At 42.9% G+C, this 144179-nt stretch overlaps 2 protein-coding genes across 3 annotated transcripts; one reads left to right on the forward strand and one right to left on the reverse strand.

Annotated features, from left to right (window-relative positions):
* The first annotated feature begins 424 nt into the window (after positions 1-424).
* Positions 425-50798, forward strand: st6gal2b (ST6 beta-galactosamide alpha-2,6-sialyltranferase 2b). 2 transcript variants are annotated; one of them, XM_079841492.1, is made up of 7 exons: positions 425-848; positions 3474-3552; positions 20347-21042; positions 38753-38850; positions 38960-39061; positions 39463-39637; positions 49135-50798. In XM_079841492.1, the coding sequence occupies exons 3-7, from the start codon at positions 20406-20408 to the stop codon at positions 49380-49382; spliced, it is 1260 nt and encodes a 419-aa protein (XP_079697618.1). In that variant the 5' UTR covers positions 425-848; positions 3474-3552; positions 20347-20405; the 3' UTR covers positions 49383-50798. The 2 variants fall into 2 exon arrangements, with proteins under 2 accessions (XP_079697618.1, XP_079697619.1); XM_079841493.1 differs by lacking the exon at positions 3474-3552 and having other exon boundaries at positions 49135-50100.
* On the reverse strand, positions 41731-89554 carry tmtops2a (teleost multiple tissue opsin 2a). Its single transcript, XM_079841494.1, has 4 exons — positions 88564-89554; positions 55513-55838; positions 53591-53824; positions 41731-42856 (listed from the first exon to the last, which is right to left on the reverse strand). Exons 1-4 carry the CDS (start codon positions 88928-88930, stop codon positions 42671-42673), a joined length of 1113 nt encoding a protein of 370 aa, XP_079697620.1. The 5' UTR covers positions 88931-89554; the 3' UTR covers positions 41731-42670.
* Positions 89555-144179: the final 54625 nt, after the last annotated feature.

Raw genomic sequence — 144179 nt, forward strand, 5'->3', positions numbered from 1 at the left:
AACAAAAAATATTTCAGGGATGATTTATCAGGGAAGATAATAATATTTTGTAAATAAATATATTTTTTCCCAAAATTATTCAAACTCAAAATCTCCCACAATTATATATTGACCCAGATTCAATGACTTAATGTTGACAACATAATGTTGATTTTACCTAGTTTCAATGACTATTTGTTATCTGGAAGAAATACAGTATATGTACCAGGCCTATACAGTAAAAGTGCACCGTTTTACCTGACCTCACCTTCAAACAAACAAATAATTATAAATAAAACTTACCCAATAAACGAACCAGTGTGCAATAAAACTACCGTGGACAGATTTTTTTTAAATTATATTTGCAGATCTATAGTCATTTTAAATAATTAAGTCTGTGACGTTTCCTCCATGAATGTGAATGCATAAAGAAGCGCACGTCGCCGATTATGTAAATGCATTGAACAATAGTGAGCATCCGACCGGACACTGCTTGTGCTCAGGGAAAGACATCGCGCGCTGTGGCTGGATACTCTGCATTTTGTGCAAAAGAAATGGCGTGGGAAAACATACTGAGGGCGGGCTGATTCGGTAGTGGTTTTTCTTTCGTTGTCTGAACTCATTAGATCTGGTTCAGTTTGGAGACAATAACATCCTGGTTGCTACCGAACTGGCAAAGATGAAGTAATGACAGAGAGAAAAGGCTGTGGTCCAGTTCTCTGGCGAGGAAACGGCACAAGGGATTAATGTTTTAGTGTAGTAAATGTTCACACGTGGACATTTATTACTGTTTTAGATTTGTCATACAAGCGCGAACGGAGCGGCGCGAGGGTAATGCAGCCGCGCGCCTCAAACTGTCTACGGCTGCAGTAAGTGCACACTACTTCCTTTCCACAGTGGCAGTAGAATCTATAGTATGTATGCCAGATTATTGTATTGATTATTGTTTTCAGAACTTTACGTTCTTTTTTAAATATGATTCTTAACTACGTGTAGGCTAATTAGGCATTTTAAAATGAAAGACTTTTAATCTGAATGTTTAATGTTTAAGGAATGTAGATTGTTACTTTCACATTATAATTGCAATGACTGGTATTTACTTATAGTAATCTAACAAGATTTATGCAGTGTTTCCATTATGTTTAGGATCTGCTGTCTTTTTGAATTACTTAGCCCAGTGGTTCTCAAACTTTTTATACCAAGTAGCCTACCACCTCAGAAAATATTTGGTTCTCCAAATACCACTATAATGACCAACATTAAAATACAGTAGCGTGGTAGGCCTAACTATTCAGCTACATCTCTGCACAGTTCAAAAACGAGGCAGTTTATTCCTAATAAGAATATTTATTGTTGTCAACCACTTTAACATTGTAAATACACAGTTTGTACATTAACACTGCACTGTGCTTACATGCAGGTAAATAAAATAATTAAATAATGATTACATTAAAATGTGTTGTACCTAAAAGCTAAATTAAAACTGTACTGTACTTAAATGTATTTTTTTTTTTTTGTGTGTTTTAACATTATTTAGTGATTCCTCTGCGTACCACTAGAGGCAGCCTGAGTAGGCTACCACTAGTGGTACTCGTACCCCACTTTGAGAGCCACTGACTTAGCCCTACTCCTTATAAAATATATTAAATAAGTTGAGAAGGAAGGAAAGAACTGCATCTAAAACCACCATCCATGATCAAGGACATAACAAACATTTTCAGTCGCACACAGATAACTCCTTGGACTTTGATTGGTTTATTATGATATACAGTAGGGCATCTGTCTTTACACCTGTCCTAGACAACACATTACCACCATTAGACATTACATACTGACATTAATTAATCAGCTTCTGTTTGCCTCCTGTCAGCTTTTTATGGAAAAATGACAACCTGCAAATCTGGCTACTGAAAAGTATACTCTGACTGTAGCAGATCTGTGAATATCAATTCAATATAGAATAAATGATTTGGAAAAATATCATTATAATTAGGAAATATATCACTCTGTTCATGAACGTCTTTATGCAGTTCTTTTTCAGAGATTTGATTGTTGGCAATGAGTACAGCCTGCATTTGGTGTCCAGGGGCGTAAATTTCATCTAACAGTTGGGGGGGACAATAAACATGATATTTCTCACGAGCAATTTTTGAAGGGGACACAAATAATACAGCCAAAATCGTACTTGTAAGGATATGTGTACAAAAAAAAAAACAAAAAAAAAACCTTTTGTACTTATTTGGCGTTTTGGTGCACTGAAAAATTATGTAATGTCCATTTTTCTTTTCTCTGTCATTTTATCTGACCAACAACACAAAGCGATAGTTGTTTACTAAAACTTTTATAACTTTTTCTGAGTGTCCCATTTAAGAAGAGACGCACGTCTGTATTCCACAAATAACACACATGAACTACAACCGTTTAGGATCTGTGCATTTAATACGATTAAGGTTCACTACGCAGTCATATTATAATTATTAAATTATCTTGCGTCCTCCACATAGTATTTTATACTATATTCAGATCTTTAGATATTCAACTGCAGCAAGCCCTCTGATTTGCCACTTATGATCATATTGAGCAAAACCCAACACAGATCTGACGGAGTGGCCGTGCGCATACTTTCAGTTTAATTAGCGCTAATTCGGGGGCTGGTTGCTTGATTTTTGGGTTCATTAGCCTATTATTCTTAATGAAAAACACAACAAGAAAACAGTACAATGGCACTCCCTTAAATAGGCGCTTTTACATTTCGCTTTGAAACCAAATCTTCCACGATCATCTTGTCTGTCAGCTGTTTGCTCGTTCGGCTCGTGCTGTATTGAGCAGACACGTTCAGTTTTTAATTGTTGTGTCTGCTCTCTAACTTATTTTTTGTCCCGTTTGTGTTTGTATTGTTTTACTACTTACACATTTATTTTAATTGTATATCATTATATTATTTACAATACCCAGCATGGTTTTTAGGGGGGGACAGCCCTCTATTTGGGGGGGTCCTGTCCCCCCCGTCCCCCCCGCGATTTACGCCCCTGTTGGTGTCTCACACAAGAGTTGAGAATGATTGGCCAGATGCTGGCAGATTGTGCCTGGCAAGAGTGCTGAATATGTTTAGTATTCTATCCTAGTTTTGGTTAGACCATTGGATCAGTTGTTTGGGTGCAGATAAAAAGAACCAGAGAAACAGACCCTATTTCCATCATAGCAATAATAATAATCTTAATAAGCCCCCCCCCCCCCTTTTTTTTTCTTCTGCATATCTGTATGCATTGTTTATTTGTTCTTCATTCAATGAGTACTTTTTTTTGTTCCTCTGCATATTACCCATCACAATTTGCCCTTATTCAGTCTCCATGCGTTAATTTTTTTGTGTGTGGCTAAGATCTGGCACACACAGGCCCTCTGTTTGAATTGGAAAAGCTTTTTCTTCTTCTTTTTTCATGCCAGGTTTACTTGTGTGTTTAAAAGCTTTGCTGATTTAAAATTCTCCTCCACAGTGGATTGCCTTTGCTGGCGTAGGCGTTTGTTTCTCTCAGTGGTGTTGGACACACGCCAAGTATGAAGGACTAAGAGACAGTAGGTGAAATTATTCATATCCTCTAATTTGTGATGGTGGTAGCCTAATGGTTAAGCTTCAAAACAGAAATCTTGCAGATTAAATCCCATGGTGTTAGAGGAGAGATGCATGAGATTAATTCTTCTTTATCACCGTTGTGCCCTTGAGCAATGGCGCTCAACACCAGGTTGTCACAGAGATGCAAAAGAGCATTAAACCAAAAGAACTGACAAAAACAATTAGCTCTCTTCATGTTTTTTTTGCCAGCACAAAGCTGGAATTGTGCACTCCCACACTTTAAGCCTTACTATGCATAAAAGTGTTTGTATCTGTTGGTTTCATATGTGTAGGCAGCTTATCAAATGCTCTTGGGTGTCTAAAACTATGATTAGAGAAGGTTCTTTGCATGGACAGAAGAATATTTTAAGTGAAAAAGGATATATATGGAGACATTGTCTTGTATAAAAGCTCCCCTTTAGCAGATTTAACAACAGATCCCAACCACAAGAAATAGCATTTTGTTGTCATGTCGAGGAGATGCAGATTTTTCCATCCTGGTTCCAAAACCCCTTTGTTTGCAACATGTCCTCCAACCAATATGCCTAGGTCGTTTTTCACTTCCCTGAAATACACATATGAGCGTTTACTAAAGTTGCGCCCCTATCGACAACAGGACACTTTCATTTTATTCATGAAATACGACCCATAGAAGCTTTTACTAAAGTTGTGCCCCTATTGACAACAGGACACTTTCATTTTAATGCTTTGTTTCCTTTTATTTGCATCATATTTCGGGTTTTGCGTAGAGCATTTCACATTTTGCGATTTCGCAATTGATAGAGCATTGCAAAATACAACATCATGTAATCATGTGATCATGCCATCGTGGGTTCGATCCCAGGGAACGCATGTGCTCATAAAGTGTATATGCACTATAAATCACTGGGTAGGTTTAGGGGTGGGTTGGGTGTAGTTGTTAATAAAAAATTATATTTGCTAAATGGAAATATGACAAATGGTGGTAAAGTCCATACATTGCATGTAAATGAACATGCATTTTGATTGGTAACGACAGTCATACATCATTTCATAATGACAGACGTAACATGACACTGTCATTTTTTTACGCCAGCTAGAAGGCGCATTACTTTAAAATGTAAATAAAGGTCATAATAAGGTGCTTGAAAAACGACCTATAGAGTCAAGGTTTTTTTGGAGGACAGTCTGTTTGTTTGGCCTTCCTAAGGTGGACGAACTTAAAAACAGTGGCACAAAAGCTTCTCCTGAAAGACTGAGCAGTTCAGACTTTGTTGAGACAATCAGTTGTTTATGGATCACAATATGTAAGTATGTTTTATTATTTGTGGCTCCGCTAGCCTTCTAGTTAACATTACAGTGTTGATGAAGTGTTTAGCTATGAGGCTCTCGCTTTTGTAAGACTGCTCACCGTTCTCTAGGAACTTACCACTCTGAAACATCTGGTTAAATCTGTGCTTGTAAAGGTTCTGCACTCTGTTCTCCTGATCGTACACATTCTCAGTGTCTGAATCAGGCTAGAACTATAACAAAATTTATGGCATCGTTAATATTTACACCTGAGCAGATGAAACTCATGGTTATGGTAAGGGCCGTGACATTTCTGGAAAACGCTCTAAGCGGTTCCCCAATCACACTGGGCCAGCTAACCAATCAGAGCTAATTTTGTATTTGTAGGAGGGGCTTCATCAAAACAGGAACTAAACAGTGCGTCTGAGACAGACTGGGAAGATAATGCTTCAATAATGTAAAATATGTGAAAAATAATGTGTTTTTTTTTTTTACAGTCAAGCATGAAAACCTATTCTAGTATACACCAAAACCAAAATCAAAACTTCGTAAAAAAGGACCCCTTTAAGCTTTAAAGGGCATACAAACATGGAATTATGTAAGATTGTGGGGTTTTGTTGTGTAAAATAACAGTAAATTCCAGTAAATAGAGGTATTCTCTCTTCTTTTTTTTTCAAATACAAATACTTGAAATCTAACATGTGATTTGTGCTTGGTGAAGCTGGTGTGCTCTGCTTATTTTGAAATAAATTTTTTGTCACATTTTATTATGTGTCTTTAACTACTATACTTACATAAAAAAATAATAGTTAGATACAATGTACTTATTGTGTTCATGTTGTTTTGCAAAACACTTTTGCTGCTATTAAGGTGGGAAATGGGTGAGGTTAGGGACAAGTTTGGTGGTATGGTTAAGTTTAAGAATGGGTTAAATGTAAGGGAAAGATGAACAGTGTAATAGATGTAACAGTACAATGTCGATTCAACGTAAACACATTCATGTACAATGCATATATTCTATCAAACGATTCATTTAAATGTTAGTACATAGTTAAAGATACTTAATAAAAAGTAAGACCCAATTTATTTTTACTGATGCAAGGACATATAATTAATAAAGTGTATCCCATTGACACATAATTCTGATCTAACCAATGACTTCACTCGTCACCATAATGGCAGTCTGCCATCTGTAGCATTTTTGCCTCAAGCCCTTGTTCATTTCTGACCTTTGAGACAAAGTTTACACACTATTCATACTGACTCATAGCAGTTAGAATAATAGCATCTGTATAATTTAAAACCACTCTTATTATTAGTACTTTAAATAGTAAACAGAGACTCTGACCCCAGGCAGATATACCAAACGTATGGCTAACCTTTCACCCTTGTCTCATTTAACACTGTTATTAAATGGAACACAAAGCTGCAAAAACGGGTTTTTCTGGTCTGGGGATTATATTTGTTTTGTGGTTAGTACACGGCTGAGCTCAACTACATGTAATGTAAAAATCTTTGTGGAATTCGATTGTATTGGACAACAGTGAGTTTCACAGTTTAGTGATCATAATATTCTCATTCCTGCATAATAATCAAGGAACTTTGCTGGTGTACCATGGGTGCAGCGCCGTAATGATATTACGCAGTGAGCCTGTGCAAGCAGGATGTCACGTCGGTTATGTTGATGGAAGTAAGCTTATTTTCAGGCGCTGCATAATATCATTGCGCCTCTGCACCCATGGTACCGCAGCAAAGTTCCTTGATTATTACGCAGGAATGAGAGTATAGTTCCTAGCTATATCGGTATAGAAAATCGCAACTTTTCTTTTTCTGTCGGTCTTAGTAAACGATGTAACTATACACATCACAACATGTAAATAGGAAAATGTTGGCGTTATTTTGTCACTTATTGAGCAGTAGGCTAGCTGGAGCCATTTACCTTCCACTAGGCTAGCGGTGGGTGCGTCAGACAGAGTTATGGCACGCATGGAGATGAGAATGGTATGGGACCCACTTTATATTAGGTGGCCTTAACTAATTAATCATTTAATCATTAAAATGTTATTAATCATTTGATACAATGCACTTATTGTGTACATGTTTTTACATTGTACTTACATTTTAAAAAATACCTGCATGTAATTACATCAGTAATTAATTTCTGTAGTTACATTTGTAATTACACAGTTGACACTTCCCTTACACCTAACCCTACCCTTAAACATACCCATACCACCACACCTGTCCCTAACCCTACCCGTATCCCACCTCAATATCAGCAAAGGTGTTTTGCAATACAATTTGAACACGTAAGAACATAGTAGTTAAGGCCACCTAATATAATAGTTAAGGCCACCTAATATAAAGTCGGGCCATGGTATGTATTAGGGCTGGACGATTTGGGGAAAATATCTAATTGCGATTATTCAGGTTAAAATTGCGATTGCGATTGCGATTTAAAATGCAAGTTTTTTTTTTTTTTTTACAAATAAAAAGTGTGTATATAACATTTTGTGCTTATATATTAATATGGCTAATGATAATTATTATGATTATTATTATTGTTGCTAAATAAAAATAAGAAATATTACTATTACAATAACATTATCATTATTAAAGATTTAAAATAGCATTTAAGAATAAATATAACTAGAGATGTTCCGATACTCTTTTTCCCTTCCCGATACTGATTCCGATACCTGCTCAGGGTATCGGCCAATACCAAGTACTGATCTGAAACCTGGGTGTGTATCTGTATACTACTAGGCTTGTATGAATTGCTAGAATTATTTTATGGTGTGCTTCAGACTTATCCCTTAATAAAACATGAACAAATACATACAGTAAACTACTGTATTTATTACAGTATTTTTATTATCTGACATGCATTTGACAGTAATATTATTTATTTTTCTTAAAGGGTTAGTTCACCCAAAAATGAAAATTCTGTCATTAATTACTTACCCTCATGTCGTTCGACACCCGTCAGACCTCCGTTCATCTTCGGAAAAGAAATGAAGATATTTTAGTTGAAATCTGATGGCTCTGAAAGGCCTCCATTGACACAATGGCACGGTTCACTCTCAAGATCCTTAAAATATACTAAAGACGTCGTTACAAAGTCCATCTCACTACAGTGGTTCTAAAATAACTTTATGAATCGGCGACAATAGTTTTTGTGCGCAAAAAAACCCTAAATAACGACTTACATAGTGATGACGATTTCAAAACACGGCCTCATGAAGCTTCGAAGCGTTATGAATCAGTGAGCCGATCAGTGAAAACTTATTTTACAAAAAAACAATTATGGGTTACCAGTTAGTATGCAGACAGCCTATGACTAAAAATCTTTAGAAGGTCTAAGGATTTTTTTTAGGTCTAAGGATTTATTGAAAAAAAATAATATATATATTATTATAAAAATCTGTGCTTTTTATCTGTGATATCAATTTCTTAAACTCTATGTCTTTAATATGAAATATTAGCCTCTTATGCATCCACTGTGGGGATTAAAACTCCTGTACATTGTACATAAATTTATTTAGAAGTATTATTTTTGAAATTTACCACCCAAGAGTTTAATTCATACTGGAAGCCAGAGGGCGCCCTCGAGCAGAAATTTCACATTTTCCTCAGATAAGTAATCGTTGTCAGGAAATCCCTAATGTGAAGCTCGCGCTGTAGGCTGAATAAAACAAAGATAGAAACGCTTTGACTGATTAAACATGTAGATAATACTTCTGTGACAAGATATGGTGTATTGAGTTCTTCAATCCTTCTCGGGTATTTTCATAATAATAAAGTATTCAGTGCTGATTGACATTCTGTGATAAGAAGCCACATCAGCTCGACTGACTATATGAAGTGAGTTAAAACCTGTTATTAAACTTATTTTGTTGGACAACAGGTTTATGAACGCTTCGCAATTACTAGTTTGTAAAGATGTTTGACACGTGTTGCTTTTTCAAACACACATTATAAGCGACTCAAACTCGCAGTGCTTTCAGACGGAGCAGTGTTTGCTACTGATCACAGAGCCGCTCTTCACTGACATGCTGGGCATTTATTTATTTAATTAAAATCTCACCCTTTCCACTTTCATTATCGCACATAACCCAAATCGCGATTGCGATTTGACTTCGCTTAATCGTGCAGCCCTAGTATGTATGGACTTATCTAACTTTGGGGGATACGGTGAATAAGCTAAAGTTCCAAAAAGTTGGCGTGTTCCTTTAACAATGTTGAAAAAAGTTTTTTAGGGTCATCTGATGAATAGAAAGTTCAAAAGAACAGTATTTATCTGAAATAGAAAGCAACATTGTACAACCGTTCAAAAGTTTTGGGTCAGTAAGAATGTTTTCAACATTGATAATCATAAATGTTTCTCGAGCAGCAAATCATTATATTAGAATGATTTCTGAAGGATCATGTGTGTCAAGGGTGTTTGAGTTATGTCATGTTTCTTAGTTTATCATGTTCAATGTTTGTCTGGCTATCACCAGACCAAGCTCAATTTAAGATTGAACATTGGTCTGGGGAGTCTGCTATGTATTTTCTACTCCACAAGAGGCTTGATAAACAAGCATAACGTCGCTGTCTGATGAAAACCATGTATGTCCATTTTGCCGATTTTGAGATTTTTCGACGGATTGAATGCCCAGGTTAATTTCCGTATACAGTATGCTTCACATATCTAAATGGCCAATGAAAAGTTGTCAAATCATGTCATCTGATTTTCACGTATATCCATTTGGTGTCAAAGCTGTCAATCACGGCGCGTATCTCCCGCCCTGTGGAAGCATCTTGCCGGTTTCGCCGGTCTCGTGAAGTTTCGTCGAAGCTCAGCACTGGATAGCCGAAAGTACGACATTGAAGCTCTCCACAGTTTAGTTCTAATCTAGTTCTTCACAGATTAGTTTGCTTGCTAGTATGTAAATAAACTCGGTCTCATTGATAAGATTCAAACTTTTTTTTTCTTAGTCAAACTGATCAAATTATAGCCTGTAATGCTACTGTCATGATTGTCACTAGAAGATGCCTCACTCATACTGCTATCACCGCTTGCCAGAGGCTGAGAATGTCCAGCATGTATTTTTCTGTCAATATGAAACGCGACTTGGCCATTCTAATTAATGATCGGAAGAACGCGTATCGACCACTGTTACTGTAAAATATGCACGTATGTCCATTTAAACTCAATTTTGGTCAAATGTGGATTATATCATTACACTGGCAAGAATATGGTTACATGTAAAGATGCCGTACCAAGTATGACAACGCTACATTCAACTGCTTTTGAAATACTGTGTTTTTTTCACTTCCTGAAAAGTAACCGTTTTGGACATACGTGAGTTTTAATGGGCTACTTCAACATTGTGAAAAGTGTATGTTTTATGTCGACGCATATAGCAGAGAATAGACTGGGCATACGACTGTTACTTACTGTATGTGACTTGCTTGACGTTAAAAAGAGTTATTAAACGCAATAACTTGCGAAAAACAACTTCTTGCAGCCTTGGGCTGTCATAACACAGTCGGTTATGCTTTAAGTTAATGATATCAGTTGGGGAAAGAAACCGAATGCGTATCAATAGGATCCGTGCATTAGGTCTTAAAGTGGCAGCCTGCTAATACAGTAAACCTGCTAATACATTAAACCTGCCGCTGTCTGTCAAACATCGAAAGAACAAGTGAAAATCACTGTGCTCTTGGCTGAATAACCTTTCTAGCTGTATTATGTAATGTATATTTAATTCATGAGAAGACTACTGTTTTTAGTTCTTAATTTTAATAACAAAGATAAATTAAAATAACAAAAATAATCATCCACCCCTAGTTCAGGTGTCTTTGTTTACCTGGATGTTCTTGATGTTAAGTTTTAGGTTGATATAACTATATATTACCAAGTCAAGCAAAGAGTTTTTGGTATTTAAATATTGGCATTACATTTTTTGTTTGTTTACATTGATGTTAAAATGTTATTGTCAGATTTGTGACATTAATTTTTGCTAAAACACTGCTGGTCACTTTCAGAAGTTGTAGCGATGCTTTTTTCCCCACAAAGAATGTGAAACACATAAATGGCATCATTCTCAGTTTTTAAATAATTTTTAAAATAGATTTTACACACTTAAAGCAATATCATATCACGTATCACATATCGAATATCGCATTATTTAACAAGGTATTGCATTTTTCTTCAATATCGCACAGCCCTCAGTTCAATGTCATGTTCACTGTCTTGTTTCTGAGTTTGTCATGTTCTCTGTCATGTTTTCCTGGTTTGTCATGTGATTTCCTTGCCCTCATGTTTGTCATGGTCCTTGTCTAGTATTGGTCCTGTAACCGCTGTTTGGTGAGTTTTATGTTTATAAGTCAAGTCCATGTTCAAGCCAAGCCAAACCTTGTTGTTTTTTGTTTTTATGTTAAGATTTAAGTTCAATAAAAGACTGTACTTCGGTTCAGAAAACTAACAGTGGATATCTGTTACAGAATACTAGACAACCAAACATGAACCCAGCAGTGCATCTCTTGCGCCTCCATCAAGGCGACCAGGCCATTGAGGACTATCGCCACAAATTTTGTGAGCTTTCCAGCAAGGTGGAATTTAATGATGTTGCCCTCAAGGGCATGTTTCTTAATGCCTCAGTGATTTTTTAAGTTACCTGATGCCCGAGAGCAATGGCCCATGCACTCTGGAAGAATATATTGACTTTGCACTGCAGTTGGTGGGTCATCTTTCATGGTGGGTTTTGCAGAGGAGGACGAGAGTCCAGCAACGCCACCTGTCCTGAGTCCAGCGACCACGCCACCTGTCCACATCCAGAGCCAAGCCATGTCTCCCGTCCAGAGCCAAGCGACATCTCCAGTATACGTCCAGAGCCAAGTGACATCTCCAGCCCCTGACCAGCATCCAGAGATGGTGCCAGGCCATGACCCCATAGTCCCACCCAAGATTTTGTTTTGGGGGAGGCAGTGGGTACCTTGATGAGGCCACGAAGGCCTCACCTCTGTGGTTCCATGAACTTCCCGAGCTGCCATGGTCCCATGAACTTCTTGATCTGCCATGTTCCCATGACCAGTTTGCATCGCCATGGTCCCATGAACTTCTTGATCTACCATGTTCCCATGACCAGTTTGCATCGCCATGGTCCCATGAACTGCCCAAGCCACCATGGCTCCCCGAGCCGCTCCATGGCCCAGGTCGCCCACGCTCCATGGTCCAGGTCCGCCCAGGCCATGCCAGGGTCTGTATCCGGTGCCCCTGCACAGGCCTGAGATTTTAAATATTAAGATATTACATTTTAAAATATATTCAAATAGAAAACTTATAATTATATAGAATATAATATTTTAATAATATTTCACAATATTACTGTTTTTTTGTTGTTGTTGGTATTTTCAATAAAATAAATGCAGCCTTTGTGAACAAAATAGACTTCTTCTAAAAACATTGCAAATCTTACCAATCAAAAACTTTTGAACGCAGTGTGAGTAAATTATGACAGGTATTTCATTTCTGACTGAACTATTCTTTTAAATGTGCAATCATATGAAAAACATTTTTACCATCTTGTCCTTCAGAAATGTGAAGTATTATTCCAAGTTTGAAGTTCTAAAATTATGTTTCAACACTGTGTGAAATTTCTGTAATGACTTTGGTCTGATCCTGTTTTGTCTTTTGTCTCCGTGTTTTGTGTGCTCTGTTTTTCTTGCGCACATGGTCTGTGTTGACAAGTTGGCCAGGTGTTTCGCTGTCTTTGTGGTGTTGCCCCTCCCACTCGTTATCCCTAATTCTCATTTGTGTTCACCGTTACACCTGTTGCTTATTTCCCCTCATTATTCTCCCCTATATTAGATCCTCTCTTTCTCACTTGTTTGTCAGACCATTGTTGTATGTTGTGTAACGCTTTTGCTCGTGACCGTTATTGTCAAGTCCTGCCGTGTTATGCTTTTCCAGACTCCTAGTGCTGTTTGTTTTCTTGTTTTAAATTTTTTGTTCTACTTCCTCTCTCCCTCTCGCCCGCCAGACCTTTATTCCTTTGAGACCTGCCCAGGAGATCCTCACACTGTGGAATCTCTGAATCATCGATCCAGTCCCTCTCAGTGCGCTCACTGCTCTCTTTAGGGAATTCCTTCTCTGCGCACTCTTCACGATCACCGGGGAATTTCCCCTCTGCGCGCTCATTGCGCCCATCGCGCTCATCTGAAATCTCAGTAAAACTTCTACATTGCGCCATTGGTGATGTTGGGAACTGTCCTTGTTTAATGGTGCTCACCGGACCTGTGGACATTTGATTTGGATAATTTTTCAGTTTTTTGTTCTTCTTGTTTGGCATTCTTCTGGGACAGCATTCCAGCCAGTTAACAGCCACTTCACAGGATGTTGAGTGCCTGTCAGCTCAGGTAGCTGATCTCAGTTTCCAGTTACAAGAGCTCCATCGGGAGGCCAGCAGGTCAGCTGCTGCGTATGGCCATTCTCTGCCTCATGCTGATCCGGAACCTCATGCCAATAGTCCGTCGCCCTATGATGGTGACCCCAATTCGTGTCGGGCTTTCCTGTCACAGTGCTCTCTTGTCTTCGCTTTCCAGCCCCGCCGCTATGTGACTGAGGAGTCCCAGGTAGCGTTTGTTATCACCCTCCTGAAGGGAAAGGCCTGTGACTGGGCAACTGGTGTGTGGGATGCTCGTGCCCCTTTCTGTTCCAAGTTTGAAGACTTCAGAGCCGAGATGTTAAAGCTGTTTGACCGCTCTGCTCAGGGCGATGAGGTGGCTTCCCAGATGGTGCGGTTGAGTCAGGGCAGACGTTCCGTTACAGAGTATTCAATCCAGTTCAGAACTCTGGCAGCTGCTTGTGATTGGAACAAGGCAGCACTACGGACAAGGTTTCGAGAGGGGCTGGACGGTGACATCCTGGACGAGATCGTCACTCACAAGCTGCCTCACGATTTTGACACCCTTGTGGAGCTGGCACTTTGTGTGGAGGGGCGTCTCCAACGTCGACGCCAGCGGTGGACAGCTCGACCCTTTCGGACACTGGATGAGGGTGCGTCTGGTGCTGTTCCTTCATTTCCTCCTCCTTCATTAGACCCTGAGCCCATGCAAGTGGGGCGTCTTCGTCTCACCCCGGAGAAGCAGGATCATTTAGCAGGTACTGCGGAAGCCAGGCCATCGGGCTATTCTGTGTCCTTTAAAAGCCGGAGCCCATCAGTAATCCGGGGAATCCTGGTGGGCGCTACTCCTGGTTTCAACTCCCCCATTTAACATACTCTGCTGAGTGTTTCTGTTCAATATAAGGACACTGTCCACTCCTGTTCAGCCTTGATTGACTCAGGTGCCGAAGGCAACTTCCTGGATGTCTCTGTTGCAGCGCTGTGGGGAATTTCTGCCATTCCCCTTCCCTCTCCTATCTCTGTCCGTTCCCTTAATGGCCTCCTCATTACCTCCATCACCCATTCAACACCTTCCGTAAGTGTTATTGTCTCAGGCAATCACCGTGAGGTAATTGAACTGTACCTCCTAAATTCCCCGAGTGCCCCCATTGTCTTAAGGCACCCGTGGCTTGTGCAGCACAACCCTCACGTGGATTGGTCAGGTAATTCTGTGGTATCTTGGAGTCAGTCTTGTCTTGCGTCATGTTTGGGTGCTGCCTTGTCTCCTGGCTCTGTGTCTTATGTTTTTCAGGTTGAGGAGGCAGATCTCTCCGGGGTCCAGGCGGAGTACCGTGATCTTTGTCAGGTCTTCAGTAAGTCCCGAGCCACATCCTTACCTCCTCATCGGCCGTATGACTGTGCCATTGATCTCCTCCCAGGCACTTCTCCGCCCAAGGGCCTGCCTGTACTCGCTGTCTGGTCCAGAGAGAGAGGCCATGGAGAAGTATATTCAGGAGAGTTGGATAAAGCATTCAAGCCCGATGGTATCCTCATATGCAGTGAGATGCAGCCGCACCCGAGGATCCAGACCCTGTCGGTAGGTCATCATCAGGGATTGCTCGATCCAGCCACTGGCAGCAGCGAGGGTTCTAAACTGGAGGGCATACTCATTTACAGACATAGATCCTTGTTTTAAATGGTAAAGCTGCTCACCAATAGATGAGTCCCAGGAGGTTTTCCAAACACTTCCTTGAAATGTGCCGTGAAACTGGAGAGAGATTGGATCACAGGGTTGTTATTGGACCACAGAGATTCTGCCCAGCGGAGCGCTTTACCAGATAACTGCGAAGTGATGAACACCACTTTGGCGTGATCGTGTGGGTACAGGTGCGGCTGCATCTCCAGGACCAGCGAACATTGCAGTAGGAATCCGTTGCACTCCTCCGCCGAACCAGAGAAGGGCGCCGGTCTGGCCATGGGACTGGCGCACTCGGAGGGCAAAGAAGCAGTGGTGTTGTTCCCGGAAGTGCTCGCTGGTGAAGGTGCAGGTGGGCTGGAGGGAAGAGCTCGCCGAACGGCGTCGATGAGCTCCGGGAAGGGATCCGGGGTGCTCATCATGGTGCTGTGCGGTGTTGTTCCGGTCTTCTGTTACAAACAGAGGGGACACGGAGAACAGATGGAGGAGGTAAACAGAGTTTATTTGTAGAACCAGGAAGTGAGCGGATAAGGTGAGTGTCAGAAGTGCAAGTCCAGCAGAATGTCAATGATGATGGGTGATACTGTACTCTTGATTGCCGGTTGTGTCTGAGATCCAGACGATGGAACGATGGAGACGAAGGAGCCAGGAAACAAGACGTAGGAACACTCAGGAGACTAGGAGATACGAGGGAACAGGTAGGTAATGCAGGTGAGTCCGTATAAGCAAGCAGTAGCGTGAGCATGTGCAAACGAGACCGGACAGTGACTGAGTGAATGCGTGGTGCTTAAGTGCAGACAGTGATTGCAGTGATGATGATGTGCAGGTGCGTGTGATCAGTACTCTGGTGAAGGTGCACGTTGTGACTGGGAGAGGGTGGAGCCTGGCGTGCTTGTGACAGTATTAGCTGACATGAACTATAAACATTATGCAATATACATTTTTACAGCATGTATTAATAGGATCAATACAATTGTACCTTGATCATTCATGTTAGTTCATCGTGCATTAACCAAGGTTAACAGATAAAAATACAATTTCAAACTCAATTTAATGTTGAAATTAACATACTACCAATGAACAATACTTCCACTGCATTTATTTACTTTAGTTAATGTTACAAATGGAATCTTATTGTAAAGTGTTACCATTTCATATAAATCCAAACAGTCTGCTTTTTTAGAAGGTGATTATCTAATTTAAAAAAACGAATGCGTTTCTTCTTGTTTATATTTCTGTCGGCAGCGTGACGATACAGTTTGCTTTCTCATGTCACTAGTTTTATAAATGCAACATTTGGGTCGGACTTGCGTGTGTTTTTATCACAGTTTTAACTGCTTGAGGTACTGCTAATGTTAGCGTCCTCAGCCTCAACGACTGTAACGTACTGCTTTGAGTCAGAAGGTTGAGGATCCAAACGCAGTTTTTAATTAAAGGGTAATCCACAAATGTAGTCAAAAGTACAGGCAAAAAGGTCATACACAGGAAAGCAGTCCAAACAGCAAACAAGACCGGAGAGACAGGCAAACGGGTAATCCACGGAACAGGCAAGAAATCAAAGACCAGGATACATGAAACCAGGGAAACGCTCAGAATTGCAGTAGAAACACTAAACAAGACTTGGCAATGATTGACAGAATGAACAGGCTTATATAGGGTGAGCTAACTAGGTAATGGGGTGCAGGTAGATGTAATCAATGGGTGTTGAAGAGTCCGGGCAAAGGATTATGGGATATGTAGTCCTTGATGGAGTGACAGTCTGGAGTGGAGTGCCCTCAGGTGGTTCTCATGGGCACTCACACTGGTGAATTGTGACAACGACAAACATACTGCTGTTCTTTACCTGCTAATGGAGCATTTGGCAACAAGTACTGATGTGTTTTGTATTCATACCGTTTCGCTGTCATGTTTTAAACGTGCATCTGATGGGTCAGCACTCTCAGTGAAGCGCGTAGCCTCACGTGTTAATATAAACAACACAAGGCGTCAGTGAGTTTTATTTCGCCTCTAGAGGCCGCTCTCATGCTATATAATGCCAGCAGACCCTTCTCAATGCTCTCGTACTGTGTAATGACAGCGCACCCTTCTCAGAAGTTGCGTATGACTTGAGGTGTTGGGCCTGCTGGCACGCGACCATGTGGTCGGATCGGGTTTCCGGTGCCACACACGCATGGCAACCAGGAGAGGCAGAAAGAGCGCAGCTGTTTTCTCAGTGCAGTGACGGCAAAGTTGCAATTTCCTTCTGAGTTGGAATGAGGACATTTCAGTCTGACTTTGTTGGAATGAGTCCTCTCTCCTGGGCGGAGAGTGAAGACATAACAGGCTCTGGTTGAGTCCTGCCAGTGCCCATGAACCATGGTGGGCATCCCCCCCACGCCCATCAACCAGGCAGGAGCAGCAGTAGATGCCATGTGTAGGTCGTCAGTCAAGAGAGAGAAGAGATCTGTGCGTTCTCTCTTTAAAGGACTTGGACAGGTCACACCTCTCAGGGTTGAAGGCCAAGTCTTCCAAGTGGGAAGATTCCTCTGTTGGAGAGTTTATGGCTCTTTGTTTCAAGCGTGTTCATTTGCATGTGCAGCTGGATTGGTTGCAGATGAAGAAACTATTGAAAATTCTTGTAATACTAATATGTTGCATAGCTATCGACACATCATGTACACAATAATTTCAATCTTCAAAGTACAAATTTGTAGAGACCAAACATGGTATTGGTCACATTGACCAATTGGTTCTATAATGAAATATGCATAAAACAAAAATACCATACCAAGATACACTTTACAAGACAGTTATAATCATAGCCACAATGTCCTGGTGTGCATGTTCATTTAAAGAACAGTTGGTAACACTTTACAATAAGGTTGTGTTAGTTAACATTAGTTAATGCATTAGTTAACATGAACTAACCATGAACAACACCTTTGTTCAGCATTAGTAAATCTTTGGTAACGTTAGTTAATAAAAATCCAGCTGTTCATGGTTTGTCAATGTTAGTTCACATGGCATTAACTAATGTTAACAAGATTTTAATAATGCATTAGTAAATGTTGAAATTAACATAAACAAAGATAAATAAATGCTTTATAAGTGCAGTTCATTATTAGTTAATGTTAACTAATGTAGTTAACTCATGTTAACTAATGAACCTTATTGTAAAGTGATACCAAACAGTTTTTCTATAAATTGATGCAGGAAAGTCTGTTTAAGGGCTATGGGTCTCTCTATGGCCCTTGTTTTTCTCATTCTTTCAAGCCATAAACAAAGTCTTATCTGATGGTAGCCCTAGTAGCTGAGACCTCCCCTGCTCTTTTGGGGGAAGGTCTGTTACTAAGTATAAAGAATTTAAAACATATTTGTTAAATGCAACTAGTAATTATGTGTCTGATTTGTCTCAGTCGTTACAAAAGATAATCCTGGAGCTTTCTTTTCTGAAAGGCACATTAAATGGCTTATGACTCAATCCTTGACTAATTTGATTATTAATACATATTATATGATATAAATGTTTGAGTTCACATTAAAACATTTGACTTGGTATACACTTTGCAAGTTGTTGAGATCACTTCTAAAATTTAGACAAGGAGACAAGTGTGAGAGCAGCAGAGTCTCCAGCTAAGGAGAAAAATCTGAGCTCAGTATATGAGGTTTATGAGATCTCTTCTAAACTTTAGAGACAAATGTGAGAGCAGCAGAGTCTCTAGCAAAGGAGAAAAATCTGAACACAATGTGTGATGTTGTTGAGATCTCTTCTAAACTTTAGAGGAGGCAAATGTGAGAGCTTCGGAGTCTTTAGTTTAGCAGAAAAGTCTGAGCACAGTGTGTGATGTTATTGAGATCTTTTCTAAAACTTTAAAGGGGACCATTGTGAGACATTGGGAAGCGTGCTAGCCAGACGGTATTTAAACTTGTGGCTATCAGAGCAGAAACAAAAGCTGTCATCTTCTTTTACATTCTTATGCAAATTTTGTGAGTTTTTCATCCATTAGATTGAAAGATCTGAAAGCCCATACGTTTACCCGTCCATTGACCCTCCCCTCGAATAAAAGATGGATTAAAACACCAGGTGTAAACGTTTATGTCCCTGCTTATGTCCCTCGTCCACTTGTGATCTGATCTTAATACCAGGTGTAAACAGGGACTTCGAGAGCAACTGTCTAGTAAAGTGTTGTGCTATAGCTACAGATGCTCTTCAAATGAATTGTTTTAAATACATAATTGCTTTAAAATACCAAGAAAAAGTCTTGTTGCAATGGCTGGGACCTTCAGAGCAACTGCAACTATGAGAAATTAAAGCCATTTTTAGATTATTTGTCAAAATGACTCAAAATCACAAATACAATCACTTGTAATATGATCAAATTGCTTCTCACTTTTGACCAATAGGTGGTGCTGTTAACAAATTAATATGGTGTGGTCAGTGACATATGAGCCAAGGAATGGAGGAAAAAATAATTTTGTTTCTAGCCCTTATGTAAGCTTGTGGGGTTTGAAGGTGCTTAAGCCCTTAAAAAACATGTCAGGTTGTATTTGCTTTATTAATCTCTTATTTGAAAAATTCTTATCAGTATGCAGCCAACTTTGTCACAGGATACCAGATAAATAATGTAAAATTTGCTACTCAAACAGGGGTGCGTTTCCCGAAAGTGTCGTTAGCCAACTATGGTCGCTTCCGTCGTTATCAGCATAGTTCAACGAGTCAGTTTTTCCCGAAACCATAGTTCCAACGAACGTTGGCAAACAGCATCGAAAGTTGCGTGGTTGGAACAACAGCTCTCAACCTGTGGTTAGAAGCATAGTTTCTTGTTTGCATAACATGTGGACTTAATAAATCCTTATCTTGAACAAAATAAGCAAGCTGACATTCATTACAATCTATATATTTTATTTAGAATACATACAAATGTCATTTACGTCTTTTAGTTTGTCAGGAGATTTAAAGTATTGTTTTTAAATAGTGCGCATGTGCGTACGTGCTCTACGAGTCAATGATTGAATCTGGAAATAGAGCAAAATAACTGAGAAACATTTGAATTAGTCCTGAGACAAATTTTCAACAATACGGTTTTGTGAAAAAGTCGTCAGTAGCTACTTGATTTCTTCAACGATGCATTGTCCTATGGCAGTTAAGCAGTGAGTTACGTCATTGTATGGGAAACGCACCCCAGCACAGTTTTGGGCACAACTTCTATAATGACTGTCAGACAGTAGCGACACTTGATTACAACTCTGGAATCTGACATTTGAATAGCTCCAAATAAAAAGTAAAATGACGGTAACAAATATATTTGCTCAGAAAAAAATAATTTCTGTTTTTTTGGACTTATTAGGGTCACTTTCCCTATATGATATCAAAGATATTTGCTTTAGCATACTACCCCTCAAACTCATATTAAGCGGCATGCCTTTCTGTTTCCTTTCAGGGTTGTGAAATTTGATAGTCCGGGACTCTCTTTTGCCTAAAGAGAGCCTAAGGCATGTCATGAAGTCGGCTCAACTTCTCCTTCTACTGGCCCTGCTGGTCTGGATGCTGCTCTTCCTTGTTGTCTTTTCCTACTTCACTGACTCCCAGGTGAACCAGCCCCACAGGATGACTTCCCTCTTCAAGTCTGAATCTCAACACCCAACCCATGTTCAGCGTAGTTCTCGGGCCATCATGGCATCCCATAATGCCCGCTGGGGTATGTTTGTAGAGAGGAGGGGTCCTTTCCAGCACAAGCAAGTGTATCAACTTGGAAAACGTCAGCCAGAGTTAGGGATGAAGCCTCCTGAAACAGACTTTTCCAACACCTGGTTGGTGGTCCAGGGTCTGTGGAAGGGACATGTGTCCTCCAAATTGCTAGGTCAACGACTACAGCAAGCCATGAAGCACCATGTTCACTCTAATAAGCACAAAGTTTTCTATAAAGGCCAACGTAAGGCAAACAAGGGTAAGCAGGAGATACTGTGTCAGATGAAAGAGCAAGCTCAGCTCAGGACTCTGGATAGCTCTGAACAGCCCTTCGCTCACCTAGGTTTTCAAGAGCTGGTTCCTCCTCAACTGCAGCAGGTGTACAGGACATGTGCTGTAGTGACTTCAGCCGGGGCAATTCGGAACTCATCACTTGGGCGTGAAATTGGTGAGTTGTGCAGGGATACTATGCATATATACACAACTACCAGTCAAAAGTTTAAAATAATTTAGGGTGGGCTGCACCAACGAGGATCTAGATTAAATCAAGATTTATCTAATAATTATGTTGCACCAAACTTTAAACCTTGCTTACTAATAAACAGGTTTACATTTAAACCATCATGGCCCCACTTTATATTAGGTGGCCTTAAGTACTATGTACTTACATCAAAAAATAAGTACAATGTACTTACTGTGTTCAAATTGTATTGCAAAACACCTTTGCTGATATTGAGGTGGGATACGGGTAGGGTTAGGGACAGGTGTGGTGGTATGGTTACGTTTAAGGGTAGGGTTAGGTGTAAGGGAAGTGTCAACTGTGTAATTTTAAATGTAACTACAAAAATTAATTACAGACGTAATTACATGCAGGTATTTTTTTAATTGTAAGTACAATGTAAAAACATGTATGTACACAATAAGTGCATTGTGTCAAATGATTAATTAAAATGTTAGTACATAGTAGTTAAGGCCACCTAATATAAAGTGGGTCCACCATCATTTTGATCATTGATTTAATTTAAATTTAAAATAGATTAACTTTAATTAATCAGCGGTGATGATGAGGTGAGGGCCAGTGATAGCGGCCGAACCTCGCGTTTCTCATGCCCTCTCCACGCGTTGCTGCTGCGCGGCGATCAAACGGGATGGGCGGCGCTGTTTTCATTGCCTGCTTGATCAGTAATGGTCTCTCTATGTAGCACTTTATAAAGACAGCTGACATTTGACAAGTGAATTTCCTTTATTGGCAAGAGCAAGAGAGAGAGTTTCTGGTGGTCAATAAAGAAGGAAATTGAATATTAGTATTGCTGTTGTCAATGGCGAATCCATCATGGCGGTGAAAAAATAATCGTAAATGGAGGTTTTAATCGCAGGTTACATTCTAATCCCTGATTTGTTAATCTGGGTTTAAAATTAAGTGGTGCAACACAACAAGCCTAGATCAACAAATCCTAGATTAGCTCTAAACTGAGTTTAATTTAATCCTTGTTGGTGCAACCCACCCTTAGATTTTAAAATGTTTTTGAAGATGCTCACTGCATTTGATGAAAAATACAGTAAAAATACAGCTGTTACTCCAGTTGTCAGTGTCACATTATCCTTCAGAAATCAATCTATCAATCAATATGCTGATTTGGTGCTCAAAAACATTTCTTATTATTACTACTGAAAACAGTTTTTGCTGCATTAAGGATGCATTAAATTGATCAAAAGTGACAATAAAGACTTATTTGTAATAAAGATTTATAATGTTACAAAGTTTTTTTTTTTTTTTTTTCAAATAAATGCCATTCTCTTGACCTTTCTGAGAAAATTCTTTCATTAATTACTCACCCTCCAAACCTGTAAGACCTTTGTTCATCTTCGGAACACAAATTAAGATATTTTGGTTACACTTTACAATAAGGTTGTATTAGTTAACTTTATTTAATGCATTAGTTAACATGAACTAACCATGAACAACACCTATGTTCAGCATTAGTTCATCTTTGTTAACATTAGTTAATAAAAATACAGCTGTTCATGGTTTGTTCATATTAGTTCACAGTGCATTAACTAATGCCGGGGACACACTGAACGACTTGCTGAAACATTCTAAGACTGAACTGAACACACTTAAAGACTGTCCCCTTCGACTGGAGCGGATTTTAATCTTTGATAGTCAGAGAAGAGCACAAACGTTTACGACTGAGTCAGTCCACACGACACGTCCATTTACAACGTGACATTCTGCTGAACTCAACTGTTCGAGATCTTGTACTGAAACAAAAATGGATGTCAACAGACAGCCGCTACTTATTTGCTGTGCAATTTGTGCAGGAAAAAAAACGAAACAAGGAAAAACCCTGCCAACAAGGTGTTTTTTTTTTTTTATGAAACATTCAACATAAAATCATAAAGCCCTGTTTTTATCTTTCAAGTTTTCTTTTTGCCGTTATTGTCTGAGCAGACACATTTCATTATGCATTTCCTGATTCATTAATTACAACATTTTTAGTGCTATTTTGTTTTTTTTTAAACCTAGGCTAAATCAAGCAATAATGTAGACTGTTATTCACAAATCAGAAATTAAAAACAAATTGGTTCGTATGAGCAAACATGGTGCGCTATTTTTCGTTCTGTTTCCAGAGTTACCGGTTATAACAAAATAAAATACTGCTTTATTTATTCTGAAACAGATGTCATTCAAAATGTTATTGTTATATTTTTATTTTCATTTTATCAGTCTAGGCTACAGTTGTTACAAACAGGCAGACACAGAGAACAGGTGAAGGTAAAATGACAGAGTTTATTGAAGTACCAGTTCGTGAGCGGGGCAGGTAACTGAATGCTGAGAGAATCAGATGGATAACGATGATAACTGGATGATACTAATCATTCTTGGTTTCAGATGGCATTGGAGATTCGAATGCTGGATCGAAGGAGACGCTGGAGACTGGAGACCAGACTCTGAGACACACTGGAGACTCGGAGACAGGTAAGTAGTGAGAGAGAGTCCTTGAGGTAAGCATTAGCGTGGCTATGTTCAAACGAGACCGGACAGTGACTGAATGTGAGCGTGGGGCTTAAGAGCTGACAGTGATTGCTGTGATGATGGGATGCAGGTGTGTGTGATCAGTATTCAGGAGAGGGCGTGCGCTGTGATTGGGAGAGGCTAGAGCCTGGCGTGCTTGTAACATTAAACCCCCCCCCCCCCCCCTCCACGGCCCGCTCCTGAGGGCCGAAAACCCTGATGTCGGGGTGGTCTGCCTCTGCTTCGCGGCGCCGGTCTGTCAGGGTGAGAGGCATGGAAAGTGTCAAGCAGGTTAGGATCAAGTATGTCATTTCTGGGTACCCATGAGCGTTCCTCTGGACCGTAGCCCTCCCAGTCCACCAAGTACACCAAGATACCACCACGATGCGGGTAGTCCAGGATTTATTGAACTTGATAGCACCATCCTGCAGGATGATAGGAAGGGGGGGTTCCGAAGTTGTGCCAGGCTCTGGGGAAACAGAAACAGAAGGGTGGTGAGGTTTGAGTAAGGACACGTGGAAAGTAGGGTGACTGCGTACTGAGGTGGTAACCGGAGCTTGAAGGTGACTGGGTTGATCTGCTGGATGATGGGGAAGGGGCCAATGAATCTGGGACTCAACTTCCTGCAAATCAGACGCAGTCTGATGTCCTGGATTGACAGCCAGACCTTCTGTCCGATCTGGTACGATGGAGTCTTGGAGCGGCGAAGGTCGGCTGTCATCCTGCGTCTGCGAAGAGCATGCAGAAGCTGATGATGAGCAGAGTCCCAGACCCTCTCACTCTCCCGGAACCAGTAGTCGACCGCTGGTACGTCTGATGGTTCCCCCGACCAGGGGAACAGAGGGGGTTGGTAGCCCAACCCAGGAACTGGTTCCAGGAGTCCTGGTGGCCGTGACAGAAGTTACGAAGGAAGTGGCCGATCTCGTGGATCTTCCGCTCCGTCTGCCCATTTGACTGAGGATGGTATCCCAAGGTGAGGCTGACGGTCACACCTAGGAGGGTGAAGGCCTTCCATACCCTGGAGACGAACTGGGGCCCTCTGTCCGACACAATGTCTTCGGGGGTGCCGTAGTAGTGGAATATGTAGCTAAACATCAACTCAGTAGTTTCCATAGCAGTGGGTAATCCCTTTAAAGGAAGCAGACGGCAGGGTACAGTTATCGGAGACAGGGTCGGTGATGAAGTCCATTCCTAGGTGTGACTAGGGTCGGTTAGGAACGGACAGAGGATAGAGCTTACCGGAGGGGAGATGACGGGGACTCTTGGATATGGCGCATTCCTTACATCCCTGCACGCACCTTCTGACGTCGGATGCCATGCGTGGCCACCAGAAGCGCTGTTTAAGCAGCGAGAGTGTTTCAGACGTGTGGGAGGAGTGAATGAGAGGAGTGTGCCGTGTGCGGGTGACATACTGCAAGCCTGGTGGGCAACCCGGCAGGGGGTTGGTGGAGGCATTGGAGGAGGGCAGAGTCTCTTCTGACCAGACAATGGGGTTGACAAATAACTGACCTGGCAAGATGGGCTCAGGTTCGTCTGTCTTCTCTTAAGGACTGTGGATACGGGATAGGCCGTCCGCCTTAACATTCTTGGGCCCAGGTCGATAGGAAATCGTGAAGTTAAACCGGGTGAAGAACAATGCCCATCGTGCCTGGCGGGGATTCAGTCGCTTGGCGTCTCGGAGATATCCCAGGTTCTTATGGTCTGTCAAGACGAGGAAGTGGTGTTGAGCGCCCTCCAACCAGTGCCTCCACTCCTCGAGGGCCAGCTTGATGGCTAGGAGTTCCCTTTTGCCGATGTCGTAGTTTACCTCTGTCGGGTTGAGCTAGCGGGAGAAGAAGGCACATGGGTGGAGTCTACTGGGGTTCCCCTGCTGTTGGGACAAGACTGCTCCCACTCCGGTGGTCGAGGCATCCACCTCCACGACAAAGGTGAGTTTGGGATTGGGATGGACGAGAAGGGGAGCGGTGGTGAAGGCGGTCTTGAGAGCCTCGAAAGCTTCAGTGGCAGATGGTGTCCAGGACAGAGACTTGGGCTTATTGCAGAGGAGGTTGGTGAGTGGACTGGAGATGGAACTGTAATCTTGAATGAATTGACGATAGAAGTTGGCAAACCCAAGGAATCTCTGGAGTTCTTTTATGGTGGTGGGAATGGGGGAGGACCGGATGGCTTCCACCTTCCACTCGTCCATCCGGATGCCACTGCTGTCGATGTAGTATCCAAGGAACTGCACTGAGGGCTGGTGGAACGAACACTTTTTGGCTTTCAGGAACAGGTGGAAGCTCCTCAGGCGTTGCAGGACCTCCGCAATGTGGTGGCGATGTTCGGCCAAGCTCCGGGAGTAGATCAGGATGTCATCGATATAGACCAGCATGAACTTATGGAGAAACTCCCGGAGTACCTCATGGATGAAATCCTGGAATACGGAGGGGGCGTTGGCCAATCCATACGGCATAACAAGGTATTCATAGTGGCCAGTAGGGGTCACAAAGGCGGTCTTCCACTCGTCCCCCTCACGTATCCGGATGAGGTTGTATGTGCCAGGACTCCTGGGTGATCATGTGTGTGTGTATGTTGTCTTACCTGTTGGTGGTGGTTCCTCACGGGTTCACTGGCTCCTCCCGCTCGTTTCAGTAATTGTTCACCTGTCGTGTCTCATCAGCTGTTCCCTTTTTATAGCACTCTGTCCTGTCTCTCGTCGCGTGCTCATTGTCTTGGTTGGTCTGTCATGCTGTCCTTGTCCAGTCGGTTCATCTTGCTGTTCCTCTCCAGTTCCTCAGGTTCGGTCGCAGGCATCTGGAGGCTCGTCTTAGCCCAGAGTTCACACGCCTGTGGATATCGTGAACTTGACCTTGAGTGAACTGTGTTCTGTTTTCCTGGTATTACTGGTGCGCTTTGTTTTTAGGCGAGATCCAGTATCGTCCAGGTTCCGGGGAGCGTCCTTTTCTGTCGGGCGTTGTTTTCCCTTCTGTCCAGTGTTCAGACGTTATCGTCAGTCTCCTACTGTATTAGGATTTCTTCCCGGTCTACCGACCAGAGTGGATTACCTCGTGGAACGCCGCGTGTGGTCTCTGTTCTGTGGACTGTGACTTTTGTGCTTCATCTGACCCTCTCTTGCCTCCTTCTAATAAACATTTGTGAACTTACATTTGGCTCCGAGACTCATTATGACAGTATGCGCTGCGGAGGTCCAACTTGGTGAACACAGTGGCACCACGGAGATGTTCCAGCGCAGCCGGGATGAGAGGAAGAGGATAACTTGACTGTAATCTTGCTGAGGGCACGACAGTCTATGCAGGGCCTCAAGCCGCCGTCCTTCTTTGCCACGAAGAAGAAGCTTGAGGCAAATTTTCCCACGGGGCACTGACTCACCCGGCAGCAGATCGATGGCGCAGTCCCATGGCCGGTGTGGAGGCAGCTTGGAGGCTCGTTTGGGGCAGAAGACGTCGCTGAAGGGGGCGTAACAAGGAGGGACATCCACCGAACGGTTCTCTACTGGACTCTCGATGGACGTGGCGCAGACAGACAGGTCTTGGAAAAACAGAGGCGGGATAACTGGAAGGGCAGAGAAACAGTTTGGGAAGCAGCTGTTGCCCCACTTCAGGTCTTCCAAGAGATGACAGGGTTGTGCTGCAACAACCATGGGCGCCCTAAGATGATGTCAGCGGTGGTTTCCTCCAGAACCAGCAAATGTTGATGTTCCACGTGAAGAAGACCCACTTGAAGTTGTATCGGACCCACAAGGGAGCATACTCGTCATCGACTGAGAGGTTTTCACGTTATCGAGTGGACTTGGTATATGGACGGGGTGGCTGTCGTCCTGAGCTTGAGCTGATGGCAGAGGGTGCCCGAGTTGCCGCCTGACCCTGAGTCGAGGAGTGCGACAACTTGAAGAGACACACCGGCAGCAGTAAGGTTTAAAGTTGTGGTGAGTGGTTGCATTTTATTTAGTGAAGGGATGATGACACTCACCATGGGACAAGGTGGACAAATGGGGCATTCAGTGATGAAATGCCCAGGGGATCCACAGTACAAGCACAGATTCTGGGTCAGCCATTCAGCCATGGATAGACAGGAATTCTCAACTGGCATGGGTTCATGGACTTGTTCTGGAGGGCTGACAGACTGATGGTGAAAACAACGACTGGCCCTGATATTCTTCAATACATGACTGCATACGAGTGGCGAAGTGGATGGAAAGTTGGATGAAGCGTTCTAGCCCGATGGTATCCTCATATGCAGCGAGATGCAACCGCACCCGAGGATCCAAACCCTGTCGGTAGGTTGTCAACAGGGATTGTTTGTTCCATCCACTGGCTGCAGCGAGTGTTCTAACTGGAGGGCATACTCATTAACAGACATTGATCCTTGTTTTAGATGATGAAGTTGCTCACCAATGCAGGTGCGTGTGATCAGTATTCAGGAGAGGGCGTGCGCTGTGATTTGGAGAGGGTAGAGCCTGGCATGCTTGTAACAACAGTATGTGTGCAACACTAACAAAACCATTTAACGGCGAATCACAGCATGTGTAGAGTCGGTGGGTGGGCTTAACATAATGATGGCACGTCACGGCAGAGTTGCGGAAGTTCTGCGTGCTACTCGTAAACAAAGAAGCTGACGAACAGTGGTCTTTTGAATCGGCTTTGGCCGCGACTCTGGAAGACTTGGAGTTAAGCTTTTCTTTGAGAAAAGAACAAAGAACGGCACTGAAGTCATTCTTAAGAAGATATGTTCGAAGTTTTGCCTACCGGATACGGCGAAAGTCTATCAACTAACGTTAGCTTGGCTTCACCTTCTTCTTTGCTCTGGTTGGTTGTGGCGCTCATGGGGCTATCCAATTGGATGCAGAGGGAATTTGAAAGACAACCGTTTATCCCGCCCCTCGGATTGAGCCCTGTCAATGGTGAGTTTCCAGACCCAACATCTTGATGTGGGTCTGGCTTGTCAGGCTAGTATAGGCCTATATAAAATAATTTTATTTACAAATGTCATGTTTGCGATAGTTTTTTTATTCGTTAGACTTTTTAAATTAACATTAGGCTATAAATCATTAACATTACTATTCTGAAACTAGTGCCGTTATTGCCTACAAAATAGGCCTACCATTTTTTCCGACTTTGTCGAAATAAAAGAAAGGACGTTTTTAAGGGGACGTTTGCTGCAGTCCAAGTCCGAGCACGATAATTCTCGGTTTCCCCCGCAACGTTGGTCAACTTGATTCTGTTGAACCCTGCTGCATTTGCATGCGTCTTACATAATCACAAACATGCCCAGTGCATGATAGCAGACAGAACGCGGGTCAATGTATTGTTTTTTATTAATATTATGAATTTGGTGCTATTATGCGCAGCTGAGTAAATTACATTTGGTTTTGTTTGTGTATCGGATGAAGACGGCTTTCTGCTGCATGCTTGCAAAGGGACTCTTGAGGAGACAGCGGATTGCCATTCATGTCCTGCCCTGATTGTACGCAGAATGCGCGAATACACTGCAGGCTCGCTCTCGCTCGTATCCGAGGTAAATCATCAACACCATCATCCCTTACATGTGTTTTGTTGAATTAAATGTATTATAATCATCTAAAACGAATGGCAGGTTACTTTTCTGAACAAGAGCGCTCCCGAGTCTGTGTTTCTCACACTGTTCACGCAAATCGCGGCATAGTTCGAGTGCAACCGAACTTAGAGCACCTCCTTCAGCCAGGTAGTCTCGAGTGTGGTACCCTGGTGCGCTCCCAGGTCCGCATGACAGCTTTCACATTACCAATTTTTCATGCGAACCGTGCCCCGTTCTTAACTAAACTGCCAGTGTAAAAACGCCCTTTATTTATATTTTTTTAGATGAGAGAAATCACTGCTTATTCTGAATTTTTACAGAATGCAGTTTCACTTTCTGTTTGCAGCACAAAATGAATAGCCTAAAACAGTTAACGTGCAATGTTAACTTATAAATTAATACAAAAGAAGCATCAAAAATATTGTGTTTGATAAAATTATAAGAATGATGTTTGACAGGGAATGCATCACCTCAGCATAATCACCTGCGCCAGTCGCAAATATTAAACATAAAATCTTTGTGAGAATGACTGGCAAGCAACAACTGGTTCTTAAATTCTAAGAATAGAATCTTTAGATACAGCTCACTGCATGATTTTTCTCACCGACTGTAAACACAGACTGAGAGCAACTGTCCCTGATTCGGCGCGTTTGAGCATGATCAGTCATAACAGCCAAATTCCATTCATAATCGGCCTAACAGTCGTTAGGTGTGTCCCCGGCTTAATGTTAACAAGATTTTTATAATGTATTAGTAAATGTTGAGATTAACATCAACAAAGATAAATAAATGCTTTAAAAGTGCAGTTCATTATTAGTTCATGTTAACTAATGTAGTTAACTAATGTTAAATAATGAACCTTATTGTAAAGTGTTTCTGGTCCTACATAGACAGCCATACAGCAACCACTTTCAAGGCCCAGAAAGGTAGTAAAGAGATCGTTACATGGACTTTTTTAACAATGTCTTTACTACCTTTTTGGGTCTTGAAAGTGGTCATTGTGTTGTTGTCTATGTGGGGTCAGAAAGCTTTGGGATTTCAATAAAAATATCTTTATTTGTGTTCCGAAGATGAACGAACATCTTACATGTTTGGAACGTAATTCATTACACAATTTTCATATTTGGGTGAATTATAATACAGCTGCTGCTGTAATGCATCTCTATATATTTGTTCCTCTTTTGGAAAGTCATGAAACAATATTTTATGGATTTTTAGCCTTGGAGCTGATGGAGCATGGGATCAAAGAAGAATTGTGCACACATCCAATAAACTTTTAGCAGGTGCTAGATTAGGTGAAGCATTTAACTCGGTGAACAAGAATCTGCATACTGCTGTTGCTGCTCCCAAAGATTTATTAAAAAAAAAACGTTTTGACCCAAAAGTTCTTCGTCAGGCAAACAACAAGCACACAAAGGTATAATTTGTATCAGTGTGAACCATCACACCTGACCTCATTAGTGAACCAATTACCCAATCATCCAATGTAGTCAAAAAGAGAAAAAGAGAGAGAGAGAGAAAAAAAGATATAACAATTAAGCATAAATAAACAGAAAAAATATATATAATAAATAACAAACCCAAATAACCAATATAATGTAAACAAAATTAGATGAGATATCAAAACAATAAATTATATTTCTCATCCTAACAAATTAAACAAAATATATCAAAAGATATATAAAAAATATCAACAGATAAATGGGAAAAAGATATGCATTATTCAAGCATAAATCAACAGGAAGAAAAAAATTAATAAGATAACAAATTATTACAAACCCAAATATAATACACAATGTAATATTAGGAAAGAAAAAATTAAATAAAAATATTTATATATGGATTTTTAAAGGATAAATCAACAGAAAAATAAATTACAAACCCAAATATAATACACAATTTAATATTAAGAAATATGAAAAAAAATAAAAAAATAAAATAAAATAAAACGATCAATCATAACAATATTTTTCCATTGACTTTGCAGAAAATAAACTTTATGACCAACATAAGTATATGATTCTTACACGTTTTGTTAATCAAGATAATCTTCTCAAATTAACACAACTTTTATGAAATTTGAAGCCTAACAATAAGTCAAAAGTTAGGTTTTAAAAGATTTACACCATGCTCGCATGACTTCATTGTCACCAACACTAAGCTTCTGATAACTATAACTCTTTCATTCTTTGTTTAAATTGAAAAGTTTGAGTATGCATATTTTGAGGATTAATGACCCTGACAACCTCTGAAGTCTCATTGATCCACTTGTTAGCAACTGCCTTTTTAAATGCTTAAAAAAAAATCCCATTTTATGTCATAAAATAAAATGTGACAATATTTTGAGCTTAGGTTATCCACAGACTTCATTTCAGGCATTTAACTCAAAACCCATTAAAAACCCATTGATTTCACGATTAGACCGAAAGTGCAGAAAATGCTAACTCGTTTCCAGGTTTTAGGACTCATTCCTGAAGCACTCTATAGTTTATTTTGTATTCCAAGCAGTGTCACATTTTTTTCCTGTTGTGCCTGTCTGAGTTCTTGTTATGAAGTCTATGTTAGTCTGAGTCTGTATGGTTACCCATGATTAGTTAATCATTGTCATGTTTTACTCTGTAGCTGTGTCCCAATTCAGAGGGGGCATCCTTCAAAGGCCATGCTCAGACCGAGCATTGTTAAATAGGAAGGTCTAGCCTACGTAGGATTGTTCTTGTCGCCTAGCTGCCGTTGATGAGTGGTAGTAATGTTTGTACTGGACTTTTTTGAAATGTTTATTAAACTTTCTGAAATCAAAACAGGGTTCACAAACTGTCTAAATAAACTATGTAGCCTAATCGATATAGATATAAGTCACCATTTGAAGTTGACATTTTGAAATGTAATTTTATTTTTGGCTTCATTGAAATGGGATGACACTTGGTGTCTTTTGTCACATCAGCTATGTGAAAACCCAATCATGGACATGATTCGGATATGATAAACACACTATTATACAAACACAAATTAACTGGTGTAGCTGTAACAATGTGGTAAAATTAGGCCAAAAGGCTCAAATAAGAGTAGTAAAAAAGTAGTCTATGAGAATGTCTAGGTATAAATCCAAATCCACAACTTAATAAACATATGTATTTATGTGTAAAAACCACTAGAGAATGTATAAGCCTCATTATATAGAGCTATATTGGAATCCAGTGGTTACACCATGGCATTGCATAAGTTTTTCTTTTTTTACTCCCACCAGATGGCACTAATCTACCTTAAAAATTGGATTTTAAATGCCTTGTCTCTATTTTATATTAAAGGAACTGTATGTAAGAAATGTATTTCAATTAATCATAAAATCGCCCTGATACGTCACTAGACATTAAGAAATCATGTTAATTTCAAATACTTCTATCACTGACAACAGTAGTCCGGCCAGGATGTTGTCATTTAAAAGTGAAGTTGCAGCCCTCAACTGATGTTGATGTTGACATGTGTTTTTTTTTTGTGGATAAAAAATAAAACTTTACGAAACCTAAAACACCTCGTTATGAATAAAAAAAAACGTTGTGACAATGAAGAAAAAAAAACATGCTGTGTAGGACTCGTCACTTGCCATTGGAAGCTCCCTGTAGCAGCCTATGTTCCTGCTGGATCCTGCAGCCTATCTGGCAACCTCGAGTCAGGGGGAGGGGGAGAGGGGACACACTGCTCTACAGTAATTTGAAAGTGATTGCAGTACCAGTTTTGGCCACAATCTTACATACATTTCCTTTAAATTGTGTATCATAAGATCATAAAAATTCCCTCAAAATTCTAAATAATAATAAAACAAAATACATTACAAGGATCCATCTGTTGTTTCCTTCATTTCACACGAAACGAAGGATGCATTTCGAGGCCGCATTTGAAGGAGCCTTCGAATTTGGACAACCTTCGTAGTGTGGTCTTGTCCGGTCTTATTATTGCTTTGTGGTTATGTTATGCTTATATTCCAGTGATCTCCTGTGTGTTTAGACTAACCTTTAAACTTTTATTTTGTTTATCTCCTGCGTCTTTGTGCGATCTATACAGCCAGCTTGTTACACCCAGAAATGTGAAATGGGCCACATTTTCAAGTCCTGCATGGATTCTGTGTTTATTGTAACTGTTACAAATTAATTTAAATCATTGTATATGTACACCTCAAAGGTAAACTTCACCTTACACTGTCAGAAAAAAAGGTACAGCACTGTCACTGAGGGGGTTACAATGTCACAAATGGGGGTGTGTTTGCAGCATTGATGTTCTATCTATATTCGTGAAATTGAATTATCAATTTTTTTATTTTTTGGATTCAAAATCTTAGCTTTAATAACCTGTGAACAACATTTCTTAATACTCACAAAGGCTTGTGCTAACAAAACCGAATACATTTTATTATCCAAACAGCCACTTTCTTGTTTTGACTTTCACTCCCTCATTCAATTTCTTCCCCTCAATTCATCACCTCTCTTTTCTTTCTCCTTGTTAGTCCTTTATTTGGTCTGCTGTTGAATAGAGACATTGATCCACAAGGCCTAATTGTTGAATGTGTTGGAACATGAATACTGCAGCTGACAGCTAATGGCAGATAAGCATTAGAGCAGTGCTCCATGTTCTCCTGAAGCCCTTGAATAGCATTGCCCTGCTTCATTGTCAGAAAGATCGAGAGCACTATTGTCACAGTGTCTTAACATGTTTTTGTCTATTTGTAAGAGTCTTATTGGATTTTCTTTCAAACGGGTTCGGAAACTTGACATTGGAACTTGTGTCTTAGGTCTAGACATGTCTAGAAACTTACAGAAGTAGTTTGTTTAGTAAACTCAGAATATTTTACATTTATTCATTCAAGCCACCACAATTGTGTGCTCTGAATTGCAATTTTTACTTACATTACCAATAAAGTGAACGTTTGTGAAGTGAGTCTAGATAAAATGTTTAGTGAATTGTATTTTGCTGCATTCTAGTGGCGATTAAATGTCCTGCATGTGAAAGATATTGATAGAAGAAGTTAATGTGCAGTAGACAGATGTTTTGATTATCCAGGTCAGAGAATAGGGAGTTACTCAGTTTACTAGGGATATAGCAGAAGAAAAAACTAATATAGCCTACCTGTATATCAGACTGCTGTTTAAGTTTAATATGGTAGGATTTGCTTTACAACACTAGAGGGAGCAATATCTTATTATATGAATTATATGAAATTAGCCACTATGTGCAGTCTGATTTAATTAATGAACACAAGTTTGTTCTTTTTTAAACAAAATCATTTTCAAATCAATAGGGAAAACTGTTTTGTCACGTGAAAAATGTTGTATCTCAATAACTGGTTTTGCTATGTTTTAACAGTACCAAGATATGCTGTTGTTGTAATAATCTATTTTTGAGCTCTTGCTCATACTATGTATGTGTAGGCTACTGTATGTTAATTTTTTTGTTCTTCATTGTCATTCGTTCACCATCTTCGCTTCATTTTTCACAAAGCATTATTTTGCTTTGCTTCAGCTGTATAAAGAGACATTCACATTGCGTGTTCGTGAATTTTGGGGGCGGAGCAAAGGAACAGTGTGTTTGTTTGGGTCATCAGTGTTTCTCAGAAATCACTAACTGCACCTTTATTAATTGCATACATTTAAAAATGTGACAACTTACCCCAAAATAATGTACTTAATTTACATAATATACTTGGCCTGACTTGACATTTATTTCTGAGAAAACCAATGTTACACACATATGGAGTAAAAACAACACAACAACTGTTTTCAGGCCTAATATTAATGTCGGTCCTAAAGCTGCCTTGTCATAACTCCTCTTTCCTTAGTTATATACCTCAAACTAGAGACCTGGGGCCTGTACCATGATGGTAGTTTAACAAACTCAGGGTTACAGGATTAGTTTCGAGTTGACAAAACCAAACCAATCTAGTCAGGCTTTGTTGGTCCCATGATGCTGATAATCAGCTTTCTCTGTCAACTCAGGCTTTGATCTTGAGTTTAGGATTTTAGCTGTGACATCAGTAGTGAACAGCCAATCACATGCTGTGATCAGTGAAACTGACATCTACTTCTCGCGAGAGAAGCAGCGAAATTGATTTCTCTCTTCTGCAGAATATTACACGAAAAAATATTAAGAATTTAAACAAATGTACCCAGGAAGAAGAAAAGAGCTGTCTATGAAATTGGACAACTTTTAATAAAAATCTTACTAAGTCAGTGCAAGTAAAAGTTATGAAGTTAGTTTAGTTGATATATAGAGAGAATTGAAAATTTAAACTCACATGTAGTAATTTTTTATAGCTTTATTTATTGATTTTAAAGCTTATTTGTATGACCTTTATATAGGCTATTTATATTAATTTTAACTATGTGCCTATTAATGATTGATTAACTAAAATGATACCTGTGTAATTGATTAAGGGTATAATAATTACATAAATTATATCTAAGTCATTCAAAATGATTATTATTATAAATAAGCATTGTTAAAAGCCAGACACTTTAGTCTTTAAAAACCATTTGCTATGTAGTGACCTTTAATTTGGAGTAGAAACTGGGGGAGTGACTTTATTGCATCAGAGGCGTGTCACTTTGCTCACAGCTGATTGGTCTAATTTCAGTTTGAGATCTCTTATCCAGAGCATAACCTGTCCTGGACCAGGTTAGCCGTGGAGCGTAAGTTACTATGGAGATGAACACTGCTAAAAGCCAAACCACTTTAATGGTACCTAAAACCCAGGATTGGCACAAACTAAGCTTAAACATATCTGGCTAGCCAGCTAAACTGGCCTCATGGTATAGGCCCCTGGGGCTTCATTTATAAAACTTTGCGTAGGATTTGCGTCAGAAGTGGCGTATGGATGAAACATAGGACGTGCGTACGCACATAAATATTCGGATTTATAAAACCGTGCGCACGCACATCCTACGCAGTTTTCCCTTAATAAATCACAATCAATTCTAAATGTAGCGCAGCTTTTGCGGCTTTATGTCACGCCCATAGTTGCCCATAAATAGTCCGCAAAACGCCCCCAAGTTAATATTCATCGATTGCGAAATCATGGCAAACACAGAGAGGAAATCAAAAAAACTTAACTTCACTCAATGTGAAGTAGAAGTTATCGTTGGCGAGGTGGAAAAGAGGAGAAAAATGTTGTTTGGAGGGCACAGTGTGGGCATTAATAATGCCAAAAAGGCACTTGAGTGGCAAATGGTTGCAGACGCCGTAAATGCCGTAAAAAGTCAGAACCGGCTCATAAGCCACTCGTCCTCGTTTGCCAGCAAGTCTTCTTGCTGTCTGAAGATGCGTTCACTCCGAATCCTTCCATTTGCCACATCTTCTAAGAGTGCAAGAACAGCCATTGTGCGTCATTACGCATTGTGATGGGGCATTTTATTTCCATCCATTTAATTGCATCTGACAAGCTACAGATGTCGGTTATAATCTACGTGGAAATGGGAAATAGTTCAGTGCAAATGTAATGTCTTGCAGCTTTCTGAATAGTTGAGACATGTCATACGTTATTTTATCAAAAATAAAACTAAAGGCATATGCATGAATACCATGATTCCGTAGCTGATGAAGAAATTTTACTATGAAAACAACTTTCCCCAGTGGACAATTAATACATCTATCTCCCTAATTATCTATCTATCTGTCTATCTAATTGCATCTAGGCCTATATCTGCTCCGCCAGACGGACACATTGACGAGAATATCAGTTTTGCACATTATTTCATTCTGTTTACCATATTATTTATGAGGATGAATCGCATAACATGCCAATATTATTGCAGAACATATTTCACTTTTCTTTTTGCAAATATGTGTTAATTTGCATTTCTGTTGTAATTTTTGTTTGATTTTGTTTGTTTTACACTGCAGATCGATCAAACGGGTGTTTGTGTAGGCTGTTAATTGTAAGACTTCCTTTGTGAAGACTTCATTATTTATGAGAGGCAGTATTACCATTTCTTTTACACAACGGTCTACAGTTTCACACACTTCCACGTGTTTCTTCCATCTGCCGACGGTGTCGCCATTTCTCATTTCACCCGTTTTTGTGCGTACGCCTGGGTCAGATCTTGCGTGAAGGACCGCACATTTTCCCATCAAGTTTGCTTTTTATAAATACCAATCATTGCGTAGAGAGCGGCGTACGCCTTCTTTTGTGCGTACGCAACGTTTATAAGTGAGGCCCCTGGACTCTCGTGGGACCCAATGCAATAGAGTCCCGGCACGGGACTAGATTTGATGGCGGAGTGCGGGCGTGGGCGTTGGCGCGGGCAGTAAGGCACTCATGTGTGTGCGGGGTTGCGGGAGAATAAAACGGTTCGCGGGACTCCCGCAAAATAAAAATGTCTAATAATAAAACATCTAAAAACAAATAAATGATTTATCTTTTGCACAAAAGCACCAAGAACATCTTAAACAAAATAAAAACGATTTATAGTCGCAAGCATGGGCAGAGTTTCTATTTATAACATGTTTTTGCAATGTAGCCAATCACAGACATATGTGTTGATTTCTTGAATGCAATTACAAATCAGATGCATTTAAGATAGAATCCTAGATATAATAGAGATTTGTGGAGCAACTATGCTCGAACCAGAGATGTTCTGACCAATTAAATTGTCAGGGCGGGCTTTTTACAATGATGGACAGATGATCAAACATAATCATGCAAGTAACCAAAGAGCGATTGGGTTGAATTTGTTCTAATCCTAAACGGAGAACTTGTTCGCATTCCCTTTTACTATTTCTCTCAAAAATGATGATCGTGAAAAGTACTCCGTGTATCCTTAAATTCTTTTTTACAACACTGGGAAAGATCGTTTACACTCATCTTCTTCTTCTACTTCTTCCAGCGTGCGTGCAGTTGAGTTCTGTTGACAACTATGCGTCGCTCCGTTGCTCTGATTGGTTGTAGGTCTATCCAATTGAGTGCAGAGGCATTTTCTTTCCTGGTTCGGTTGAAACACGCCTCATAATCACAGCCCAATGGAGAAGTATCAGACCCATGACTCTCAGGTTTGGGTATGACGACGTCAGGCTAGGTGGGAGCAGGACAAAACATGAATGTTGCGGGTGGGAGCGGGAAAAGGTAATGTATATGTTTGTAGGAGTGGGACAGAATCCTGTGGGAGCGGGCTGAAAAATCTGTCCCGCGCAGGACTCTACCTCTAACCTTTTTTCTTTTGTAATGTCTCCCAGCCATCTCACTTTCTACAGTCTTTCTTCAAATCTCCCTCTTGCTCACTCTCTTTCCTCCCCCATCATGAGTGTATAACGCTCCCTACTGCTGATTGGATACTAGTGTGTTGTGGTGCTTGGTCCGATCTACTTTCAGCGTTTCTCAGAAATCAATAATTGCAATTTGAACTAAAATATTTGTTGATCAAAACAAGGAAATGTATTTATGATTTATAATTATACTGTTTAACTTTAGCTAAAAAAAACTATTCTGTATAATGACAAGTTCAACTGTGTACCCCATGTTCCCCATATTGTTACAAAAGGTCAACATGTGTTCTCTCTTTCAAATTTAACTGGCCTTTTTGAATGACTGCTGTTTTTGCCATTCTAGATTCTCATGATGCAGTGCTGCGTTTCAATGCAGCACCCTCCAATGGCTATGAAAGAGACGTGGGCAGCAAGACAACCATTCGAATCATAAACTCTCAGGTTTGGGTCATTTGCATTAATACACACAGACACAAACCTTCACCATCTGACTCATTCCCTGTCTCCCAGTGTGCAGGGACTAAATGGAGATCTGTTCTTTTTTTATCAGATTGTAGCAAACCCCCAACACAGATTCAGCAGCAGTTTGCTCTACAAGAACATTACCTTGGTAGCCTGGGATCCTGCTCCTTATAACATTGACCTGCATAAGGTATGGAAATCATACCTTTCATTCACCCCTGTTAAACTTTGCTTGTGTAGTTTTCTTGCTAGTTTTCTTTCTTGAAATATATATTTCACAGGTTCACACTTACAAATAAGTCGAATAGATTAAGTTGGTAAACGTATTTGGCGTGCTGTCCGGGGAGAGGGCTCTGAGGTTGGTAATTGGCCCGAATGCAGAGTACCCCCCCCCCAACCTTTTAAAAAAAAATGAAAAACATGTTCATCATAGAAGAGGTCTATTCAAGCCATTGTATTTATGGATTGCATTTTTAAATAAATAAATTGATCCAGACAAAGGAACATCATGTCATTGACCTTTTATCAAACATGCAAGTGTCAGGACTTTATTTTTAACATAATATTTTACTGTTTTCTTAATATTCACAGTGGTACCATCATCCCGATTATGACCTTTTTACTCCATACATAACTCACAGGAAGAACTTCCCTGAGCAGCCTTTTTATATACTGCATCCTTCCTTCATCTGGAAACTTTGGGATATTGTGCAAAGCAACACACTGGAGAACATTCAACCTAACCCTCCTTCCTCAGGTTTTATTGGTGAGTCTTTTCATTATTTAAATATTCATACATATGTACACACACTATCAATCCTCTTTTTGATCCTTGCACTCAAGAAAATTGTTGTGCCACATGTTGTGACAGTAATTTTTGAGGGATTTGCCATGCTGTGCAGTTGACGCACACATCCGACTCTGATTCCCTGTTCCTTTTGAATTAATTTATGACTGAAGAGTGCATGATGTGTGTGTCTGTGTCCTGGTATTTCCTATGTTCTGGGGACCAAATCATACAGAATTATCTTTTTGTAAAATGTAAAATAACAGAAAGTTTTGTGTGATGGGTAGGAGGTAGAGTTAGTATAGGGGGGTTGAATATACAGTTTGTACAGTATAAAAACCATTACGTCTATGGAATGTCCCCATTAAACATGAAACCCAGCAAGTGTGTGTGTGTGTGTGTGTGTGTGTGTGTGTGTGTGTGTGTGTGTGTGTGTGTGTGTGTGTGTGTGTGTGTGTGTGTGCAAATGCTGAAATGTGTTACAAGGTAATATCACTTTGATAGATGCCAGTTCCAGTGCATGAAGGGATTATTTAAATCAGAGAGGAAGCTCATGTGGAAAAAGTAAACTCTCCATAACATTTCTAGAGGATACTTACCTTTCCGCAGGCTGTACTGGCAGAAACAGCGCCTGCCTGTGGTGGCAAAAAGGCCATGAATGTTCATGGAAACACACATTTGCACACTATCTTGTTGCCTCCTTTTGCTTTGCAAATTCATTGCTGCATCTTAAAGGGATACTTCACTCAAAAATTAAAATTATCCCATCATTTACTCACCCACACACCAACAAATACAATACAAAGAAAAATACAAATACAATCAGAGTTATGTCCTGGCTGATCCAAGCATTATAATGGCAGTCTAAAATTTGAAGACCAAAAAAGTGCATCTATCCATTAAAAAAGTAATCCACACGGCTCCGAGGGGTTAATAAAGGCCTTCTGAAGCGAATCGATGGGTTTGTGTGAGAAACATATCCATATTTAAAACTTTATAAAGTAAAATACCTAGGTTCTGTTAGACCGCCTTCCGTATTCAACTTACAAAGAAAGTGTAGCACCTCTTGCAGTTCAAAACGCTTATGCTATTTCCGACATCATCATCGTGCCAGTTACGCTTTTTTCGTGAGTTGAATATGGAAGGCAGTTAAATATGGATATTTTTCTTACAAAAACCCATCAATTCACTTAATACGGCCTTTATTAACCCCACGGAGCCGTGTGGATTATTTTTATAATGTATGGATGCACTTTTTTGGGCTTCAAATTTTGGGCTGCCATTATAATGCTTGGAAGAGCCAGGACATATTTTAATATAACTCTGATTGTATTCATCTGAAAGAAGAATGTCATATACACTTAGGATGGCTTGAGGGTGAGTAAATCATATAATTTTAATTTGGTAATTGCTATGTTGGATTGTACTTTAACATACCATTACAGCTTTGACGTAAAGGAATATTGTCATTATTTACTCCACCCTCATGTTGTTCTTTCTTCTTCGGGGAACAAAACTATGTGATTCATTTTCAACAAAATAAAAGAAAACAATGCTTTTATCTTCAAAATCATTTTTGTTTTGTCTTACATAGTATTTTTTTACAAGCTCAGCAACAACTCGTTTTTGCATAAAGGATTTAAGGTGATGGTAGGATTACGCAGGATATACTTGATGTGTCCTTAAAAAAAGCTGAATGAAGGATGCAAAACAAAAGCCACCTTCCAGAGGTGTTCAATTTGAGACGTCCTTTGATGCCGCTTGACTATGTGGAAGCCCAGATATGCAGCCTTGCTGGGATGCAGCCTTCCAATTGAGAATATCTGTTTGGGTGAATTCAATACCGTGACAGTACATACATTGCCACCCTCTGGACTGGAGTGTGATGTGCTGGATGGTGCAAAGAATAACAGAGGGGTCTGCCACATTTTTTACTGTACAGCTGCTTAAATATTGGTTGGACCACTTGGTAAATGATCAGTTAGCCACATGGGCTTTTTTTGCTTATACCGTCATTGTACTGAATTCACCCAATTGTGTTCAGCAGAAGAAAAAAAGAATCATACAAGTTTGGAATTAAGGATTTTACTTCTATTAAACTATTCCTTCAATATCACCACTAGTGACCAATACTGTCTTGGATCGCTGGACTACTTTGAAGCAATGACGTGACTAATGATCCACATGTCACCATCCTTGATCTCCACCAGCTAACGGTGAGATTAGGATGAGGGCACAAATAGAATACAAAGAAGTCATGGGTGGAGGATTTTTACCAGTTTTGAGGGTGTTTCTTTGAAATTCACAGCTTTATTCAACATCTTATTCAGACCTGGCCTTAAATTGGGGTGGGAACATACACTCTAAAAAAAAAAGGTTCTATATGGCACTAAAAGTGGTTCTTTGTCGTAATCTTAGGGGAACCCCTTTTGGTGCTATATAGCACCATATCTTAACATGTTCTGTATATGGTAGCGGTACTCTATAGCACCTTAGTCAGTGGTGCTATATAGCACCTCAGCCAAAGAACCGGTGAAGAACCGCTGAAGAACCACTGAAGCACCAAGATTGGTGCTATACAGCACTTAAAAAGGTTCCCCTATGATTACGAGCCAAGAACCACTTTTAGTGCCATATAGAACCTTTTTTTTTCAGACAACATGGGGGCAAGCACATTTATAAGTAATGCACCAGCACATGATCTAAACATCCAATTTAACAAGTCACCAGTAGCTGGATGCACTTTTCTTGCTCTTTGTAACATTTATAATGACAAGTCACATACAAATACTGATTGGTGTGCTAGGTCAGACAACAGTTTGTCATCACAAAGACAGTTATAGAGATCACTTTGCTACAGTTCTGATGTTCAGCTTTTGATCGGTAGGCACTCAACAACACTACACAGATGATTTTGTCATCATATAGGAAACTATGCATGTCGTGTTTAGAGTGGGGTAGGGTGGAGCTGAAACATAGAGGTGTGAGGTGGTTTTTTTTGTGTGTATTGGTTCAGCCCGAGACATTGGTGCTGCACTCATTTTGGAGACCAGTGGAAGGAGGTTCGTTGCCGGCCACTGTGTTGGTGTAAGCCCTTCGGTTGAGCTGGATGACAGTAGTTCTTGAAGGCATAGAGGACTGTCCATTCTCTAGAGAGCTGTGTTTGCAATGAAACAGGATGAGGAAACACCTGTAAAACTGCACAAAACACAGTAAATTACCACTCATATTTTCTAAAGACAAAAGATGCAGAACCATTAATAATTGTGTACATTTGTATGAAAGGTTGCCCAGCTTCCTTTGAATTGCAGCATCTCAGTGCATTTTTTTTTCTTACATTCATTACAATTGTAGTGGGAGTTTCTTAATATTACTTAATATAAGTGTTCACAATAAAGGAAAGGGCAAATCATTTAAAAATCAAGTTTAAAACACGTGCCAAGTTTTTAGAAAAGTACTCTTTATTTTCATGTTGGTTTCATATGGTTTAAAAAAAAACTTATGTCATTCTAGAAAAGTTTCAGTTTAATAATGTTAAAATCTTTATCTCTTACAAGTAATCCAGTGTGCATATATTAATCAATCATTTAAATATAGTTTAGAATGGATTATTAATTAATTAATAATTAATAATAATTTGTTACATTTATATAGCGCTTTTCTAGGCACTCAAAGCGCTTTACATAGAAGGGGGGAATCTCCTCAACCACCACCAATGTGCAGCATCCACCTGGATGATGCGACGGCAGCCATATTGCGCCAGTACGCCCACCACACACCAGCTGATTGGTGGAGAGGAGACTGAGGGATGATACCAATCGTATATATATATGGGGATGATTAGGAGGCCATGATGGATAGGGGCCAATGGGCAAATTTGGCCAGGATGCCGGGGTTACACCCCTACTCCTTATCGAAGGACATCCTGGGATTTTTAATGACCACAGAGAGTCAGGACCTCGGTTTAACGTCTCATCCGAAAGACGGTGCTTGTTACAGTATAGTGTCCCGATCACTATACTGGGGTGTTAGGACCCACACAGACCACAGGGTGAGCACCCCCTGCTGGCCTCACTAACACCTCTCCCAGCAGCAACCTAGTTTTCCCAGTTGGTCTCCCATCCAGGTACTAACCAGGCTCAGCCCTGCTTAGCTTCAGTGGGAAACCAGTCTTGGGCTACAGGGTGATATGGCTGCTGGTTAATTAATATCATGGATTATTAATTCATGAATATTATTAAATTCTTTAGGGGGTCATACCACATGACATTTTACAACCTGAACTAAACTTCATAAAATCATTAAAAGGTCAAAATTATCTGATATTTTAAGATGCGACCTCAGTCATGACCACATTCTGTCACAGTGTGTTTTGGTGTTGTTTCATGTTCTTAGTTTGCCATGTTCACTGTCTTGTTTCTTAGTTTGGCCCTGTCCCAAATGGCACAATTCATGTGCACTTTTGGTCTTGTGGACTTACAATGGCCGCTGCGTGCGCGTGTCTGTTAAGTCCACGAGACCGCAGGGTGTCCCAGTTGTCATTTAAGGTCTCAGAAGGGTGCTCGCGAGCGCCCCCTTTGAGGTCGATATGCGCCCTCGATGCGCACTTCTGCCGAGCCCGCACTGGTGCGAGCTACGCAGCGGACTTCTTCCCAGCAGTCAAAGCGACATTACGTCATGAAAGTGCGGACTCAGAGGAAGACCGTGAGGGTTTAGGGTGCCATTTGGGAAAGGGCCCTTATCATGTTCTTTGTCAGGTTTCCTGGTTGTCATGTGATTCCCATGCCCTCATGTGTAATGTTGTCATTGGTTCATTGTCTAATCATTGTTCACAGGTGTCCCTTATCCAGTCATTAGTCTCAGTGTATTTCAACCCTCATGTTTGTAGTGATGGCGAAGTGAAGCTTTCTGAACCAGTGAAGCTTTCAGCACAATTGTATCAGAAAAAGGTTCATTACTCAAAGCTTTTCAAATCAGAGCTCACGAGGACCTCTGCTGGTGAAAGTGAGGGAAAGCACTGTGTCGCAAAATGTTTTGCAACCAACGCATTAATTTAGAAGCAAAAATGGATTAATGGATAGATTAATAAATTAATGAATGAATCAATATATTAAATGCATGACAACAATCTGTTCCATTGCATACTCCTAGTAACTCAAACCAATAAAGATAACATTTTGTATTGTGAATGTGGACACTTTTCCTGTTTGTAAACAAATAAAACTCATGAATAAATGAAGTAGACTAAATAAATGCAGATGCATGCACACAAAGAAACACACACATACTGTATATATATATATAAAGGCTGCAGAACAAAAGCCAAATATATTATCAACCTTATTGGGTGAACTCAAATGAAAGTGTTCCACATTTCTGAACCATGACAAAGTCTTGCAACAATAAACTAGCGCAACACAATAGTTCTAGCACATGATGTATATAACACATGTTGCGCTTTTTGAATCAGAGTACGAAGCAGTCACGTGGGTGTGTGTGAAGCGAAGCTTCGGATGTCATTGGTCACGTGATTTTGATTGAACGAATCAAGCATTGATACAAAGATTCACTGAAAATCGTTTAATTTTTTTGACACAAGCTTCTGAGCTTTGGTATCACTGTTAACATCATGTTTGCCATTTGTCCATGTCTAGTATTGAATGTCTGTGTAACCCATTGTTGGTGAGTTTTCTGTTCAACCATGCTATGTTAAGCTGTCACAATTCACTAGTGTGAGTGCCCGCGTTTACCAGCAGAGAGCACTCCACCCCGGACTGTCACTCCATCATAGACTATATTACCCATAATCCTTTGCCCGGACTCATTAGCACTCACTGTTACCTGTGTCTCATTTCCCTGTTCACTTCACCCTATATAAGCCTGGTTATCTCAATCATTCATTGCAAAGTCTTGTTTGATGTAAACTGCATTTCTGAGTGTTTTCCCTGGTTTCATGTCTCTGATTTTGGATTTCTTGCCTGTTCCGTGGATTACCCTTTTGCCTGTCACTCCTGCCTTGTTTGCCTGTTTGGACTGCTTGCCTAGGTATGACCTTTTGCCTGTTTTGATTACAATTGTTGATTACCCTTCATTAAAGCTGCATTTGGATTCTCAACCCTTTGTCTCTTGGAGCAGTATGTTACATAAGCTAAGTCATTGTTTCTTGTTTTGCCAAGTCTTTGTTTTATGTTTGGATTATTTGAGTAAAACTGCTCTTGGGTTCTGCAACTTACCTCCAGTGGACTGAATGTCATGCTACGTTCACACCATACATGAATAGAGCGTCAAAATCGCGTCTACCGCGTCTAGTTGGACGCTTGAACAATTTTAATCCATTCGCACGTCCACAGTGAATTGGACGCACGTATAAATTGAGCGTTTGAAGGGAAATAGACGCGCGTTAAGGCGCTCCAGGAGAAATATGTCATAAAACACCACTCTGCCTCTTTTCATTTTCATTATAAATATATATTAAACAAAAGCCACACAAATGTGGTCCATGCAACTCCTACATTATCTTCACTGCATGTATTGAAATATCCTTAAAAAATAAAGTTATGAAACTTCTCTTTGCCCTCAGTCAAAACAATTTGGCAAACAACAAATTATAGATTCATGACACCAAAGATCGCCCGTTAGATCCACACAAGACGAACCACTACAGGATATCAGAGCCAGCGGCAAACGTCAGAAGGACTAGCCGAGGAAAGGCTGCTCTCGCCGGGGTTAACGAGCGTGAGTGCCCGGTGATCGCCTGGATCTCACAACTCCAAAAAGGCAAGATTATTTTTTTTAAATAGGCGCTCTCTTTATAAATAAACCACAGATTTGAGCTTTAAACAACTACATTCTCACCTGAAAAAGTCTTAAACAATTTTGTGTCACACTAGTAGAATTTTTAAATTATACAGGGTTTCTCATCACGTCACTTTACTACGTGACAGTAGCAAGCAGGCTCCTGATTGGTTAACGCAGCGTGAATTGACGCCAAAATTAAAAATTTTCAGCTTGGCGTCGGACGCGAATTCGCTTCAAATGCGTGAATGCACAAAAAGCACCATTTGCGCGATGCTCAATTCGCGTCATTCGCGCGAACCACGTCTATCGCGCAGCAGGACCTCTAGACGCACGTCAACGCGCCTTTCCATTGACTTAACATTGAAATCACTCGCTCCTGACGCTCTATTCGCGTTTGGTGTGAACGCAGCATTACACCGTCAAGAGGATCTGCAGGGGTGATATAATTTCCTGTTTTTCTGCATGTAAAATGTTTGTTCTAAAAGCAATAATAAAAGTTAAGCTAAGCTACTTGATGTCGTCTTTTCAAGAATTTCAAAATTAAAGGGTTAGTTCAATAATGTAATTTATTACTCGCCCTCATGCCGTTCCACACCCGTAAAGACCTTTGTTAATCTTCGGATCACAAATTAAGATGAAAATCCGATGGTTCAGTGAGGCCTGCATAGCCAGCAATGACATTTCCTCTCTCAAGATCCATTAATTTACTGAAAACATATTTAAATCAGGTCATGCGGGTACAGTGGTTCAATATTATAAAGCGGCGAGAATATTTTTGGTGCGCCAAAAAAAACAAAAATAACGACTTGCATGTGAGGGCCGATTTTTCAAAACACTGCTTCATGCAGCTTTGGAGTGTTATGAATCAGTGTTTTGAAATCGGCCATCAAAATATAAGTCGTTATTTAGTTTTTTGGCGCCCCAAAAATATTCTCGTCGCTTTATCATATTAATATTGAAGCACTGTTCTCACATGTACTGATTTAAATGTGTTTTCAGTAAATGAATGGACCTTGAGAGAGGAAATGTCATGGCTGGCTAAGCAGGTATCACTGTGTTCCGAAGATTAATGAAGGTCTTACGACTGTGGAACAGAGGGTGAGTAATAAATTACATTATTTTCATTTTTGGGTGAACTAACCCTTTAATTTTAATTCAGAACTGAGAAAAGCATGCCCATTCATGAAGCGATGCATTCAAGCAAGTACTTTTGTATAAAAATATGCATACATTTGTTTTGTTTTTTCGTATTCTGTTTCTAATATGCATGAATTGCATTTTTTTAATGTATTTTTGAATAATTAATATAGAGCATACATTTTAGTCATTGACCAAATAATTATTGACTGGAATATTTTGAAGCACTTGTTTCTTCCTTCTGATGAAATGTCGGATGTTAGGTAACTTCTCAAGACCAGAGTTGATTACATTCAAACCTATGTGTGCCATGTGATCATCTCTTCACAGCTTCTGTAGTATGCCTAGGGATGCTACTTAAATTCAATCCAGTCCACACAAAAGTCTTGGTGGCATGACCTGAACTACAGTGAACATGAGTCACACACCCTGCTGGTTCTCAAATGATAGCTGCAGGGTTGATGTTAGTCAATACACTTGGAATACTTTGTTGCCATGGCAACTTATAGATGTGTACACAGAACAAACAAACTGTCTAAGGTGATTGGCTATCCCAAAGGGTGGATGCCCTGTTGTTCATATCATGAGACCTGATGTCTGATTGGCTTGCTGAGTGGTCTCGGCCCATCCAGGGCCCTGATTGGCCTTCATATTGCGTGTGGCTACATGCAAAGTATTTGATGTGTGTGCCCCCTGCATGTGTGCGTTTATACAGTGAGACAAGTCTGTGTCTGATTTTGGCAGGGTGCTGTCAAGCTGTGTATGTTAACAGCCTGCAGGCAGATGACAGAGTCTTGATGTAAAACAAAAATACAACAGTTCACAGAGTTGGCCATTAGACCACAGTACACACAGCTGAAAGAATGTGTACTTTGTGCTAACATAGATTTAACCACAAGATCTTTGAGGAGATTCTTTCATTTACTCACCATCATGTCATTCCAAGTATGTTTGACTTTCTTTCTTCTGTTTAATGTACTGTGTCACTTTTAAAGTGTCACTTTTAATTAGAATTATAACTTCAATTTCTACAATATAGCAGCTCTCTAGTGTGTTCACGAATTGAACAGAATAAATGAACCAGTGAAGATTAAACCTACCTATTATGTAATCGCCACGGACCAATGGTAGTTCAAAAGTGTTTATCATCTGAAGAAAACCTTTCTGGAAAGTTCGCTTTGGCAAACGGTTTCGAACTCTCGTAATTAACTCCAGCCAAACTTAATTTTGGCCTTATTTTGTTCAAAATGACATCAAAATATATATTTTATATATATATATATATATATATATATATATATATATATATATATATATATATATATATATATATATATATATATATAGGAATGTTCCCTAAATATATCTGGGTCATAAACAGATCGTACAAAAATAAGAATTCACTTGAATGAGACTAATGTACAAATAAGAGTTACAGATTGCAATGAGATTGTGTTGCTTGGACCCATGTAGCCTACTCGATACAATTATTATTAATAAATATATATCAACTTTTGTGTATCTGTGTGTTTATGTGACAGGTACAGTCATGATGATGAACCTTTGTGAGGAGGTCCATGTGTACGAGTACATTCCTTCTATGAGGCAAACTGATCTGTGCCATTACCATGAGAAGTATTACGACACAGCCTGCACATTTGGGGCATACCACCCTCTGCTTTATGAGAAACTGCTTGTCAAGCGCATGAGCACAGCTTCTGAGGAGGACCTCAAGAAAAAGGGAAAGGTCACACTGCCAGGATTCAGTAAGATCAACTGTCCGCTGTGATTTAAAGACTCTAATATATCATAACAAGGTGTACAGGTCTTCAAGACAGTACAAGCCCAACTGACTTAAACTAACAGACTTTTGTCATCTAATAGGGTTTTTTTTACCTATAGTTCTTAGAACATTCTGAGACAAGACATTATAATGAGGAGCACTTTCACAGAAGTCTTGAAGGGAAGCTTCAGCTTATATGATTCTTATGCTAAAAGGCATTAAAGCTAACATTGGCAACAGTGTCAGAACTGACCTCAATTCAGAGATTACAGATGCTGTAACTACAAAACATGTTTGGATTGCAGGACAAGGCGAGAGTTTCAAAGTAAATTATCAATTTACTTGGAAGAACTACTCAAATTAACACTATTTCCAGAGTGCAATCAAATTCTAGTTTGTTCTAATTATAACAAAGAAAAAAGTGTGAAGAGAGGATTGAAAAACGTAAGTTTTAATTTTCCTAAATGTTGGAATTTTTTTGTTTAATCAATGATTACCTTTTTATTTGAATGTTTAATGTGGTAAGCCACAGTATGAAATGAGTCAAGATGGAAAGAGATTTCTCATTTCTGTCTGTGCTGTGCTCATAATGTTCTGTGGATAAATCTTTTGCACTTTTCATCAGTTAGATGACATTAGATAATTGGATGTTAACTGTAGAGAATTGATCAATGTCATTTTTAAAAGATTTAATTTAAATTTTATAAATTATGCTTTTCATAATAATTTTTTGAATGTGAACTATACTGACAGACCTCTCTGAGAAGTTGGACTCACTGACCTTTGTGCGTATCATTTCTATAGCCGCGTTTCCACCGCAGGAACTTTCCCCAGGAACTAGGGACTTTGGGGTGGTACCCGGTGTGTTTGGACCGCAGGGAACAGGGTCTAGATGAAGTTCTGGGTAAAAATGTCCTCCTCAAAAAGTCCCTGCTCGCAAGGTAGTACTTTTTCAAAGTTCAGAAACTTTCGGGGGTGGGACATAGGCGCTGAACATGGTGATTGGTTGAGTTCACGCAGTATTTTATTTCAACCACAATTTTTAAAAGTGTGTTGCGGTGCGTGCAGTAAGTGTTGTTTGCTATTTGAATCAACAATGGAGTTTAAAAAACGACCGATGGACAGACGACGAGGTTCATGCTTTATTAAGCTTATATGCAGAGGATGAAATCCAGCGGGAACTGGAAAGTCGTGCGCAGTCCTACGTCACTAGACTAATCTTTACGGTACTTCAGACCAAATGTTCCTGGGACAAATTCCGGGTAATTTCAGTGGAAATTTCAGGTTTTTTTTATCTATATAGTAAAAAGTTGGTACATTTATTTCAAAAGCCTGTAATATGTTTTGACAGAAAGTGTCGTTTCAGGCTGCACCAATACTTACCTGCTGTTATTGTCTAAATAACTCACATTTTGAATGGGGTTTAGTGTTATTTATCATTTCTTACAATCATTTCAGTACTTGACAATTTTCCTTCTATTGGCTGGTAATGTGTTCTTTATTGTGGAAATAGGTTTATACTGAGTAAAGACCAGTGGTGGAATGTAACGAAGTACTAATACTTTCACGTATCTGTACTTTACTTTAGTAGAATCAATAGTGCATACTTTTGACTTTTACTTTGTTACATTTTGCAGCCAATATATTACTATTTTGTACTCCACTACATTTCTACAACGTTCCTTTACATTTGTTACATTTTCTGATCAGCTTCAGGGCTCGACAAAAACGCGTGTCCACTTGTCAGGGACAAGTGAATTTTTTGAAGGGGCAAGTGAAAGAGAATTTACTTGCCCGACCAGACAAGCTAAAAGGTCAATAACAAAAATAACTAGGCAAACACCAAAATGCAAGAATGATTCTGCATTAATTTAGTGTAAGTGGTGATCGATAGTGGATAATAATATATAATATAATTAACTGATAGTAGCTGCGCTGTTGAGGCTTGCGCAGCCTCATGAGGAGAAATTTTAAATTTATAACATATAATACAGATAAAAAACATCACACAACCAAGAGTGTTGTTTTCCTGAATAACACCATGACAGAAAATGTGACACTGATTTCATATGACAGTTCCATAAACAATTAATTAACATTAAATCACTTACATTTTAGATGCAATATTGACCGTTTTTGTTCTATTTCAGCAGCAAAAATATGTCCAAGATCACATCAGAACCATAACGCATCTCACAGCAACAGTGTGTTACTGAATGATACAGCGGTTTGAATGAATCGGTTGAATCAAAGATTCAATGACTCACTCATAAACGACTGCGGCCCTGTCCCAAATGGCACCCTAAACCCTAACGGTTTTCCTCTGAGTCCGCACTTTCCCGACGTAATGCCGCTTTGACTGCCGGGAAGAAGTCCGCTGTGTAACCCACACCAGTGCGTGCTCGGCAGAAGTGCGCATCGAGGGCGCATATCGACCTCAAAGGGGGCGCTCGCAAGCACCCTTCTGAGACCTAAAATGACAATTGGGACACCCTGCGGTCTCGTGCACTTAACGGACATGCGCACGCAGCAGCCATTGTAAGTCCACAAGACCGAAAGTGCACATTAAGTGTGCCATTTGGGACAGGGCCTGCCTCATTCCTGAATGATTCAGCCGTTTGAACGAATCGACTCAATGATTCACTTATTAAGACCTGCTGCCACCTACTGGCAGTTTAGTTTCATGTTTAAAGGGTTACTTCAGTGATTTAGCATTAAGCTTTGTATGTAAACTGGGTCATTTATGCAGTAGAAATATGAAAATATTTTTTTTTTATTTGGTGCCTTCTAGACTGAGAAAAGACATAAAATGTATTTTTGTCTCATGTGGATGAAAGACAATAACTCCCAGAATGCACTTGCTTCACTGCCCTACGAGGCCCCTCCGTACACCGCCCCCAGCGTCGTTTTGATCTTCATAATACAATAATTTCGTTCAGTTAGAGAATAAACACTACAATTAAAAACTGAACGTGTCTTTTCAATAAAGTGTGAGTGAACCGAACGAAAGTCATGGCACAGACGCAGCAGTGTCAGATTTCATTCATCACGAAGAGCTGAGCAGAGCTGAGGTAACATTAAGCTCCAGTCTGGCACGTTTTCAGATCGCATATGGAAGATAAACTATCACAGGAATTCACTGAAAAGTTGAAACACTCACTTTGCTCTGCACCACGCTCCGTTATGATTGTCCGTGCGGCCGTCTGTGTCTTACATTCTGTGCGTTAGATCTCTCCCCTATGGGCGGGTTGATAACATGCGGAACAGCTCCATCTAGTGGCTGTAGTCTTTAGCCTCTGGCCAAAAAATCCTCCGATGACGCAAAATGACGATATTTGTGTCATCAGAGGATTTTTTCCAGAAATAAATTGCATAATTCTCTCGTCTCAGGGGGATATGAGGGGGGAAAGTACCATACTTTGAATATACTAACGGGTTTCTACTGATACAAAGCCTATATAAATCACTGAAGTTACCCTTTAAACATTCTTTCCAAAATGTCTTATTTGTATTAAAAATATTTAAAACATCTCATAAGATTTTTTTCAGTGTAAATTGTTTAATTTGATTGGTAACAGTGTCTTATTCTAATTTACTTTATTGATAAAATTTAAGAATATAAAAGGAAAGCTGAAGCATAGCCTATTTTTAATAAGATTAGGGGAAAAATGCCCTTTATAAAATGTAAAAATATCATAAATATGCAGATTTAAATATGTCGAAGCTGATTGAACTGAGAATATTGCTTCAGAATAATTTAACTCTGCAGATCACCCTGATAGATAACAAGAATTGTAAGTCAGAATGTAAACTGGGCCACAGATGGTAAGCACAAATACATTAACCCAAAACTAACTTAATTAAAATGCCACAGCCCTTACGTTTTGTATTTTATTTTTTTTATTATTAGAATATAGACATTACGATAATAAATTGTTATGCAAGTACTTTTACTTTTAATACTTAAATAAAAGGTACCTGATTTTAAATGTAAGTAGGGTTGACATTGTGGTACTTTTACTAAAGTAAACATGTCTCTGGTTATTTGTGCTTTTACTTAAGTACTGAGATTCAGTACTTCCTCCACCACTGGTAAAGACAATTAAAGCTATGTATTTTGTGGAAGAAATGTTGTGCAGCAATGTGGTTCAGTGTATATCATAAGAAATCATATCTCATGATTCATTGTTAATTAAAAGTTAAAAATGTCTAACCTGTTTGTTCATAAGGATGTAAATAAGAGGGTTGATGACTGTGCTGCTTTTGGCAAGGAGGGAAGGCACCACGCTCGCAATGGGTGTGATGATCCCCGGATGTCCAAACGTGGCCATCATTGCAACAACCCCATAAGGCATCCAGCACAAAAGGTAGCATACCACTGTAGTGATGACCATAAATAAAATGTGGTACTCTCTCCGCCTTGCTGCTGTCTTCCTTATTCGCCCTACCTGAAAAACATGTAAATTAGCAACAGCAATGATTCAGAACTTCAGTCTTCAGTATATGCAAATCCGTCATGAAAGGATTTCTGATCCACTATAGAATGAACCTACAGTCTGGTTTGGAGGAACCACTGACTCATAGGTTCATGAACATACTTTATAAAGATGTCCTGAAATAACAACAATTTTACATAATTTATGAGGTGTATGTGGAACAGATATAGTAAAATGTATTCCAAATATAATGAACCGCATTTAACAAATTGATATAGGGTCTTCTTTATAATGTAAATGCACAAATGTTCACTTTTAAAAGCAAGAATCCAGTACATTCTTAAAAATAAAGGTTCTTTATTGGCATTGATGGTTCCATGAAGAACATTTAACATCCTATGAACCTTTCCATAGCGCAAACGGTTCTTCATAGTGGAAAAAGGATTTTTAGGTTATTAAAATGTTCTCCACACTAAGAACTGTTCACTTAAAGGTTCTATAATGAACCCAAAATGGTTCTTCTATGGCTTTGCTGCATGTGAAAACCCCCTTTTGGAAACTTTATTTTTAATGCTGACTTATCTCTTTTTTTATAGCATAATAGAAAGTGTGGATTCCAGATATCGCCAGCTTAAACATCCTTTGAGGCGGTTTAAACTTTATCTGGAGTCTGAGATACTGACCTACTTTGAGCTTGAGTCAGAGAGGCATTGTTTAGTTCCAGAAAGGATTGGAAACTGCACTGCAGGCAATTGTTTTGAGTTGTGAAATCTGATTTGTAGAAATTTGTACACACATAAATAGTGTAATATTAAAGGGATAGTTCACCTAATATTGAAAATTACCCCATTATTTAAATCACCCTTAAGCCATCCTAGGTTATCTTCTCCCAGGCATTCTTCTTTCAGACGAAGACAATTTAAAATAATTAAAATATGCCCTGGCTCTTCCAAGCATTATACAAAATAATCCACACGACTCCAGGGGGTTAATAAATTAATAATTATAATAATTTGTTACATTTATATCGCGCTTTTCTAGGCACTCAAAGCGCTTTACATATAGAAGGGGGAATCTCCTCAACCACCACCAATGTGCAGCATCCACCTGGATGATGCGACGGCAGCCATATTGCGCCAGAACGCCCACCACACACCAGCTGATTGGTGGAAAGGAGACAGAGTGATGAAGCCAATCTGTATATGGGGATGATTAGGAGGCCATGATGGAGAGGGGCCAATGGGCAAATTTGGCCAGGATGCCAATAAAGGCCTTCTTAATAAAGGCCTTCTTAAGCAAATTGATGGGTTTTTGTGAGAAAAATATCCATATTTATCACGTTATAAAGTAAAATATCTAGCTTCTGGCAGACTGCCATCCGTATTCAACATATTTGACAATATTCAACAATATTTTACTTCAAAACGTGTTAAATATGGATATTTTTCTTACATAAAAACGATTCGCTTCATGTGAATTACTTTTATAATGGATGGATACACTTTTTTGGGCTTCAAATTTTGGACTGCCATTATAAAGCTTGAAAGAGCCAGGACATTATATCTAACTCCGATTGTATTCGTCTGAAAATAGAATGTCATATACACCTAGGATGGCTTGAGGGTGAGTAAATTATGGGATCATTTTCATTTCTGGGTGAACTATCCCTTTAACTTTTGATTGAGTGTGATGAAATGTACCTGTTTGACAGCACATATGAGCCGGCTGTAACAGTACACCATGACCAGCACAGGGATTCCCAAACAGAAAATGAATAGGCAGATGATATAGGAATGTGACTTGGGGGTGTTGGCGGTCCATGTCACCGAACAGCTTGTTCCTGCCCCTTCCAGTCCATAGCTACTCCAGCCCAGCAGGGGGGGAACCGTCCAGAACAGTGAGTAGAGCCAGGAGCCCCCAACAGCCAACAAGGGTTTGCTGTAGTCTGGGGCTCTCTTGTTGTAAACAGTTAAAGTGCTGTAACGATCATACGAAAGGACTGCCAGAGAGATCAATGATACAATCCCTGTTAAGAGGAAAAGAGAAATTAGGCTTTATGCTCAGTTAAAGAACAGGGATTTTCAAACATTTAACCCTGGTTTCAAAGACAAGGCTTGAGCCTATTCCTAGAGTAAAATATATGTTTGAGCTGTTTTAACTGAAAGCAACTTGCACTGACATATCTTAAAATATGTCAGTGCCATTGATTTGTCTCAAGATGCACATCAGTTATGTTTTTTTCTTGTTTTTTTCTATGGCACGTTTATACAATCTAATTATATGATAACTCCCTCATGAGGGACCCCTTTTCTAAAATATAAAGAATAAGAAATATTGTATATGATCAATAAATATTGTTCCAACAATGTGTTAGAGAGAACATTACCTTAGGAATTACAGTGAAGAGCAGTGTTGGGGAAAGTTACTTTTAAAAGTAATGCATGTATTACATTCTTTTTGTATAACTTTTTCTCACCTGGGTTGGGCTTGCTGGTTTGTTTGTTTTTAATAACAACAACAAATGTAAAATCCCTTTCGGACCAAAAGTAAAATGAAAAAGCCTCAGGCTGAAATAAATGCAAATTCACTCCTGAACATTAGAGGGCACAGCTCAAACAAACCTTACAGAGGTGCTGCCGTTCTGGATTGCAGAAGAAACTTCAACACTCTGGTGCTGCGTCCCACTCCAGTTTTAGACACGCACTTGCAAACTTCCCTAAGCACTTCCCCTCGGGGGAATCCCCGCTGCCATTTTGAAGGGCGTTCCACTTCGTGAAGTGGACAAGGTAAGTTTATATGGACAGACCCTTGCTACCTCGATTTTGACCGAGGGAGCGAGTCTTCATATGTACACTTCAGGCAGCTTCATATACCACAATGCAACATGATTGTGATGTCACCGCATATCGCGTTTAATTTACCCCACCACAAACAACTCTATGATATATTTAAAAACATTTAAAATAACCCAAATACACCTATATACATATAGAATGCTACATTAAACTATTTCGTAAAGGAAAAAAATAAATAATACATCAACTCCATAGTGGATTCGAAGTGATCAAGGGCTTAGGACGTTCCAGTTCAGTCCATTGCAAATGTTCCTCCAGTAGTGGGCACTCATGCAACGTGCAATGACGCACATCCGAGTGAACGAGACGGAGGGAAGTTAACGAGTGAAGGGCCTAGTAAAAATTAACTGGAACGCAGCATTGGTGCTTCTCATTTCTTATGTGAGCATCCTAGCTTCCTTTCCTCACATCTTAGACCCCACCCCCAGGATGCGAGGGAAGGATACACTTGTGTAACCTCGCTCATGACTCCTCAGGAAGCTTCCTTGTTCCTCATTCCTCGCCTCCTTGCGGTGCAATTAGAGAATTGAGATGTCCTTCAAGATGGCTTAGTTCAATCAGTTTCTGGGTCACAGGCTGGAGGATGGAGGAGCGAGGAAATGAGGAACCATCAATTTGAGTATTGAGAAGCACCCTCTTACTTCAGAAAAACAAAACAAACAAAAAAACACAAATGTAATGTTTATCTAAAGTCATTTTTGCTTATTAGTATGGATGAGCAAAGACATTGCTCATCAGCAAAGACATTGATTAATACAATGATATTAAACAAAGTATATTTGTGTAATTTAATAATTGCAGGTTTGCGTAATATTCTGAGTTTGCATTTCACTGATTTTATTCATTTTGAGGAATACTGAGTCTGTTTTTGTGCAAGTGAAATGATTAAATGCATGTTCATATTACTACAATAACCATCATTTTTAGACATCACACACAATGCCACTGCAACATACTCCCGAATTCTCTCAACATAGGGACAGGAGAGGTGTCAGTCATTAAATGGGAAAACAAAGTAGTTACTTATTGAAAAAAGCAATCTGATTACGTAACTCCTGTTACTGTGTTATCCCCAATGAGGAGACACTTCCTAGAAAGATACAATGAAAGACTATTTTTCAATGTTTTTACAGTTCAAGGAAGGAGAGATGAATGTTTACAAATTATGTTTTTCTTTTTACAAGCCATTATGCACTATTTTATTTATTTCTCAATGTTTGTCTATTTTTAATGTTAAAAACTATAAAGCTAATTGGAATGATAACATCAATATAGTACATACAATTTTTTTCCCTTTCTTTATCTTTTTTTTAAATTTAAAATCTCCTAAAATAAAGAACCCTATAGCCCCTGAACACACTAATGAGAAAACCCTATTTTAATTAGTCGAACTCTTGAACTTTCAAAGGATAATAAATGATCAGGATAATAAAATCAGCACCAGTTTGATAATACAAGTAATTTAGTTTGAATATCTGTTTATCTGCATTTATGTACACATCATAAAAATGAATAAGATAAAGAATTTTTCAGACAATGCACAAATTCATTGCCTGAAAACGGAAACATAAATTGTCATTTTGGGAGTGATGACATGTTAATAAATGGGAAATAATTACAGGGAACAATCTGCCTTTCTATTCACGTTGGATTCCAAGAAAAGCAGAATGTCAGTGATGTTATGATTTAAGAAAAAGAAAAAATAGAAACGATTCCCAGGTATCTAGCTATTTCAAGAAACAAAGTGGGCTATTTCAAGAGCATAAAGTGGGAAGAATATCGCAGTCCCATTTTGTTGCTTTTACATATTAATGAAAATGCCTTTAGGCAATAATGATGTTCTTCAAAGGGCAAGTGTGGGATTTTTCAGACTGGGTGATGAGACATCTTTTTCTATTGCCTGTATGCAAATAAGTTCATTCATATCACGCCAAAACAGATTATTTTCCCACATTCAGATATGAAAATTCATCATGGGCACTAATTCACCAGATATTCACCAGAATATGAAGGCCACAGTCACTGTTCCTTTGTTTTCTCCCTTTAATTATGTAAAAGTCTGTGTTAATAAAGATCTTTGAGTCTGTTGACGGAATCTTAGGCTATCGCATTTGCCACTGTGTATGCAAGAAACGGCACACAAGAGTAAAGCTGAACATATTTGCACTCCAGAAACACAGAAGAGGATTACAGGGTAATTTTCCTATTATGAGTATGTTGTTGAACACTGTCAGACACTGCAGCTTTCATTCTAAAGGGCGTTAAAGAGGACCTATTTTCCTTTTTTTTACATTTTCAACTTTCTTCAGTGTGTAATGTTGCTGTTTGAGCATGAAAAAAATCTGTAAAGTTTCAAAGCACAAAGTCCACCCCAAAGGGAGTTATTCTCTATCAGTAATGATGGTTTGTGCCGGGGTTAGAAAACAGTTGTTTTTAGCTGTTGCCAGGAGCTGGCCTATGTCACTTTTTTTAATATTATTTAATTTTGAATTAAAGTATTGCACGACTGCACCCTTCTGGTATCAACTTGCTACCACCTAAGCCTATTTATGTGACTGTTTTAGAGTTTTTGTTGAGTTTTTAATGAAGGAGGATTATAAGGACAACTGGGTTGGAGAATCTTAATGTGCATCATAGATGGGCTTTAGTTTGCAGTATTGATTCAGAGGAGGGGGGCCTTGGAGTAAAAAAGGTTGAGAACCACTGGTGTAGAACCAGAAATGTGAAACTTGTGTATTCATTAAAAACTTGTCTTTCACATGAATCCTTCTTTATACAGAAGGAAAAGTACTATGTGTGCTGTTATTGCAGAGAATCTAATATTCCAGGGATTTGAATTTGCATGTTACTGACATACTGCACATTTTTCAGTTTGCTATTGCTTTTTTACAACAGTTCAATAAACAAAATGTTTCAACAAAAAAAATTTCCAAACCAAAGCAGTCAAAGCAGAATCAACCATTGTGTGTCTCAAAACAACAACAAAACAGCAGTGGTGTTTAGTTTCCTGAATGATTTTTTTTTTGGTTCAATAAATGATTTGCATTCAAGTGCTTTGTTGGTGGAAAGAACAGGAATCATGGATGTTACCAGGTTTATTCTTGCTTAATTATTGGGAAAGTCTTATTAAAGCCAAAATATTATTTACCGTCTAATTCAATGACAACCATATAAACATTCACTGCGCTATCTAGATCTGGCTGATGATTCTGGAATTTCGGTCAAATAAAGGCTATTTTTGATGTGTGTAAACATACAATACGCTTCAAATGATTATTTATATTTGTAAATATGCATTACATTAATGACAAGACGAGGCGAGGTAACTGTTATGGGGAAAAAAAACGAATAAAGAATACCAGTCACAGCAGCAATCGTTCTCCCCTCCACCATGTTTAAAGTTTGTGGCCCGCCCATCTCGGGAACTTAAGTATCAAAATTATCCCTGAGGTTCCCAGTGGTAAATATGACTTGAGAGGGCATTCATGTCCAATTTTAACTAGGAAATTCTTGGAATGCTACTCAGCCAATCAAATTAAATAACCAGAACTAAATTGGTTCACAAATGTTATCAACAAAGCTAAACTTGTATTCAACCCATGGCATTTCTTTAAAGGTAGGGTAGGTAGGATTTGGTAAAAAAACTTTTTTTCCAATTTTTTTTAAACTTTCTTTATATATCAATACATAATTAAAATGTAAGTACTCAGAAAAAGAAAGTATAAAAATTGAGTGTCTGTAGACCTCTCACGACTGTTTTAAAGACAGCTCATTATTTCCATTCACTCCACCTTCTCGCTTCTGGGCTCTTTCCAAAGCCACGCCCCCAAAACACATGAACGCGCTACGCCGACCACGATCAGGTCAGCTGAAAGACGCATTATTTACCTGAAACGTACGGAGAAGAAGTGAATGTAGTGACATCATGTCAGAATCACATGTAATAAAAATCTAACTTTATCATTGTGAATATAAACAAATAAGCTAGAATAACGATACTGGTAAAGTTTAAAATACACACACAACACAGTGTCTACGACACACACAGATACAAGATAAAAACATCAACATAAACATTGGTAGAGTATATAAAAACAAACTGCGGAAATAAACGTGCAGGTAAAGTTCCCTGTGAACATCGTAAAAGAGTTTAGACAGAGGGTAGTAGCTAAAGCTAACTTAGTTCTAAAAAAAGTTCCTGGATGTGGTGTACTAGCTTTTACACATGCATTTTGTTATCTAAAGTTACATTTTGCGAAATTCAACACGACAGCGATCAACTTGAGCTAAGCATATTGAGTATTTATCATCTCTACTAATGGTTCGCTAAGTGTATAACATTGTAACTTTATGCTAAGTAATGTTATGTTAGCTATATTAGGCAGCTACGTGTGCTAGTGAGACATGCTTCATGAAAACTGTATAATGTATAAAAATTTAAATGTATAATCAAAATGAAAGATTACCTGTCCAGCAGAAATACAGCCTCTTGAACTCAAATCAAACGGGTGCGCCAGGGTTGCCAGGTTTTCACAACAAAATTCGCCCAATTGCTACTCAAAACTAGCCCAAAACAAGCCCAATCGTGTTTCTCCGGTAAAAATTTCTCCGCGTTTGGGGGGTAAAATATGTGTCTTTTTGGTAGGGCTGCCTGCTAAAATTCGCAAATCCCGGGGCAAAATATCACATAATTGGGGTCGCTTCAACCCGCGGACATGAAAAACAGCCCGCGGCAACAGTGTTTGAAATAGCCCGACTTGGCAACACTGGTGTGCGCGCATGTTGGCAGATCCTGGAGCAAAAGCGGCGGTAGCCATGGTAGCGAGAGAGAGTGACAGTCGCCCAAGCCAATCACTTGTTTCGGCCCGAACGAAAATAATGAGCGGTGTTTATTGCAGATTAAAAAGTCTAGAGTCACTCGATTTTTATACTCTCTTTTTCAGAGTACTTAAATTTTAATTATGTATTGACATATAAAGAAAGTTTAAACAAATTTGGACAAAAGTGTTTTAGGTCATTCTTACCTACCCCACCTTTAAGCTTCATGAGTAAGTTGTAAACTCGGTAAAGCTGTCCAGAGAGACAGATGAAACCATTTATAATACTGTGTTTTTTTTTCTTAATTTTTGCTTTTTCAGTACTATTATTAATCTTTCTGTACCCCTTTGGGATTTTCTACATACTTGCATACAGCATACACAAAGCCATCTACAAGGGGATAATAGCATCATTTTGAACAGATACACTATGACTTATGTGTGTCAGTACGGCTACATCAGCATTTGCATATCAGTTTTAGTAACTCACTTTAGAAGCTTTATATAATAAGTGAGAGGACTGGAGGACCACCTTATCTGACCACCAATATGACCAAAAAGATGCTTAATATTAGATCAAAGTTCAGCTTATCTTCATATTCTACAATGATATACCTGCTCAGGCAATTTTAAATAGTATCTTCTTCTGAAAGTACAAGATTCACTCTAAAATGTCTTCTTGATTAGGACATGCTCGTTACATCTATAGCAATAGCAGCGCCTAGGGTTTTTTTTTTTTTTTTCACACAATTTTTTTTTTTTTTTATGTTAGTCTTATTTAGATAATTGCTAAAACCCCATGCATATTGATACAACAAAGCAAAATATAAAAGATCTCTACAAATAAAATATAGCCACAAATGCACAAATATATTAGTTTGCTATCCAATTAGTTTTGTTTTTGCCTTAGGGAGCAATGTCTAACTGAAATATTATAAACTACACTCTTCCATAACTCTGATTTAAAAAAACTGAGATGAATATGAAATGAAATTAATGTTTTCTCATATTTGCAAGCCATGCGTCTCTTTGGTTTAGACTGCCCTCAACCAGGCCTAGTTGTTCACCATAAGTTCCTCATATTAACTTAATTTGCAGAAACATCTATGAGACATGCAAAGCTCTTGGGGTGCCCAGATCAGACATCTGCTGCTGTAAGCTATCCACTTGAAGTTTTGAAATTCAGAGATGCTTGAACCAGTCAGAATTATACTCTAATCCCTCTTATTAATAAGTCATTTTTACCATAGAGCTGTTGATACCAATGGATTTTTTGTTGTTGTTTGTTTGTTTGTTTTTCGCATCCCTCTTGAAAATGTCTACCTAGTTCCTTGAGACGCTACACTGGGAACGATACATGGAGTTGACACTATGGGGAATGCTATCAGCATGACCAGTGTCTGAAGCATGTGTAAACACCGATTTTATTATATTCACAAGCTGAGAGTTTGTGAGTATTAACGGGCATCTGTGATATACGTCATCGATTATTTGTTTGAAGGAGATATCCAGGCAAGCCCTATGCCTGGGAACTAGACCCAGAGTCGTGTTCCCCTTCTCAGGGAACCGAGGTTACATATGTAACCTAGGTGTTCCCTTTCAAAGTGGAACTTTGGCACTGTGTCATGATGTTGATGCTATAGGGAAACCAGTACCCACTATGCCATGCTGAGGGATTGCCTGGCTCACTAAACTGTAAATATTCACAATGGACATAGCATTAATTGACTCAACGGATTATTCATCAAGAGCGTGTCAACCTCCAGGGCACAACCAAAATGACTCACTGTAAAGTGGCGCCATTCTCTAAGCCAATATCCTCCCATTTCTTCTTTATTAGAAGCAGATACCCAAGCCTGTATGCTCTTCAACAAGGGAAGGCCTGGCCTTTACAACCTTCCTCCTTCCCTTGTGATCAAGAGTAAAGCTCTTAGGCGAAATGGCTCAGCTTTGTCATAGCACCCTGGCAAAGCTCTTAGGAAGTAGCCTACCAGGGGGAAGATTCCACGACTCTAGATATTACCACTACTTCCAGGGGGAGAAAGCAACTTTCATCTTTGATAAGGAGGGATACAAACATGAGAGCAGCATAATATAATTGCCAAAGCACTCGCCAACTCTACTTAAATACCCTAGAGCTCACGCCCTGCTTGAGATACTTCTCCAGGACCCAGACAGACTCCATTCACTCAACTAAATGCTAGAGTGCTAAAATAACAAGGAGGGATTCTATCAGGCAAACTACCTCTACTTGACAGCTTCTTTGAACATGGATCATTAGGCCTACTAGAGAATTTATGAGGTACCTAACCAAAGGGTAGCAAGACCCAGTTGGGGAGGGAGAGAACTAATAATTGTCCAATAATTAAGTTGTCTTTCCATTCTTCTCTGTATGCCCTATTTGCCCTAGTACCTGCAGCATGCAAACAATAAAAAAAGGCAGTTTAGTACGCGAGGAAGCCAAGGAATAATTCTGAGAGTAGAAAGTAGGCTACGTCAAATAATTATTACAATAAGTTAGGCTCCATTGTGTAACAAGCAAATGTATTATTCTCTTTCCATATTATTATCCATTAATATGGAAAGAGGAATTAAACATAGTTTGTTAAGAGCATGACTCAAACATGCCATTAATGGGCTTATTCAAGTCCTCTTTTATTTATTTATTTTCTTTTATCCATTCCGAATCTCCCACATATGTGTGTTTTAGCAAGGCGGTCTGTGTTGCAAGTTGGTGAATTAATATACTTGCCAGATTACGTGTCACTACTGCTTTATTAATTTTTTAACAGAGTAACAGCTCACTACCAGTTACAAAAGGCACTATAACAGTATGTCACAGGCAATTCTTGTTGCATTTTTCATCAATTCATTTCTTAAATTATCCTTTGACTATGTTCTGGCCCGACATCTAGTGGCAAATCTTTTTTTGGCCCGACGCCAGCCTTACTTGCCGGCCCCTGCTCTACATAGTTCCGATTATTCTGCTCTGCCCTTAGGGACACTAACTAAGCTAACTAAAATAACAGTTGCTAAAACATCAGGCTACAACCTTCAGTAACACCACTTTAAGGGGGCCTACATCCTACAGTTGTGTATTAGAAAGGAAGCAACGAGAGCCAGACACATTGCTTTTGTCCAAAGCTCTCATCACTTAGGCACCCAGGGGAACTGCAGAGGAGATCCAGTCCTATTCTATGAAGTTTTCAATATAACAGGGAAAGAGTAGGTCAACCCTGCTCTCAATACATCAACACACATTCTTACTACAGTGTAACAAGAGATGCTGTAGTGTGCTTCTTTAAACTAGAATCCTCATCATAAGGCATTCCCTTACTTTAATAGAGAGCACTGGCTTCACGGCCGAGTCTCGAGATGGGCATGGCAACACTGCATGCACCGGGTGGCAATCAACCCGGCATGTCGCCAAACCTTCAGTCTGTGGTCAGACCTTGCGATTCTACGGCCAGGAGTTCCCCTAGAACAAGCAAGTTGATGCCTCCACCATTGGCTGAGGTGCCATGTGCAAAGGGCACACAGCAATGGGCTCCTGGACAGGACCTCGACTGCAATGGCAATGACATCAAATGCCTCGAGTTGCTACCAGTACACATTGCGGCACTTCAAATTGCTGCTACAGGGCAAGCATGTACTGGTCCGGTCAGACAACACTGCAGCCATTGCGTACATCAGCCATCAGGGTGGTCTACACTCCCGTCTCATGTCGCAGTCAGAAGCATCGGAGGATGCTTTGCGCCGTTCACTTTCTGGGTGAGCTCATTCATGCAGTTGACGAGCTCTCACGACAGCCCATCTCTCCCTGGAGAATGGCGACTCTCATTAAAAATATAAAAAATAAAATATTATGGGGATTTTGAGATTCTTCTGGGCCGCAGAAGTAGACCTGTTTGCCACTCTGGACACGTCCCACTGCCAGTTGTTTTGTCCCTGAATGAGGGGACTCTCGGATGTGCTGGCACACAGCTGGCCTCGGGACCTAAGCAAGTATGCATTTCCCCCAGTAAGCCTTCTCGCACAAACACAAAGTCATGGAGGACGAGGAGCAGGGCTTGCTAGTTGCGCCATACTGGCCCAACCGGACCTGGTTCCCAGAACTAATTCTCCTCGCAACAGCCCCTCCCTGGCACATTCCCCTGAGGAAGGACCTGCTTTCTCAGAGACGGGGCACCCTATGGCACCCGCGTCCAGACCTCTGGAACCTCCACGTGTGGTCTTTGGACGGGATATGGAGGACCATTCATACCCGCTTTGTGGGGCGTGGTTCGTGATGCAAATCTTACACACCAATGTACATTGGCTCGTTTAGTTTAGTTTAGTTTTAAAACGATACCGTGATTATCTTCGTATAAACTTAAAAAAATGTGAATCTTTGAGAATGGTGATGGCATGCAAGTAAGCAATACGTGTTTAGTCTATAGGCAAGCGCATTTGAATACGTATGTGCGCAGACATGTAGTTTTTCTTTACAAAATGACCGCTGGCATGCAAATAAGCAATACGTGTTTAGTCTATAGGCAAGCGCATTTGAATATTTATGTGCGCAGACACGTAGTTTTTCTTTACAAAATGACCTCTAAATTACTTGTCTGGCATGCATAATACAGCGTTTTTGGTAGTTTCAGATAATTTGGATAATATTTTTATCTGTTAGTAGTATCTCCACTGGATGGCGACAGTATGAGGAAGCCATTGATTATCAATCATTCAACAAAATCAACAAGACTAATATTTAAGCATACTACAATTTGATTGTGACAATTGTTTTCCACAACTTTAGGCCAGTCTTTAAACTCATAAAATTGCGCTTCTGCATTATTCCATTCAAAGTATTGCATTTTTGCAGTCCTTGCACCCTATTTTCCACGTCACTTACTATAGGCCAATCTTTTCACATTAACAATGTATGTGAGATAAAAAAATATATTACCTTACAGTCTAATTGAAGAGAAAGTATTCTCTGTTCATTTGCCAGAAAATCTTTGATTATTTATTTATGGTAATTGAGTAACCCATTCTTTGCCCAACTGTGAACATGTGTAAAACTGTAGGCAAACACACAAGGAACAGTGTCGGCACCATGGATTAAAAACACGGGAAATCTCAAACAAAAATATCAAGTAAGAATATGAATATCAATAGCTTTTTTATTTTATTTTGCAGTGTATTATATTACTGAAATATAACAGTTCCCTTTCAGTCGGTCACGTTCGACGTACGTCGGAACTGACCGACGAATTGGGATCTGATCTCAGAGACCAATCTACTTCGAGTGTATTAAAAACGAGCCAATGGAGATTGGCATGCGATCCACGCATTCCACGCACCGCCCCGCAGCGCGGGTATAAATAAGGAAGTGGAATGCTTGATCATTGCTTTTTACTTCGGAGCCGAACAGTGAATGTTTCCTGTGTCCTGTTTCTACGAAGAGTGTTTGACGAGTCTCGTGAGAGGATCTGCTTCCAGTGCGGGTGTGACAGCGCGTCAGCGAGTGCCGCTTCAGACGGAGATCAGCTGTTGGTTCGCTGGGCGTTTCCTATTTCTGAGTGCACACACAGGCTTGCACCTTTGTACTGTGTGGTGCCGCGGTCATCTCCCTGAGTGCTTCAGCACGTAAAAAGAGCAGTTTCCTTTCTAAAAGAGCAACACGGTTTGACCCTGCGTCTTTTTCAAGATGTCATTCAAACCGTGTGTTTCTGGATGCGGTCGATATCTGTCCCCAGCTGACGGTCACGTTCGTTGTCTCACGTGTTTGGGCGTTCAGCACGCTGAGGCTGCGTTCGTGAATGACTCATGTTCCCATTGCGGGAACATGACCATCGCAGTTTTACGGTCCAGACTCCATTACCTCGAAAGAGGCGGAGCACCATTGCGCATCCCCCGATCTAGTGGTCCTCCCGCTGCAAAGCAGAGGGCTGCTACTTTGGCTGATGGCCTTGGTGGGGACCTGAGGGTTACTGTGAGGGCTTCCCCGACGGGTCAAACGGCTCCTCGGGCCCCTCCCCCCTCCGCTGCGCCGGTGGAGCTTCCAGAAGAGCGCGCTGGCCTCCCCCGGGAGGTCCCAGGCGTTTCTTTTGGGGCTCCGGCTGAGGACATGCTGTCGATTGCAGCATCGGGGACGAGCTAATGGGCTCTGAGGATGAAGATTCGGCTGCGCTGCCCCCTTCGGGTGTGACAGCGTTGCCCGAGTCCGACCCAGAGCTTACGGCTATGCTTTCCCGGGCCGCCGCGAGTGTCGGGCTCGAGTGGAACCCTCCACCGTGTCCCGAACCCTCGCGGTTGGACGATTGGTTTCTCGGGACGGCCCGTGCTGGTTCTCAGCGCCCCGCCCCGGTTCCTTTCTTCCCGGAAGTGCATCAGGAGATCACGAAATCGTGGGTAGCGCCTTACAACGCTCGCTCACGGTCGACTGACTCCTCCGTCCTCACTACTCTCGATGGTGGTGCGGCTAAGGGCTACGTGGGAATCCCCCCAGTCGAGCGGTCTGTGGCGATGCAACTGTGTCCCAAGACCGCTGCGGACTGGCGGGGTGCCCCGCGTCTCCCCTCCCGGGCGTGTAAGTTCTCGTCCGGTCTCACGGGCAGGGCTTACACCGCCTGCGGGGAAGCCGCATCATCTTTGCATGCCATGGCGCTCCTGCAGGTCCACCAGGCCAAGACGCTAAAGGAATTGCACGAGGGTAGTTCCGACCAGGGTGTTATGCAGGAACTGCGTGCGGCGACTGACCTCGCTCTCCGGGCGACGAAAGTCACTGCACGCTCCCTGGGTCGGGCGATGTCCACACTAGTGGTCCAGGAACGCCACCTGTGGCTGAACCTGGCAGACATGCGTGATTCCGACAAAGTCCGGTTTCTCAACGCCCCTGTCTGTCAGGCCGGCCTCTTCGGCGACGCCATCGAGAGCTTCGCCCAGCAGTTCTCGGTGGCCCAGAAGCAGACGGAGGCCATCAAAAACATCCTGCCCCGACGACCCGCTGCTGCCTCCACCCAGTCGTCGTCGGCAGCACCTCCGCCTGCTCGTCGCCGAGGGCGTCCCCCTGCGTCCGCCTCCGCCCCTGCTAAACCCAAGCAGCAGCCTCCACCGGGAAAGCAGGGTGCCGGACGTAAGGGAGGCGCCCAACCCGCTCAGGGCTCCGCTAAACCAGCCGGCAAGCGCAAGGGGAAGCGGCCCTGAGACGGGCAGCCCAGGGAAGACGGGAGCTGCTCTGAGGGAGATGATGTCCGCATCCTTCTCCCACCCCCCGGAGGAGGACCGGGGGGCCCCGACTGGTGTTACATCTCTGCCGCTGGCTCTCCGGAGTCCAGCGGCACCCACATTCTCAATAAAAGAGCTGTTTCTATTTTCCCTGGGCCCCAAGAGGGCCAGGTTGGCAGTGCGCGACGCCCCCGGGCCTTGCCACTCCTTTCCTCCCCTCTCCCCCTCGCCAGGGGGCAGCAGTGTGGGCACCGAGAACGCCCCCGGGCCTTCTCACCCACACTCTGCCCCACCCTGGAATATTCGGACAACACTCCGGGCCGCCTCCGGGCCTCCCGAGTCGGGTCTGTCTATTCCACTTCGCTGCCCCACCCCGGGTACGTCTGTGGTGCCGTTGGTCCCGCTTGTACGGTCTCTGGGGGCTTGGCTTCAGCTCCCCAGGCCGTCTCGCTGGCTCATCCGTACCATCAGACTCGGCTACGCGATTCAGTTCGCTCGCCGGCCTCCCAAGTACAGGGGCATCCTCTTCACCTCCGTGCGGAGCAGGTCTTGCGGTCAGAGATCGATGTCCTGCTGGCGAAGGACGCGATCGAGCCGGTTCCTCCAGCCGATATGAAGGCGGGGTTCTACAGCCCCTACTTCATTGTACCCAAGAAAGGGGGTGGGTTACGGCCAATCTTGGACCTGCGTATCCTGAATCGGGCCCTGCACAAGCTCCCGTTCCGGATGCTAACGCAGAAACGCATTTTCGAATGCATCCGTCCCCAAGATTGGTTTGCAGCGATCGACCTGAAGGACGCGTACTTTCATGTCTCTATCCTTCCTCGACACAGACCGTTCCTACGTTTTGCGTTCGAGGGGAAGGCATATCAGTACAAAGTCTTGCCCTTCGGGCTGTCCCTGTCGCCTCGCGTCTTCACGAAAGTCGCAGAGGCAGCCATTGTTCCGCTCAGAGAACGCGGCGTTCGCGTCCTCAACTATCTCGACGACTGGCTTATACTCGCCCAGTCTCGGGAGCAGTTGTGCGAACACAGGGACATGGTGCTCACTCTCCTCGCGACAGCCCCTCCTTGGCCGATCCCCCTGAGGAGGGACCTTCTTTCTCAGGGACGGGGCACTCTATGGCACCCGCGTCCAGACCTCTGGAAACTCCATGTCTGGTCCCTGGATGGGACGCGGAGGTTCTAGGTGGTCTACCACAGGCAGTGTTGGACACCATCTCTTCTGCTAGAGCCCCCTCTACGAGGCGCCTCTACGCTTTGAAGTGGAACCTGTTCGTTGAATGGTGTTCTTCCCACCGGGAAAACCCCCGAAGGTGTTCGGTTAATGTCGTGCTTTCTTTCCTGCAAGATGGGCTGGAGCGAAGGCTGTCTCCCTCCACCCTCAAAGTGTACGTCGCAGCAATAGCGGCGTATCACGACGCAGTCGAAGGTAAGTCCGTAGGAAAGCACGACTTAATCGTCAGGTTCCTCAGAGGTGCGAGGAGGCTAAACCCTCCTCGTCCAAACTCGTTACCCTCTTGGGACTTAGCTCTAGTGCTCAGAGCACTTCAGAGCCCTCCCTTTGAGCCTTTGCAGTCTGTGGAGCTTAAAATCCTGTCAATGAAGACAGTGCTTCTGACGGCATTGGCCTCCATCAAGAGGGTAGGGGACCTGCATGCACTTTCGGTCAACGAATCGTGCCTAGAATTCGGGCCGGCCAACTCTCACGTTGTCCTGAGACCCCGGCCTGGATACGTGCCCAAGGTTCCTACCACTCCCTTCCGGGACCAGGTAGTGAACCTGCAAGCGCTGCCTTCGGAGGAGGCAGACCCAGCCCAGGCTTTGTTATGTCCCGTCCGCGCTCTCCGCGCTTACGTCGACCGGACTCAAAGCTTTCGGACCTCAGAGCAACTCTTCGTCTGTTACGGAGGCCAGCAGAAGGGAAAGGCTGTCTCCAAGCAGAGGTTGGCCCACTGGATAGTGGATGCTATCGTCTTGGCTTACCAGTCCCAAGACGTGCCTTGCCCGTTCGGGTTGCGAGCACACTCAACAAGGAGTGTTGCTTCTTCCTGGGCGCTGGCTCAAGGCGCCTCGCTGACAGATATATGTAGAGCTGCGGGCTGGGCGACACCTAACACGTTCGCTAGATTCTATAGCCTCCGTGTAGAGCCGGTATCTTCCCGCATCCTCGCCCCCAGTGGCCAGTAGCGCTAAGTGCCCGTTCTAAGTGTCGGCTTGCAAACGCCACTCCCGCCCTCTGGGCCGGATACGTGCGTCTATTTTCTCCAGTTGTGTTCCCCGGAAACGGCTAACCCTGTCGAGCTCCTCCGTCACCCCTGCGGTGCCAGACGTTGCGGCCGTCTGACGCCAGGCCTACACCCGTATGCTTGTGAAACGTGTGTGTAGGCTGGGTTCCATATGTAGCGGTCCCCTCACGGCTACCCCATATGTGTATTCTTCCACTCTGGGCGTGTTCTTTCCCCCCTGGGACCAGGCTGGAACCACCCCAGAGACTGCCATATGTTGCACTACCCTGCCAGGTTAGTCCTTATGTGTATTCTGCCACCTAGCCTTCTACTGAAGGACGTGGCTCCGCAGCGTACCATCTCCCGAGACGGGCACGCTTTCCCAGCGTTATCCAATAGTCACACTGAGTGGGTCTTGCAGAAACAGCAGTGACTGACCTCCCTGCTTGGAGCCCTGACTTCCGTACCATCTAAGACGGTCCAGTGCGCTCAAGCAGGACGCTGGAAGGGCCAGCGCCCTGGCGTTTTGGTAGGGATCCCAATTCGTCGGTCAGTTCCGACGTACGTCGAACGTGACCGACTGAAAGGGAACGTCTCGGTTACGCATGTAACCCTCGTTCCCTGAAGGAGGGAACGGAGATGTACGTCCCGTCGCCAGGTGCTGTGCTTCCGCTAGGGGGCCGAGTCACTAGTTCGGCTCCTCAGCAGAAAAAAGCAATGATCAAGCATTCCACTTCCTTATTTATACCCGCGGTGCGTGGAATGCGTGGATCGCATGCCAATCTCCATTGGCTCGTTTTTAATACACTCGAAGTAGATTGGTCTCTGAGATCAGATCCCAATTCGTCGGTCAGTTCCGACGAACGTCTCCGTTCCCTCCTTCAGGGAACGAGGGTTACATACGTAACCGAGACGATTTTTTATTCAACAGCTTCGGAATAAGTACTAATCTAAGTTCCATATACCCAAGGGGGGGATGTTCTCACGACCTTGCACAACATTCCCTAAAAGTTCTCTAAAGGTGACGAAAATCCCAAACCTTTACAGAACATTAGGGATGTCCCTAAAACATCCTCTTTTGGTTATGAAAGTGCTGCAGTTCAAGGTTCCTTATATGGGTCATTTGGCATGTTAACAGAATGTTCCCACATGGTCCTCTGTTGGTCAAATAATAACGTTCCTTGAAATGACTATAGTGAGACGTTCCATTTTATTTATTCTATGGTCACATAGTAACTTTACAAAGTGGACATATGGGACATTGACAGAACATTCTCATATGGTTCCCTGTTAGTCAGATGGGGACGTTTAATTCGGGACTACGCTGCATCATATCTTGTTCAGTGCAGTGGTCTCTACACTACATTCCCATAACGTTTGCAGGACCTTTAGGGGGGGGGACCTTTTGGTCCTATTTAGGTCCTTCCATCACGTTTACTGAATACTTTCAGAACATGTTTTTGTGAATCAATGTACACTGGGCTGCTTTTGCAAATGAGGGTCAGTAAAACACAGGATTTGCACAAAAGTTGCTTCTCAAAGATGGATCAATACCAACTGTTTGTCCAACTTCACATTCAGAACATGTAAGTACCGCATATTTTTTGGAATGTACGCAAATCGCTAATGTTCCCATTGCTTCTGATTGTATTCAGAGAAATCAGAGCTATGTCATTAGTTTTATTTTTAAGAAGTAATAAACGTGTGCTTCTGAATTTTACAGGCGGTGAGCATTTTGGGGCTAAAATACCAAGCTCTGGTCTCTGTGAAAACAGTAAGAGACAATGATAAGCCACACTAGCATATTCAGAAAGGCGATTTGCAAACACACACATTATAAAGTGCAGTACATGCGTGTTCTGGATATGAAGTTGGATCACGAAGGGTTGGCATTGATCCATCTTTGAGAAGCAACTTTTGTGCAAATCCTGTGTTTTAATTACCCTCATTTGCAAAGCAGCCCAGTGCACATAGATTCACACAAACATGGTCTGTAAACATGATGGAAGGACCTAAATAGGACCAAAAAATAACAGTAGAGGGAACGTCCTACAGTAATGGTCCCCTAAACATTCCCAGAACGTCACCAGCATTCCCCAAACATCCTTAACACCAGCGGGGACGTTCTCGGCGAGCTCCATCTGGGAAAACCATGATGCACGTCAGCGCTCTGCCTTGGCATGAGCGGGACCCGCATCACCAGTTCCAGATGCCAAACCCTCTTCCCTCAAGAAGAGAGCCAGACGAGAGCGGAGCGATCTCAGATTGAAAAACGCTCACAATTCACACAAACAGCTCCATCAGAACTGACTGTGCATGTTCTTGATCCCAGGCTTACTGCTTGTGTGCATTAAATCATTAATTTGCATTACCTTAACTCAAAGCGCTTCAGACAGAACAGTCCCTGAAGACGAAAAGATGTATGTGTGTTTGCAAGGCGCCCTTATATACTTCCGGGTCGCACATTGATGACATCATGGGCTGTTGCCGGTCAATAGGATTACCGTGATTCGTTAGTGATTTCAAACACCTGTCACATTGTGACGTTATTTCCCAAAGCGTCGTTCAACGCAGTGCGAGTTCCCTTTGGAAGGGAACATTTGATCAATAAAACTACAAAGATTTAACAATATAAATGACAACAACATAACTGATAAAAGATAGAGCAGTCTTTTATAACATGAATTTGCCCCTTTACATTTCTGTGAAATAAATGTTATTTGCAAGTTATCAATTTATCAAGTTCACAGATTAGACAGAAAACTAAAAATAATTTTAAATAAAGTGGACATATATCAAACATATTGAGAATATAACAAACATGAATTACAAAAAAATATAACAATTATATTTAAAGCAAAGACAAAATTAGATTAGTGCTTAATATCAACCATACACAATGCAGAAAGGGAAGAAGAGGAGCAACGATGGGAAATTATCAAGATTTATGCAGTCAAAAAAAGGGGAAGATGCACATACATACAGAAAAGCACTTAAGGTGCTTAATTGTCTATGTGCACATTTAAACATTTAGTGAAATTCTAAACATGATACATGTAGGCTATAATACATTCAAACAACAGGGGTTGGAAAAGGAGACATTGGCCAATATAGTGTTGGAGGTTTCACACCTATATATGTGTGGCCTGGTGGCTAATTTTTACAGATTTTACATTCCATCAGAGCAGTGTGTGAAGTTTGAATTAACAGAGCATTAGCACAGCTACACATACAATATTGCAATCCACAGAACATAGTGGGAGACATCAGAGTTCAAAAGAGGACAAAATGTTGGTGAGTGTCTGACTGGCTCATCTGTGACCATTACAGGAAGTCTTTGTGGTGTATCGAGAGCCATTGTATCCAGGGTAATTTCAGCATACCACTATAGGAACCACATCTAACAGGAGTAACTGTCGACACAAGAGGAAGCTGTCTGAAAGGAATGTCCAGGTACTAACCTGGACTGTATCCAAAAAACATAAAACCACAGCTGCCCAGCTCACTGCTGAATTAAATGCGCACCTCAACTCTCCTGTTTCCACCAAAACTGTTAATCAGGAGCTCCACAGAATCAATATGATGCTGTAGCCACACATTTGGTCACTCATGCCAATGTCAAATTTTGGTTGGTGCCAACAGTGCAAATCTTGGGCTGTAGACAATGTGAAAAATGTAGGTCTATTATTCTCTGATGAGTCCACCTTCACTGTCTTTCCCACATCTGTGGGAGTTACGCCCCAAAGAGGCTTAACACCGAACTGTTGCGTGCCCAGAGTGAAGCACAGGGGTGGATCAGGGATGACTTTGGCTGCAATATGGCATTCCCTACTGTGCTTGATCAGCTCACCACTGCCATGGACTAACGAACCATTATGATGGAATATGTGAATCTAATGTTTCAAACACCGTACCCTGAAGGGTGTGCTGTGTATCAGCATGATAATGCACCAATACACACAGCAAGACATGTGATAGAATGGTTTGCTGAACATGAAAGTGAAGTTGAGCATCTCCCATGGCATGCACTGTCACCAGATCTAAATATTTTTGAGCCACTTTGGGGCATTTTGGAGGAGCAAGTCAGAAAACATTTTGCTCCATCAGCATCACAGTGACCTGGCCTCTCTACTGGAAGAGGAATGGCTCAAAATCCCTCTGGCCACTGTGCAGGATTTGTATTTGTCATTCCCAAGACAAATCGATGCTGTTTGGCCACAAAAGGAGGCCCTACACCATACTAATAAATTACTGTGGTCTAAAACAAGGTGTTTCAGTTTCATTGTCCAACCTCTGTAGCAAAAGTTAATACAGTAAACTTTACATGCCTGTTACCAGCAGCATAGTACAGAATCTTGTATTGTCAATTTCTGGTCAAAATCTTGTACTGAAAATGCAAGAGTCCAGCACTCTATAAAGTTTACTCCAGCACATCCCAAAGACTAATTCTTTCACAATTTGAATGAATCTTGACATTCATCCTGGAATATGGCCATCCTGTGTCTTCTTACATGGTTGTTTAAGAAATTAAAGGCTACACATGCAATCACTGGAAATGTAATAATCACTGCAATAATGATCCAATCATAGACTCTTAAGCATTTGCCATCTAAATCCAAACAAGGACTTTTTTGCCGGGCAGTAACAGCACTTAGCCTTTATAAATAAAACAAATAAATAAAAACAAAATAACCAAAACCTAAAGGTCCATGTACCTTTGCGTCCATTCCTTTTTCCTTATTTAAACCAGAAATTAAATATGGAAGTTAAATCTTCTTTTTTTATTTTAACACTGATTAATAGAATTAGCAGATCCAAGCTAATTTTCCTTATATAATATTACTATTTTATTAAAAATAATATAAATTATATACAACTTGTTTTTTAATATGTAAATATGCTAAATTTAATTTCTAGTGTTTTTGCATCAATACACAGACGCTATAAGCACCAGCTGCCTTTTCTTCAAGCGTCAATAGAATGACATGCATCAAAATGCCTTAAAATATGACATTGTTTAATTTAAATTCTAATTCGTTAAATTATTTATTTATTTTTTACATTTATATTTCAACCAAAACACGACCATTTCTAAACCATAGCCTCTTTAGCTCCAACACCTTAGCTTTTCACTCTGTTTTATATAAATAAATGCCAAAATGACTTTAAATTACTGTGACTTTTTTGTCTAGCTGTTGTTTTATATCAAGAAATGGTAATGGTTTAGGAGTCGCTTTATACAGACTAGGCGACGCTAGATATAGCCGGCTGTTCAAATTGAAAATACCCCAACATATAGGCCGATCTTGAAAACAAAATTATACCCCAATATATAATTTTCATGAAAATAAAATTACCATGCCATGCCCCTCTTGTTGGTTTGATTGCTTCTATTGTTCTCATTTAAGTCGCTTTGGATAAAAGCATCTGCTAAATGATTCAATGTAAATGTTAATGTGAAACTTTCTTGCTGCTCGTTTATGCTTTTATTAATGTGTGTAGCCGTGATCGTGGTCTTTTAATATCACTGTCTTGAATTAAGCCATGTTAAGCGTTCCCTTTATAACGGTTTTCGACCATGTGGAAATGATGAACGTGTAAGTTCATATTAGGCCTGATCTGCTTTTCTACATAGAAGACTGCTTCATTAATGTGTATAATTCAATGTGTGTACAGGTTGGTCTTTTAATATCACTGTCTTAATGCATAAAGCGTTTTAACAGGAACAAGAGGGGAGCAAATTCGCCTGTCATCATGTTGGGACAGGTGTTCTGCAATGCCCGTTTCAGTTTTAAAATCATTTAATGTATTATCATATTTCAGAGACAGGCTCTCGAAAGTGTGGGGAAAACAATAATTTTACAAAAGAAAACATTTTTTCGACATTAGTCTGTCCATTTTAGATTGTGTTTTTAAAGATGCAAAACATAATAAAAAAAAATTCAAAGTCAATATTTTATTTTGTGCGCATGGAATTTGTGTATATGGTTTTAATTTAAATTTTGGTAATTAACATAGCATTTCAAAAAACAACAACATTCTTTTCATTCCATGGATAAAAAAAACAGAAAATTAATGGATGCAAAAGTAGACAGACCCCTAAAGTACCCCTATTATGGTTTATTTTTATGTAAAGTCGAAAGTGGACGATAAATAAAGTTATTCTCTCCCAAAAGAAAGAATCGACTCTGAACCGTTTTAATGAGTCGTTTTTCATTCAAATCGTACTACTTCACGGTTCTACGTCACTAGAAGATATATTTGCATAATGCCCGCCTATGTTGTACGCCTGTGAACAACTTGAGACGCCCTCAAACGTCATTTTACTGATGACTGCTTCCCAAATCTCAGAGTTCAATGCGGGAATCTCAAAACAAACTTTTTGGAGGGAAAAGACTAATATAAATGGAATCAGTACATAAAAAACTTAATATTAAAGATAGAATATGAATCTTTATCTGGGCTTTAGGTTGCCATCACCTCGCCCAAAGAATTTTGTTCTCACCTCACCTGCTCTCTTTGGAAAGAAATTTTGAGTCGTTTCTGTCATGGTGAGCAGGGAAAAGGCGAGGCAAGGATCTAATCACAAGCAGCATTTATTAAATAAACACTCGTATTATGAACACTCTTATAACACTCAATTATAACTGTGAGTTGCAAACTGGTATTTGCTATCATAAAATTTTCATTTGTTTTCACAATCACTTTTGCGCATTTTACCGTAAATAGATTTTACCGCAAATAGTTTTATGTTTACTGCACTTTTTGTTATTCACCTATAGGACCTAATGAATCGGAAATCTTGCACATTCACAAGAAATAGCTTCAACGTTGCAAAATGCGGTGAATAGGACTGGAAAGAGGATTTGACTTGCCATTTCTCATTGTGACAGGGAAACATTCTTTTAATTCAAGTAATTACAAAGGCCTGGAAAATCAAAACTGAAACCCTGTCCATTATAGTTATAAGCCTGATCAGAAACAGAAACCAGGTGGGTGTCAGGATAATGCACAATGTCATCTATTAAGGATGAGAGACTGTAATTGTCATTATTGTAATTCTGGAGAGGAAATATTCTAACCGCATCAATCACCTGATATTTTTCTAATTAAAAGATAGAGACAGGTGGGTTCACATATTCTACTAAAGTGCTTTTGTCACAAAGGTCAATCCTGAGCTTCTTCTTGGCCTTAGATCTGAAGTTCCTTAGTCTCTGCTTTACGTGGGAAGAGGTGAGTTATTCAATCAATTCCCTAATGTTCTCAAATCACTCCTCAGGCCTCTCTTCTAATAGTACAGCATGTTCTAATCTTCAAAGCTGTTTAATCATGTTTATCTGTGCTTAAGAGGATACTCTGCTCATAAGGATTTGGTCCCAACATGCTTGAGTGAAGACAAGAAATAAGCTCAATTCGAGATTAACATGGATACACTGTAGCTCTCTAACCGGGTCTCTCACACATACAACTGAGCATGCTATCACAATATAAGAATGACAACATCCAGACATGACAACTTTCCTAATTAAAGGGTTTGTTCACCCAAAAATGAAAATTCTGTCATTAATTACTTACCCTCATGTGGTTCGACACCCGTAAGACCTCCGTTGATCTTCGGAACACAAATGAAGATATTTTAGTTGAAATCTGTTGGCTCTGAAAGGCCTCCATTGGCACAATGCACGGTTCACTCTCAAGATCCTTAAAAGGTACTAAAGACGTCGTTACAAAGTCCATCTCACTACAGTGGTTCTACAATAATTTTATGAATTGGCGAGAATAGAATTTGTGCACAAAAAAACCCTAAATAACGACTTATATAGTGATGACGATTTCAAAACACGGAATCATGAAGCTTCAAAGCGGAATGAATCAGTGAGTCGAATCAGCAGTTTGGCGGTTTGACACGCGATCCGAATCATGATTCGACTTTATTGTAGAACCACTGTAGTGAGATGGACTTTGTAACGACGTCTTGAGTACCTTTTAAGGGTCTTGAGAGTGAACCGTGCATTGTGCCAATGGAGGCCTTTCAGAGCCATCAGATTTCAACTAAAATATCTTAATTTGTGTTCCGAAGATCAACGGAGGTCTTACGGGTGTCGAACGACATGAGGGTAAGTAATTAATGACAGAATTTTCATTTTTGGGTGAACCAACCCTTTAATGTTTTTAAAGGATTAGTTCACTTTAAAATGAAAATGTCCTGATATTTTACTCACCCCCATCTCATCCAAGATGTTTTCAAGAAAAAATAAACATTTATATACTTTTTAACCTAAATTGCTCATCTTGCACTGCTCTGCGACGCACCACAGATTACGTAATCACGTCAGAGAGGTCACGCTATAGACGTAGGCGGAAGTACCGCCCCAAGCGAACGCGCTCAGACTAATACAAACGCCCTTTACAAAAAAAACTCCATCTCCAACTTCAAAATCGTCCGACATCGTTGTTTAACCTTTTTTTGCTAAAGGGCATTTGTATTAGTCTGAGCACATACTCGAACTTTGAAACTGCATTGATTTGGACCTTCAACATTTTGGTTGCCATTGAAGTCCACTGTGTGGAGAAAAATCCTGGAATGTTTTCCTCAAAAACTTAATTTCTTTTTGACTGAAGAAAGAAAGACATGAACATCTTGGATGGCATGGGGGTGAGTAAATTATCAGGAAATTTTCATTTTGAATTGAACTAATCCTTTAATGAGGACATAATGCAAGAATTGAACAGTATTAATAAACCAGGTAATATACCAGTCATCTTTGAATCTCTAAGGCCCTGTTTACATGGTATTAAGAAGTGTTTTGTTCATAAGTGGACAATGCTAAATACAGGTGTAAATGGGGTCTAAAACGTTTTGAGTTCCAGAGGAAGTTGAAATTCAACAATTTAACTGGATTGCTTTCGTAGTGTAGATGTCGAATGTGTTCGAAACTACCACAAAAGACTGCCTAGTGCCTACTCTTCGCCTACTGACCTAATGCGTAAACAGTGGGAAATGTGCTAGTCATATGGGATTTAAACTTTGGCTGCTGAAGACCTAAAGTAAATTCGGTTTGAAGACAAAAAACGTACCAAGAACAATGTTCTCTCACCATTCCTTATTTCTACACACACTCACAGCGATCAGCGTGGTCTTGCAGCTATCAGAGCTAAAACTAACGCTGCTGCTCTCCGTGTTTTCCATTATCTCCAATCGAGTTTGTATAAATTGTGCAAGCTTACTTTATCCATTAGATTGAAAGATCTGAAAACCCCATACATTTACCCACCCATAGACCCCTCAAAGAAATCAGGAAAGAAGTGGTTGGAAGTGGACAAAAGATGTTAAACCTTCAGTTGTTAAAATACCAGGTGTAAACAGGAATGTTTCTCCCTCATTTACTTGTGATTCTATCAACAGAATTAACTTTAACTTCTATGCACTTACAGTACATAAAAAAGTGTAATACTTTATTTCAATAGTCCATAAGACATTCTATTAACTATAAGTAACTTTGCACCTACGTGTCTACAAACTCTCATTAAAGTATTAGTAGAATATTAGTAGACCGGTAGGCAGGGGCGTGGCAAGATGTTTTAGGTTGGGGGTGCTGTGTTTTTTTGTTTTTTTTAAGTAAAGTAAAAGGTAAAAAGTAATGCGTTAATTTATTATTTTTTATTAACGCAAAAAACCTGCCTACCTTACCAGAGCATGTGAGCAAAGCAAAGCGGAGCTTCACTCATGAACAGCTCACCTGTAAAATGACGTGCGCTCAAATCCCGCTCCGACATAATATTTCTCTGTACTGTAGCCTACTATACTTGTAGCCATTAAAACATGTATTTAGTTTCAGTTTCAATATTATAATATTATTTTAAAATTTAATTTATGTTGTTTAATTATAATTTATGTTGAAAAGTTAAAAAGTTTAATTTATGTTGAAAAGTTAACAGGACACATATGTCAGAAGACATGGGGGTCAGAAATAATTTTGAACACTTCATTAAGTTTTGTTTTTGTTAAAAGCCTTTCTTTAAAGTGAATTTCAGTTTGTATAATTTGTATCTTAATTTTTATCAGTGTTTTATCAACCGAATTGCCCGAATTTAATAAATAATAAGCAAATATAGCAGACAATGACATGGAGGCGGCGGCGCCGCGTGAACAACGGCTTAAATGAACAACTACTAGAAATAAAAGAAAAAAAAAAAGAATCTTCTGAAAGGAGCTGCCGGTAGGGTTAGAATAAGCTGACATGTACTTGCAAAGTTTCCTTTTGACGGTCCTACAACGCTTTGGGGAATCACGACAATCCTATTGACCGGCGAAAGCTCATGACATCATCGTTGTGCGACCCAGAAGTATATAAGGGCGCCTTGCAAACATGACATTCACCTTTTCGTCTTCAGGGACTGTTCTGTTTGAAGCACTACTCAAAGAGGTAACAGTATGAAGTGCACAGAGAAGACCAAGCGCTTTCAAAAGGGTGCCAACTCATGTCCAATATATTTTACACTGGAGGACACACACAAGCTGTGCTTTTACTGCCTAGGGGAAGAGCATTATGAGCGTTTCTTCTGGCTCTCTTCTCAAGGGAAGAGGTTTCAGTCTCTGGGACTGGTGTTTCGGGTCCCGCTCTTGCTGAGGCAGAGCGGCGACAAGCATCATGGGGCCCCAGATGGAGCTCGCTGATCGTCTCGAGAGGGTGTAGTTCTCTCAGATGATCCGCTGGCTGATGAGAGTGAGCTGCAGGAGGAGGAGACAGATCTTTCCTCCAGCCCAGCAGCAAGTGCTCTTCCGGATGAGCAGGAGACAGCTGATGAGGGTGGTGAAAGTTGGTTAAATCCTGAATCCTCTCAGCCACCCTGTCCCGTGTATGCAGAGCTGCTGTAGATTATGGCAGGGGTTTTCAAACTGGGGTCCGGGGACCCCCAGAGGTCCTCCAGAAGGTTTGAAGGGGTCCCCAGAAAATTTCAGAGAATAAAAAACAAAGCAGATAAAGTCTACCGAATATTCTAACCGTTTCATTTCTAAATGTTTCCCTCATTTCTTGCTGTATATATTCCAGAATTGTATGTTTGCTTTGTATCTTTCTAGTGAGTTTTTCTCACTATAGTCCCCTTTATCTTGCTCATTGGGAATGTAAGGCTGTATCCTCAACGCAGGACGTAAGCTGCTTACATACATTTATTGTGAAAGTTGCTTATACAAAACATTTTAGTTAAAACTTTTTCTTCTTCAGGTTTATACATCCAACATTAATAGCCAATTTAAGTTGGGAAACAATATGTTGTATTTATAATGTCACTCTTACTATTTAGTTCGGTTACTACTTAACAGTTTAAATGTTTTTTCATACATAAAAATAGATGGATTTTAGGATGGGGTCCCTCATAAAGCTTCATCATATTTGGGGGTCCTTGGCACCATAAAGTTTGAAAACCCCTGGATTATGGAGAGATCATTTGCGGTATGCTTGACAATCGATTTCTCTCCGGCCATAATCTCCCAGCTCCAGATAGCCTTCCATTTCTTTCCGATCTGCATAATGAGATCGAGAGAGCATGGAAGAGCCCATATTCAGCCCGAATTCACCAATAACAGCAGGCTAACTTCACTGATGTCGAGGGGATAAGGGAATATGGGTATTTGTCAATGGCACCGATTGATGAAACGCAAACTATCTCGCATCCGGACAGCTCAAAAAATAAAAAGAAGAAAAGCACGTAAACATTTGAATTGGGCCGTTATTTACGGCAGCATTTATTCTAATCATACCAAGCATATGACATTTTATTTACAGCATACAATCATGTTACGGACCACGCGAGCAGTGCGTTCCCGATCACAAAACTCTCCCCTCCACCGTGAATAAATCACAATCCCAGAGCATGAGTTTTAGGTTTTATCACTGAGGTGGCGTGCACAATCTGCAGTTATTTTTACGAACTTCCATGTGAGAAACAGAGGCGAACGGCGCATAACATACATCACGACCAAACATTAGCGATTGGTTGTGGCAAATCCAGAGTGGCTCTGGGCAGATCCAATAGTATTAAAATTCAACAGAGTACCCGCCTTCAAGGAAGTTAACGCTTGTCAATGGAGAGTGGCCAGACTCTCTGTACAAATGAAATGTACGAGTACGAGTCTGGTAAGACCAGGCTAGCTACTCTGAGCCTCAGACAAGATCTATGTTTGCAGGCTGGCCCTCACCGAAGCTGCCTCAGTAGCTGGCCTAGGCTATACTAGAGATAGTGGAGGCATTCTGCTAAAGCATTTCCACTTCTGGCCCTTCACTACGTGAATGTAGGCTTCTAGCATCCCTAACAATAGTCTCATCTCATGGTAAGAGTTGTTCGGCCCTTTCTGCATTCTGGGGTGATAAGAGTGACCCAGGGTTAAGGCCCGGGTATACTTCACTTACCGCGCCCGGACGCGTCACGCGCGCAGCCCTGTCCGCGCGTCTTTCAAAGTATACTACACAACGGATGCGCGCGGAGGATCGCGTTCGACACATGCGCAGTAAAAAAGTGTCTATGCTCCACCAGACATCGGAGGGCAGCACTGAGTCCTGTCATCAACGGGACATTCGCTGGGCATGATCGGAGAAGAACTGTAGTGCATCCACCATTGCTACATAGTTTGGAAGAAACACTGAAGAATCAACAATTCTCTCTTTTTTTTCCAAGCGTGTTGTTTTTAAACCGGTCTTTGCACACTCTTCTTCGATGGCTGAACACTGTGCTCAATACTGTGTTTATTGCCACCTAGTGGACTCTTCTGTACTGCTGGCGCATGCGCTGTTGCACGCGGACCGTCCGCGCGGTCACAAAATTTGGGCTGCGCGTGGACGGGGTGTGCGGCCGGCCGCGAGCCCTCCGAGTGACGAAAATTACGTCATGCGGGCGGTGCACGAACGCGGACGGCCGAAGTATACCCGGGCCTTTAGGCCCTCAAGTGGGCCTCCCCAATACAGTGGTCGCTTCACGAAGAGATTGGCTTGGCCTGGATTGCCTGACCCTGTCCCTCAGAGTTAGCTTCTTGGACATAGGCCGCCAAGGTAGGCTACGCTGCAGCCCACTGAACTAATGACCAAGCGATGAGTTGTATGTGGGTGTTTTTTTAAAGTAAAAAGGCCCCACTCCCCCAGGCTGGATGCAGATTAAATTTTTGTCACATCTGGAGCCACTGGCAGGAGCCCACCCTGTAGAAATCTCAGGGTCATGTGGTGAGTACTACCCTATTAAATCAGGGTATTTCTGAGTATTCCACTCTCAGCTCTGTATCGTTCTGCTTCACACCACTATGGCTCAGGTTGAGTGGGAATTTCTAACCTTCACTGGGTTTTGAAGTATGCTCCCTCGAAGCCAGAGCATTGCCATGAGCTGCCACCCACGCGCACAGATGGTAGGGCCCTGATCTGGGACCTCCATTGAGGTAAGGTGGTGTAAGTTGTACTCCCCTTGCTTAAACGATTTATTGCATTTTTGCTGAGTACACTGGTATTGGCAATGTAGTTAGGTACCAGGTCTGTAGGTGCTGTGTAAAATTTTATCTGCCAGCGAAGGCTCCCCAAAGTGTTCTAGGATGCAATGTCTTGTTCCCTGTTCTCGGGAAATGGTTACATACAGTACATAACCTCAGACGCTACTTATAGTCAGTGGAATGCCTGTTGGGGGACCATCACAATAAAGAGTTAGCAGATATTAAGCAGACAGTCTACTAATAATCTAATGAGAGTTAGTTGACAGGTAGTTTCAAAGTTACTTATAGTCATCAGAATGTTCAAAGGGACCATTGAAATAAAGTGTTACCGGTACAATGTACTTATGTATGTGTTCATGTTATATTGCAAAACACTTTTGCTGCTATTAAGGTGGGATATGGTTAAGGTTAATGACAGGTTTTGTGGTATAGTTAGGTTTAAGGGTGCAAGTGCATGTTGTAATATATAAGGAGAAACATCTTGACATTTATAAAAAAAAAAAACTTTTTGGGGTCAAAGGAAAAGTGGTAAACGATTATGGCACACAACCCCACAGTGTGTTTACAAAATTGTTACAAAGTTATTTGCCTGCAAATTTAATTCCATCTGCAATCTTGTGTTCTACAACTACACTTCAGCAGCTGCTTTCCCATGCATAAAAACTTATCTTTGTCCAACTTCCAGGGGATTGTGATGAAATTATTATATTTATTTATATATTTATGTAGTATATTTTTCACCTTACAAAATAAATGTTTTATAGAATATTTATAAGACTCCAGGGATTAACTCCCTGAAAATAATTCAACATATATTAGTTACTACATGATTTAAATGGCCTCATTTATGCGTCTAAAACTTTAAAAATACTTTTTAAAGATTACAGATTGATTTACACAGGGAGGTTCACCAGTAACTTTTTTATTTTGTAAAGCAGTTACAAAGCATCAATGATATATTTATGTTTGAGTCCAAAGAGGTTACATATACAACTGTGTGTGTGTGTGTGTGTGAGAGAGAGAGAGAGAGAGAGAGAGAGAGAGAGAGAGTGTGTGTGTGTGTGTGTGTGTGTGTGTGTGTGTGTGTGTGTGTGTGTGTGTGTGTGTGTGTGTGTGTGTGTGTGTGTGTGTGTGTGTGTGTGTGTGTGTGTGTGTGTGTGTGTGTGTGTGTGTGGTGGGGACAAGATTTCCCCACAAAGATAGCAATATCCGAAATCCCTCTCCATGTGGGAAAATTCTTTGGTTCCCATGAGGAAAACAGCTTATCCTCATGGGGGACCAAAATCATACTAAGAGATGTTTCTGTGATGGGTAGGGTAAGGGGATAGAATATACAGTTTGTACAGTATAAAATTCATTATTTCTATGGAAAGTAATTGTGTTTACATCAGGCTTTTATGACTCGTATTGAATAATATAGAAGAATATTGAGCTCATACTCAAGGAGGGGAAAAAAAAACATTTTATCACCTCAATTTTGTCCCAACTAAGCAAAAATATCCAATTTGGTTCAGTAGTATTTATATGACCAAAAAAATAAGATGAAGTTCTGATAGTTTGTAATGTAAATCAATGAGATCTGTATAACAGTATAGGCTATAGCAGACTACTTACATACAATTCATAGAGGTATCAGTTGTGAATCTGTACCCAATAATATGAAGTAAGATTAAATTTAAATGCTTATAGTTTTATGATCAGAGCTCTGTAGTTTTATTGTGTGGGGGGCAAAAGAAAATGCAATGCATCACATTTTAACATGATTATTCTAAAAAGTGATATATGTATAAGTAGACATAAGTTGCTTCAGTCCAGACAGTGTTTATCATGAATATCATGTTCATATTACGATTAATATAAAAGTTATTCTTAAACGGTAAGGATTCCACCGCAAAATATGCATGACATGCGAAGGACCTTTTTTGGAATTATTCTAAAAGGCCTTTTTTTGCTACAGAAGTATAAACTATCAATCAGACGTCAGAAGGCATGTAGTAGATTGAGTACAGCAGTTTTTGTTGTTGTTTTCTGTTAGGGTTAGGGAATGAGTTACGGTTAGCATTTATAACTAGCTGCATATAAAAACAATAGAAGTCTGAATGTCCACATTTTGATTGCTAATTAATCATATATGTGTGTGTTTACCAAAGAGAGACAGATTATGGTATGAGTTACATTCAAACCCACAGATAAAGCCATTAACTCTTAAGGCTGTAAGTTGTTTGCATCTTTTCAGAACATATCATGTGATCATTCCAGTTTTACAGTGAAAAACGAATACAATGTTATAAAATATCGGCACCTGACCTGACCTAAAGAACGGCTCAACAATCTTATGGGCACTTAACTGCTTTTGCATTTCTTTTGTGCAGTGTTCAACTGAACTGATAACATTACTTCACTGCTTGCACCCTCACTGACATTTGTTATACATTTGTTAAATGCAATTATCTCATTTCCCTGTGGGGATCAGAAACAATAAAGCAACAAAATTGAAGAAATTGCATTGTAGCAGGACATGAAATAGAACAACCAGAGATGATCATATCGTTTGACTATAGCATCATTCTAAATAATATTCTTATTTATGGGGTTAAAACGATTATAGTAAATAAAGTGGGGAAATAAAATGTGTTGGCTGAACTCACTCATTTCATGTCTAAATTTGGTTTGTCAAATAGAGAAATTTTCTTTCTGAAAATGATTTGCTTTTAATTGAAAAATCGAAGAATTGAATTATCTACCCCCTCCTGTATCAATTGAAATGTTTATCATCTTTTTTCACATAACATAAATAATTAGGCTAATATCATTAGCTACTAAGCTTCCTTTTACATACAGCAAAAATATAACGAAAATGCGTATTGCTGAATTCTCAATATTGCAATCTCGATTTAAATAGGTAGCGACAAATTACTGTCACTGTGAGTGTGTCATTGAATTGCTCATTCAACCAAATCGTTCAAAAATGCCTTTTAATTCAGGAACGAAACAGCTGTCTTTAAAGGGATAGTTCACCCAAAAATAAAAATTACCCAGTGATTTACTCACCCTCAAGCCATCCTATGTATATGACATTCTTCTTTCAGACAAAAAAAAAATGTCCTGGCTCTGCCAAGCTTTATAATGGCAGCCCAAAATTTGAAGCCCAAAATAGTGCATCCATCCATTATAAAAGTAATCCTCACAGCTCCGGATATTATAATATTAATATAATATTAATATTATAATTAATAATAAATTAATATAATATTATAATATTATATTTAATATTATAATATAACTGCCACTGCCATTATAATGCCTGGATTAGGACATTTTTAAATATAACTCCGACTGTGTCTGAAAGAAGAATGTCAAACACAACTAGGATGGTTTGAGGGTGAGTAAATTATGGGATCATTTTCATTTTTGGGTGAACTATTCCTTTAAGAGTGAGTCATTGATTTAACTGACTTGTTAAAAACAATATTTGTAAGTAAAACCTCATCAATAAAATTGACACATCAGGGAAGTTGTAATCATTCTCTTCCCTGTTATCTTTTTAGTTGTGGCATACTAACTTTGTAGGATGTAAGCTAAATATTGAATGTAAACTTTTAATTAATATATTTAATTTACATATTTAAAAATATATTAATTTGGACTCACAAACTTCCAACTTTTTTGTTTATTGCATTTTAGACTGAAAAAAAAAATGATCAGAAACTTTAGATTAAATTACATGGCTTGTTTAGCAGCATATTCAGGTTTTCTAGATCTCTTTTCTAAGCAAAATAAAAAAATAAAATAAAACAAAAAGTGATTATATTTTTATCCAGAATCATTCAGCTCTAAAACTGTTTTGCTCAACGTAAATTAAATCAAGCAAGCAAGCAAACAAGCAAACAAAAGCAACTGATGTTGCTGCAGTCAACAGACATTGGTGTTTGGTCCTTAATGAATCTGTTTTTAAATGAATCGTTTAAAAGATCTTTAGTTAAATAACTAACTGACTCACTTAGGCAATTAAGTCAGACAAGTATAGAATTCTGTCTTTTTATTAACCTATAACTTTACGGTTCTACATTTTACGAACGTAGTATTCGCCTACCATACATAAAACATATCACGTTGGTTCCCAATGACTATAGTCTGCGTAGTTTTGCACTCTTGGTCTTACTTACCAAAGCATGAGTTGACAAAGCCGTACCACATGCACCCGTATCTCCCCACCAGCCACCGGCCGCGGATACTGGCCGCGAAGCTGAGCGTGGTGCCGAACAGACACACGAGCATGTCACTCACACTGATATTGAGCAGAAGCATGTTCACAGGAGTCCGCAGGGTCTTGAATTTACAAAAAAGAACGAGGACGATGAAATTGTTTAGGATCCCGAATACCAGAATAGATCCCAAAATAACGGCGACCACATTGTGTCCCGTCCGTGACAGTTTATCAGCAGGCGTGTCGCTCCAATCTTGATCTAGCGAGGACAGCGTGTCATCATCCGTGCCGTTCGTGTAACTGAAATTAGCTTCTTCAGAAAACATCTTTGCTTAACACTGTTCATCAATAGTACTTTTATTGCATGCTTGATGCCATGGAGGAAATTCTTTCGGAGCTTCCCCACACCTGAGCGCGGTCCATGCCATTCATCACGAGAAGTTCTCTTAAGAATCGCAATTCATGCTTCATTTAATGCTGTGGTCAAATCCTCACGAGCGTCCTCACAGCGCAAGAATGCAGTTTCTGGGCTCAGCAGCCCAAATAAAAAGCCTTCCAGTCCACCACAAACACATTTAGGTTAAGCGTGTAGCCTAGGTTAAACTTCATTTGTTGGTAATTTCGGAAGATGTCTCATCGTGTTATAAATCCAAGTCTGCCACTAATGCCATTGCTAAATTTATAGCAGAAGTCGACAGTGAAATGAAAGAGTTGTGCAGACTCTCAAACAGGTGATCTACATATGCAGTCAATATCTCACTGCAGAAGTCGAACAAAAGGCAGTTAGGCTAATCTTATCTTGAAATGCTGAATAAACAATTTATGCACATAAAAGTAGCGGTTACCAAGATAAGTCCTATTTGTTTTCCCTGTTAATCGGCGAGGCGCGCACATCTCGAGTTGGCCACCTCTTCAGTGCACTTGAGAGCGTAAGAGCGCATTTTGTGTGTGGAAGAAGCCTTGAGAGTGACGTCGATACACCATATTAGCCTGGATGATTATCATAAGGTAGGTATACATTTCCATGTTGCGGGCTATATTTGCACACAAATAGACACTCCGGTTATACTGACTGTGTTATAGACGCTGGGTTTAATATTAAGCAATTCTGATAGAGTGGTAACGTACAGAATTATAAAACAATGTCTAAAGGACAGCACAGATTATAGCTAATTAATTAATTATACACGACATTTTAAATCCCCCAGTAAAATGTGACAACTTCATGACAGTTGTCTGAAGTTTTGTTTTTTTGTTATTCACAATTTTTTATAATCTTTTTACAGAACTCAACGCAACTCAACTCAAAGCACCGTTAAAAACAACAATTATATATAATAATATAATTATAATATCAAGCAGGCCTAGGCTACCATCAACATTTAGCACCATCAACATAAATTAAAGAAGAGACCAGACTAGACACAGCACAAACCAGCTACAGCTAAAAGAAAAAAGGTTTTGAGTTTTGCTTTAAACTTATGCAGTGTAGAGGCAGTTCTAACAGAAACAGGCTGTTCCAAAATTTCGGTGAAACAATGGCAAATGCACGGTCTCCTCTCAATTTCAGCTTAGCCCGAGGAACTTTTAACAGTCTCTGCTTGGATGACCTAAAATACCTTCCAGGATTGTGAATGGATAATAAATCGGAAAAATATACAAGAGCTGATCCATTCAAGGATTTAAAAACCATCAACAAAACTTTTAAATCAAAGCTAGCCAATTGGGAGCCAATGCAGAGTAATGTGCTCCCATTTAAATGCACACCAGCGAGGAGCCTAGCAGCTGCATTTTGTACCATCTGCAGATGGTTCAGAGAAGCTTGGTTTATACCCGTATAGAGGGAGTTACAATAGTCGAGCCTTGTTAAGATAAAAGCATGGATCACCCGTTCAAAGTGCTTAAAAGAAAGAAATGATTTTACTTTGTACTCATAGTACTCAAAAAAGTGGTTTTGACTACTGTATTAATCTGTTTGTCAAATTTAAGAGCACTATCAAAAAAACGCCCAGATTCTTCACTAGTGGTTTCACACATGAAGACACATGGTCAAAATTTAAGCAAGGGGAGCTAGCAGCTTCTGAAGATCCACTATAATGTGCCTAACTATAGTCTCAGTTTTGAGGTGAAGAAAATGTAGGGAATCCAGGCCTTTACATTCGCTAGACAAGCCAACAGGTTATCCAAACCAATGTTATTTGTTCCCAGGGGCAGATAGATTTGGGTATCATCAGTGTAACAGTGAAAGGAGATGCTGTGCTTCCTAAAAATCGACCCCAGGGGGAGCATACAAGTAGAATAAAATCAGAGCAAGAATAGAACCTTGGGGGACACCACACAAAAAAGGAGCCGCATTGGAAGTAAATTCACCAATACTAACAGAGAACCTTCTACTATTCAAATAGGATTTAAAACACGCATCTCCCCACCCCCAACATTCAAACCCCTTACAACTGAGGGAAAGAAAAAATTGTGGGAAAAATGAAAAATTGTGGCAAAAATGTTCCTTGCTGAGGAAACATTAGTACAACATATAACAGGAGCAGGTTACATTAATTTGTCATACTAGTCTCTATATGACACGTCTTTGTTACATATCTAAATACAGTGTAATACTTTTCCATCCCTCCGTCATTTTTTTCATTATATAAACTGTTTCAGTCTCTGAGTCCATTGAATCAAACTTGGGGGATCTTGTTTCTTCCTTCCTTCCTTTTCTTTTTAGCAATCAATGACAATATCTGCAGTGTCTCTTGTATCTCTGTTGGGCAATGCTCCCAACAAAAACACCACATGGATGTCGGTAGGTTTTCTAGTGTGGTTTTATTATGTTCACTCTGTTCACCAAGCTATTGCAAAAATATTGTTTTGTTTTAGTGTCAGGAGGACAGAATTCAGGACAAAAGAAAAAAGAAAAAAACAAGAAAAAAAAACAACAACCTTAGATCTTTGAGTTTGAAATCAACATGAAAAACCACCTCTACAAAAAAAGTATTAGTGTAATTGGACATTATATTAGATATAGCCCTTGTGACAATGTCCTTGTGTGACAATAGCCTCTTTTTTGACAGTAGCTCAGGGTTCATTTTAAAAGTTTAAAATTCTTGTTTTAAGCATCTCAGGAAAAAACGGTACAAAAGCTGTCACTAGGGCAGTACCCTTTCACAAGGTACTAAAATGTACTATTTATGAACTACTTATACTCGTTAGGTACTAATACCCTTAAGGGGTAAAAAAAAAAATTTGAAAACGCTTTTGCACCTTGTTTTCTGAGAGTGTGGATGACTGTGAGATTGACAGGTCATTATGTGATCATTCACAGTATAGTCTGAGGATGCAGAGATTAAAGTTTGCAATAAATATCGGGCCTGTCCCATGCATTTCATCTCTTAAAGCAGTGCTCAGAAATGTGGACCTGAATGTACTGTAGCTCTGTCCACATGATCAGATCACCTGAAATGGACAATAATACTTGGTGAGAATGGTGATGTATTTTGCACTGACTTCAGTGATCGGATTTGGATTGCGTACTACTATATGTTACTAGTGGGAACAGGGGCAGTGAGTTTAAGTTAGTTTAGATATTAGACATTGAAGTTGCTTCTTCCTTTTAAAGCCTCTTGATATTTTGCAGACAAGGAAAGATGTATTCCAACTTAAGTTTTCTGACCTTGTCCAACCATTTGAATACTTTAATGTATGGATGTATGCTCACCACGACCCTGTCTGTTGAGTCATGCTCTGGCAATTATTTCCATATTTAAGGCTAAAATGTTTTGCTGAAGGCCTGTAAATTCATAATGCATTGATTAACCTTGTTACATGTCTTCGCACTGTCTGACATCCAGTCATCAGACATACATATGTAGTAAATACATCACCACCACAGAACACAACATCACATTGGGCACACCTCAGTGGCTGAGTCAAATCACAGTCACTTGGGCTGTATAAGGTCCAAAGGGGTTTATTCGAAGATCCATCACAGCTATTCTATCTTTGCAACCTAATAAAAAGCTCACCGTAATACTGCACATTAAAGAAAGGGTTTTTGCATGTGGAAACAAGCCCTTAAGATTCCTCAAGGCCATGACTCATCGGCCTCTGTAAAAGGCACAAAATGACAATGATCTCATATTATAAGAAGTGTGACATTTGAGCCGATCCAGAGGTCCATTAATGAGTCTTGTTTAATGCAGCGCTTATTGTGTGGAGTGACTGACATGATATATCTGATGCAAAATGCAAAACAGAACTAAAGTCTAGCATGATTTAATAGTAAATTCTATGCTAAATGGGAAACTGAAGACAGTATTTTGTGATAAGATGCACATTCCTGATTTTGCAGAGTTAGACCGTTCCTGGGTCAACATATTTTGTTGATCCAGGAACAAGATACCTTTCCGAAAATGTAATGTTAACAATATCCCTATCCCATAAACCTAACCCTACCCATAAGCTATCCCTGAAATCAGAGGGAAATGATAGGTGGATAACACTGATGTAGAAGCACCTAACCCTGGTTGTAAGCCTATAATCTTGTCCCTCAAATCTGATTGGTTGATTGGATTGTTGTTCCAGGATTTTGATCAACAAATCAACAAAGATTTTGATCCAGGAAAATGCTGCACTTGGTGAAATCAGGTTCTGCTAGCAAGATACAGGCCTCTAAATTTAACTGGCAACAAATTGTCATACAGATGATCCAGGTCAATAAACTGACAACCCTTTTCCACCAGCATGAACCGGGTGCTAGTTCAGCACTAGAGTGATTACTTCAAAGTTGGTTCGACTGACAAGCCTTCTAAGAACTGGTGTGCCTTTCCACGGGCTAGAGAGCCACCACAGAGCCAGGTCTTATGTCACTGTATATGTCTCAACTTTCCCTGCAACGCTAGCATGGCAGCAGCAAACACACCAGGTTTGTTCGAGATGCATCGGCGCTCTGCAGACCGATCGGCGTATGACATCAAAGTACCACAAGAGTTATTTAAAAGCATAAGGAGTCATATACTCTATGAACGCTCTCACCGTATTTTGATGTCATACGCCGATCGGTCTGCGCAGCGCTGATGCATCTTGAACAAGTCTTCCATCAACAATGGCGGACGTTGCGTTACTATTGATGCACATGGCTTTGCAAATCTACATCGGCATCCAAAAACAGTGAATTCAACGTGTTTGTGCAACTCACTGCAATTTGTATAGACAGAGATTACAATCAAGCTACTTTTTGCTCAGTTAGCTGCTATTTAAAAAATGGCGGTCACAAGCTGGGGGGAACCGTAATTTGTATAGCCAAAGATTACAATCGAGCTGCTATTAGCTCGATTAGCTGCTATTTAAAAAATGGTGGCACAAGCAGAGGGGAACCGTCAGGGCACTCCAGGCCAGTGGTTCTCAACTTTTTTTTCAGTGATGTACCCCCTGTGAAATATTTTTTCAGCCAAGTACCCCCTAACCAGCGCAAATAATTTTTGGTTGACAAAAAGACTTAAAACAGAGCACTGTGCCTTCAGTGTCTGATTTATGAAACCTTGGAACAGATAAACTCATACAAAATTCAAAAGATATAACTAAAAAAAAAAGAAAGAAATAATTAACTTAATGCTAATTAAAGTTTTTTTTTTTTTTGCTGCATGATTAAAGAAAAATGTTGTATTTGTTAACTCATGGGGCACATCGATACGTGCAACCACACGTGTCTACGTAGACATATTCCGTAAAATGAAGCAATGGAAAAGAAGTAGGCCTACTGTGTGTGACCATTTAGACAGAAAGGGCGACGAAGTTACTTGCAAAATATGCTACGTGCTATTAAAATACAGCAGTAGTACAAGCTCCTGACTGGTGGAAAGCAAATGAAAGGCGCTTCCCAAGGCTGGCCACTCCAGCAAGGCATTATCTCTGTATTCCCGGGGCATCAATGTCATCTGAAGCCTTGTTTAAGGCTCTTCGTAGTGTGGTTTTGGTAATGTTCACTAAAGTAAACGTTGTCACACATGATCTTCTCGCCGCTGGACAAGGCACGCGCACAGTCATCGGAGGCTCACGTTGCGGAGCCAGATGAAAGGCTTGAGAGGGTTTTCTAACCCACACTTATCCACATAACTTAGACATGTTACTAAAAAAATAAAAACTTTTGGATTGAGGTAGGCCTGCTATTTTTATTTGAGGAAGAAAAAAAAACGTATACTGACGGAAAAAAACTATTCCGGTTCTTCAAAGCTTCAAACAGATTCAGTGTATTTTTGTTGTGTCATCTTAATTTGGTAATTATTTAAGTGAAAAATATTTAGTATAGGCCTATTTATTTTATGCTTTTTATTTATATTTTATTCTGTTTTTCTCTGTTGTCAGAAACGCTGAAGGTGCGTGAACATTTGATAATGTGTGAATCCAGGTTCTGTTGTTGTTGATCTGTTCCCTTTCGTTCAGTCACTACGACGTAACGTTAGTGACTAACGAATGGGGGTTTCGCTTAGAAGCCTATCAACTTCGAGTTTTGAGAAAACGCCCAATGGCGTGCCAATGCCATGGGCATGCGGAATTTGCATACGTAACTCCGCCTCACTGCGTGAGTATATAAGGAAGTACGAGGCAATATCGCATTATGTTCTGCTTTCGGAGCCAAGAGTACCTACCTCTTCACTCCTACAGCCTTCTGAGACTCTGTCAGCTTCTTCGAGACAAGCAGCTTTCCAGTCGGTGTTGGTGTGACGGCGCGTTCCAGTGATCGCATACTTCCTGCCTGCTGATCTGCGCAGTGGTCCGTTTGACAGCTGGTGTGTGTTTCCCTGGGCGCTTCGGCATCGACTGCGAGGCTTTCCTCTCACAAAAAGAGCTTGCGCGTGGCACGTCTTTTTCAAGACGGCTCGCCCGTGCACTTCCGGGTGCGATCGATTTTCCGCTGCTGTCTGTGGACGCATTCACTGCTCGAGCGTGTTTGGGCTTCAGCACGTTCGGGCAGTGTTTGCGGATGACCTGAGGGCGATGCTGTGGTATTAAGAACCCCGACGTTCATTCCTCGGGCCACGCCCCCTTCTTATACATCGCTTCTGTGAGTGTTGGATTGAATCTACGGCCCGTCTCTGACGCCCCGTTCGTTCAGTTCACGCTCCGGATAGCAGTGAGATGTCGATCGCCGCATCCCAAGGTGGGCTGGAGTCCTTTGGGGATGACGATTAGGTTGTGTTCCGCCTCCGGGTGTGTTAGCACTGCCTGATCTGACCTAAAGTTGACAGCCATGTTATCTCGGGCAGCCGCGAGTCTCGCGCTGGTGTGGAACTCCGCCCAGTCGCGTGTGCTCGTGGTTGCGCGATTGGTTTTTGGGGGCGGCACCCGACAGCTGTTGGGCCCCGCCCCCAATGCCTTTCGCTCCCGGGGTGCATGAGGAGATCACGCGGTCCCGGAGGTCCCCGTGCTTCCCGTGACCGTTTGGTGGCCTCCTCCGCCTTCTCTGCCCTTGATGGGGCCGCGGCCTAGGGTACACTGGGGCCCCCTCCCCCCCACTGTTGAACTCTCTGTTGCGCACTACGGTGTCCACAGAGGGCTTTGACGTGGCGTGGTGTGGCTGTCCTAAGCACCCCCCCCAAAGCCTGTGGGCTCGTCTACTTCGGTGGCGTGGTCCCGCAGAGCTACGGGCAGGCCGCCGCCCCTTTGCACATGCACAAGGGTGGAGCCGACCCAGGGCTCTTCATTGAGCTGCGTGCCGCAACTGACCCCGCCCCCGGGCGGTGAAGGTGGCCACACGCTCCCTGGGTCGGGCGATGTCCACAGCTGTGGTCCGGGAGAACACCGGGCCGTGGAGGTGGTTGAGGATGTCGCCCAGTCCGCTCCCCAGACTGGTTAAACGCCAGGATGGAGGTGGACAACTCAGAGATGGGTTCCAGTTCTTCCCAGGGGATGGTAGCAGGGCCTCTCCTTCCCCCGGTGGAGGGCCGGGGGAAAATCCTTCCGCTGCTGGCCCCCGGGCTAGCAGCGCTTGGGAAGAACTCATGTTCCTGTCTCTGAGCACCCAGAGACCGGTGATGACAGTGCGCGCCACCCTCGGGTCTCGCCACTCGCATCCCTCTCTGTCGCCAGCCCCCTGGCAGAGCAGACCCCAGTGGAACGCGAGTCCTTCCCTGGTCTCCTCTGTCAGGGCGCAGCCGTTAACCGTGCTCCGACCCCGGGACGCCCAACAGCCTCCCTTGTCCGCGCCGGTAACGCTGCCTCGCTGCCCCACCCAGGGTACGTCTGTCGTCCGTATGACCCCGTTGGTGCAGTCTCTGGAAGCCTGGCTTCAGCTTCCGGGGCTGTCCCGCTGGGTTGCCCGGACCGTCAGGCTCGGCTACGCGATTCAGTTCGCGCAGGCTCCTCCCCGTTACTGGGGAGTCCGCTATACCGTGACCGGGGCCCATGCCCCCGTCATGCGTGCGGAGATTGCCACTCTACTGGCGAAGGGTGCGATCGAGCCTGTCCCTCCAGCCGAAATGAGGTCGGGGTTCTACAGCCCCTACTTCATTGTACCCAGGAAAACCGGTGGGTTACGACCAATCCTGGACCTTCGCATCTTGAACCGATCCCTTCACCGGCTTCCGTTCAAGATGTTGACTGCGAAACGCCTTTTCGAATGCGTTCGTCCGTACGATTGGTTTGCAGCGATTGACCTGAAGGACGCCTACTTCCATGTCTCCATCCTTCCTCGACACAGACCGTTCCTACGGTTTGCTTTCGAGGGGCGGGCATACCAGTACGCGGTTCTCCCATTCGGGTTATCTCTGTCCCCTCGCGTCTTCACGAAGGTCGCCGAGGCAGCCCTTGCGCCCCTTCGGCAGCACGGGGTCCGCATCCTGAACTACCTCGACGACTGGCTTATACTAGGCCACTCTCGAGAGCAGGTTTGCGGACACAGAGATCTGGTTCTCCACCACTTAGCCCGTCTGGGCCTTCGGGTCAACTGGGAGAAGAGCAACTTTGCCCCGTGCAGAGGATCTCTTTTCTCGGTATGGAGATCGACTCGGTCGCCATGTACGCGCAGCTTTCGAGCGAGCGCGCGCAGTCTCTGCTGACTTGCCTCCGACAAATCGAGAGCAAGAGTGCGGTTCCACTGAAACTATTTCAGAGGCTCCTGGGGCATATGGCATCTGCAGCAGCGGTAACGCAGCTCGGATTGCTTCATATGAGACCGCTTCAGCACTGGCTTCGCGATCGAGTCCTGAGATGGGCATGGCAGTCTGGCACGCTCCGGGTCCAAGTGACTCGGGCCTGCTTACAGACGCTCACCCCGTGGTCGAACCTCAGTTTTCTACGGGCCGGTGTGCCCTTAGAACGAGTTTCCAGGCATGTTGTCGTATCGACGGATGCCTCTGCCACGGGCTGGGGTGCCATGTGCAATGGACAAGCAGCCGCGGGCTCCGTGACAGGACCCCAGCGCCTCCTGCATGTCTATTGCCTCGAGTTGCTGGCAGTACGGTTCGCCCTGCACCGCTTCCGAGCGCTGCTGAAGGGTCAACATGTGCTTGTCCGGACAGACAACACGGCCGTAGTAGCGTACATCAACCACCAGGGCGGTCTACGCTCCCGCCGTATGTCTCAACTCGCCCGCCATCTCATCCTATGGAGTCAGAAGCGCCTGAGGTCCCTTCGTGCTGTCCATATTCCGGGAGTCCTGAACCACGCAGCCGACGAGCTCTCGCGGTTTCAGCCTCTCCCGGGAGAATGGAGACTCCATCCCCGGACGGTTCAGCTGATTTGGGAACAGTTCGGCGACGCACAGGTAGATCTGTTTGCCTCCCACGACTCTTCCCACTGCAGCCTGTATTATTCCCTGACCGAGGGCACGCTCGGCACGGATGCACTGGCGCACAGCTGGCCGCGGGGCCTACGCAAATATGCGTTCCCCCCAGTGAGCCTACTCGCACAGCTCCTGTGCAAGATCAGGGAGGGCAAGGAGCAGGTCCTTTTGGTCGCCCCGTACTGGCACGGCCGGACCTGGTTCCCCGAACTCATACTCCTTGCGACAGCCCCTCCCTGGCCTATTCCTCTGAGACCGGACCTCCTTACTCAGAGACGGGGCACCCTTTGGCACCCGCGTCCCGACCTCTGGAGCCTCCACGTGTGGCTCCTAGATGGGACGCGGCAGGTTTGAGTGGCCTACCACCTACGGTGGTCGCTACCATCATTTCCGCTAGGGCAGAGTCCACTCGGCATGCCTATGCGATGAAGTGGAACCTCTTCGTCACCTGGTGCTCTTCCCGCCAAGAAGACCCTGGAAATGCCCGATCAGGTCCGTGCTTGAGTTTCTCCAAGAGGGGCTGGAGCGAAGGCTGTCTCCCTCCACCCTCAAAGTATATGTGGCCGCAATATCTGCCCACCACGATCTCTTGGAGAACAAGAAGGTAAGTCAGCACGACCTGGTCATCAGGTTTCTGAGGGGAGCCAGGAGACTGAATCCTCCTCGCTCTCCTCTCGTACCCTCTTGGGACCTCGCAGTAGTGTTAACTGCTCTGCAGAGACCTCCCTTTGAGCCTTTGCGGTCGGTTGATATTAAGTTTCTGTCTATGAAGACGGCTCTGCTGACCGCATTGGCCTCAGTCAAGAGGGTCGGGGACCTGCAGGCATTTTCGGTTGACGAAGCGTGCCTGGAATTCGGGCCGGCTAACTCTCACGTGATCCTGAGACCCCGGCTTGGATATGTGCCCAAGGTTCCCACCACTCCGTTTAAGGACCAGGTGGTGAACCTGCAAGCGCTGCCTTTGGAGGAGGCAGACCCAGCCTTGGCATTGCTCTGTCCAGTACGCGCCCTCCGCGCCTACGTAGACATGACGCAGTGTTTCAGGACCTCAGACCAGCTCTTTGTCTGTTATGGTGGAGTCCTCCCCACGGGTAGGCATTTTTGGCATTCCCTCACTGGGATATGCTTCCCAGTGTACCTTGGTATTCCTGTGTTAAGTGGGAGTCCTTCGTCCGTACTAGTCTTACGACAGGGTACTCACACTTACGCAGGGCGCTGGAAGACAGCTGAGTGGCGGGATTATATTGGGACCCCCATTCGTTAGTCACTAACGTTACGTCGTAGTGACTGAACGAAAGGGAACGTCTCGGTTACGGATGTAACCCTCGTTCCCTGAGGAGGGAACGGAGACGTAACGTCCCCTTGCCACATCAGCTGTGCTACCTGGAACGCAGGAGTTCAGTCTTGGCTCCTCAAGCAGGTAACATAATGCGATATTGCCTCGTACTTCCTTATATACTCACGCAGTGAGGCGGAGTTACGTATGCAAATTCCGCATGCCCATGGCATTGGCACGCCATTGGGCGTTTTCTCAAAACTCGAAGTTGATAGGCTTCTAAGCGAAACCCCCATTCGTTAGTCACTAACGTTACGTCTCCGTTCCCTCCTCAGGGAACGAGGGTTACATCCGTAACCGAGACGTTCTTTATGCTGCTATTTGCAATTGCACGCTAGAATATAGCCGTGAAAAAAAGTGTCTTTTTAACGGGTCACAGACACTCATCAATTGTATTTTTATTTAATGCCAATTCAGTATTATAATCTAATCAGTTAACGGATAATATTCGGATAATGAGCGGCGGTTATCGGTTAACCGAAAAGAGCTTCCCTATATATGCCTATATCAGAATCAGAATCAGAAAGAGCTTTATTGCCAAGTGTGCTTGCACACACAAGTAATTTTTATTGGTGCTGAAGCTTCCAGTGCACATATACAATACAAATACAACAAGAACATAGTAATACAAATTCTAAGAATAAAAATATGAAAATAGCATTAAAAATATATATTAGGTCACAGTTACGTTTAGTCAGAATAAACATTTACAGATTATAAACATATTTACAGTATGTGAGTAGTATGAATAAATATAAATATAAATATCAACTGAGTTTTGCACTTACAGGCATATGCCTTGGGGGAGGGAGGGGGGGGGGGGTTATTTTAACTGTTCAAGAGGGAAATGGCCTGTGGGAAGAAACTGTTTCTGTGCCTAGATGTTCTAGTGGCCAGTGATCGGAGTCGCCATCCTGATGGTAACAGTTCAAACAAGCGGTGTCCAGGGTGAGTGGAGTCTGTGATAATTTTACCTGCTCTCTTCCTCACTCTGGAAGAATACAGGTCCTGGAGGGTTGGCAGGGGGACACCAATAATCCTTTCTGCGGTCCGGATTGTGCATTGTAGTCTCCTGATGTCAGATTTGGTAGCTGAACCAAAAAAGGCAGTGATGGAAGTGCATTAGACAGCCGAGTAGAACTGAATCAGCAGCTCCTGTGGGAGGTTGAACTTCCTCAGCTGACGAAGGAAGTACAGTCTCTGCTGGGCCTTTTTCACAATGGAGTCAATGTGATTGTCCCACTTCAGGTCCTGAGAGATGGTAGTGCCCAGGAACCTGAATGACTCCACTGCTTCCACAGTGCTGTTCATGATGGTGAGTGGGGGGAGAGCTGGGCTGTTCCTCCTGAAGTCCACTAACATCTCCACCGTGTTGAGCTCAAGGATGTCATCGTTTTGGATGAGGCCGATGACAGTGGTGTTGTCTGCAAATTTCAGGAGCTTCACAGAGGGGTCTTTAGAAGTGCAGTCATTGGTGTACAGGGAGAAGAGCAGTGGGGAGAGAACACACCCCTGGGGGGCGCCACTGCTGGTAGTGGAGGAGGCATCCGAAATAGATGCCCGAGCCACCTCAGCTGGCTCCTCTCAATTTTGAGGAGCAACGGCTCTACTCTGAGCTCCTCCCGAGTCACCGAGCTTCTCACCCTATCTCTAAGGAAGCGCCCAGCCACCCTGCGGAGAAAGCTCATTTCGGCCACCTGTATCCGGGATCTTGTCCTTTCGGTCATGACCCACAGCTCATGACCATAGGTGAGAGTAGGAACGTAGATCGACCGAGAGCTTCGCCTTACAGCTCAGCTCCATCTTCACCACAACAGACCGGTACATCGACCGCATTACTGCAGAAGCTGCACCGTTCCATCTGTCAATCTCCTGTTCCATCCTTCCCTCACTCGTGAACAAGACAGAGTGTGATAACCCTCACGCTCATTCTGATGTTTGCTTGTGGCATTTCTTGTCAAAGGTAACATGCAGTATTATAAAAGATAATACTGTAAGCTGACTTTAAGGCTTTAAGGCTGATTTTAGGCTTAGTTTACCATTTCCCCAAGAACAAAGGGGGTGGGAGGGCCAAGGTCCAAGAGTCATGGTTCGCTACTGGTCACAAGTTCGTCTTGTTGGTCATTGTAACCCCGCCCCAGCCCCTGACACAAGCGGTTCATACTTCTACACCAGCAATGTTTTGGTGCTACTTTTCCTGGTTCAGAGCTGGTTCTTTGGGTGTCGAAAGACAAAAAACTAATTTGAAACTTGGCTCTGGCTCTAAACCAGCATGCAAACTGCCTTATGGAAAGGGGTATGACAGATTAAAGAGGAAGTACTTGATGTAGGAGCTTCTAATTTCTTCTCCCATCATTCATTTCAAGCAACTCAGCCATATGTTAATTCACAAGTTCACACTTACATATAATTTATGGAGAGTAATTTAACTGCGTATTTGGCGTGCTGTCCGGGGGGAGGGCTTCGAGCTCGGAATTTGGCCCAAACCCAGAGTACCCCCCGTATATGTAAGTGGCTGATAAAATAAAAGTGTGGAGAAGGGGTGGTGGAGGGATGCTAGAAAACTGTCAATGAATGGAGGTAAGACTGCTGCGTGTATATATACCTCTTAGTCAAGTCAAGTCAAGTCAACTTTATTTATATAGCGCTTTTAACAATGTAGATTGTTTCAAAGCAGCTTTACAGTGTTAAACAGGAAAATAATGCAGCATAATTTTATTCAGCTGTATAGCCATTCTGGAAAAATTTCAAGTATCATACAGTGACAGTGTGGGCTTTAGATCAATAATTTGATCAGTAATGTAGTTTAAATGGTTAATTTAGTTTATTATTTAGATGTATTTCGATGTTTAGTTGAAAAATTTAGTGTCCCCAACTGAGCACGCCAAGTCAGAGGCAACAGTGGCAAGGAAACCAAAACCCCATTAGGTGACCTAATGGAGAAAAATAAACCTTGGGAGAAACCAGGCTCAGTCGGGGTGCCAGTTCTCCTCTGGCCAATTAACAAACAGCGTATTATTATTATTATTCTGGCAGTTTTACAGCTCGGAGGTCATAATAGATCAGAATATTCGAGGGACGGGGGGCAACATGCTGGAGACGGGTTTATTGAGGATGATGTTGATTAAATAATTATTAAAGTGCAATATTCGAATGATCGGAGGCAACACGCAGGAGACGGGTTTATTGAGATGCCGTGTCGATGAGGCAGTTTCAGGGGGAGTCTAATCACGGTCTCCCAGACACTTCGGGGTCATGTGTTGGTCTTCTCTGGGTGCAGGTCCACCATCTGAACTAGATATGGCCCGGATCCAGCTGACTGCAGTAAACCTCGGGATAAAACAGAGAGACTATCATTAGCGTAGATGCCATTCTTCTGATGATGTAACGAGTACATCAGGTGTTATGGGAAGTGTTCCCGGTTCCGGCTGACCTAGTTAATGCAGCCTAACAATCATTTCATTGAAAAAGTGTTTTATGTGTATGCCACAGTAAAGAGATGTGTTTTTAGTCTAGATTTAAACTGACAGAGTGTGTCTGCTTCCCGAACAATGTTAGGAAGACTGTTCCAGAGTTTAGGTGCTAAATAGGAAAACGATCGACCGCCTGCAGTTGATTTGGATATTCTCGGTATGATCAACTGGCCAGAATTTTGAGACCGCAGTAGACGTGATGGAGTATAATATGTTAAGAGCTCGCTCAAGTATTGGGGAGCTAAACCATTTAGTGCTTTGTAAGTAATAAGTAAGATTTTAAAATTTATGCGATGTTTAATAGGCAGCCAGTGCAGTGTTGACAGAACTGGGCTAATATGGTCATACTTCCTGGTTCTAGTAAGAACTCGAGCTGCTGCGTTTTGGACCAGCTGGAGTTTATTTATTAAGCGAGCAGGGCAACCACCCAGTAGAGCATTACAATAATCTAACCTTGAGGTCATGAACGCATGAACTAACTGTTCAGCATTTTGCATTGAGAGCATGTGCCGTAATTTAGATATATTTTTAAGATGGTAGAAAGCAGTTTTACAGATGCTAGAAACGTGGCTTTCAAACGAAAGATTGGTATCAAAGAGCACACCCAGGTTCCTCACTGACGACGAGGACTTGACAGAACAGCGATCAAGTGTTAGACAGTATTCTAGGTTACTACTTGTGGAGCTTTTTTGTCCAATAATTAAAAATTCAGTTTTTTCTGAATTGAGTTGCAGGAAATTACCAGTCATCCAATGTTTTATATCAGCTATGCATTCCGTTAATCTTGTGAATTGGTAAGTTTCTTTAGGGCGTGAAGAAATATAGAGCTGAGTATCGTCAGCATAACAATGAAAACTAACGCCATGCTTCCTAATGATATCTCCCAGTGGTAGCATGTACAGGGTGAAGAGTAGCGGTCCTAGCACTGAGCCTTGCGGTACTCCATACTGAACTTGCGATCGGTGTGACATATCTTCATTTACTACTACAAACTGATAACGGTCGCATAGGTATGATTTAAACCATGATAATGCAATTCCACTAATACCTACATAATTTTCGAGTCTATTCAAAAGAATGTTGTGGTCGATAGTATCAAATGCAGCGCTAAGATCGAGTAACACTAATAGAGAGATACAGCCACGATCGGATGATAAGAGCAAATCATTTGTAACTCTGACGAGAGCAGTCTCAGTGCTATGATACGGTCTAAATCCTGACTGGAAATCCTCACAGATACCATTTCTTTCTAAAAAGGAACATAATTGTGAAGACACTGCCTTTTCAAGTATTTTTGACAGAAAGGGTAGATTTGAGATTGGTCTATAATTGACTAAATCTGTAGGATCAAGTTGCGGTTTTTTAATAAGTGGTTTAATAATTGCCAACTTAAAAGTTTTCGGTACATATCCTAATGACAAAGATGAATTAATGATATTAAGAAGAGGATCTATGACCTCTGGTAGCATCTCTTTTAATAGCCTAGTTGGTATAGGGTCGAGCATACATGTTGTCGATTTTGATGATTTAACAGAGTTTAGCTCTTACTGTTGATTAGCTGAGTGCTCTCCACCTGTGTCAATTATCTGAACGTGCTCCTCCCGAACTATGTTTATAAAACATTATTTATGTGAAGAGCGAATTTTAGCATGTTTTCATTGCCATCTGATTGCGATTGTATTGATAACCTCACAGCTTGTTTTTTGTCCACATAACCATGCTGCAAGAAACCCTTCATAAACAATATTAAAAAAAAACTTTTGAACATACCTAAATGCTGTACTTTCTCTCTGTGCCGCATATTCTTTTCTTTATTTTATTCACTAAATATAATGGAAGTCACAATTGTGATATTTAGTCACAATTATGGGAAATACGATCATGAGAAACAACATCACTGTTGTACAATATACAGCCGTAAATAATAACTGCAAAAAGTCACAATTGTGAGATATATAGTCACGTTTTAGAAATTCAATTGCAATTAGTAGATATAAAGTTGCAATACCAATAAAAAAAGTCACTTAAAAAAAAACCTGGAACAGGGTAAAAAGAATATTTTATGACTTATTACAAAATACCTAAGTTACACTGAAACACAGGATATAAACAGAAAAACAAGGAGCCGACTTTATGAGCCAGTCGTTTGGATAAACAAAAAGATAAACCTTTCCAAATGAGAAACATGCATGATGACATAAAATGTCTCGGGTTATGACTATAACCCTTGTTCCCTGAGAAAGGGAACAAGACACTGCGTCGGTAACGACTCTTTGGGGACGTTCTCTTAGCAACAGCGTATCTGAAGTATTACTGAAACTATTCCGCTCCTGATTGGTGTTGTGTCATGACGTAGTATGTGACGGCATTCACAGAAGTAACAAAGGGGAAGCCGGTACATAGTGCAGACAGCCTTAGCGATGAAGCATGCGTCCAGGCGTGACGAGGTGTGGCGGTGAGACGAAGTATCACGTTCCCCTTCTCAGGGAACAAGGGTTATAGTCATACCCCGAGACATTCCCTTTTGTGGGAACTCGCACTGCGTCTGTAACGAATCTTTGGGGAATGAATACCCACTAGGCCACACCGAGGATCACGCCTGCCCTAGTGTGAAGTTTGAGACCAGGCACACTTAGGACTGGAGCACCCTAGCACCGGGCGTCGCAGGGAGATGCAAACTATAAAATCTAATGAAGGTGTGACCCACCCAGCCGCCTCGCAGATCTCATGAAGCGGAACTCCAGAAAGGAGGGCCACGAGGAGGCCATGCCCCTGGTGGAATGAGGCCTCATTGCCATTGGTGAAGGCAAATTGCGCACATGATAAGCCGTGGCTATAGCCTGGACAATCCAATTGCTAATTGTCTGTTTAGATGCACCCTTTCTTGGGTGAACCAAAGCACACCAACAACTGTTCAGATTTTCTCCACTGCTAGGACTTTGGGGGATTGGAAATGCGTGCTGAATAAGGCTTATATTTAAAGACTTACACAAAAATGGCAATCTTCCGTGAATGCCGTCACATACTACGTCATGACGCAACAACAATCAGGACTGGATTAGTTTCATTCATACTTCAGATACGCTGTTGCTAAGGGAACGTACCCAATGAGTTGTTACCGACGCAGTGCGAGTTCCTTCGAAAGGGAACAAGGTGTTAGAGAACTGTTCCCTTTCGAGGGAACTCGCACTGCATCGGGACGACGCTTTGGGGATACTCCCTTAGCATCAGCGAATCTGAAACCAGAATGCCAACTAGGCCAATCCGATTGGCGTGCGTGATGACGTCATCGTGACGGCATACCCGGAAGTATAAAAGGGGTGCTGGAACGTAATGGCGGTAGTTATTGCTCTTCAGCAAGCGCTATCTGTCAAACTGTCTGTCTATTTACTGTTGTATGTCAGTGAAAGTGTGTGATTGAAATGAAGTGTGAAAAAGTGAGAGAGTTCAAGCAGTGTGTGCATCCTTGCCCTCGCTACATGTCGGGCTCGGATACACACCTGCTGTGTGTGCACTGCCTGGGCGTTCAGCATGCTCGAGCGGCTCTCGAGGGAGCCGCTTGCGAGCATTATGAAAGCTGACGCTCAGAGTGCTCCGCTCTCGGCGTGAGCCCCGTGGATCGGTCCCGCATCCGCCGAGGCGGTGCGGCGAGGCTGGTCATGGGGCTCACGGATGGACTGTCAGCGGGACTGGGACTGCTGAGGCATCTTCCCAGTCTTTATCTGACAGTTCAGATGTTCTCCTTCCCCGTGTGGAAGCCCGCGCTGCGGCTTCTTCCCCCGGGGCGGAGGACGCGATGTGTGAGAGGTCTGATTCTGAGAAATTAGACGTACTCAGCATCGAGGCAGTCAAAGTCATAAGCACTTCTTAAATATGCAAGATTCCATCCACGCGATTGCTGGAAAAAAAGAAAAAAAGGCAGCGCGCAGGTTATGGGTCTGCAATTAATGTGAACACACGCGATCGGTGTGCATGAGATACTGGTTGGCTTAACGGACGAGTCCGTATAGTAAAATAAATCAGTATTTGTCTGATATGGCTGCATTTAAGTCTGAGGATTTAAATGAGATATTATCTGACTCTGAGGAGTTAGATATTCAGTCATTTCAGACCATGTTTCACTGTATTGTGTGACACTGTTTGGCTTTTTTCTCGAGGGATGAAAGCCAATTGTATTATGACGGCTTGAACCACGTTGCTGAGGCAACGCGGGGTCTATGAGTCCGTATAAATACAAATAAAACAGTGTCATCTGATTAATTACGGCTACATTTAATTCTAAGGAATTAAAATTAAATATAATCTAACTTTGAGGAGTTAGATATTCAGCCTATCATTCAGACTATGTTTCACCTTATTGTGGCTGCATTTAATTCTGAGGAATTAAATTAAAATATTATCTGACTTTGAGGAGTTAGATATATTTTTTATTCAGCCTATTATTCAGATCAGGTTGCACGGGTTTGGTGATTATGATGGCATTTAATTCCGAGGAATTGAGTGTCATGTTATCCGACTTTGATAAGTTGGATACTTTAATTCTGTCACCCAAGCGTGTTTAACTTGTGAACTGGATATTCATCTAAGATGGAGCCCTCCTGAAGTTGATGTCGTTCTCGCCGCCTTGTGGCCTGCGGGACACATCAGTTTCAGGCAATTGCTAATCGCAGTGTCCGCTCTAGGGTTGTGGCCCTGTTGAGCTGCTCCCTTAGATGAGGCCCCCTGCTGGCCAGCCCCCTCTCCCGGGTAGGAGCGATCGAGGTCGCCTCCCCTGTGGAGTTTTCGGGAATCGATGCTGTGTTCCCGCCGTCTAGTACGCTTCGGGCCACATCGTTTCCCCGTGCACGCGTGCTGCACCAGCCGCCTCTAGCAAGACTTGCGGTGGTCCAGCAAACGCGTACGCACACCGAAAATCTTCCTCGATTTCGCCCTGCCGGTAAGCCGCTTCAGGGGGTCGGGGAGGAGGCTCGGTTGACACCCGAGACCGGCCTCGAGAGGCTGGTTCCCTTAGCAGATTATCTCGGCGCATGGTTATGCCTCCGAATATATCAGCTTGGGGCCTGCGACTGTAGGAAGGGGCATACAGACTGCAGTCCGGTTACCTTCCCCTGAAGTTCAGTGGGGTGGTCTGGACGGCAGTGGTCCCTGGGCAGGTTCGGGTAATGGAACAGGAAGTTCACTCCCTGTTGGTAAGGAGGCCACAGAATGTGCTCCTCCACCAGACAGGGAGTCCGGGTTCTACAGCCAGTACTTCATAGTTCCTAAGAGGGATGGCGAGTTGCATCCAACTTTAGACCGGAGGTACTTGAATCGTTCTCTGAGGAGATTCAGATTCAAGATGCTTAGCATTTCCTCCATTGTGATTCAGATCCAGTCTGAGGACTGGTCTGTCACGATGGGTCTGAAGAGGACGCATACTTCCCTGTATCCATCCTTCTGTGTCACAGGAAGTTCCTGAGGTTCGCTTTTTGGGGCAAAGCGTACCAATATCGGGTTCTTCCAGGCGGCCTGGTCTCTAAAATGAAGCAAGGCCACAGCATCACTGTGAAGCAGTTTAAGGTCTGCTGGGGCTCATTGCGGCTGCGTCCAACAGAATATCTCTTGGCCTGCTGCATGAGACCCTTACAGTGGTAGCTGGGAATCAAGGGGTTTTCCTCTGGGGGAAAACCATTCTGTATGATCAGGGTAACGCGCAGATGCCTTCGTTCCCTAGTCATATGGAAGAAACCTTGGTTTCTGTCCCAGGGGCCAGTGTTGGGAGCGTTCTGTTGCCGGGAATCCGTTTCAACAGACGCCTCCCTCACTGGCTGGGACGTGGTTATGGGAAGTAAACCAGGTGGCTTTCCTTGAGGGGAAATCCATTCTGTATGATCAGGGTAACGCGCAGTGGCCTTCGTTACCTAGTCATATGGAAGAAACCTTGGTTTCTGTCCCAAGGGCCAGTGTTGGGAGCGTTCTGTTGCCGGGAATCCGTTTCAACTGACGCCTCCCTCACTGGCTGGGACGTGGTCATGGCGGCCGCTTTGCGAGAGGTCTGTGGGAGACCAGGCATTTCTCAAGGCACATCTACTGCCTGGAAATGCTGGCGGTCTACAAAGCTCTGAGGAGCTTTTTCCCGGACCTCCGCGGCCACCATGTCCTGATATGGAAGTAAACCAGGTGGCTTTCCTTGAGGGGAAATCCATTCTGTATGATCAGGGTAACGCGCAGTGGCCTTCGTTCCCTAGTCATATGGAAGAAACCTTGGTTTCTGTCCCAAGGGCCAGTGTTGGGAGCGTCCTGTTGCCGGAAATCCGTTTCAACAGACGCCTCCCTCACTGGTTGGGGCACGGCAGGGGGGTTTGAGGTTGCGCCCTCTTTCTGGCGCATCACATCCTCCTGTGGTCCCAAGGGAAACTGTTGTCCATCAGGGCAATGTATGTCCCGGGGGTCCAAAATCAGGGAGCAGACATCCTGCTGAGGCAGGGGCTGAGGCCCGGGGAGTGGCGACTCCACCCAGAGGTGGTGGAGGCCATATGCAAGAGGTTCGGCCCAGTGGAAGTGGATCTGTTTGCGTCTCGAGAGACGTCCCACTGTCCACTGTGGTTTTTCCCTCACGCATCCAGCTCCGCTGGGGCTGGATGCCATGGTGCAGACGTGGCCGAGGCTGCGTCTGTACGCATTTCCCCCGATTGCTCTGCTCCCGGGAGTCCTGGAAAGGGTCCGTCGACAGGGGGTCAGTCTACTTCTGGTAGCACCCCGTTGGCCGACTCGAGTTTGGTTCTCGGATATCATAGCTCTGCTAGCAGGTCAGCCGTGGGAGATTCCTCTGAGGAGGGATCTCCTATCTCAGGCGGCGGGTACGATATTTTACCCCCGCCCGGAGATTTGGAACCTATGGGTCTGGCCCCTGAGGGGACCAGGTACATAGAGGCTGGCCTATCGGCGGAGGTGATAGAGACCTTACTCAGCTCCAGGGCTCCGTCTACGAGGAGACTGTACAGCCTCAAGTGGAATGTATTTTCCACTTGGTGCAGAGAACGTGAGGTGGACCCAGTTAACTGCCCCGTGGCTTCAGTGCTGGAGTTCCTCCAAGATCGTTTTTCTGCAGGGCTTACCCCGTCCACATTCAAGGTGTACGTGGCTGCCATTTCGGCTTTCCACACTCCTCTGGGTGATGGGCCTCTGGGTAGGCACCAGCTGGTTGTACAATTCCTCCGTGGGGCTCGGAGGATGAGGCCTGCGGCTCGGACCAGAGTTCCAACCTGGGACCTGGCAGTGGTTCTCGAAGGATGGCTGAGGCCCCCTTCGAACCATTGGAGTCGGCTGGACCAAAAGATCGGACTCTTAAGGTGGCTTTTCTCCTTGCCATTACCTCTCTCAGGAGAGTGGGAGATCTCCAGGCCTTGGCGGTAATGCCGACCTGCCTGGAGTTTGCCCCGGGAGGAGTAAAGGCCATCTTACACCCTAGGCCGGGCTACGTGCCTAAGGTGCCATCAAGGGTGGTCAGGTCATTGGTCCTGCAGGCATTTCATCCTCCGCCTCATGTGACGGCGGAAGAGGGGAGACTTCACCTACTCTGCCCGGTTAGGGCGCTCAGAGTTTATTTGGCGAAGTCTGCACAGTGGAGGAGATCACAACAACTGTTGGTGTGTTTTGGCTCACCTAAGAAGGGATTGCCTGCGTCTACTCAGACAATCAGTAATTGGGTTGTCCAGGCGATTACCATGGCCTATCAGGTGCGCAGTTTGCCTTCACCTGTGGCTGTGAGGGCTCATTCCACCAGAGGCATGGCCTCTTCGGTGGCCCTTCTTTCTGGGGTCCCCTTGCAGGATATCTGCGAGGCGGCCGGGTGGGCTACCCCACACACTTTTATCAGGTTTTATAGCCTGGATCTCCCTACGACGCCTGGTGCTAGGGTGCTCCAGTCCTAGCTGTGCCCGGTTTCCGGCTTCACACTAGGGCAGGCGCTACCCTTCGGTGTGGCCTAGTGGGTACTCGTTCCCCAAAGCGTCGTCCCGATGCAGTGCGAGTTCCCTCGAAAGGGAACTGCTCGGGTTATGTATATAACCCTTGTTCCCTGAGAAGGGGAACGAGCACTGCATCCCGACGCCACACCTTGGCGCGCCTGGAGCGCATGCTTCAGAGCAATTACTACCGCCATTACGTTCCAGCACCCCTTTTATACTTCCGGGTATGCCGTCACGATGACGTCATCACGCACGCCAATCGGATTGGCCTAGTTGGCATTCTGGTTTCAGATTCGCTGATGCTAAGGGAGTATCCCCAAAGCGTCGTCCCGATGCAGTGCTCGTTCCCCTTCTCAGGGAACAAGGGTTATATACATAACCCGAGCAGTTTTCCCCTTTCTTATTCTCAATTATTCTATGTTATAAGCAGGAATGAGGGTTAAGGTTTGATGGCTTACTGAGTAGCATATTGCAGTGATTCCAGTTACAATAATATTTTTTTCTCAGATTGTTGCTTTGTACGAGGGGGTGGATTATTGCTCTTCAGAGAAATATTGTTTCTTGAGGGTACACTGCAAGCAAAACATTTCATGACTCAAGTGAGAGAAAATATTAGGGCATCGACTTTTAAACTGGGCATCGACATATTCATTTATTTCCTGTTGTAGATTATGTTGAAGTCCATGGGGACTGAAATATGAAGAGCAAGGAAATGTATTGCTTTACAGAGATTATTCCAGTGTCAGTTTCTACATAGTATATAGATCTTGTGCCTTTTGCACATTTGCACGTAGGAATGAAAAAGATTATATTAACTTTACACAAAGGCAAACCTTTTAGCAAAATGGTAATAGAGAGAAATGCCACTGTTGTGTTTCTTAATAACTTATGATTGTCCTTCTTTCTGGGTGAACTAAAGGTGATATATACATTGATTAAAATGATTAAATTTGTTTATCTGAAATGGGATGAAATAGATGTATTACAATCAGGTTACACAAAATTAGACATGAAATGAATCAAACATTCACCACATCTCTTTTAGATAATTATGTTTTTATATTGAATTAATGTAGGGTCCATTTGTATCATTATGGGTAATCATCATTGGGTGCACACACATTTAGCAGATTCATGCATTTACACATAAGCATTATTACACAGAATCACCCGAGCAGGTCAATAAAGTTTGTACACCACTGAGAAAAAAAATAAAATTCTCAATGTGTAATTTGAAAGTTGTTTGTAAAGCCAGCTGAACTCTTTTTGGTAAAGAGTTTGCATCCTAAATCTTTAGGGACTCTGTGACCCATGGTTGAATGCTGATTACAGTGAATCTCTTTGGGAGATTCGAAAGATTACAAAAGCTCAGTGAGGGATCAGTTTCCCATGAGAGATGCATGCGCCAGAAAACAAATAAACATTTACACCACTATAGGAAAAACAATGCATCATCATGTATACAGGCAGTCACAGATGACCATGAACTCCAGCGGACCCAACTATATTGAACAATATACTAAACTAACATTTTTGTAAAGAAGTGTTCTGCCAGAAAATGTAGACATCATTATATACAATTTTACAGATATTAAGATGGTCAGATGACCCCACTTTTAATCATTTGAAAGCAGGGAAATAATTTTCCTTAATAAAGGCTCCTTGAAAAATACTGAAATTAAATGTTTTCTTTCCTCATGAAACACCTGAGATGTTTGCCCTTAGGATATTTTCAGACTATTTATTTTTAGATATCCTTGAGGCTATAATAACGTCACAGTCAAAAAAAAATAAAATAAATAAAACATCCCTGCTGATCATCATCTCCTGTTTCAACTGTAAAATATAGGCCAATAGATTTTAGACATTATATTTTTTTTCCCTTAATTGCTTTAGGTGATAAAGGAATCATTACATCAGCAACAAAAATATATTACAATGCTTTACAAGAGCTAAAAACATTTGCATGATGTTTCTTTAAATGTGACATTGCTTTTGCCAAGAAACCATAACCACCTCATGGGATGGAAAGATGTCAGTCAGCTACTGTATGCTGGGATTTTCAGATGTTTGCTTGCCTAATTCATTATGCTGTTCACACACACACACACACACACACACACACACACACACACACACACACACACACACACACACACACACACACACACACACACAATGTCAGAAGCAATGTGCATCAATGCACTCCACTGTGCAAAGATCTAACGACAAACACACTTTCACTGACACATATTGATATAGAGATATCGACAGAGAATCGTAGGTGAATTACAGAAGTTATCTGATATATATTTTTTTAAATATAAATAAGTATTCAGCATAATGTGCCCTATTTTAACGATCTAAGCGATTTGAAGCGCATGGCGCAGGTGCACTTAGGGCATGTCGAAATTCACTTTTGCTAGTTTAACGACGAAAAAAAACAGTCGGTGTGCCAGGCACATGGTCCAAAAGGGATATAGTCTTTTAATGAGTCATGGGTGTGTTTTGGGCGTAACATTCAATAAACCAATCAGAGTCTCATCTCCCATTCCCCTTAAAAGCCATTGCACTTGATGTATTATAGGGCCCAATGAGATGAATGTGGTTCACAAGGTTCAGCAAATGGATAAAGAACATTTAGTACATGCTTTAGTTGGGTAATACAATTTTAAATGACACATTTTTAATTTACTATTTATTGTAACATTAATTTGACTATGTAAAACTGTCACACAAGACACATGTTTTAACCACTCTATAAATTATAATGACTTTATGCATATTAGAGTTTTACTAGGTTTACATGTTGTCTTAGTCATTTTAGTCCATTTTATTCCTCTTATTTGTTTTAATGTGTGTGTGTCTTTAAATGTTACTTGGTCCACCTGTCATGTGACTGATCACATGACAGGAAACAGGAAGTAGACCAGCATAAAGGAGACAGCATGGCAAACCAATAAGGTCACTAACAAATGCGCTAGAGATCACCAAACCTGGACTGTGGAGTTTTATTTGTCTCACCTTTCCAGTTGCAAGCATTTGGATTCACGCATAAGGACTATCAAAACACTTCGGACTGTTTTAGGATATGGTGTTATTAGTGATGGCCAAATGAAGCGTTTCGAAGCATTATTGCTTTCTGATACAATTGTGTCGAAAATGGTTCATTACTCGAAGCTTCATTCAGATAGAAATTGCAGCACCATCTCCTGGTGAAGTAAATGTAATGCAACAAAGCTGACAACCATAAAATGCAAGTAGGCTTATATGTTAACGCCCCGTTTATTACGTGTTTACCGAGGCGATCAAAGCTGAAACAGTGTTAGTGCTGTGAAACTCATTTATGTAGGTGAATTTTACAAATACTGATGAATTTCATGTGTTCACCTTGATAATAAAACATTAAGCAGGATGTGTGTGTGTGTGTGTAATTATTTCTTTAGACAAGGACAGAAGATCAGACCAGCTTAAAAAAAGTTGGAAACCATCACAGAAGTTATAATGGTTTCTATTTAAATACCAATAGGAACCGTTGGCTTTTACCATTTAAACCACTACGTAATTCTTGTTTGTAGTGTGTTTGGGACATATTCCATTAGGATTTAATGCCCCCACCAATAGAACCCAAGACATATCAGTAGAGACCCACAGAGACCACTATAATTCCCATTACAACCAATAAAATTCCCATGAAAACCATTAAATCCAATAGAATTTCTGTAATGGATTCTATAGTTTTTTTTAGCAGTCCAGTATCATGTGTGAAAGCTTTATCTTGTTTAGCTGTGGGAAGCAGAATTCTATAACTTGTTAACTGGTAGTGGAACTGATATTTTTGTATGTTGAAAAGGATGTGCTTGTGTAACTGGTTGTACTTGTATAGTGTAGCAGAGGGTTTTTGAAGGTTCTGTCTTTGATGCGTGTTTTTATGTAACAATGTTCATATGTTCTCTAATTAATAATAAAAATATGGCAGAGGGTGACACTGAAATAAACTCAATCCACTCTCCTCAACAATAACGCCAATCCAAACACCGACTACTACAACCCACAGTGTTGCCATGGTTTGGCTTCACTTTTATAAGAAATTCAGCCGCCAGGTTTTAAACCTGTCAACACTGGATTGGGCTGTCAAAGCAGTCAGGTGGTTCACTACAGGAGTGAACCAGTGTGTTTGCTTCAGACGTCATTTTCACGTGACTAATGACGTAATGATACAAGCTCAAAAGCAGTGGTTCATTGCAAGGACCGTTCGAGTTTGAAGCAAGCTTCGGAGCGTCAGTGTCAGACGTAACATCACTAGGTGTTATGGATTCTATGCTTTTAACAGCCTGAGATTTCCTAGTTCCCTTTCGTTCAGTCACTCCGACGTACGTCAGTGACTGACGAATGGAGGTTTCGCCTAGAAGCCAATTACCATCGAGGTGTTTAACAGCGCCCAATGGCGTGCCAATGCCATGGGCATGCGGAATTTGCATGCGTAACTCCGCCCCACCTCGTGGGTATATAAGGAAGTACGCTAGCAACATCGCATTATGTTTCTGCTTTGGAGCCAAGAGTATCTCTTCACTCCTTCAAGCCTGCTAACTGAGTCTTTGTCAGCCTTCGAGACGAACAGCTTTCCAGAGGTGTTGGATCTACGGCGCGTTCCAGCGATCTCATGCTGCCTGCCTGCTGATCTGTGCAGTGATCTGCAACAGCTGTGTGTGTGTTTCCCTGGGCGCTTCGGCACTTCTGCAGAGCTTTCCTCTCACAAAAAGAGCTTGCGCGTGGCACGTCTTTTTCAAGACGGTTCGCCCGTGCACTTCCGGGTGCGATCGATCTCCGTTGCTATGGGCACATTCACTGCTCGATGTGTTTGGGCTTCAGCACGTTCGGGCAGTGTTTGTGGATGTGTCATGTTCCCACTGCGGGAACGTGACCATCGCGATGTCGCGGTCGAGACTCAGTGATTTCCGTGAGGAGAGAGAGTCCCCTCTGCCACACCCCAATCTACCGTCTCCGAGAGAGGTGGTACTTTGGCTGGTGGCCAGGTTGACCTGAGGGCAGTGCCATGGTATTAAGAACCCCGACGATCATTCCTCGGGCCACGCCCCCTCTCGCACATCGCTTCCCGTGAGTGTTGGACTGAAACAGCGGCCCGTCTCTGACGCCTCGTTCGTTCAGTTCACGCTCCGGATAGCAGTGAGATGTCGATCGCCGCATCCCAAGGTGGGCTGGAGTCCTTTGGGGATGACGATTAGGTTGTGCTCCGCCTCCGGGTGTGTCAGCGCTGCCTGATCCGACCTAAAGTTGACAGTCATGTTATCTCGGGCAGCCGCGAGTCTCGCGCTGGTGTGGAACTCCGCCCAGTCGCGAGTGCTCGTGGTTGCGCGATTGGTTTTTGGGGGCGGCACCCGACAGCTGTTGGGCCCCGCCCCCAATGTATTTCGCTCCCGAGGTGCATGAGGAGATCACGCGGTCCCGGAAGTCCCCGTGCTTCCAGGCATGTTGTTGTATCAACGGATGCCTCCTCCACGGGCTGGGGTGCCATGTGCAATGGACAAGCAGCCGCGGGCTCCTGGACAGGACCGCAGCGCCTTCTGCATGTCAATTGCCTCGAGTTGCTGGCAGTACGGTTCACCCTGCACCGATTCCGAGCGTTGCCGAGGGGTCAACACGTACTTGTCCGGACAGACAACACGGCCACTGTAGCGTATATCAACCACCAGGGCGGTCTACGCTCCCGCCGTATGTCTCAACTCGCCCGCCATCTCGTTTTATGGAGTCAGAAGCACCTGAGGTCCCTTTGTGCTATCCACATCCCGGGAGAACTGAACCGTGCAGCCGACGAGCTCTCACGGATTCAGCCACTTCCTGGAGAATGGAGACTCCATCCCCAGACGGTCCAGCTGATTTGGGAGCAGTTCGGCGACGCACAGGTAGATCTGTTTGCCTCCCACGACTCTTCCCACTGCAGCCTGTACTATTCCCTTACCGAGGGCACGCTCGGCACGGATGCACTGGCGCACAGCTGGCCCCAGGGCCTACGCTTATATGCGTTTCCCCAGTGAGCCTTCTCGCACGAGTACTGTGCAAGACCAGGGAGGACAAGGAGCAGGTCATGTTGGTCGCCCCGTATTGGCACGGCCAGATCTGGTTCTCAGAACTGCTACTCCTTGCGACAGCCCCTCCCTGGCCTATCCCTCTGAGACCGGACCTCCTCTCTCAGAGACGGGGCACCCTATGGCACCCGCGTCCAGCGCTCTGGAAGCTCCACGTGTGGCTTCTGGACGGGACGCGGCAGGTTTGAGTGGACTGCCACCTACGGTGGCCGCCACCATCACTTCCGCTAGGGCAGAGTCTACACGACACCTCTATGCATTGAAGTGGAACCTCTTCGTCACTTGGTGCTCTTCCCGCCAAGAAGACCCCTGGAAATGCCCGATCGGGTCCGTGCTTGAGTTTCTCCAAGAGGGGCTGGAGCGAAGGCTGTCTCCCTCCACCCTGAAAGTGTATGTGGCTGCAATATCTGCCCATCACGACCTCTTGGGAGACAAAAAGGTAAGTATGCACAACCTGATCATCAGGTTCCTGAGGGGGGCGAGGAGACTGAATCCTCCTCGCTCTCCTCTCGTTCCCTCTTGGGACCTCTCAGTAGTCTTAAGTGCTCTGCAGAGGCCTCCCTTTGAGCCTTTGCGGTCGGTCAATATTAAGTTTCTGTCGATGAAGACTGCTCTGCTGACCGCATTGGCCTCTCTTAAGAGGGTCGGGGACCTGCAGGCATTTTCGGTTGACGAAGCGTGCCTAGAATTCGGGCCGGCTAACTCTCATGTGATCCTGAGACCCCGGCCTGGATTTGTGCCCAAGGTTCCTACCACTCCCTTCAGAGATCAGGTAGTGAACCTGCAAGCGCTGCCTTTGGAGGAGGCAGACCCAGCCTTGGCATTGCTCTGTCCAGTATGCGCTCTCCGTGCTTACGTAGACATGACGCAGTGTTTCAGGACCTCAGACCAGCTCTTTGTCTGCTATGGTGGAGAGCGGAAGGGAAGAGCTCTCTCAAAGCAGAGGTTGTCTCACTGGATAGTGGACACCATTGTTTTGGCTTACCAGCAGCAAGGTCGACCATGTCCCCTTGGTGTGAGGGCACACTCCACCCGGAGTGTGGCCTCCTCTTGGGCTCTAGCGCATGGCGCCTCGCTAACAGACATCTGCAGAGCTGCAGGCTGGGCGACACCCAACACATTCGCCAGATTCTACAATCTCCGAGTGGAGCCAGTGTCCGACTATGTACTCGCCCCCCCGAGGGGCCGGTAATGGACCAGGCTCTAGGTGTCTTCGCTTGCTCGCCACTCCACTCCACGGACTGGATACGTGCAATATTTTCCTCAGATGAGCTCCCCGAGAGCCATGAGCTCCTCCAGCACTGTCGACGCAGATATCAGTTCAGTCTGCCCTTTTGAGCCCAGATCCTCATGTCCGGCCAGGTGCCCCGTGTGCATGGTTCCCTCCGGCGACCCCCACACGAGTATTTCCACCGTAAGCCTCCTCAGTGAGCAGGTGTCTTTCCCTTGGCAAGCCCTGCCACCCCTAGGGTTAAAAATCCACCTTCGGCTGGTACCCTAGAGTTTCCCATATGCAGCCCGCAGTGGGTCATATGTGCACTCTCTAAGTCCTCCCCACGGGTAGGCATCTTTGGCATTCCCTCACTGGGATATGCTTCCCAGTGTACCTCGGTAATCCTGTGATAGGTGGGAGTCCTACGGCCTTAAGTGGCGGGATCTCACACTTACGCAGGGCACTGGACGACAGCTGAGTGGCGTGGTTATATTGGAACCCCCATTCGTCAGTCACTGACGTACGTCGGAGTGACTGAACGAAAGGGAACGTCTCGGTTACGTATGTAACCCTCGTTCCCTGAGGAGGGAACGGAGACATACGTTCCTCAGCCACGTCAGCTGTGCTGCTGGAACGCGGAGTTCAGATCTTGGCTGCGCAGCAGATACATAATGCGATGTTGCTAGCGTACTTCCTTATATACCCACGAGGTGGGGCGGAGTTACGCATGCAAATTCCGCATGCCCATGGCATTGAAACGCCATTGGGCGCTGTTAAACACCTCGAAGGTAATTGGCTTCTAGGCGAAACCCCCATTCGTCAGTCACTGACGTACGTCTCCGTTCCCTCCTCAGGGAACGAGGGTTACATACGTAACCGAGACGTTTTATTGTGTTGTTTCAAGTCCCTTGTGAACATTGTAAATACACCGTTGGTTTTTCACTTTACAACTGTCGTCTGTCTCATCTTTTTAAACACTCAAATCTCACACAGTATTATCTGACCCTATTTTAATTCAAGGAACATCTTCCAAAAAGGCCAATGTTACAACCTGTGCTGGCAAAAAGAGTCATAATAGGAAATATAGGACGCTATAGGAAAAAAATATTCAACTTTTTTCCCCGTGATACCCCAAAGCAAGCGTCGGTAGTCCCCCGTACCACAAAAGGGCTGTAAGTATGGTCTTTAAATGGTGGATTCTGCCATTTCTGAACCTTTTTTATTTTATTAAATAAAGGGTAAAACGGGCATCTATGCAGACCAAGATTTTGTGGTCGGGAAAGTGTTCTTTTTTTTATGCAGAAAAAAAAATGACACTACGGAGACCACATCCTGCCTGAAAGGGAGTTAACGTGGAGAATACATCACAAACTTAACGAACAGGATACCAAACAGGAAAAAAAAAGTCTCTGTGGTGGGTTCTGCCTGAGAAGGTAGAAAATCTAGACCCACAGGGATTGGTGGCTCTGCCTAGGGGGAAGATACAGGTTTTACCAACAGGGAAAAAGAACAGTAGAGAATACATCTGAAACAAATTAGCTCAAAGGGGAAATAATAATTAATCATAAATCATTATAATTAATTATAAATATTTGGATCATGTAACTGAATTAATATTACAATCAAATAATCTGTTTTTCCCAGCGAACACAGTACTGATAATCAACTCTTCAGAAAGGATATTTTCTGTGGCCACAGAAAAATAACTCTTAGCTCGTAGCGATGATTGATTCATTAAAGTGACAATTTATAAGCAGTTTTTTTTTGCAGTCCCTAAGGTAAGCATGAAGGTAAGCTTCTTGGTGCTAACAAGACTGGACAAAGACTGAGTGCGTGAGTGTATATTTTGTGTAGCTGGTGATTACTGTGCTGATGAGGTGCAGGTGTTGGTGATCAGTACTCTGGTGAAGGAGTGTGCTGTGATTGGGTGATGGTGGAGCCTGGCATGTCTGTGACACCCACATGGCTTGATGTGTGTGGGGCTGGCCGGTGCGGCTGTGAGGTCTCATTCTCATTTGGGAATGGAAAGCCAGCGAGTACTACAACTAACTGAGGGAACTTTGTGTTGGCTTTTTAAGTTCCACAGAGGTCACGCCTTTGAGGTTTAGCTTGATCAATGACGAAGGTGCGTTCTCAGGTGGGAGAGTTCCTTTGTTTGAACAAAGGGCTGACACATTTGCATGATTGGAGTGAGCAGAAAATTTGTATTCTGATAAATATAATAAACACATTGCATTCTATAAGTGATGTTCACCAAAGTGTTTGTCATCAAAGGAGGAATATTCTGATAGGAGACACCAGCTAGATGAGCTAACATTAACTAGTAATTCTATCATCAAGCATGCATATCACTATACAATATAAAAATACAGTAATGATACACAAAATGTACTGGGGAATGTACTGTACATTTTCATTCATTAAACAGATTGTCAATGAATTAGTGGATAGAATTCCATTTCTATAGGGGATTGAATGTCTGTTGGTTGTACTGTTCTCTCATTTGAGAACAATCAGCCCAAGTGTCTTTGAAGTGTATGAATTAGCACCAGTGTGCGAATTCACAGTGGGGAAACTAGACATCACGGAGCCTGTCTGGGTCCTTAAGGGGATTGTGTGTTTGATCGGTCCAGTCGTTACACATCATATGGGATTACCATCGGAGAATCATGGGGCACTTAGCCCAAATAAAGGGCTCACCTGAAAAGGGGCATACCATGAGTAATAGGCCTAGCAGCGAATTTCTCTACCTTTGGCTACAGATGAGCTCTGGAGAATAGGAGGGCGTCCAGGGTTCCCCAAACACAGGGAACTCACATGGACAAAATGTGCATGTTAGCACATCAGGGAGGGGAAATGTGCTGTGTCCAAGCAATATATCCAGTCAGTTGCTCAATATTTACCTGTTTGTATCTGATATAACTGATAAAAACCTTGCAAAGGTATTGGGTGTAATCCAGCACACTGCTCTACAGATATCCGTTACAAAGGCGCCATTCGTCAGTATCCAGGAGGATTTGACACCCCTGATGGAGTGTGCTCGCACTTCCAGGAGGCACGGCACACCCTGGGCTTGGTATGCAAGAAAATGGCATCCATGATCCAGTGGGTGATCCTCTGTTCGAAAGCCTTCCCCTTACCTTGTGCCCCGAAACAGACAAAGAGCTGCTCCTGAGAGTCTGAACCAGTCCAAATTAATGTGCCAAATGCGCACTGGAAATAGCAAGGATAAGGCTGCGTCAGCCTCAAGATGAGAGTGTGCTTGCATGTTCACCACTTGACCCTTAAAAGTAGTCGGAACGTTGGGCATGTAGCCAGACTGGGTTCCCAGGACAATGTGAGAGTATGCCAGGCTGGACCCAAGGCATGCTTCACTACCAGAGAGTGTACAGTGGGGCAAAAAAGTATTTAGTCAGCCACCAATTGTGCAAGTTCTCCCACTTAAAAAGATGAGAGAGGCCTGTAATTTTCATCATAGGTACAATTCAACTATGAGAGACAGAATGAGAAAAAAATCCAGAAAAGCACTGTCTGTTTTTTTACGAATTTATTTGCAAATTATGGTGGAAAATAAGTATTTGGTCTATAACAAAAGTTAATCTAAATACTATGTTATATACCCTTTATTGGCAATGACCGAGGTCAAATGTTTTCTGTTAGTCTCCACAAGGTTTTTACACACTGTTGCTGGTAGTTTGGCCCATTCCTCCATGCAGATCTCCTCTAGAGCAGTGATGTTTTGGGGCTGTTGCTGGGCAACACAGATTTTCAACTCCCTCCAAAGATTTTCTATGGGGTTGAGATCTGGAGACTGGATAGGCCACTCCAGGACCTTGAAATGCTTCTTACGAAGCCACTCCTTCGTTGCCCGGGCGGTGTGTTTGGGATCATTGTCATGCTGAAAGACCCAGCCACGTTTCATCTTCAATGCCCTAGCTGATGGAAGGAGGTTTTTACTCAAAATCTCACGATACATGGCCCCATTCATTCTTTCCTTTACACGGATCAGTCGTCTGGTCACTTTGCAGAAAAACAGCCCCAAAGCATGATGTTTACACCCTCATGCTTCAGAGTAGGTATGGTGTTCTTTGGATGCAACTCAGCATTCTTTCTCCTCCAAACACGACAAGTTGAGTTTTTACCAAAAAGTTCTGTTTTGGTTTCATCTGACCATATGACATTCTCCCAATCCTCTTCTGGATCATCCAAATGCTCTCTAGCAAACTTCAGACGGGCCCGGACATGTACTGGCTTAAGCAAGGGGACACGTCTGGCAGTGCAGGATTTGAGTCCCTGGAGGCATAGTGTGTTACTGATGGTAGCCTTTGTTACTTTGGTCCCAGCTCTCTGCAGGTCATTCACTAGGTCCCCACATGTGGTTTTGGGATTTTTGCTCACCGTTCTTGTGATCATTTTGAACCCACGGGGTGAGATTTTGCGTGGAGCCCCAGATCGAGAGAGATTATCAGTGGTCTTGTATGTCTTCCATTTTCTAATAATTGCTCCCACAGTTGATTTCTTCACACCAAGCTGCTAACCTATTGCAGATTCAGTCTTCCCAGCCTGGTGCAGGTATACAATTTTGTTTCTGGTGTCCTTTGACAGCTCTTTGGTCTTGGCCATAGTTGAGTTTGGAGTCTGACTGTTTGAGGTTGTGGACAGGTGTCTTTTATACTGATAACGAGTTCAAACAGGTGCAATTAATACAGGTAACGAGTGGAGGACAAAGGAGCCTCTTAAAGAAGAAGTTACAGGTCTGTGAGAGCCATAAATCTTGCTTTAGTGACTAGTTGACCAAATACTTATTTTCCATCGTAATTTGCAAATAAATTCTTTAAAAATCAGACAACGTGATTTTCTGGATTTTTTTTCTCATTCTATGATGAAAATTACAGTCCTCTCTCATATTTTTAAGTGGGAGAACTTGCACAATTGGTGGCTGACTAAATACTTTTTTGCCCCACTGTATGTCTCCAACCCTCTTAATGGAAGTAAGCGCGTTCTAGGTGGGTAGTTTTTACAGAGAGGACACTAAGCACAACTGATTGCAAGGGCTCAAACAAAACTCTCTGCAGGGCCAGCGACACCAAGGAGATGTCCCAAGAGGAGGGGCGGTCGCAAGGAGCATCAGCTCAGCAAATTAAATCTGGGTGGGCCAATAAGGTTCAACCAGCAAGACTTGCTCTCCATCCAACCCTAAACAGGCTCACTGTTATTTTAATATAATATATATATAATATATATTTAATATATTATAAAAGTTATTTTTCTAAAGTAACACTGACCAACAGTAACACCAGCAGGTAAAGTTACAGTTATCTCTTTTGACTCCCTTGAGCCCACTGAGTTTTAACAGACCCCTTAAAGCATGCAGTGAGTTTGGTGGGGGGTAATTGAGAATCAATAGGGGAAAGTCACATGAGAGGAGGCAATGCCTCTATCACGCTATGATATGATTGGTTTGTGCGATAAATCCCACTTCTTGTTTTCGTGTGTGTTCGTGAATCTGAATCAACAAAATTATGGCATTGATGGGAAGACTAATTAAAAAGTAAGTAAACAACTCACCCACTTATAACACTGCTTTGTTACGTTAAAATCAAACTTGAAATGGCCTGAAAACATGATGACTGTGAAGGGTTTTTAATGGGCAATCAGCTTGGTGAAATGATAGGTACATTCCCGTGTCTGACTAGTGTTCTCCCAGTTTGATGACTGGTGATCCAAAAATAAGTTGACTATTAAAAAAACAGCTGAACATCAGTTCACAAAAAAAAATAAAAATAAATAAAGTTTAAATTGTCTCTGCCTTTAGTTATTATTTTGGAATAAATGTAAAAATGCTTAAAACACTAACTTGATGAGATTTATACTTGGTTTTAAAGAATAAAACATTAATTACATTTTTAATGTAAAAATACAAAATAACATTTTCTTTTTTTCATGATATAATGTGATATTATAAACACACACACACACACACACACACACAAATATATATATATATATATATATATATATATATATATATATATATATATATATATATATATATATATATTATATATAAAGTTGGCATGAAAAAGTATATGAACCACTTGCAGAATCTGTGAAAATTTGAATAATTTTAACTAAATAAGAGGGATCATACAAAATGCATGTTATTTTTTATTTAGTACAGTCCTGAATAAGATATTTTACATAAAAAATGTTTACATATATTCCGCAAGACAGAAATAGCTGAATTTATTAAAATAACCCTGATAAAAAGGTTTGTGAACCATTGATTCTCAGTGCTGTGTGTCGTTCCCTGGATGATCCACAGCTGTTTTTTTGTTTTGTGATGGTTGTTCATGAGTCCCTTGTTTGTCCTGAGCAGTTAAACTGCCCAATGCTCTTCAGAAAAATCCTCCAGGTCCTGCACATTCTTCAGTTTTCCAGCCTCTTTTTCATATTTGAACCCTCTCCAGCAATGACTGCATGATTTTAAGATCCATCTTTTCACACTGAGGACAATTGAGGGACTCAAACACAACTACTAAAAAAGGTTCAAACATTCACTGATGCTCCAGAAGGAAACATAACGCATTAAGAGCCGGGACATTCAGATGGTAGAGTCAGAATTTGGCGTAAACAGAATGAGAACATGGATCCATCATGCCTTGTTACCACTGTGCAGGCTGGTGGTGGTGGTGTAATGGTGTGGGGGATGTTTTCTTGGCACACTTTAGGCCCCTTAGTTCCAATTGGCCATCGTTTAAATGCCACGGCCTACCTGAGCATTGTTTCTGACCATGTCCATCCCTTTATGACCACCATGTACCCATCCTCTGATGGCTACCTCCAGCAGGATAATGCACCATGTCACAAAGCTTGAATCATTTCAAATTGGTTTCTTGAACATGACAATGAGTTCACTGTACTAAAATGACCCCCACAGTCACCAGATCTCAACCCAATAGAGCATCTTTGGGATGTGGTGGAACGGGAGCTTCGTGCCCTGGATGTGCATCCCACAAATCTCCATCAACTGCAAGATGCTATCCTATCAATATGGGCCAACATTTCTTAAGAATGCTTTCAGCTCCTTGTTGAATCAATGCCACATAGAATTAAGGCAGTTCTGAAGGCGAAAGGGGGTCAAACACAGTATTAGTATGGTGTTCCTAATAATCCTTTAGGTGAGTGTATATATATATATATTGTCACGGGTGAGAAATCACACAACAAGGTTGCTTGTGAAAAGTGAACCCCGGAGGGTGGATTTAATGACAATACTTTGGGGAATTGGTGCAAATGGTGAAACAAAGGTGTGTGCTGTCGTCGTGGCTGGTGCTCCTGTGAAGTCCTCGTGCTCGTGAAGGTGGGTGTCCAGGCGTGCTCAATCAGGCTGTCGGTCACTTGCTGCCTTCTGTGAGGTAAGAGAAAGAGGATTAGTTCCAGCACGTTCAGCATGAGACGGGTGTCTACTCAAGTGAGGGCGGCAGCGGCTTTTACAGTCTCTCGCTGATCGGCTGCAGCTGTGACCGATCAGCCCGTGATGAGGACGTGCAGGTGCAGGGTGAACTTACGGCCGAGGAGGTAGTACCGCAGCTCCAGGACTGCCCACTTGATGGCCAGGGCCTCCTTCTCGACGGCGGCGTAGTTCTTCTCTGCCGGGGACAGCTTTCTGCTGATGTAGAGTATGGGATGTTCCTCACCCTCCTGGACTTGGGATAGGACGGCTCCCAGTCCGGTGTCGGAAGCATCCGTTTGCAGCAGGAAGGGACAGCCGAAATCAGGGGCGCGGAGTACCGGAGACGCTGTCAGGGCCGTCTTGAGTTGGGCGAAGGCCTCTTCGGCGGCCGACGTCCAGCAGGTCTTCTCGGGCTGCCCCTTCCTGGTCAGGTCTGTCAGGGGGGCGGCTACAGAGGAGAAGTTGGGGATGAAACAGCGATAGTACCCCGCCAACCCCAAAAAGGCACGTACCTGGGACTTTGTCTGTGGTCTGGGTGCGTTGCGGATGGCTTCCACCTTCTTCTCCTGGGGCCTGATGAGGCCCCGGCCAACCTGGAATCCCAGGTACTTCGCCTCAGAGAGCGCGAGGTGGCATTTGCGGGGGTTGGCGGTCAGTCCAGCCCGCCGGAGCTCCGAGAGCACCCTCCGCAGACGTTCCAGATGTTCCTCCCATGCCTCGGAGTGCACCACCACGTCATCCAAATACGCGGCCGCGTACGCTTGGTGGGGCCGTAGGATGACGTCCATCATGCGTTGGAAGGTCGCAGGGGCCCCGTGTAGGCCGAAGGGGAGGGTCCGGTACTGCCAGTGTCCACTAGGGGTAGAAAAAGCAGTCTTGGATTTAGCGGAGGGAGTGAGAGGTACCTGCCAGTAACCCTTGGTGAGGTCCAGAGTCGTGATGTACCGGGCCCTCCCCAGGCGGTCTAGCAGCTCGTCGACCCGAGGCATGGGATAGCCGTCGAACTCGGAGACTTCGTTGAGCCGGCGGAAGTCATTACAAAAGCGGAGGGTGCCATCCGGCTTGGGTACCATCACGATGGGGCTGGACCATGGGCTGCGAGATGGTTCTATCACCCCCAACTTCAGCATTTCCTGGATTTCCTCCTCAATAGCCTGCCGACGAGCTTCTGGGACTCGGTAGGGCCGTTGCCTGAAGATGACTCCAGGGGCGGTCCTGATGTCATGGTGGATGACGTTGGTCTGCCCGGGCCTAGAGGAGAACACATCCGTGAACTGTCTGACCAGGTTCTGCAGCTCGGTCTTCTGGGCAGCCGACAGGTGGGGGTCCATGTCCACAACCACGGGATCGGTGAGACTCAGGGCGGCGAGCTGGTCTCGGGTCCCTTGCCACTTCTTCAGTAGGTTGACGTGGTATAACTGCTCCGTCCGTCTTCTTCCCGGTTGGCGTACCCGGTACGTCACGGGACCAACCTTCTCCACCACGGTGTACGGCCCCTGCCACGACGCCAGGAATTTGCAGGCGGACGTAGGGACCAAGACCATCACTCTGTCTCCCGGCTGGAACTCCCGTGGTTGGGCTGCCCGGTTGTAATGGCGTTGTTGGGCCTGTTGTGCCTTGCTGAGATGCTCCCGGACTAATGGCATGACACGGTCGATCCTCTCCCTCATCTGGGTGACGTGTTCGATGACCGTGCGATGAGGGGCAGGCTGCTGTTCCCAGGCCTCCCGAGCCACATCCAGCAGGCCCCGGGGCTGGCGACCGAAGAGGAGCTCGAAGGGGGTGAAACCAGTTGAGGCTTGCGGGACCTCACGGATGCCGAAGAGGACGTAGGGGATCATCAGGTCCCAGTCCCGCTTGTCCTCCGCCGCTACCCTTCGAAGCATCTGTTTTAGAGTCTGGTTGAAGCGTTCCACGAGTCCGTCGGTTTGCGGGTGGTACACAGTGGTCCTCAACTGTTTCACCCCCAGCAGCCTGCAGAGGTCTGCCATTAGCCGGGACATGAACGGGGTTCCCTGGTCAGACAGTATCTCGGTCGGGAGGCCGACCCGGCTGGCCAACAGAAACAGCTCCTGGGCGATGGCTTTCGCTGTGGCTTTCCGCAGGGGGACTGCTTCCGGATACCGGGTGGCGTAGTCCACGATGACGAGGATGTGTTCATGCCCTCGGGCAGACTTAGGCAACGGCCCCACCAGATCCATTCCGATGCGCTCGAAGGGCACCTCGATGATGGGTAAGGGAATCAGCGGGCTGGGGGGAGGAGTCCTGGGCGCCGTTCGTTGGCAGGTCGGACAGGCCTTACAGAACCCCTTCACATCCGCGTCCAGACCCGGCCAGTGAAAGCGATCCCGGATCCGCTGGATGGTGTTAGCGGCTCCTAGGTGACCTGCCATCGGATGGGAATGGGCCAGTTCGAGGATGGTTTCCGTCTTCGTCCGCGGGACAACCAGAAGCTCCTTCTCCTCCCCCCTACGCTGAGCCACGCAGTATAGCAGACCGCTTTGGACCACAAAGTGCGGGAGAGGATGGGGCCGTGGGAGGACGTCTTTTCCGTCCACAGTCCTAACTTGACTCCAGCCGTGTTTTAGGCGATCGTCCTCCCGCTGTTCTCTGGCAAAAGAGCCCCCCTCGCTGGCCTGCTGGAACACATCATAGAACAGGTTAGAATTTGACGAGGGGGACTCACCATCTCTCCCGCTGTCCGAAGCTAGCAGCGCCGGCCGGTGACGACATCTTTGTGGCCGGCGACGACGGCGGCAGTTCCGTTCCGGGCTGGCAGGCTGAGCAACGGCGGCAAGCAGGCGGCCAAACCCTGGCCAATCTCTTCCAAGCAACAGTGGGACCGGTAGGTTCTTTACCAATCCGGCTTCGACGGGCCAGGTGCCATGGGCGGCAGCGATGTTCACACGGCGAGCGGGTACTTGTTGGGTGTCTCCATGCACACACGTGATCGGGAGGTAACTCTTTTGGCCAGGGTGAGGCGGACACAGACGAGCCTGGATGAGGGTGACTGCGCTGCCCGAGTCCAGAAGCGCCCAGATGGGCTGACCGTTCAGCTGGACGTCCGCCGCTGGAGCCGCAGGTGGGACGTGCTGATGTACGATGCAGCCCGCCAGCCAAGCCCGCGGGGCCGTCGTTGGTTCTGCGGTGGGCATGGGCTCGTCCACCGGAAACGGAACTGCCGGTCTGCCAACTGCGCGCGAGGTGCTCTCCGGCGTTCGTCGCTCCTGGACCACCCTCCGGGGAAATGGCGGCGCTCTCTCTCCGGCCTCCCGCTGGTGGACCGCATCCGCCAGCTCGATCGCCTCCACCAGATCAAGGACAGTGGGACCGAGGCAGGGCGCGGAGGAGGCGATCGATGACCACTCGTTCCACTACCTGACCTGCGGTGGGCTCCCCGTCGAGTAGCCAGTGTTGAGCCAACCGGACGAGATCAGCGGCCTGGGCCCGCGCTGGCATCCGACCCTTAAACTCCCACTCATGGAACTGTTGCGCTGCGCAGACGGGAGAAAGCCCCAACCGGGCGAGGACCTCTCGTTTCACTTCCCTGTAGTCGTTCGTGATCGCGGGAGGAAGGGAAAAATAAGCTCGCTGGGCTTCACCTGTTAGGAGAGGAGCCAGCGCGGAAGCCCAGTCTTCGATCGGCCATCCTTCCCGATTGGCCGTTGTTTCAAAAATTTGGAAATATGCTTCAACATCGTCGTGATCCGTCATTTTAGGCAGCAGCCGAGTCGCTCGTATGCGGGGGTCAGGTAGTGGAACTGGCTGGGCCGCCTGGGCATGAAGGGCGGCGATCTCCTCTTCAGCTCTGCCCTGCCGAGTGGCCAGATGTTCCACGATCTGCTGCTGGCGGATGCTGACTTCGGTGAGGCGCTTCAGTATCTCCTCCATCTCCAACGGAAGAGAGAGCGCCGATCAGTGCTGGGGTGGTGAACAGAAAGAGAACAAAAAATATATTTGAGTGCGGTGAAAACTGCAAACACTTGTGTGTGATTTCTCATGCAGTTGCCCGCATTCTCCACCAGATGTCACGGGTGAGAAATCACACAACAAGGTTGCTCGTGAAAAGTGAACCCCGGAGGGTGGATTTAATGACAATACTTTGGGGAATTGGTGCAAATGGTGAAACAAAGGTGTGTGCTGTCGTCGTGGCTGGTGCTCCTGTGAAGTCCTCGTGCTCGTGAAGGTGGGTGTCCAGGCGTGCTCAATCGGGCTGTCGGTCACTCGCTGCCTTCTGTGAGGTAAGAGAAAGAGGATTAGTTCCAGCACGTTCAGCATGAGACGGGTGTCTACTCAAGTGAGGGCGGCAGCGGCTTTTACAGCCTCTCGCTGATCGGCTGCAGCTGTGACCGATCAGCCCGTGATGAGGACGTGCAGGTGCCGTGCGTTGGTTGCCAGGGCGACGCTGATATGCCCAGAGAGACTCGTCACAATATATATATATATATATATATATATATATATATATATATATATATATATATATATATATATATACAGTATATAAATATGTGGTTCATTCAGTATTATCAGCAGCTTTATTGCGTTGCTCAGGAGCTAATTACTCTTCTCCATCCCCATCTCCTCTCAGTCAGGACTGGTCTTTCTGATATTCCTCTTGAATCAGACTAATTTCTTCAATTATGTTGTATATTTAATTATTGTCATTTAGAAAATTAATGATATTGCAATACCTTGGTTCTGTTCTGTTTACCCTAAGAGGGTTATCACTGCTCTCCCTGCCATTATCCATGTTGCTGCATGGATGGGCAGGGAGTTCTTGCCCAGAACAGAAGAACCATACCGCCAGTCCAAACTGTATGTTAACTGCCAGTCATATTTGACAATAGTGATCCTGACAGAATTATAGTAATGCAAAAATGAACTTAATGCTTGTTATATATATATATTTATCTTATAGACTTATAGGTTGGAGTCTACATAAAGCGTAACATATTGAGAACCTGAGGCAGTAGACGTGGCAAGATGTTGGGAGCAGAAAGTTGCCAGTGGGCAGAGAGGAATATGCAACTGTCTTGGTAATAGCAAAAGGTTATTTATGGAAATAGTTCATCCTAATTTGTTGATGTTGCATGTATTTTTGATATTTCAGAGATACCTTTATCACAAATTCTTTCATACTGTATTATTGTCTTTACATGCTTAATGAGGATCCCAAGACAAGCCTTTGCTGTCCTACTTTTGAGAAGTGTGTGCTTCAGGTTATAAGTATTCAGACTATATCAGCTGACAAGGATAACAAATCATCAATCATGTTAGTGTTTAATTAGCCGTCAAGAGGGTTCAACTCCTAAGGGCAACACAGCTGAGGACACCAGTATTCACTTAGAATAATTTGTCTGTTTCCTATTAAGTTGTTTGTCCGTATCACAGATGTTTAGTGTATTTTATAGTATTTGCACTAATGAGGGTTTAACACTAGAACTGCCAGGGGGTAAAATTTACCCATGCTGTTTTTCAAATGTACATAAGCCTAACAGATTTTCAATAAAATATCCAAGTCTCCCAGTCATTGACTTTTACTAAAATTGTGTTATTTACAATCCCGTTGTTAAAAAATGGTTTAGATAAAACCAGATATAAAAACGGGGCATTTATACCTATAAGCGGCAGCAGGTCAAATTTACCCCTATATAATTGCTTTAGTTCCGCGCTGTTATTGCAACAGCAATGTGTAGGCTTATGGTAAACAGTCACACAACTCACATTCAAATAAAGAGGTTTTAGCCTACAAATATATGTTCAAACTTTGGATTAATTATAAATTTTTGTTTTGCAATTTTTATTGTGTATTGTTTGCTACTGTGTTGCTATTTATTCAAGCCTGCAGGTTTCCTGAAAAAAAAAAAAGATTTCCGATCTATGATGTAATGAATTAAACAATTTTCATGATTATCCCAAGTTTATTGGTGTTGCTCTCTTATTCAAATTTCAAATTAATAATTAATTAGGGGAAACTTTGCTGTTGCACATGTAGCCTACATTGAATGTCATCCTTTGTCGTATATGCGTGTCACAAGCACGCCAGGCTACACCCTCTCCCAGACACAACATTCACATTCACCAGAATCTCCGTGTCACCTCTGTTTGTAACAGAAGACCGGACCAACACCGCACAGCACCAGGATGAGCACCCCAGATCCCTTCAAGGAGCTGGTCGATGCTGTTCGGCGAACTCTTCCCTCCAGCACACCTGCACCTTCACCAGCGAGCTCTTCTCTGGTTTCATCGCACACTTCAAAGAAGATTTTGGAAAACCGTCCTGGGACTCGTCGATCGGTGAGCAACTCTACCATTTGAAACAAGGTTCACTGTCTGTAAATGAGTCTGCCCTCCAGTTTCGAACCCTCGCTGCTGCCAGTGGTTGGAATGAGCAATCCCTGATAACGACCTACCGACAGGGTCTGGATCCTCGGGTGCGGCTGCATCTCGCTGCATACGAGGATACCATCGGGCTTGAATGATTCATCCAACTCTCCATCCGCTTCGCCACTCGTATGCAGTCGTGTATCGAAGAACACCAGGGCCAGCCATCATTCTCTCCTTTCCTCCACCGACCAGATGGTGTCAGTCCTCCAGAACCAGCCCACGAGGCTATGCAGCTGGAGAATTTTTGACTGACAGCGGCAGAGGCGGCTGACCCAGAGTCTGTGTTCTTGTCCGTCCTCCACGTCCTATGGTGAGTGCTATCATTCCTTCCCTAAATAAAATGCAACCACTCACCACTACTGTAAACCTTACTGCTGCCGGTATCTCCCTTCCAGTTACTGCCCTCCTCGACCCTGGGTCAGCCGGCAACTTCATCTCGGGCACCCTCTGCCGCCAGCTCAAGCTCTGCACGACTGCTACTCCGACCATCTACCAGATCCAATCGATAACTGGAAAGCCCCTCAGTCGGAGACAGGTCAGTCGCTCTGTGGGCCCCATCAGCATTCAAGTGGGAATCCTCCATATGGAACGTCAACATCTGCTGGTTCTAGAGGAATCCACAGCTGACATCATCTTAGGGCGCCCATGGTTAGGGCAGCACAACCCAGTCATCTCCTGGAAGACAGGAGAAGTCCTGAAGTGGGGCGACAGCTGTTTCCCGGACGGCTTCCCATCTCCACCAATGTGTCAATCTCCTCGTCCCCAAGATCTCCCTGTCTGCGGCACGTCCATCGAGAGTCCAGTAGAGAGACGTTCGGTGGATGTCCCTTCCTGCTACGCCCCCTTCAGCGACGTCTTCTGTCTTCCAAGCTGCCTCCCCATCGGCCATGGGACTGTGCCATCGATCTGCTGCCAGGTGAGCCAGTGCCCAGAGGAAAAATCTACCCCCTCCCACTCCCGAAGGAGAAGGCCATGGAGGACTACATCAAGGAGGCGCTGGAGCAGGGTTACAGCCGTCCATCCACTCCCCCTGCTGCTTTGAGTTTTTTCTTCGTGGCAAAGAAGGACGGAGGCTTGTGGCCCTGTATCGATTAACGACCACTCAAAAATATAACCATCAAGTTCCGTTATCCCCTTCCTCTCATCTCAGCTGCCCTGGAACATCTCCGTGGTGCCACTGTGTTCACGAAGTTGGACCTCCGCAGCGCGTACAACCTCATCCGAATACGTGAGGGGGACGAGTGGAACACCACCTTTGTCACGCCCACCGGCCACTGCGAGTACCTTGTGATGCCTTATGGACTCGCCAACTCCCCCTCCATATTCCAGGATTTCATCCATGAGGTGCTCCAGGAGTGTCTCCACAAGTTCGTACTGGTCTACAAAGACGATATCCTGATTTACTCCCGGAGCCTGGCCGAAAATCGCCACCACGTTGCGGAGGTCCTCCAACGCCTGAGGAGCTTCCAGCTATTCCTCAAAGCTGAAAAATGCTCGTTCCATCAGCCCTCAGTGCAGTTCCTCTGTTACAACATCAACCCCCTCCACAGTCAAATAACTCCAGAGATTCCTCGGCTTCGCCAACTTCTATCGTCGTTTAATCCAACACTACAGTTCCATCTCCAGTCCACTCACCAGTCTCCTACGAAACAAGCCCAAGTCTCTGTCCTGGACCCCATCTGCCACTGAAGCCTTCCAGACCCTCAAGACTGCCTTCATCACCGCTCCCCTCCTCGTCCACCCCGATCCAGAGCTTCCCTTCATTGTGGAGGTGGACGCCTCGACCACCGGAGTGGGAGCGGTCCTTTCTCAGCAGCAGGGGAACCCCAGTCGTCTCCACCCATATGCCTTCTCCCGCAAGCTCAACCAGGCGGAGATCAACTACGACATCGGCAACCGCGAACTCCTCACCATCAAACTAGCGCTGGAGGAGTGGAGGCACTGGCTAGAGGGCGCTAAACACCCCTTCCTTGTACTAACCGATCATAAAAACCTGGGTTACCTCCGAGAGGCCAAACGCCTAAACCCACGCCAAGCTAGATGGGGTTTATTCTTCACTCAATTCCATTTCAACATCTCCTATCAACCTGGCGCCAAGAACAACAAGGCGGACGCCCTTTCCCGCATCCATAGCCCCGAAGAAAGACCCGAAGAGACTGAACCCATTATCCCAACCCAACTCTTCGTCGGTCCCATCACCTGGTCTGAAGAAACCCTGCCCTCTGCCAATGCCTCCACAAGCGTTCCGCCGGGTTGCCCCCCAGGCTTGCAGTTTATCACCCGTTCACGATGCACTCCTCTCATCCACTCCTCCCACACGTCACCCCGGGGTCAATGAAACCCTCTCACTGCTACTTCAACGCTTCTGGTGGCCTCAGATGTCAGAAGGTACGTACAGGGATGTAGGGAATGTGCCATGTCCAAAAGTCCACGTCATCTGCCTGCTGGAAAGCTCCATCCTCTGCCCGTTCCCAACTGCCCCTGGTCACACCTAGGAGTGGATTTCATCACGGATCTCCCAGTCTCGCATAACTGTACCTGTGTCCTCGGATTACCCACTGCCCTGGAAACCGCTGAGTTAATGTTCAATCACATCTTCCGCTACTATGGTATCCCTGAAGACATAGTATCGGACCGGGGTCCCCATATCATATCCAAGGTTTGGAAGGCCTTTTTCTCCCTCCTAGGTGTGACCGTCAACCTCTCGTCAGGATACCATCCCCAAACGAACAGGCAGACGGAATGCAAGATTCAGGAGATAGGAGCGGGTCGTGGAGGGGGGGGGGGCAATGTCATAAGCATGCCAGGCTCCACCCTCTCCCAGACACAACATTCACATTCACCAGAATACTGATTACAAGCACCTGCACGTCATTATCACAGCAATCACCACCTGCACTTAAGCCCCACGCATTCACTCAGTCACTGTCCGGTCTCGTTTGCACATGCTCACGCTACTGCTTGCTTCCACGGACTTACCTGCATTACCTACCTGTTCTCCCAGTCTCCTAAGTGTCTCCTCGTCTTGTCTCCTGGCTCCCTGTCTCCATCGTCCTGCTCTCCCTGTCACCTGCAACCAGACGTACAGTATTAACCATTGACTTTACCATTCCGCTGGATTACCTCTTCTGTTACTCACCTCATCTGCTCACTTCCTGGTTCTGTTCAATAAACTCTGTTTACCCCTGCCATCAGTTCTCCGTGTCACCTCTGTTTTTAACAATGCTGTGAATTATTATTATATAAATATTTATTTATATAGGAACTATAAATATATATATATTTGGTTCCTGCAATATTGTTTTGAAGTGATAGAGAGATAGAGACTAGGTTGAAAGGGTTATCTTAAATTTTACAAGTCTAAGAGTTGATGTAAGGACAGAATCAGAGCTGTGTTTTAGCCTAAAATACTACATGATAATGGTAATGTTTAAAAAAAAAAAAAATCGAATACAAGCATCATTCTGAGATCACGCAACTAAAAATATATGTTCTGGCTCATATTGCACATGCCACATGCATTGTACTTTGTTTTTTTTCAGTTTTGTTGTTTCTTCATCTGTTGTCACTCACACTAGTTTATTGAATTTACATACATATGTTTGACTGGATGAGTCAGTGAGAGCAAAATAATTTAAAAGGACAGAATCAGCTAAGTTATCCAGACCTTGTTTGGTACGGGCTACAGTAGATGCTTGGGTAGCCATGTTTGTGGTTTATCCTCTCATGGTGTATGTTGTTTAGAAACACTATCCAGTCTGCTGTGTATTGTATTTGATGTATCTATTTAGTCCTGGTTCTGTTTTTCTATTTCAAGCTCTAATAGGAAGAACAAATCAATCCAAGCAAAGCATTGTGTGATAATCAGAAACATCAACTCTCTTTCTGTCCCTAATTACAATCAAAAACATTTTATTTTTAATAAACTTGTCATTCACACATTCATCTTTAGCTCCCTGGCCAGGGGATCTTTTCCATCATTTGAGCACTATCATTAGTGCAGTATGATAATTTGACTGATGTTTTCTGGCATGGCTGTCCATCACATCATCTAGATGTGAGTAGAGCAGAGATCCTTCCCGACAGCTCCAGAGAACCCTGCTGAGTTCCAGACCCACTGCATAGCACATCCCTGGTCTGCCAGTTCTTGCATTTCTGTCTGTTGACAATAGCATAAACACGCAAGACCAAATCTGTCTCAGACTGTATAGGCTGCTCATATTTCAATTTTGGAACATTAGATATTTAAACATTGTATATTTAAAGCAAGTCCATTGATTGATGAAGTCTGTCACGAAAGTTGAAATATGAGATTTTGTGTGGCTGTCATGACTGTCTATACACACGTATTTAATTGTCCTGCATTGTCCATTACTATCCAGAGACTGTTTCCTTGGTCTCAAAGGTCAGTCAGTGCAGTTATCACTCAAAGGAAACCAGATACGATACAACAAGGGCATGTGACTTTACTTCTTTGGAAAAAGTGTTGGAAATCTGACACTATCCAATCCATAATTTAATCATTAAGTAATATTTAATTACTTATTTATTTATTACATTTTAAAATATCTATAAATATATGTATAATATAAAGGATTTGTTAAGATGTTCACATCTCTTGAGCTGTTCTCAAGCTGTTCTAAAGCTATGTAAAAAGTTTAACTCTTTCCCTGACGTTTTTTTATTACTTTTTTTAAGTTGCCAGCCACTTCCAGCATTTTTGGTCATTTTCACAAAAATGGCATAGCCCCCAGAATATTTTGAATATCTGAACATGCAATATATCAAAATAAATAACAGACCCTCTGCTTTTAAACAAAACAAAAAAATCTGTTTAATTCTAGCTTCATGCATTCTTTTTTATTAACACTTGAATGTGGGTAAGTTTAATAAAAAAAAATTTGACCAAAAAAGGTTTAGGAGTGTTTATGGGAATTTCCCCTCCAACAAACTTTACACTTGGCACAATGCAGTCAGGCAAGTACCGTTCTCCTGGTAACAGTCAAACCCAGACTCATCCATCGGATTGTCAGACAGAGAAGCATGGTTTGTCACTCTGGAGAACACATCTCCACTGATCTAGAGCCCAGTGGCAGCGTGCTTTACACCACTGCATCTGACGCTTTGCATTGCACTTGGTGATATAAGGCTTGGATGCAGATGCTCGGCCATGGAAACCCATTCCATGGAGGCCACATGGAGTTTGGAGGTCTGTAGCTATTGACTCTGCATGCCTCAGCATGCGCTGACCCCACTCTGGGATTTTACGTGGCCTACCACTTCATGGCTCAGTTTTTGTTGTTCCCAAATGCTTCCACTTTGTTATACACTAACAGTTGACAATATTTAGTTCAATGATTTGGAGGGGTGTGCCAATACTTTTGGCGATATAGTGTATGAGCTCGCTGGTTTCTGTTTCTTCTCTTCCTGTGTTTTGATCTGGAGATACTGTATTCTTTCAGGAGATGCGTAATAGCACCCCCTAACGCATAACAGTGAAAGCCCAGAAAGCCGTAAAATCTCGTCAATGGCATGGAAGCGTTTTCTCATAAAAGACAAGATAACTCGTCAATTGTGGGGAAAGAGTTAAACAACATAAGCTATGCTGTCAGTATGTCTATATCTCAGTAGACATACAGTACCAAACAAACAAAATGTGTAATCATTACATATGACTAAACAGTATACAAATATTAGACTGGCCTACATACTGTACATGCATTTCAGTCATGACAACTCTCTGAACAGTTTTAGCATCTTAATGAACTTAAAGATTTGATCTTGGTTAAATAGATCTGCTATGCATGCTGCAACAGATCAAGCAAAGAGACTTGCTTCAGTATAAAGACAGACATGCTGTTGTGAGAATGTAAGACATGCAGCTGCACAAGTAGGCATACCCATAGCAAATGTAGACCCATGGAGCTGGGGAAGGTGGAGGGTTCAGGGGAACTCTGAGAGTGTGCGCTGCAGGACTGGCAAACACTGAACCAGGCTATTTGAATTTTGATACAGCAGAGGCAAATAAGCTTGCCCAGTGTAGTATGCCGTGTGATCGCTAACAAATTAAATGTCAAGAATCTATTAGCCTGCATCATCGTTTCATTATTGAACGGGGCAGTGTTTCCCAAAAAAAAGCAGCAATAACTACAGATGTCTGAAATTCAAGAATAACCATGTTAAAAAAATGTTGTTAAACCCTTTATTTCAACTTCGGAAACTGACAAAGGTAACAGTGTTTATTCCGAAAGAGACCTTACAATTAATCAACAGCTTTGAAAGATAGCATGCACCAAAAAGCCTACCTTTTAACAAAACATAGAAAGAAAATACAAGAGCATGAGAGGAGACTTTATATTTAGCCTTAATTCATCTTTTTATATAACTGTATCTAGTGCTAATGTGCAACAGGTGCCTTAGGATAAACCACCACTTATGTCTGACACATTTTTTTCTAATAGAAAACATGCTTTTCTGAGAACAGATATTCCCAGCCAATTTGAGGATTTTGTTCCTATGTATGTATGTATGTATGTATGTATGGATGGATGTATGTATGGATGGATGGATGGATGGATGGATGGATGGATGGATGGATGGATGGATGGATGGATGGATGGATGGATGGATAGATAGATAGATAGATAGATAGATAGATAGATAGATAGATAGATAGATAGATAGATAGATAGATAGATAGATAGATAGATAGATAGATAGATAGATAGATAGATACATAGATAGATAGATACATAGATAGATAGATAGATAGATAGATAGATAGATAGATAGATAGATAGATAGATTGGGGGATGCAGCTGGGTGCTGCCCCAGAATGCTACGCTCAGTTGGACTGAAGACATCACACATGGTCCCTCCTGGTGCTTCAAACCAGCAGATAAGCCAAAAGTTCTCTAAGCTCCCGTGCACTCTGCCCTCTGCAACTTCTGGGAACATAAATTCCCAAATGAAATGTTTTGAACACTCTCTTTTGTGATGTACAAGTGGGGAAAATGATTTGCATGTATACAGATATTGTATGAGGCACTTAAATAGATACTGTTTGAGTGCTTTTCCAGCAGATTTCCAGATAGAGGAAGCAATAACTTTCCCTGTCAGTTTACATAGTTTAAACGCTACTGTAAACTATGTTAAAAGTCACTTTAAAATTGTTATTAGTACTTTGCTGTTATAGAAGAGGTCAAGTGAATTGTCTCCACAAGGAATCAGTGAACATCAAAAGATAGTGAAATGCAGGACAACATAGATCAAGCTGTTGTTAAAAAAAGAAAGAAAAAGGCAAAAGTAGCCCCTACTGGCACAAAATAGTGGACAGAGGTTTGAGGTGATGGTATTGTGGAAGGCAATTGTGTGGTTGCTTGCTGAGTCTGAGAGATGTTTTACAACACAGTGATCCATACAGCCGATCCCCCGCCACCACTGTTGCTCCTGCCCCCCACGCTAGCACTGTCAGAGCCATCCAACTGCAGGGAGTAGGATGAGCCTTAATTGAGCTTGGCGTCATCTTGTGCCTCTTATTTTCTTCAAAACAGTGCCAAGCTGCATCCAGCTTGGAGAATATATTTATGGTTTCTCACTCTTGTTTTGACAGGGTGACTTTGACAAGTCTCATATTGATCATCTGATAGGAATCCACATTGACAATTATAATAGGGTCACTTTGCCAAATTCTCCCATTTCATCACAGAGTTGTGGCTGATGATGAATTTTTAGCAGAGCTGTAACGGACATGTGCATCATGTAGCGTAACTTGGCCTGAAGTGAATGTAGCTCTCCCACATGTGCTATATCTCCTCTGGCAAATGTTGGTTTGTAAATAAAATTCGTTTTCAGTGACTGTGCATTTGCATAATTTACAGGCTTCTGTGAATCCAGTGTCCATATTTGAAAAAAATACATCAAAGCTCAGCTGAGAAAGAAAACATATGCCCTTTTTTGATCCCAAGTGTTGTTTAATTTTAAACTTTATTGCATAGAAGTGTTTGAGCTGCTTTTACTATACTAAAAGAAGAAGCGGTGCATGCAATTTTGTTGTATTGTAAGCATGTAGGCCTACTGTTCAATGTGGCTGTTGTAATGTTGTCAAAGATGGAACACCTGTGAGTTACTGTATTATAAAGTTGTAACACATGGCATATATGTTGATGAAAATCAGTAAAATTGCTGGTTGAAACGTGCCATTTAGAAAATAAATACATTTGGATTTACAAGGCACAGTTTGATAAGAGGTTGACTCCTGCTGTAGTGCACGTACAAATATGTTTCCTGATCCTGGGTTCTGGCGAAACATATTTCATAATTTAATTTAATTCATTTTTTTCTTTTCTTTTCTTATTCATTTAGAATGTCATAAACATGCTTTCTATTTAAAGGAACACTCCAAATAGGCTCATTTTCCATCTCCCCTAGAGTTAAACAGTTTTACCGTTTTCGAATCCATTCAGCCGATCTCCGGGTCTGGTAGTAGCACTTTTAGCATAGCTTAGCATAGATCATTGAATATGATTAGACCTGATTAGAAATTACCAAAGAGTTTAGATATTTTTCCTATTTAAAACTTGACTCTTCTGTAGTTACATCGTGTACTAAAACCGACGGAAGGTTATGTTGACGGAAGTTAGCCTGTTTTCAGGCGCTGCGTAATATCATTGCGCCTGCTGCACCCATGGTACGGCGGCCAAGTTCCTTGATTATTACGCAGGAATGAGAGTATAGTTCTTAGCCATATTGGCCTAGAAAATCGCAATTTTTCACCTTAGTACACAATGTAACTACAGAAGAGTCAAGTTTTAAATAGATCAGCTGAATGGATTCGAAAACGGTAAAACTCAACTGTTTAACTCTAGGGGAGTTGGAAAATAAGCCTATTTTTATAGTGGCGTGTTCCTTTAAAACATGTATTATTCACCAGATCTTTGACACCTGAGGTCATTTTTTAGACCTAAAAATTATTTAATTCAGTAGTTTGCAATGACTGAAGTGGGTGGACATTTATCCTTGGTGAAATAGGGTGGATCGCTATTTATTGTCTCCTTTCAAAGCGCTTCGAAACGATGACTTTTCAAGCTACCAAAAAGATACTCATACTTTAAAGTAGTTAAACTACAGTCCAGCTGCTATTTTAAAAACATGGTTAGCTAAATTACAAGGTGCTGTAGATACAAGAAGTAGTTTAGTTTGTGTAGTCTTTGATATAGGATATGCGACTAGCTGAGAAAATCTATTTGCAGGCTTGTGCAGTTTGGAAGATACAGTTACACATTTACAAATGTCGTAGAGTGGACAGAGTGGACTGATCGCACTTAGGATAAAATTATGGTGATTATATGATGTCACAAAATCTAAACGTTTTAACATAAAAACGCTTTGACACATTCCTTTTCAGATTACTGCAACAAAACCTTACAACAGTGCAGGGACAAATAACCCTTATGATGATGTTTGCTTTGCAGCACAGAAAATGTCTATGAATCCCAAAATAGTCCTAAGGGAATACATGTTCCCTTTAGAGAGTACTCTCGTATGGCGTTTAGCTAAACGCTAGGGGAATTTCCTTTCCTCGAGATTTTGAAGCACATTTTTATCCTAAAAATACCATGTAAAACGCAGTGCAGCTGCACAGATTATTTCTTCTTCAGCGACTCACCTCGCTGAGCTCTGGATCGAAGCCTGCCGTCGACACGCACCCAGCGGAACTCTGCAGCCTGAGGACGTCGGACACTCCGCCTTCAGCCTGCCTTCCAGCTGCACCATCCAGCACATATCCTTTATTACAATACCAATCCGTGTGTTTGCCATTGCTACACACTCACAAAAAGAGCTGAGATGTTGTTTCAAATGTCTCGTTCCTGCGCCTCGTGTAGAGGTTTTCTCTCGGACGAGGATCGGCATATCATCTGCGTCTCATGTCTCGGATGAGACCACGCGCAGGCCGCACTCAACCAGGGCGGCTGCCCGGAGTGCGACGAACTGGCGCTGCAGACCCTTCGGGCTCGGCTTGCCAGTTTCGATCCGAATCCCGTCCCTTGCTCTCAGCCTCTCGAGCCGCGTAATAAGAAACGCCGCGACCAGAGGCCCCCGGAGCGCTCTGACGAGCACACGCCGGCCTTTTCCCCGTGTGCCTCGCCATCGCCTGTCATGTTCTCCGAGGAACAGCACAGCTCCCCTCATCTGGCGGCTGCTACTGTTTCCTTCGGCGGACCGGAAGAGGAGGAGGATGACAGCCTTTCGCTTGCTGCATCTGAAAGCGGGTGTACACCCGCCTGTACACAAACGCCGTTTTCACGGCGACCCATATGAATCACAAAAAGGTTTTTTTCTCTGTAGGCAGTGTGCCAGCATTAAAGCATGTACCCCTACACTCAATCACTCCCCCATGTTCCCCAGCCCCCTGCACTCAGGCGGTTGGAAACATTATCCTCAGAGTCAACGAGCCTGTACTCAAACGTGCTCGTCTGTACATAAGCACCAATATTCTATGTCCCCCGGCCCCCTGCACTCAGGCGACGGGAAACAATTCTCTCGCAATCAAAGAGCCCGTGAACGAACGCGCTCTGATAAGCGCCACTTTAACACAACATTATCGGGCCACCGAGTCCCTGTTACTCAGCGACTCGCCCCACAAATTAATTCAGCCCCTGGCTTCGAAGGCCACGGTCTGGCAGGCCATTCCCGGCATTTCAAAATGGGTTTTGAACATAATAGAACAAGGTTACTCGCTACAGTTTGCTCGCAGACCACCACGCTTTCGCACCGTGGAAGAGACAACGTTGAGAAGCGACACAAGTCATGTGCTTCGAACCAAAATATCAAAACTGTTAATGAAAGGGGCGGTGGAAGCCGTACACCCCTCACAGAGCGAGTCAGGCTTTTACAGTCGCTACTTCCTTGTACCTTCCTTGTTCCTTGTGGTCTCAGGCCCATTCTAGATCTGAGACATCTGAACAAGGCCCTTATGAAGCGCCTGTTCAAAATGTTGAAAATGAAACAAATCCTCGCGCACATTCGCCCGGGAGATTGGTTTTTCACTGTGGATCTAGAGGATTCCAATTTCCAGATACAAATAGCCCCTCTTCACAGGCCATTCTTGAGATTTGCCTTTGAGGGGAAAGTTTACCAATACAGGGTGCTACCCTTTGGTCTATCTCTGGCTCCCTGCACGTTTACGAAATGCATGGAAGCGGCGCTAACCCCGCTGAGGCTTCGGGGAATGAGAATTCTCAACTATCTCGACAACTGGCTCATAATAGCTCAGTCAGAGATACAGTTATTGAACCACAGATCTTGGCTTCTCAACCATTTGAAATGCTTGGGCCTCAGAATCAATGTGGCAAAGAGCTCATTGTCTCCCACACAGAACGTTTCGTTTCTGGGAACAGTCTTAGACTCACTGCAGATGAACGCGCGACTGACGTCACAGCGCACGCTCTCTGTTCAGAACCGAGCGGTTTCCCTTAGGTCCGTGACACACTCCTCTCAAACACTTTCAGAGGATTTTGGGTCTCATGGCCTCGGCGGCGCCAGTTTTCAGACTAGGTCTGTTACACATGCGCCCCCTAGAGAGCTGAATCGCCGCGTTCCCGCTCACGCATGGCTCTCGGGCCGATTAAAAATCAAGGTAGACCACAGCTGTGTGTTGGCTCTGGCTCCTTGGAAAAATCCTGTCTGGTATCAGACGGGCGTGAGTTTGGGCACTGTTACGAAGTGGAAAGTTATCTCGACAGATGCATCCAACCTAGGTTGGGGAGCCCTTCACGAGGGCAGGCCAGTCTCCGGTCTCTGGTCAGACTCGGAAAAGAGCCTTCACATAAACTGTCTAGAGATGAAAGCGGTCACACTATCGCTAAGAGCTT

This window comes from Gobio gobio (assembly GCF_949357685.1).
Source record: "Gobio gobio genome assembly, chromosome: 17".
NCBI classification, from domain to species: domain Eukaryota; kingdom Metazoa; phylum Chordata; class Actinopteri; order Cypriniformes; family Gobionidae; genus Gobio; species Gobio gobio.

Bases quoted from the DNA above. Each gene is read 5' to 3' on its own strand.
- st6gal2b (XM_079841492.1), top strand. From the start codon at position 20,406: ATGAAGTCGGCTCAACTTCTCCTTCTACTGGCCCTGCTGGTCTGGATG. The intron at 38,851-38,959 runs GTTTGGGTCATT...TTTTTTTATCAG, and splicing joins TTCGAATCATAAACTCTCAG to ATTGTAGCAAACCCCCAACA. The intron at 39,638-49,134 runs GTGAGTCTTTTC...TTTATGTGACAG, and splicing joins TCCTTCCTCAGGTTTTATTG to GTACAGTCATGATGATGAAC.
- tmtops2a (XM_079841494.1), bottom strand. From the start codon at position 88,930: ATGTTTTCTGAAGAAGCTAATTTCAGTTACACGAACGGCACGGATGAT. The intron at 55,839-88,563 runs GTAAGTAAGACC...TCCTCTTAACAG, and splicing joins CTTTGTCAACTCATGCTTTG to GGATTGTATCATTGATCTCT. The intron at 42,857-53,590 runs GTTAGACATTTT...TGTTTTGTGCAG, and splicing joins ACATCCTTATGAACAAACAG to TTTTACAGGTGTTTCCTCAT.